The 144,179-nt window shown below is 38.5% G+C and overlaps 6 protein-coding genes and 1 long non-coding RNA gene across 10 annotated transcripts in view; 5 read left to right on the top strand and 2 right to left on the bottom strand.

The window, feature by feature from the left end:
- The first annotated feature begins 6,014 nt into the window (after nt 1–6,014).
- Nucleotides 6,015–7,923, top strand: LOC131684302 (transport and Golgi organization protein 11). Of its 2 annotated transcripts, none has more exons than XM_058967038.1 (3): nt 6,015–6,502; nt 6,698–7,034; nt 7,096–7,923. In XM_058967038.1, exons 1-3 carry the CDS (start codon nt 6,250–6,252, stop codon nt 7,310–7,312), a joined length of 807 nt encoding a protein of 268 aa, XP_058823021.1. In that variant the 5' UTR covers nt 6,015–6,249; the 3' UTR covers nt 7,313–7,923. The 2 variants fall into 2 exon arrangements, with proteins under 2 accessions (XP_058823021.1, XP_058823020.1); XM_058967037.1 differs by having other exon boundaries at nt 6,686–7,034.
- Nucleotides 7,648–9,932, bottom strand: LOC131684300 (cytochrome c oxidase assembly protein COX15 homolog). Its single transcript, XM_058967034.1, has 4 exons — nt 9,618–9,932; nt 9,417–9,561; nt 9,145–9,277; nt 7,648–9,088 (listed from the first exon to the last, which is right to left on the bottom strand). The coding sequence occupies exons 1-4, from the start codon at nt 9,765–9,767 to the stop codon at nt 8,233–8,235; spliced, it is 1,284 nt and encodes a 427-aa protein (XP_058823017.1). The 5' UTR covers nt 9,768–9,932; the 3' UTR covers nt 7,648–8,232.
- A 1,336-nt stretch (nt 9,933–11,268) lies between these two features.
- LOC131684305 (uncharacterized) lies at nt 11,269–14,291 on the top strand. Its single transcript, XR_009304637.1, has 4 exons — nt 11,269–11,366; nt 11,423–11,790; nt 11,929–12,090; nt 12,146–14,291. It is a non-coding gene; the product is annotated as an uncharacterized LOC131684305 (long non-coding RNA).
- Nucleotides 14,292–28,634: 14,343 nt separating this feature from the next.
- Nucleotides 28,635–33,992, top strand: LOC131680694 (uncharacterized). Its single transcript, XM_058961404.1, has one exon. The coding sequence runs from the start codon at nt 28,635–28,637 to the stop codon at nt 33,990–33,992; it is 5,358 nt and encodes a 1,785-aa protein (XP_058817387.1).
- Nucleotides 33,993–38,878: 4,886 nt separating this feature from the next.
- LOC131684297 (uncharacterized) lies at nt 38,879–43,973 on the top strand. 3 transcript variants are annotated; one of them, XM_058967030.1, is made up of 4 exons: nt 38,879–39,039; nt 39,115–39,147; nt 39,231–39,293; nt 42,590–43,973. In XM_058967030.1, the coding sequence occupies exons 3-4, from the start codon at nt 39,270–39,272 to the stop codon at nt 43,907–43,909; spliced, it is 1,344 nt and encodes a 447-aa protein (XP_058823013.1). In that variant the 5' UTR covers nt 38,879–39,039; nt 39,115–39,147; nt 39,231–39,269; the 3' UTR covers nt 43,910–43,973. The 3 variants fall into 3 exon arrangements, with proteins under 3 accessions (XP_058823013.1, XP_058823014.1, XP_058823015.1); XM_058967031.1 differs by having other exon boundaries at nt 38,879–39,043; XM_058967032.1 differs by lacking the exon at nt 39,115–39,147.
- Nucleotides 43,974–50,071: 6,098 nt separating this feature from the next.
- On the bottom strand, nt 50,072–98,186 carry LOC131684301 (fatty acid hydroxylase domain-containing protein 2-like). The gene is made up of 3 exons (XM_058967035.1): nt 97,735–98,186; nt 65,937–66,573; nt 50,072–50,577 (listed from the first exon to the last, which is right to left on the bottom strand). Exons 1-3 carry the CDS (start codon nt 97,832–97,834, stop codon nt 50,436–50,438), a joined length of 879 nt encoding a protein of 292 aa, XP_058823018.1. The 5' UTR covers nt 97,835–98,186; the 3' UTR covers nt 50,072–50,435.
- Nucleotides 98,187–124,820: 26,634 nt separating this feature from the next.
- The window catches only part of LOC131684299 (tubulin alpha-8 chain-like), a 20,009-nt gene continuing 650 nt past the window's right edge, over nt 124,821–144,179 (top strand). Inside the window, exons 1-3 of the mRNA XM_058967033.1 lie at nt 124,821–125,089; nt 138,587–139,805; nt 139,863–140,412. Of these exons, the coding sequence (XP_058823016.1) occupies nt 125,078–125,089; nt 138,587–139,805; nt 139,863–139,942 (1,311 nt within the window). The 5' untranslated portion in view covers nt 124,821–125,077 and the 3' untranslated portion in view covers nt 139,943–140,412. The remainder of the gene's footprint in view (nt 125,090–138,586; nt 139,806–139,862; nt 140,413–144,179) is intronic.

The raw sequence follows: 144,179 nt of genomic DNA, 5'->3' as shown, positions 1-144,179 counted from the left end.
ACAGCTATGAACTGCGCTAAGCCAACAATAGTTTCTCCGGACATCAGCAAGCAACAACTAGCCGCTAGCCGGCGCTACTATCGGCCAACAGACTTCTAGTAATCGGTATACGGACTTTTCGTACACCCAGTAAAGTTCAATCGGAAATGAGCCGGAATTCTGGCTGGTTTTAGTCCATATTCCGGCTCCATTGATAAAACCGATTATAACTAAAATGTATCACTAAAGCCGGAATGCAAATTAGAACCAGCCAACATTCCGGCTGAGCTTAACTTGTAGTATTCCGGCGCCAATAACACAACCATTTCCAATTAGAATCGGTTGTATCACTGGAAATGAAATACTAACTACAACTACATCTACTTCAAGAAATAAACATTAAGTGCGTACCCTGGGGCAAATTGATATACACGAATTTGTGGCAAATTGATACAGTGTATCAATTTAATCCAACATTTTGTCATCAATACGGTAATTCCAAAGATGGAATCAAATTATCACTTACTGTTTAAAATTATAAATTTGGTTCCAATTTATCAGTATGGCAAATTACAACACGGAATCTTGCTTTCAAACAATGGTCCTGCGGGGTAGTGCAAAATTCCTAACCAGAGTTTAATATGGTAAACACTTTTAACGCAAACAATTTGAAATTCTACTAGAGCTTCGCCTGTTAAATGCATCGCTTTTTGCGATGCGATGAGCTGAAGCGACAGTAGGTAGCATAAGGTAATGTAATGTTCAGATGTGCTCCTTTGAATATGGTCGATGTACTTCTCAAATCAGTCTGTTAGGTCTGTTTGTCTGTGCATAGACCGAGCCAAAGGATCCTCCGGCGTTTATCATGGCCTGACACAGGTCATATTCATAGGAAGATTAAACAGTCGAACGTTCGAACATTTTTGAGGGTGACGTTTGCTGCTTACCAAATTGGTCGTCAAATCCACATCCATGTATCAACAGTTTGGATAAAATTCTCGGAGTAAGTCAAAAACTATTGAAACGAATTAACAAAAGTAATTATCCTTGAATCATAGAATATTTCTACATTGTTCGACGTGGAATTCTTCTAGTAAATTTGTAATAAAATTTCTTGCAACAATCAACTTTATTGTCCAACAATAAATTAGTTAATTAACATTTCGTGTTACTGTTTCTATGAGCAATATAAGAAATGTTTGAATGTATTAAAATATCAATTTTTATAATGTACTACCGTCCAACCCCGCCATCTCCTTTTTCACAAAATTAGTGAATTTTGAAATTTTATGGAGAAAGGTTAAAATTTATTGATTTTGTATTGTAATGTCATATTAGACTGTAGTATAAATTATTGTTAAACTACTGTTTTGGTACAATGAAAAAAATGGCTTTTAGTCAACACATTATTATGGTAGTGCATTCACGTTCATACATTTCACTATACACCACAACATCATATTATCCCCCGAAAATATGATGAACCACCGCCTGAAACTAGATGGTGATGATGTAACAGGTGTGATCTGTGTCCGTCCAAGTTCTTTTTAGGTATTCTTTTCTGAACCAAGCGCTGCAGAGTGTGTGGCAAACCATTATGGTCGTTATCTTCCACTTACTATTGGACCTGAATTAAAGACTTTTGCACAAGAAAAATTCACGCATTGCCTTTCTTTTTGAATCTTACTTTCCACAGTTCCATTTGTTCGCAGTGTTTCCTCATACATTTTATGCAGATTTATAGTTTTTTGATTTGACCCATCAATCTGATCCTGGGACACATCATGACAGCTTGACATAATGCTATATCTACCAGTTCAATCCAAGTTGCTTCGATGCACTTATTTTTACTTTCACGCAGTAAATATACAGCATGATCATAAATATGTGTTATTGAATTCAAACAAATACTGTTCATTGCATCAAACGACAAAATAATTGGTGTGAATCAAGGTTTGAAAATACATTTTCATTAAAACAACAATAAACTTTTAATTTCAATAATTCTGTTGTAATTTCAGTAAACTTTAAATAAGTGTTATTTAATTCAATCATCGCGAGACCCTATTTTTTACATTTTCCTTTGCTTTGCTTCCTTTCTACGAATAGCAACGTTGCCGTCAGTTGGAAGAAGTTATCAAATATACGCACTTGCTATAAACCGAAACGATAAGTTTCCATTTCCCAACCTGTTTACGAACCGCCGGTGCGGTGTCGTGTTATGATGGCGGACAAAGTTTCCATAGTGAAAGATTAAAAGCTTTGTGGTGAAGAGTTGTGATTATTAAATTCGAAAGAAATTCTAGAGTCAATTTAATTAAATAATGCGTTTTTTTATTTCATCAAACAAAAGCCTTGTACAACGAGCAGCACGGCGAAGCTAACTAACTCCTAACTGTTAAGTTCTCACGACAGAAAAATTCAAGCATTCAGAGACATGTGGACATATTGAACCACATTCTGCATTTCAACATAAGCATTCGAATAAAATTGAAATTCGTTTAGTTGGGATGTCGCTATTGAAAATGTATGCAATCTACATTCGTTCATTGAAAGCAATCCGTCTTCATGTAAAAAGGGCTGATTGTATTTTAAGCCTCAATGATATTCTTAAGTTTTGCTCTAAGTTGTAGTCTATTGTTAAATAGACGAAATATAGAACGATGCTTAATCTATAGTCATCAATTATCTGATATAGGGAAATGTTAAGAGATAAGTAACAGTTATTGATGGTTAATTGGTTGTATGGTTAACTCATTTTAATTCATGAACAAAATTGTTGGTGTTGTACCAGTCTATTTCGAACAGTCCGGATGCAGTGGAAAATGCTTCACCGGCCATAACCCCAACAAACAACGAAAGCTGAACAAGCCTTTAATCCAAGAGAATAAGCTGAACAAGACTTGTTTAAGCGATTATTCAGCTAAATTGTTTGTTGGGACGTCAGACCTAGAAAAGCGAAAGTTTCATTTAGCGGAATTTGTCCTTATAAATTTGACCATTGTCCATTTGTCCCAGATATGACGAAGTGCAGAGTCATTTAGTCATATCCGCAGCTTGCTTGCGAGTGAAAGATTTTATGGCCAGTTTGAAAGCTTTTTCTTTTACTTCCTGCACAACTTCATTGCTTGAATTTTGGCCACCGATTACAAGTTTAAGTATGAATAATGCTCTTCTTAGTGTGGAGCCCTTGGCTGGACTGCCTATGCGTAAAGACGGTACTGCATCCTCCATGTGAAATTATTCACCAGAAAAAAAATGTCGGCTAAAATAAAGTACAAAAATAATATTTTTCTGTATTTGGAACAACGACAGTAAAATAATTGTGTAGAAGAATTTCACTTGCCTGACTTCTTTATTATTGTTTAATGTTACTATAGTCAAGCGAAGTAGATTGCATATATCAAAGGCATACTATGATAAAGTAAGGAAATGAGTGCCGAGTATCGATCTTTCTTTGACATTTCGGGGGACCGTTCTAGTACTACCTGAACCATGGGAAATCATTGATTCATCCGTGTAACGACGAGGACAAAGAAGGATGGTTCACTTGATTTCTTACCAGATGAGTTAACCACTTTTCCTGCCGTTGTATCTTCCTGTTTTTCACTTTAAGGATTTTTCTCTTATTGCTGAAGATTCACTGTTTTAAACTTTGGAACTTAATTTATTCAGAAAATATTTACAAACGTTATCTTAAAGCTACATGTTGCACGCGCGATTCATATATCGCTACGGGAAAATTTATCCCTTCTAGTTCTTAAGTTTTTCCCTATTCTCCTGTGATACGGCGCAGATTTCCTATGGCCTTAGAAGGGCGCAATTCCTATTTGTTTACTTATATATTTGGCCCTGCCTCTTCAAGACTGACATATTTAACCACAATACGGACTCTTGTCATTCAATCCTAGTCCAATCCCGTAAGGGTTCACAAAATATGCGGTTACATCTACCGCTTTCTAAGATTTTATTGCTATCTTAACCGCAGAGAAAGTGAAAAGGAAAAACCAAAGCTAGCTAGTCTGACTGCATATTGCATGCTTATGTAAATTAGGTGCGGGAGGTTGGTAAATAGACAGTGTGATCCCTTTTCATTTCATTTTCGAGATTTTAAGATTAACATCAACCTTTCCTACGCGAATGAATAACAATCTCAATTGGGGGGAGCAATAATTCGTCTCAATTAGTCTCTGATGTGACTGTGACAGTACAGTAATTTTACAATAATTTATAGTAAATTCTAGTATTATGCTACATTACAAAAACAATAAACTTTAACCACAGATTAACAGACATAACACTATGAGGGAATTCCCTCAAAAAACATCGATCCGACAATTTTCCCAGAACACTAGCTCCACCTTTTATTCACAGTCCCAAACACTCATTTACTGGTGGGTTACCCCTCAGTTTTGGGAACAATTTTTCACTAGTGGTCTATCCCCCATATGCTTGTTCATATGTCAGTGGCGCCATAATTTCAAATGTGGCCAGAGTCCCAACTATAAATATATTTAAAATGGCCGTTAAAGCGGGTGAAGCTTTGTTTTTGAGTGTTATGTCTGTTAGTCTGTGCTTTAACTTTTCAAGAGTAAATTTCAATGTAGGGTAAGGTGGGGCAAATCCGACCTAGTAAATGGTTTTGGCTGTAAAATGTTCATTTTACAACGGATCAAGTCGTTTTATATACCAAATTAAAGGTTAGACTCCTAGGCAACTTAATGTATATAACATTTTATTTCGATCTTCGGAATATCTTGAGATACAAGCGTTTTACAAAAATGTTCATTTTTGCTGTTTTCAAAAATGGTGGGGTAAACCCGAACCCCTATGTTTTTGGTTGATGTAGTGCAGATATTACTCAAATTTTATGGGTTTTCAATGATAAATCAATAAATGTTGTGTTATTGAATTGTAACATGAAGAAAATGAAGTTCAATATCAATCTTGGAATGCTAAAATCACGAGCAGTAGCACGTAATGATATTCCCATTTGCATCGGAGCAATTGCTCGACGAATACTATAATCATCAAGTTTTTGTGTCTTTCGTTTGTAATTATGAACCATTTTGCATAAAAATAATAAATAATAACAATGAAAATATATTTCAATTTGATAAATCAAAATTTTCTTAGCAAAAAAGCAATCGGATTTACCCCAATATTTAGAGGTTGGATATATGAATATATGAAAAAGGTTGAACTGAATTCATCTATGCACTTTGTAGGACTTAAATCAAAGAATTTAAATCCACTTACATTTATTATGCAATCACTTTAACAATCAGAAATATCCTGTAGTCAGTGATGCACAAAAGTCAAATCAAAAGTTGTAAAAACACACTTTTTGTCGTACGAGCATCTCATTGTAGACTAATAAAATGCTGTCATACCACCATTATGATTATTTTCGATGCTCTACACGACAACATTGATATTAGTTCGCGTAGTGCTTCTGATTTTCGGTAACAGAGAGGGGTCGGGTTTACACAACGGTCGGATTTGCCCCACCTTACCCTAAAATTGACTTTTACAGTAAAAAGAGGGGGGGGGGGAGGGGTAAAAAACATTAAAAAGTCGATTTTAAAATTTAATGAGAATTTACTGTATCAGTTTTTGCTGAACAGTAAAATTGATTGTCACATGAAATTTTATTGTAAATCTGCTGTAAAGAACTCTGCGTCGAACAATGTTGAAACAATAATAACTATAACAAATACAAATAATTTGTATTAGGCTATAATATCTGTTGTTGTATTATTGTTTGTAGGGGAAATGCTATTGTGAAATTCTATCCGGGATGGAATAATCATTAGTGAAGCAGCCATTAGGTTTTTAACTGACTCGTTGGGTAGAGAAAATAATATATTCAAAAATCACAGTAGTAAAATTACCCTAAAGAGTATAAATGATATGATTTACTCAATATTAGTTAGGTTTACGGTATAGCGTTGTGTTCTTTTTCGGTAGCGTGTATGAATTATGGTTGACAGAAAAACGATACTTTATTCGAACATCCATCATCTGTCATACTGAATATTTTGCTGTCAATTTCATTGTAACAATTCGTTGTAACTTTGTAAAGGAAAAAGGAATGTTAAAAATTATTTAATCCTCCGAAAACGGCGAGGAAAAAAAGTAATTCCAAATACGATCCTGTGGTTGGGCTGTTCAGGTGAAATATATTCAAAAATAGTTCCTCGCTATTCTGGGATAGTGAAACACGCTTGGATTGAAGCGCAGCAAATAAAACCAGAAACAAAAATAAAAATGGCTCGCTCCATCAGTCCTGGAGGCTACTCAAATTACGAAGACGATTCGCTGTTTCAAAGTGCAGCCTACACACACGACTTGAACGAACAAATGAGAGTTCCAAAGCGTATTCGGGCTACCGGAGATTACTTCGATGATCATGAGCTGCTGTCCAACGGGAATGGAGCCATCAATTCCTGGAACTATCACGATAAAATCGAGATGAATGTTCCGGATCGGATTGTGGTACTTGGTCAAGATCAGCATCTAGGTATGTTTCATGTGTCCGTGCAGATCTAGGAAGCATTGCTTCTCTCGTTTGTCAAAACCATTTCGCTTACTAACCTTGTTCCCTTTGTCTATTGGTGGGTGTCCTAATAAAATTTTCCCCTCGCATGTCACCGTATTTCAAATTTGTGTCATACTGCATTTAAACGACGTTTAATCGAGCCAGTTCTTACGTCAGGCACCAAGTCGGCTCCCCGTGAGATTATGCTGGAAAACTCCATCCTTCCCAAGGACCCAAGCTTCGTTCGTGTCTCGACTCCTCCACGGGTTATCTCACTGGCGCAACATCATTTCCCATCCGCATCGGACGAACCGGAGGAGGAAAATGAACCAAACGAACACGACGATTATGAGCCCCGTTCGTTGGATTCGACCGAGGACATGACTAACGGTAACCGCGTAGGCGATCGTTCACGTTCGGGACAGAGAAACAGAATGCTTGCCAACGGGGGAGGGGAACTGCAGAAAAGGGCTACTTTTGCCAAGCATAATTCTGAACTGGTCGTCAGTAGAAGGTAAGCCATCGAGGTGAATTATAGGATGTTGCTGGAAATGTTATGTGTCGTTTATTTTCAGCTTCCGCGAGGAGACGCCCACATTTGGTGGAAGTGTGGAAAATCTGACGCCGTCTGAAGAGATGACTAATTTGCGTCGGCAGGTGGCTAAAATGAATCGGCGGCTTTTGGCCATCGAGCTGGACAATGTGCAGCGGCAACATCGGGAAAAGATAATTTACTGCGTAGGATTAGCTTATTTGCTGCTGAAGACATTCATGTGGCTTAGTCGGAAATAATTCAAATGTTTCAGAAAAAAAGAAAATGCCTGCGTTGCATTGTCAGCTAAAATATAGTAGAAATTCTGTAAGACAAACCCTTCATACAAAAGTAACTGTAGTGGTAGCACAGCTCACATGTTAATGAACTTTCGTTGCAGCACTAAGATAAGAAATGCAAGCAGGACGCGAATTGGTGCATTGGTAAATAATCAGAAGTTTTGCTTATTTTTGCTTTTTTAAACTAATCATTTCGATTAAGTTTGTGCTTCATCCAATCAATTGTCATTTTTCTATTCGGTTTTTAGTTTTCTGTTTCAAGTTTAGCGATAGAATTTTTTTTTATTGTAGTAGGAGCACGCCAGCAAAATTATTTTCACAACTCAAAAGCGACTTTTATTAGAACTGGGTAGGATTCATGAGTAGAAAGATAAGTTCTACTTTAAAAGCAGAATAATGAAAATATGGTATATTATTAATATAGTATTGAAACATCGGTAATTGGTCTTCTCGAAATAGTATTTGAAATTGAACCAAACCGCAAATAATTTCCCGCCATGTTTAAACTGTGTAATGCAACAATACAAAGAATAAAGTTTACCTTTAAAACTGAAGACATTGCTTGGGTCAAACGTTTGTTTCATTTGTGTCAATCTCTACTTTCAAATGTTTACATTTACTTTTGAAATAATGCTGATCTGTTTAAAAAATACGGACAATGTGAATGAATTCTTTCCTTAATTATTTTCACAGATGCTTCGTATTGTTCAATGGTCTGTTTAACAATAGCTTAAAAGTTTTAATTAAGAACAATCGAATATGTATTACTTAATAATGCTCTGAAGCGAGTTTTGCGGGAAAATGTGATAGAATTTTAATTCCAAAAAATATTCAATTTTTCTCTTATATTCATTCAACATCCTCAGTCATAATGCATCATGCTACTTAGGCAATCGTTTTACTAGCTTCATCTCGTGTGAAAGCCATATGGCAAACGACAACAGCAGCAACGATCCGGACTGGTGGCTAGCGGCCAGTGGAATCGGAACGTAAGTCAACAGTGTAGTGATACCCAACAGTACCTGTACCCAACCCATCACGGCAACAGCGGTGACCGCAGTGTATGCTCTTGCTGGCAAAACACGACGCTTGGATAGCATAAACATCCCCGTAATGAGCGTTAGTGTTGCCGTACCAAGCACTCGGTGATCGAACTGAACCGTGGTTGGGTTTTCGGTGAAATTGCGCAGTGTCGGGGACAGGGCCAAGATATCGCTAGGAATCCATCGGTCGGCCATCTTAGGAAATGAATTGTAGATCAATCCGGCGTCCAGGCCGGCTACAAAAGCTCCGGAAAGAGCGGTGATGAATACTGCTGCTTTGTTTGCGTGGACGAGTTTCTTGAATTGGAATGTAGCTGCAGGAATCTGACCAATTAGTTTCTGCGCTGGAAGTAGCTTATCTAGTGCCGACCACAGAAGCAGCGTATAGAGCACAAATGCAAGTCCTAGATGAGATGCCAGACGATACTGGGAAACGCGCGGTACGTCGCTTTCATGATGGAATCGATCCTCCAGTCCGGATTTGACCATGTACCAACCCAACAAACCTTGCGCAGCTATTAAAGCGCCAAATGCAATGGTACGGATTTTCATTCCTCGGTCCAGATAGCCTTTGGACCAAAAATACGCAGCAGGTAAAGCGTAAACAATTCCGATCAGACGACCCCACATACGGTGACCGAATTCCATATGCCAAATCATTTTAAATTCGCTCAGTGTCATGTCTTTGTTTTTGCTGAAAATAATTCGTTCGCATTATTTTAAATAATCATATTTCAATCGAAGCCATACATTTTAAATTCAGGAAATTGCTGGTAACGTTCGAACTCTTCCTCCCATTCTTGCTGTGTGCGAGGCATTTTCTCGCCTAGCAGCTTCCAGGTAACCATAGATAAACCGGATTCTGTTAGACGCGTCACTCCACCTTCAATCGGAATTAAGAAAATAAATTAGGTGATGAACAAATCAAACAACTTACAACTTTTATTTGGCTGTTCTATATACGATCTCCTCAATCACAATGCAAACACAATAAACTAGAACTCCGTAACAAATGGTCCCACCTAGTACGACTGCCACAAAAACCATTCCACTGCATCCCAGCAGCCAGTAACCGACGGCTTTACGGCCCTTCGTCGTCACTTCGGGTTTAGTGCAGTACCGGGTCACCGATGTCTGCAGGATTCGGCCAGTTGATGAAATATTTGCCTGGAAGAATCGTCTTCGATTATTACATGTTTAGATTCTATTCCTAGTTATGTTACCTTTCGAATGCTTTGCAAAAGTGACGATTCGCGGATCGCTGGATTGGCACTTACAAACGAACGACATGGTGCTAAGTTTTTCAAAACAATACTCGAGTAACATTTGGTAACCCGAAACAAAGGCACCGCCAATCGAGAGCAGTTGAACATTTTAACTTAACTGACTAAACAGATGACTACTTTGGTTAGGGAATAATAATCGGAATTAACCGGGTCTGAGCGTATACGTGCCTGATTGAGCGATTGCGAAATCTTTTTGTTTTTATTGATATTGGATACACGGAGAGATAAAAATATGGTGAGTTTGCATATTTTTCTCGAGTATTTTTTTCAATACAACACTCAGAAAAAAATCAGAATAAAAACTTTTTGGTTTTATTCAACAATTTTCTCGTTTGATATAGTGACAAACAAGATTCTGGGTTGATTTAATCAATACTGTTGCTTGAAATTACCAACAAATTCATTTGTTGGCTTTTCAATAGTCTCAATACGGGACGTGCAAAGAGAAAAAAGCAACTGTCACTGCGAATCGGCAATGGCTTGTCATTGCGAACCGGACATTCCTTGACGATTTTAATTTTCTTGAAATGGACAGTGTCTGGGTAGTATCGTCATGCTATATACAAGGCGTGCGACGACCCTTGGCTGCTACTCCGTTATCGCTCTGGACTAGCTGAAGTTGCACAGAGAATAAGTAGATAATTATGCTTGGGAATAGCGAAACATCTTTCAATGTGCAACTCCTGGTAATTCTATTTATACCGGCGCCTGCCAGGCCCGAACGTAGATCGCGGAAGGAAAGGTTAGTCCGATATTTGCTTTTGCTAGAGGCCGTATATACTGCGCACTCCACAAGTATCACAGGAGGAGGATATTTTTGTTAGTAAGAGTATAGAAGTTGGATCACTTCTTCTTTACCGACGCCAGAAAGGTGACTTCACTATCTGGACTAGATATCGATCCACCAAACTCATAGACCGGGGACCAACGGGTTTACTTTCCTTCCGAAGGAAGACGTGACCACAGATCACCTCAGAAAAATCTCGACGACCTCGGCTGGAATTGAACACAGGCAAATTGGAATGAGTGGCGGTCACGCTTACTACACAGAGAACAGACATCCATGATCGAACAAAAATATTAAAAAAACGTGTGTAAACATTTGAATTAATATACTAAAAACACTAGCGCCGCCACACCAACCTATCCCAACTATCCGTCAAATCGATTCCGGAACCGGTTCGAAATCCTGGAAGGATTCTGCATGGAATCTAGCACAAAGAAAACAACCGATTCCGACTCTATCGGTTGACGCATTTGAGCTGGAATTCATGCTGGAAGTCCGAATCGGTTCCGGACTAGTTTGACTGGGTAGAGGAATAACCGCTGTCAATTCTGTCGCACTCAGCCACAAAAAAACATGACGACAGCAGCGCACCTGGTTTAGATATCCAAACTACCTTCGAAACCGTTAGGCTGCGTTTACGTAGCGATGTGAATGCATGCATTTGCGATGCAAGCATGTAACGCACATCCAAAAATAAAAGCTGAATTTTCTCCAGTGTTAGCATTTGTTGACAAATAATTTCGCGCAGCTTTCGTGTTGTTTTTTTGGTTATATGATCTGTCAAACATTTCGTTGTTTGGGATTGAACTGATGGTTACTAGTCCTCGACGGTTACTTGCTCTGCCAAATAAACTATTATTTTTGAAGCACAAAATCGTATTGCAGTTATCTTTAAAAAGGTAAGCGTCTTTATTTTCTCTATATCAAGATTATCATATAATCTTCCTGCCATCAGCTCCCTGGAATGTGTTTGGTGAAATGTGGTACCTACATCTTTTCGGCTATAAATCGTTCTGCAAATAAAGGAATACGTTTCGACGTTTGTCCTGGATTACATTAAAACTGAAAACAATGTATGATCTTGTCATTCCTGCCGTTTGAATCTAGGATGGAATGAAAAAAAAATCGGGCATTCAGGAAAAAATGTTCAAGTGGAACCAATATAATATAGAGTTTCATAACCAGTCGGAAATTGTTAAAAAATCATACCTACTTGCGCAAATCCAGTGACTGCTGACTATGCGTCTTCCTGATGGTCAGTAGGTGACACTTTGGAGAAACAGCGCTTTCTCTTCAGAGCCCATATCAGTTGGAACTAACATGGTAAGTTGGATCAAATATCGTACTAAATCAGATCAAGAAAGAAAGTTGTTGGTATCACGAAGACGTTTTATCGCTCTTCTGTGAGCTGATTTAAAACTAATAGAAGATTGGCTAATCTCTTTCTTGTTTCTCCGATAGGTTAACCCCCTCAAAAAGGCACCGTACACTGCTTTTTTGTACCATCATTGTTGGGTGCGATAGTAGTGGCGATAATATGCTATGTGATCACGTAACTGACTATTCTTTTACAATGTCGGAAAACTGCATCTTTTGACAATCCTAAGAAAAAAAGTACAAAGAGTGAGTTTCTATTTGTGCATTTCATGAAAAATTTGATAAAAATTTCCATTCTCAGCTTTAGCTGGTGCAACAAGCATGTTACCACGATTGACAAACAGACCACCGCGATTCTCAACCACATGGCCTTTTCAATTCTGTACATTACTTCCTGAGAGAAACATCTCCTTTGGTCAATGTTGAGATACCAATCTGAAAAATTCGTCGCGAAGCCAATATGCTGGTGTCAATTACGCCAAAATTCACCTGTGTCATTAATCGATGTAGCTAGAGGCACTAGAGATGTGCAAATGAGGACAACGGCCAGCGTAATTCTACCGCCGTGGAAAATTCTACTTTTTGTTTTTTAGCAAAATGTTTTTTGGTTTTATCAAATTTGTTTGCTAATACTTTTACTGCCGCTAGGAGCATTATTGTCCCATGTGTATAGGGATTCCCATAGCACATGGGACAGTTATGCTTCTAGCGGCAGTTTGCTACAAGTACATTTTGATAAATTTACGATTTTTTAAGAATTTTCATTTGCAATTAGTCCGCATAAGAATATTCAAGCTAGTTTAATATAACGCAACGAATAATTATAGTTAAGGTAGACGAGCCGTTATCCATCTCATTAGTCAGGGTAGCTCGTTATTTCGATGATAACTTGGCTTACAGTGTTTGGAGTGCGCTTAAATAAGTATCAACATCTTTGCTTCGTTCCTAAGAAGCAGATCCATAAAAAATCTAGCTTGAAAAATGTAAATTATTCGCGCTTAAGCGAAGCAAAAAGTCGAGTACAAGGCACACTTCATCTTACTATTTGAACTAATGCATTGAATAGAGATAGCTCTGCTCTAACTAATTTGTTCAAATGGGTGGGATGATCAGAGATGCTAAGATGAATTAGGGCACAGTAACCCTACTTAGAGACTGCGTAGTGAAAATCAAATGTATGATTCCTAACCAATATCTGAACATTATTTGGGACGTTGGACGAATATCAATGCTGTTTTTATCCTGCATGTTACTCATAGTATGAGATGTTCCTTTATTACTGAAATTGTGCTGCCAATGTTCGCATAACTGTCCCATGTGCTATGGGATTCCCTATACACATGGGACAATTATGCGTAGAGCGGCAATGTAAGTTCCGTACAATCCAGCGAAAACGACACATCAAACTTCACTTGACACATCAATGACAAAAATTACAAAAAACGTGTCTTTGATAATTTCTTTTGACGATACAATGCGTGTTGGCCTATTCAGTCATTTTCCGTAGGCCGTTTTGAAACAACAAAACGTTTAGCTGAAACTAGACGAATGAATGTTTTAAACTAAAATGAGCGTTTCTCGATAGTATGTAATTGGTTTAGTTCAAGTGTTCTTATTTTAAATAGAAACATTGTTGAAACAAAATAAAAGGTTTCGATAACGCGGCAGCATAGCTCTTCCAATCAATGTTTCGGTCATACAAAACAATGGTTGGATCCGATGGCCTTGAATCAGAGTTGCTTGCTATCACCATCGGTAGGTGGTCACTACAGATATTATCCTCCACTTGCTTCACTTGTTTGCACCGGTAGTTTAGGAATCCGTATCATTTCCCCTGTGTTCAGAATTGTCATATTAAAATTGCCACAAAAATCTTGAACCGTCAAAGATAGATTATCGTCGAACAGACAGACCCGTCCTGTACCGTTGTACAGTGATCCCAAACTAACAAAAAAGACGGTCAAAAGTCTTTCCTGAGTTTCACAGGTGTTTTCATGCTTTGATGTCTTCAGGAAAGTTTCCTAGGATTGCATCCTGAATCTTTTAGGATGGGTACCTTAATTTTGCTTAAGGTGAAAATGCCATTAAAAAATGTTTTAGCTCAACAAAAAAAACATTTTTTGCTTGGAATCTTGTAGAGTCAATTTATTTTGAGCAACTTTGGTGAACGGCAGTCGTGGTGAGGGAAGGAGTTCAATCACGCTAGAAGAGTTGAGGTTAATATTAGAAGTGAACAGGCATAGGGGAAATCATCACAATTATTCGAGATTATTATAATCTAGTAAACATTATAATCTAGTAAATATTTTAATGTAATATGTAATGTAAGTTTAATATTTTGGGAATAATACTTCTGCAATTCCACTGGAAAACAATGATCGGATCCGTGATTTGGTTTAATAAGTTAGCCACCGAAGGATACATACGCTGCATGCAGGGGCCATTGTTCAGTCAACTGGTTGAAAAATCTTCTTACTGTTGGTAGAATAGCAACCAGCAAGCTTTTCAGAGGCACGGTAACGCTGAAAACTGTGAATATCCCGTCCACAATGTTAGAAAATTTAAGTAATCCCGTTTTGGGCGGAGTATCTTACAGTAAAATAGAAGCACTTGGAATATTTGGTTCCCCGAGGTGTGCTGGGAACTCCTGGTTGTAGCTCAAATTTGTAGCAGCCCTTCTAATTGATGAATGATTTTTAATATGTACTCCTGTTTAAGACAGCCTAAGGCCCTTACGACGAAGCTCGGGTGAGGTCATATTAGGTCTTTTTCTAGAGTTTACAAGCGGAGCCGAAGAATGGGTCGTTAAAGGACCGTTAGACAACGTGCCACAAGCGCAGAGACCACTCTCTGCAAGCGCAGTACTGCGCATACACCGTATAGTGAGTGGATATGAACCGAGACCGAATGAAATTCCACTTAACAGTGGTGTAGTAGCTGAGAAGGGGAGGGGGGGGGGTCTTGGGGACAAAATTCCCTCTCCCCACCCCGAAATATTTTATTGATGTTTGAAAAATTGTATATGTTCGACAAAAATGTGCCTAATATTTTAAATGGAATACTTTCTTTTGTAAAAGTTACCTTCTGAGAATATTTTCTTGTAGTGAAAATTGGTGACAGACCTTCGCACCTACCGGTTGGCTTGTTATGAAGGCTTGGTCTACCGCTGAGAACTACATCGAGAAGATCGCGATGAAACGGAGAATTAAATGGCTCGCCTGCATCGTGACAAAATGAGCGCTAATTAGTTCACGAAACGGTACCGGTACCGAGAAATATTCCGCCACCGGGGAACTCTCAGTCGGAGTAGGGTAGTTTCTCCGCCTGGCAGCTGAATGGTTAAGGAAACGGGTATCACTTTCGGAAGAAATCCCGCTGCCGGGGAACTCTTAGTCGGATTAAGGTGAGTTTACCGCTGGGGACTATCCGGGTAGGTCACGACAAATCTGGAAACTAAATGGCTCACGGAAACCCGAGTTAAATGACTCATGGTATCAGGAGCAAAATGGAACACTGAAACGAAAACTAAATAGTTCACGAAAACGGAAGCTAAATGGCCGAAAGCCGGTAGTGACTTCAATGCCTGGGTGACGTGGGCAGTAGAGTCAGAATCACAAGAGGGTATATCCTGCAGGACGTTCTAGTCAAGTTGGACCTACAATGGTGCAATGAAGGTTCCGTTAACACGTTAAGTGTGAGAGAAGTATACTCAAAGCAACCACGACGCGATTCGCTACTACATCGGCAAAGAAACCCAGCTGTAGCGCGGAGGACGACTGGCGAGTGAAAGTGGAAGACCTTCGTTGAGGCTTCAGCCGGACAGCGAGACCGAGAACAAGCATGATTGTGACAGCTTGTGACGCTACAATACCGCGAAAACTGGACCCATGCAATAGACGGCGTCCAGCTCCCGGTCCGGATGGAATACCGACCGTGGCGCTGAAAGCAGTGATCCTGGTATATCCGAACATGCTCAGGATAGTGCTGTAGAAGTGTTTAGATGAAGGAAACTTCTCCGAAATGTGAAAGGTACAGAAGCTGGTGATGCCAGAGAAGTTGCCGGGCGATCCCGCCTCGTACAGGCTTATATGTCTGCTGGATACACTCAGAAAACTCATCGACAACCGGTTCTGCTTCAACAACCATGTCGACTAAGCCTGCTGAAAGTCGGCGAAGGCAACGAACGCAATAGCGAGGATCATGTCAAACATCGACGGTCCGAGACGCAGCACAAGACGTTTGCTAGCTAGTATTTCGTACTCGAAAAACTGTGCAGGACGTTCTGGATGATGGCCGTACGAGTCACGAGCGCGCACAGAACAATATCGGCGGAGGCAGTATGCGATATCGCCGGGATGATCCCCATCTGAATCACCCTGACGAAGGATATCGAGTATTACAATAGGAGAAGCACTAGAAACGCGAGGAAGATAGTGAGAATTGATTCAATGGCAGGTGGCTGCAGGAATGGGACAATACGGAAAAAAGGTGGACCTACCAGCTCATCCTAAACCTGTTGACGTGAGTCAATAGAAAGCATATAGAGGATGGCTCCTGTCGGGCCATGGCTTTATCATAAAGTATCTTCATCGGATTGTGCACGCAACGTTACCGTTGTTAGTGGAGTGTGAGAACATCTAGGAGACACCGGAGCACGTGGTCTTCGAATGTCCTAGGTTTAAAACAATACGCAGAGAGATGCTTGAAACGGGAGAGTCGGATAATATTGTCCACACAATGATAAGTGACGAAATACCGTGGAACGCGGTCAACAAAATGGTGACGCAGATCATGACAGCGGAAATGGCGTGATGAATGATGAACAACGATTTCGGGAGACCAATCACCGCCGAGAAACTCTTCCGGGGTAGGCTAGATATATATTTTTTTTACAATGGAGAAGAAGTTTACGTCCTAACCCAGTACACGTGCTATTGGTAGGTGTCCAAGCTACCACACGGGGTGTACTGGGGGCGTGTCGGGCTCGAATGGTGACGCTGCCATTAATACCGACTAAACTCCATTGGGCTTCGCCATCGTTCCCCCCAGGAACTACCTCTCGGTATTACTTCTGGGGGATGGTTGTACTTAATGTACTCATTCACTCTCACTCACGCGTTCATACGTCCTGTATGAGGCTTACTTGGGTGCTCTCTCTATCGCACCTTGATTCACTCTCAAACACTCCCACATGAGGCTGACTTTTGTGCTCACCTTTTTCGTTCCTTGCGAGGCTGACTTGTGTGCTCACCTTACTCATTCATTGCTAGGCTTACTTTTGTGCTCGCCTCTCCCATACCATGTGAGGCTGACTTGTATGCTCACTCTATCACCTGGTTCACTCTCGATCGTGCCACTCTATTATACCCCTGTCACTCCCCCTGGCATCCCATGTGGGACATTTTTCTTAGGCCCCACTTCTGACATACCATGCGAGGCTGACTTGTGTGCTTACCTTTTTCATTCCTTGTTAGGCTTACTTTTATGCTAGCCTCTACCATACCATGTGAGGCTGACTTTTGTGCTCACCCTTAGCATACCGTGTGAGACTGACTTGGATGCTCACCCTTTCACTCCTCTGCCACGCCACGAGGCATCGATAGCTAAGTCCCAACATACTACGTTACGACCCTCCCATCTTGGCATGAGGCAGTCCACTTATACGCCTATACACTCGCTCTTCTGCCTTGCTTCGGGGTGGCTGGGTTTACCCCTTACGCGGTTGCCAGTCGCTGCGCCAAACCTGCCTCAGCATGAACAGACCATTCACTCCCTTTTTGCGCTCGGCTTTTTTCGCTCCAACTAACCAATCATTAGTTAACCGTGCCCGTCGTCTGTTGCTCGGATCGCCAAATTACCTGTAGCCTACAGGCAATCTGGGTGGTAGCAGCCGAGACTGCGTTCCACTTCTCCACCGTTTGACACATCCGCTGAATAAGGCTATCAGGGGTTGTGTCCCAGCCACAGACGTCAAGCATTGCTCTTCTTTCGACGTCGAACCGAGAATATACGAACAGTATTTGTTCGGCAGTTTCGTCTACACCTGGGCAGTCCGGGCAGGCTGGGACCTCCGCGTGCCCGGGTAGGCAAGATATACCAATAAGGATTAGTCTAGTAGACCGCAACAGAGCACCTAGCATGGGTCACGGGGCGCCAGCGAACCGGACGCCATGCTCCACCCACAATCGCCGGATTGACCACGGCACCCGGGGACTAGACTATGTAGATCGCGACGAAACACCACCAGTTATGGGTCGTCGGGCACCAGCGAACCGAACGCCTTGTTCCACCGGAATCACCGGACCGACCTCGGAACCTGGTCGGTTGGATTGGTTTCGGGAGAATTTCTTTCGCCGGGGAATTCTCTGTCGGAGTACGATAGGTCCATGATCGAGGACTAGACTGAGTAGTTCGCGAACAAGTCGAGAGCTCAACGAAGAAGTGGTACTAAATGGTACAAGAAGGGAGCTAAAGGGCCTAAACGAGTTGCGGTGCTTGTGCGATGGTTGAAAACTAGTAGTGTATCGTGGAGGGGTGCTGTAAACCTATTGAAGGAACAAACTACTAAGTGGTTGGATTAGAGTGTGTAATATGCACATAGAAAAATACCCGTCCCCAAAGTAATGCCGTAAGGTAGTCCCGCAAAGGAATCGGGTTCCTTGCAAGAGTAGTTGTTTTAACATATCGCGTGGCTGCCCAAGCCAGTTCCCTGAGTTTTTGGTTTTTGTACATTTTGTTCCTGGTCAGGGTGTTTTAGAATATTTTTTCTGCTCTTTAAAATAACATATATACATACATATATTGTATTCATATAAAAAAACTCACGTTCCTACCCTCCCCCCAAATATTTTCTTACTACGCCACTGCGAATTACGTTCATCTTTCTTAAACAAAGCTTTGAAATAAGAGAATAAAGCCATCGTCCAGCTCCCCTTTGCTGCACGAGGTTTGCCAACTGTCGAGCGTCCTCTTATGAGAAATATTGAAAAATTCGTTGAAGCAAATTGGTCTTTTGTAGATGTCTCCTTAGCTAAAGAATCCGCCTCTTCATTATCCGGGGAGGAGCAATGAAAAAGACCGAAACTAAGGTATACTGGTAAGATTTTTCAGATAAATCAAGCAGGAATTTCCGTATTTTCCTCAGAAAATATGCGAAGTGCATTTCTCGCTTCATAGAACGGAGAGGCTTATTGAAGCTGAGGCTGTCCGAAATGATGAAGAATTGATCTTTCGGTAAAGTGCAGGATATGATGAATATCAGCTAATTCTGCGATGTAAACTGAAGAAGGATCATTAAGCTTGAAGGAAATGTTGAAATTTTCATTGAAGATACCGAAACCAGTGGACCCATCGAGATATGATCCGTCAGTGTAAAACATTTTGTGAGAGTCGGCTTGTCGGAATTTATTTTAAAATATATTTGGGATCACAATTCGGATATCCATGGTTCCATCATGGATTTTTCGATGAATACAATTGAATTGGAAGTATCTAACAAACGTACGCGATTGGGATTAAACACAAGGAGATTGATGTTCTGTGCCATGTATTTTTTTTTTTTTTTTTTCATAAAACGTTTATTTGACACGGCATTTGCAAAAGCTTTTTTACGCCGGGGTTTTTTTTACATAACATGTTACAAAGGTTCTTAAGACTATCACGTTATAAAAAAATCACTTTCTAATGCTAACACTGAGGATAATCATCATTTTGAATGTTTTTAATTATAATCTATTTTCTTGAATTTCATTGTAAACCTATTGATAGTTTTTCTGTAATCTTTGTTTTTTTTTCTTTATTTATATCGTTTTATCTAACTTAACTAACTGCGAAGAAATCTAAATTGTTTGTGGGTAGCAAGGGAAAAAACTAGAAACATTGTGGGGATAATTATATTTGAATATTTATTGATTTCAGGAAATGATAAATATGGCTCATGTATGTAAGATCTCGTAAAGCGAGGATATCACGAACAGGTACATAGGGTGGTTTTCTTCTGGCTCGTAAGGAGTCTATTAATTGGGATCTGGCTTCACGATATTCAATGCAAGACCAAACAACATGTTCAATGTCTTCGTAACCCTCTCCGCAAGCACATTGATTATCTTCTGCGATCCCAATACGGCGGAGATGCGCATTCAACGTATAATGGTTGGACATGAGTCTAGACATCACACGAATGAAGTTTCGACTTACATCCAACCCTTTGAACCATGCCTTCGTTGATACTTTAGGGATAATTGAGTGCAACCACCGTCCCAGATCTCCATTGTCCCATGATGTTTGCCAACTAGTAAGCGTCCTCTGACGAGAAGCGCTATATAATTCATTGAAGGCAATAGGTCTTTCATAGATGTCACCGTCCAGCGCCCCTATTTTGGCTAAATTATCCGCTCTCTCATTACCCGGTATGGAGCAATGAGCGGGAATCCACACTAAGGTAATTTGATAAGATTTATTTGTTAATTTGGTTAAGTATTCTCGTATCTTCTTCAAAAAGAACGGAGCGTGATTATCAAGCTTTAATGAGTGTAGTGCCTTAATTGTGCTGAGGCTATCTGTGAGGATGAAATAATGGCTCGGAAGTAAAGTATCAATGATTTCCAGACTATGGTGAACTGCTGCTAGTTCGGCTGTGTAAACAGAGGCAGGTTCTGCAAGCTTGAAAGAGATCGCGGTGTTATGGTTGAAAATACCGAAGCCAGTGCCCTCATTGATTCGTGACCCATCAGTGTAGAACATTTTATGGCAGTCAATGTGTTGGTATTTACTTATGAATATTTTAGGGATCTCCAGAGAGCGCTGGTGATCCGGGATTCCACGAATTTCCTCTTGCATGGACGTGTCGAAAAATAAAGTGGAATCGGGAGTATCTAATATATTAACACATGTCAGAACATAACTAGAAGGCGTTATTTCTTGTGACATGTGATTGAAGTACACTGTCATGAATCTGGTTTGGGATTGAAGCTCGACAAGTCTTTCGAAATTTTCAATTACAAGTGGATTCATAACCTCACATCGTATAAGTAAACGAGAGGAGAGATCCCAGAATCGATCTTTTAAGGGAAGAACTCCCGCTAGAACTTCAAGACTCATCGTATGTGTCGATTGCATGGAACCTAAGGCGATTCGTAAACAACGATACTGTATGCGTTCCAATTTAATAATGTGAGTGTTTGCAGCTGAACGGAAACAGAAGCACCCATATTCCATTACTGAAAGTATCGTTGTTTGATACAATCTTATCACGTCACTTGGATGAGCACCCCACCAAGATCCGGTTATTGTTCGGAGAAAATTTATCCTTTGTTGGCACTTCTTTATCAGATACCTAATGTGGCCTCCCCATGTACCTTTAGAATCGAACCAAATTCCGAGATATTTAAAGGTCATGACTTGGGCTATCGTTCTACCAACCAACTGAAGCTGAAGCTGAGCTGGATCACGCTTCCTTGAAAAAACAACCAACTCTGTTTTCTCCGTAGAGAAATCGATGCCTAACTTCAAAGCCCAACTTGATAGATTATCCAAACTATCTTGCAGTGGTTGTTGTAAATTTATGGCTTTTGGTCCTGTGACAGAAACCACGCCATCATCTGCAAGTTGCCTTAGAGTGCATGGGCTGACAATACAATTATCAATGTCATTCACGTAAAAATTGTAGAGAAGGGGGCTTAAACAAGAACCTTGTGGGAGACCCATGTAACTTATTCTGAATGTTGCCAAATCGCCATATGAAAAATGCATGTGCTTTTCTGACAATAAGTTGTATAAATAATTATTTAATATTGGTGAAAGACCACCTTGATGTAGTTTCTCTGAGAGAACATCAATGGAAACAGAGTCGAATGCTCCTTTTATGTCTAAGAACACAGACGCCATTTGTTCTTTTTTTGCGTAAGCTAGTTGGATTTCTGACGAAAGTAGCGCCAGACAATCATTCGTTCCCTTTCCCCTCCGAAAACCAAACTGGGTATCTGATAGCAAGCCGTTCGCCTCAACCCAATTGTCGAGACGTCGTAGGATAATTTTTTCCAACAATTTCCTGATGCAGGATAGCATTGCAATCGGTCGATACGAGTTATGGTCAGAGGCTGGTTTTCCCGGTTTTGGAATGGCGATAACTCTCACTTGTCTCCAGTCGTGCGGGACTATGTTCTGCTCAAGAAGCTTATTGAATAAATTCAACAAGCGTCTTTTTGCTAGGTCAGGCAGATTTTTCACCAAGTTGAATTTAATTCTGTCTGGACCCGGAGCATTATTGTTGCATGAGAGGAGTGCAATTGAAAATTCCATCATTGTCAAAGGTGAATCTATGGAATCGTTACTTGTGGGAGCATCGCGAATGATTTTCTGCGCAGGAGCAGAATCTGGACAAACTTTCTTGGCAAAATTAAATATCCAGCGATTCGAAAAATCTTCGCTTTCATTAGTTACGTTTCGATTCCTCATTCTTCTGGCTGTGTTCCAAAGAGTACTCATTGATGTTTCTCTTGACAAGCCATCAACGAAACGTCTCCAATAACTAGACTTTTTGGCACGACGGAGACTGTCAAATTTGTTTTGTAAAATCGAATAATTTTCAAAGTTTGCACGTGTACACCCTTTCCGTTTCATAATTTCTTTGTAAGCAACTTGTTTAGCTTCATATGCATCCGAGCACTCTTTGTCCCACCAGGGATTAGGAGGCCGGCAGTTCATTATCATGCCAGGATTGCATTTCGTTTGGGTTTGTTCTGCTGCTTCAATAATCAAACCCGCTAGAAATTCATATTCTTCGGTAGGTGGTAGCTCTTCCGTCGAAACAAGAGAAGTGGAAATTAAAGATTGGTATTTTTTCCAATCAATATTTCGTGTCAAGTCATAAGGTACATTGATTGAATTCGTGAGGCCTAATTCACTGTTAATTGAAATAACGACTGGCAAATGATCGCTACCGTGAGGATCAGGTACAACCTTCCACGTGCAATCTAACCGAAGTGATGTCGAGCATAGAGATAGATCTAATGCACTTGGTCGTGCGGGTGGTCTGGGAATGCGTGTTGCTTCGCCTGTATTTAAAACTGTCATATTGAGCTCGTCACAAACATTGTATATCAAAGAGGATCGATTATCATTGAAGAGGGAACCCCACAATACTCCGTGCGAGTTGAAGTCTCCCAGTATCAGCCGCGGAGCAGCCATGGATTCCACTACCTCAAAAATCTGACGTTGTCCAATTTGAGCTTTGGGAGGTATATATATAGAAGCGATAGACATGTCTTTGCCTTTAAGATTCGTTTGGACAGCTACAGCCTCAATGCCCGCAAACAAGGGGATGTTAGTTCTATAGAAAGGATAGCACTTTTTAATTCCTAGAAGCACTCCTCCATATGGGGTGTCTCGGTCTAGGCGAATAATGTTGAAATCATTCAAGTTGAAATTAATGTTTGAGGTAAGCCATGTTTCACATAAAGCAAAAGCATCGCATTTCAAATTATGCAGCAAAATTTTTAAGGAGTCAATTTTAGGTATGATACTTCTGCAATTCCACTGTAAAACAGTGATGGAATCTTTCATTGGAGGAGGTGAATTACCCATTGAAAGATACAATCGCTGCAAGGATGGGCCATTGAGCAATCAGCTGCTCTAAAAATGTTCTAATTGTTGGGAGGAACGCTGAAAGTATACTTTTTAGTGGTTCAGAAATATTGAATGCTTTGAAAATCCAATCAACAATTTCAGAAAATTTCAATAAACCTATCCCCGGTTGAGGCTCGGAGGAAGTTGAAGTTTTATTATTTCCAGTAATGGTGTTCTGTTTGGATTGTACATTACCAAAACCGGGAGGGACTGGCTTCGGTATTGCATCGGAATTCTTTAGCTTTGGCCGCAATTTATTTGTTGGAGGAGAAATTTTAAGGCCCTTGCTTGGCAGTTTGGGAAAAGAGGATTGTTTTCTTTTCCTGGATCCTCTAGGTAAAACAAATGATGTACCTTCGGACGCTTCGTCAGAGTCAGACTCTTTCGGCAATAGAATAGCGTATCTGTTTTCTGGGACCGTGGGTTCAGGAGTAGCATTTTTCAGTATTTCTGCATAAGAGCGCTTAGATCTCTCCTTCAAGGATCGTTTAATTTTCTCCTCCCGCATTTTATATATGGGACATGCAAGGAGCTCGTGTGAAGTTTCTCCGCAATGTAAACATTTTTCTAAGTTTTTATTGCATGTATCCTCTTGATGAGGCCCCCCACATTTGCCACACCGTACCTTATTGGAACAGTAAGTGGCTGTGTGGCCAAGCTGTTTACAATTGAGGCAATTCATCACACGAGGGATGAAAAGGCGAACGGGGAGACGAATTTTATTAATGAGAACATGGCTAGGCAAAGCAGACCCAGCGAAAGTTACACGAAATGAATAGGATGGTCGGTAAACTTTTTTCTCTTCTTCAATTGATACTGAGTACAATTGCTTAACATCGAGTATTTTTACTTTATTAAGCAGGGTGTTCTTGAAACAACCAACACCATGCTTAAGTATATCCTCGGCAGTGAGGCTGGGTTCGGAGATGACTCCATCGCATTCTATATCGCGCGAAAGTATATAAACTTTATATTCACGCGTGAAGAGTTCGCATGCTACTATCTCGTTAGCTTGTCTAATGTTATCAATGCTAACTCGAAGTTTATCTTTATTTACTTTCACGATCTCTGTTACAGCAGAAAATCGTGAAGTCAGATCCCGTGCAATTTGCACAAGGTTTAATGGCTTTCCTTTCCGCCTGAAGAAAACCTGCCAAGGTCCAGAAGACCCTTGGGGGTATAATTTTATTCTAAGGGGAGTTGAGGGAGGGGGATCAGAAGAGTTTTGCTCTTGTGAAATGGAGGATTCCATCTCACTATCCTCCATCTCGCCTACCATACACAGTAAGTAAATTAAATACTAACACTAGCAAAATTATATTAAAATCTACCTGTCCTTCGAAGAGTTGCAGATTCTCGCTGTCTCCCTCTGTCACGCTCGGGTTGAACACAGCGCAACCACCACTACCAAGATGGAGCCGCTGTTTACCTGTGGGTCCAGGGGTATTTCCTTACTATGCAGCGTGGCTAGGTACACAAATACACAAAAGCCCGTTTCTGCACTAGCACAGATGAATAAGTGATGATGAAACGAGACGCTTCACCAACAAGAAGCTCTGTCTCACTTAGCGCCGACTGTATGCAGCGTAACCACTACCACCACCAAGGTGGGGCCGCCGCTTACCTGTGGGTCCAGAGGTATTCCCCTACTACGCAGCGTGGCTAGGTACACAAATACTCAAAATCCCGTATCTGCACTAATACGGATGAATGAATGATGATGAAGCGAGCCGCTTCACCAACCAGATGCAGCTCTGTCTCACTCCGTCGCAAGCGCCGGTTGTATGCAGCGCAACCACTACTACCACCAAGGTGGGGCGCCGCTTACCTGAGACTTCGTTGCCTTCGCACCAACACTCGCTTATCGCGTGGTACCACCACCAAACGACCGCTCTCGCAACAAACAATCCTGCCTGTCTCCGCACCAACACGGCATCAAATACTGACACGGTACACAAACTTCTAGCCTATTCACGGCTTGCACAGCCTTGGTTGCTACAACCAATCAGCAAACACAACCTTTCAAGGCGAAGGCTAAAACTGTTATGATCTGTGCCATGTAGTCAAAGTACAAAGACATAATTCGGGTTTGAGAATCAGACTTGTCGAGCCTTTTGAAATTTTTAATCATCAACGGGTTGAACATATCGCAACGGATGAGCAATCAATATGAAATTTCTAAATACATTTTTCAGCACGTAAACGTCCGTCAGCACTTCGAGGTTCATCGTATGGGTCGAGTGCGCATGCATCCCAAAGCAAAACGTACACAACAATACTGGATTCTTTCCAGTTTGATGAAATGCATATTTGTAGCGGAACGAAAACAGAAAGGCTCATACTCTATCCATGATCGACAATATCGCCGTTTGGTACAATCTGATCAGGTTTCTTGGGTGGGCATTCCACAATAATCCCGTTAATGTCCGGACAAAATTGATCCTTTGTTGGTATTTCTATTTCAGATACATAATGTGACATCCCTAGGTACCTTCACAGTTCAGTCAGACTCCGAGATATTTAAATGTGAAGATTTGATTGATCGTTACAACCATTAATAGAAGCTATATAGTAGCGCGGACCCACACTACCGAGTAAAACGACCGGTTGTTTTCTCCATGGAGACTTCGATACCCAACTGAAGAACCCAAACAGACAAATTGTCCAAGGTATCTTGAAATGGTCCTTAAAAATCAACAGTTTTGTGACCTGTAACAGAGACCACCCGTCGTCTGCAAGTTGCATTAGGGTGCTTGAGTGGACGTGTCTGTCATTCATGTAAAATTTTAGAGGAGGGGACATAGAATAGATAGAAACTGATTCGAAAACCCCCTTAATATCCAAGTACACTGATGCATTCTACCCTTTGCTAGCATAGGTCATTTGAATTTCTGTAGAGTAACACAAGGCGATTCCTTTGCGGAAGCCAAATTGTGTATCTGACAGTAAGCCATTTGCTTCGATCCAATTGTCGAGGCGGAATAGGATTACTTTTTAGAAACAGCTTCCGGGTACATGAAATCATGGCAACTTTCCGATACGAGTTGTGATCGGAGAATGGTTTCCTTGGTTTCGAAATGGCTATGATCTTCACTTGCCTTCAATCATGAGGAACAATGTACCCTTAAGTTGTTAAATAAATTAAACTAGTGAATTTTCGCAGAAGCTGAATTTGTTTCTGTCTAACTCCGCGCGTTATTGTAGCAAGTAAAGACTCCACCATGGAAAATGGTGTTTCGTTCGTGGTATAGTGAAGGGACGCGGTGCGGTAGGTATTCCGAACCGGAATAGAGTTCGGACAGATCTTAGAGGCCGTTTCGCAGTCAAATGCTTCAAAAATGTTTTTACTATAGGGAGAAATGTTATAAGAATGCTTTTAAGAGGATCAGTCACATTTGAAAGCTGTGAAAATTAAGTACACGATGTCAGAGAATTCCATTCCACTTCCATTGGGTTCATTAGTTGCGCACTTTCAGAAGGGGCTCCTTGAGACACTTACGAGACAGTCTAGGGGAGATAAATTTTTTCTCCCATTCGTGGACGCCTCCGGATTAAGAACACAAGATGATACCTATTGTGGATCATCAGATCCATACTCAAAACGAGACAAAAGAACATAGGTATTTTCGGAAAGGAGACTAGCGAGTCATTCCTGCAGAAGAGCGCTTTAGCGTTCTTTAAGGGAGCGCTGCTTGTACGCAGGGTTCGATCGAAAATCATGCCCCCCTGCGCCACAAATCGCTTATTTCTTCCTTCGTTAAGCATAACGAGGTTCTGGAATAAACCCTAATAACTTTTACTCTAGATCCTATTCAGATGTACAACAGTGTATTCACAGATACGGTGTTAGCGGTAGCACTAAGCTCATCCCAATACAAGTCAACAACGGGGTCGGCAGATAATGGTTACTCTCCAATTAGCACCCGAAAGCGAACATTTACCAAGAAATCTTCGTTAGTAGTTTCTATTATTTGATCGAACTGATTTGATTTGATTGCACCATTATACCAATAAGGCCATTGTTTAGATTAACCGTACAAATTTAGCGATGTTACTAAAGGGAGCTGATAACGGTGTAGGTTTTACTTTGTAACCCCACTCGTATACGTTAGCCGTGTAGCATTGGCATTTTGCTTCCTATGCATTTCGTCACCTATACATAGATAGTAACAGCTGTAATAGGGAAAAATAAATTCAGTTGATTCCGACCGTCGAACTGTGAACACTACCTGCAAAATAAAAGAAAAGTGGTTAATAAAATTAGTACTTACCGTGTAGTTTTTCGTGGTTCCTGCCCTTCTTCAAAGTGCTGCTTGCTGTTCCATCTGCTGCGGTGTTCAGCTGCTGCTTGCTGCGTTGCTGTCCAAATCGGTGAGCTAAAAAAACCACAACGTAGGACACTTAGCGCGATCATAATTGGTGCCGTGACCAGGATCGCCATTAGCAAACGATCGATTCCGCCATCGCCGATTCGTTTGAACAGCAACTTTGTCTCGCCGGACATTCTTGAAGTCGCCATTGTAGACGCCGTCTATTTTCCCGCTTGGATATCTGAGAGTCGCCATCGCTATCTTCAAGCACCTGTTGGAATATATTTATACAAGGCCTGATACCTTCAGGCAGAAGGTTAGTCTCTGTCCAATGGAAATTTTGTGCTTTCTGGTGCGCTCTAGATATTTGTTTCTTCTGTTTCATTGAGGCTTCATCAAATTCTTGGAATTCTTTCGACGGTCGACGACGAGGACAGTTTTTCGGATCCGGTAGTTTGCGAGGCAGTGCACATACTGGCTCTACGATCCACTCGAGGGATACTTACGTGACCGCCCATCTCTATGGCCCCTGCGCCGTGTATTGAATAGACTCGAGGATCACCTACGGTACTCGGCCATCTAGCGCCATTTTCTTCGATACGACTTGCAGCCATTGTAGCGTGTATCTGCGAACAATATAGCTTCCTGATTCGGATCAAGATTTTGGAATTCTTGATCGAGTTCCAGCCTGTTCCTGTTTGGATATAAAATTCAAGGCATTGATTGCTTTGGAGAAGGTGAGTACCTTTCCAATCTGCAATAGTTTATCCTCCGGGTCTACCGTGGTCCTTTTTTCTGCAGATCGACGCATTTTCGAACCACAACCGTTCTTTCGATCGCTTATTGCTGGTCAAGATGGCTGACAACCAGCGAATCAATCAGCTGACTGCAAGGAGAGCTACGATGATTGGCGCTCTGGGTCGGGCTGAGGCATTTCTGGTGGACTACAACGCTCAGCGGGACGAACCTCAGGTACTATTGAGGCTTGAGCATTTAAACAGCATTTGGGCTGCTCTGGAGGAAATTCAAACCGAGCTGGAAACTGAAGCGACAGATCAAGAAGGTAGGGCACAACATGATGCAGTCCGTGCTGATTTCGAACCCCGGCTTTTTACAATAAAGGCTTCATTAATTACTAAACTGCCTGCACTTCCTGGTAACGCTAGTAACCCCCGACCCCCGCATGCTACTTCCGCTCTCTCTGGCATTAAACTGCCTACTATTTCGCTTCCTGAGTTCGATGGCGACTATATGCAATGGCTGACCTTTCATGATACGTTCTTGGCTTTAATCCACAACAACGCTGATGTTCCACCTATTCAGAAGTTCCATTACTTGAGAGCAGCCGTCAAGGGGGAGGCTGCTCAATTGATCGAATCCATCGCAATTTGCTCCGCTAATTATATTCTTGCTTGGGAAGCTCTCGTGGGACGGTATTCCAACGAATATCTACTGAAGAAGCGACACCTTCAGGCACTCTTCGACATTCCACGCATGAAGAAGGAGACTGCAGCAACGCTTCACGGATTGGTAGATGAGTTCGAGAGACACACGAAGATTCTTCACCAGTTGGGAGAACCGACGGATGCCTGGAGCACCATCCTTGAGCATTTATTGTGCACGCGACTACACGATGACTCTCTGAAGGCCTGGGAGGACCACGCATCCACAACGCAGCACCCGAATTTTGCTTGCTTGATCGATTTTCTCCAGCGTAGAACCCGCGTGTTGGAATCGATCTCCGTTAATCACCATCAATCTACAAGTGCGACTAATGACGGTGCGTCCACCAGTCAGTTCCGGAGGCATTCCCAGTTTCGTTTGTCGTCCTGCGCATCCACCGCTAGCCCGTCGTTCAAGTGCCCCACGTGCAGCCAATCGCATTCTCTGGCAAGGTGTGGCAAGTTTAATAGTATGTCTGTGAATGATCGGCAGCAATTTGTAAATCTGAAGCGATTGTGCCACAATTGCCTGAGAGGAGATCACATGGTACGTCAATGCCCCTGTGATATGAATTGCAGAAAATGTAACCAGCGCCACCATACTCTTCTGCATACGGGCCAAACCGCCGGCCCAAAGAAGTTCAGCAACGACGCGACTTCTCGTTCAATTAATTCCATCGAGCCTGCTGTCAAGGCTACTTCGTCGTCTACTAACGTAATCTCCGAGCAAACCATTGTTGCTGCTGCTGAAGATGTTTCGATTGTTAGTGCTTCCCTTCAGCAACCTCGTGAAAACGTTTTCTTATTGACCGTCATCGTCAACGTCGTCGATGCTTATGGGCAGCATCACCCTGCACGCGCTTTACTGGACAGCGCATCGCAGCCAAATCTGATCACCAACCGCATGGCTCGTATTCTCCGCTTAAAGAAGCATCCCGTCAACGTTACTGTCCAAGGGGCCGGACAAGTATCGAAAGTCATTAGCGAATCTGTCTACGCCCAAGTCAGCTCAAGGAAGGAACCTTTCTCTTGTGGTGTTAGCTTCCTCGTAATGGATAAAGTGACGGCCAATCTTCCATCGCATAATGTCTCCATAGCCGAATGGAGAATCCCAAAGGATCTCTTTCTCGCGGATCCAACATTCCACAAGAGCCAGCCGATCGATATGGTGCTCGGAGCTAAGCATTTTTACTCCTTCTTCCCGAATGCCGCACGCATACAATTGCATGGCAATCTCCCACTCCTAGTTGACAGCGTTTTTGGGTGGATCGTTGCGGGTTCGGCTGATTCAATTCTTCCAACACAGAGAGTATCTTCCAGTCCCAGCAGTATCGTAACTGTATCGATGGTTTCCTTGGAAGAAAGTCTGGAGCGTTTTTGGAAAATGGAAGAACTGACAACCAAGGACAACTACTCCATCGAAGAGAGGCGTTGTGAAACCCTCTACCAAGCGACGGTCGCCAGAAACCCCGATGGACGATACATGGTTCGCCTTCCTCGAAAACCTGACTTTGACGATATGCTGGGCGAGTCTAAGGCAAGCGCATTGCGACGATTCGAATATTTGGAGCGACGCTTGGAACGAAACTCCGACCTAAAACTAGAGTACCACCGTTTCATGCAAGAATACCTCGACCTTGGCCATATGCAGCTGACCAAAACAACTGGCGCCGAAAGCTCCAAATCTTTTTACTTACCGCACCATCCTGTCATCAAAGAAGCGAGTTCCACGACGAAAGTTCGTGTTGTGTTCGATGGTTCGGCAAAAACATCTACCGGTTTCTCCCTCAACGATGCCCTCTGTGTTGGTCCAGTAGTTCAAGACGAGCTACTTACCACAATGCTACGGTTTCGCACGTACCCAATTGCTTTAGTCGGTGACATAGCGAAAATGTATCGACAAGTCCTCATGCACCCAGATGATGTTCCACTGCAGCGAATTTTCTGGCGATTTTCCCCCGACCAACCAGTGCAAGCCTTCGACTTACTTACCGTTACTTACGGGTTAGCTCCGTCATCATTTTTGGCAACTCGTACACTGCTACAGCTAGCTGACGATGAAGGTCAGTCCTATCCCCTCGGCAGCAGGGCTCTCCGGAAAGGCTTTTACGTCGACGATTTCATCAGTGGGGAGCAATCGATCGAAAAAGCCATCCGCCTACGCAAAGAAATCAGCGAATTACTTGGGAAGGGAGGATTTGTTCTTCGCAAGTGGACTTCCAATCGACTCGAAGTCCTACACGGATTAAACGCCGACCAAATCGGCACTCAATCCCCTCTGGAGTTCACCCCCCACGAAACGGTGAAAGCTCTGGGAATAATTTGGGAACCAGAAGGAGATTTTCTTCGATTCGATTCGCAAGTGCAACATGACGGCAAACCGCCCACCAAACGATCAATTTTATCGTCTATTGCCAAGCTATTTGACCCCATCGGCCTGATTGCGCCCGTTGTTGTGCGGGCCAAAATCATTATGCAGCAGTTGTGGCTACTACCAATTGAGTGGGATGATCCAGTTCCCAAAAATATTCGTGTCAACTGGGAAAAGTATCACAACGAATTGCCGAAAATTACCGCGCACAGAGTAAGTCGCTACGCATTTCTACCCTGTTCCACCATGCAATTGCATACCTTCGCCGACGCGTCCGAACTAGCCTACGGCGCGTGCACCTACGCCCGTTGCCAAGACGAACAAGGAAACATAAAAATCGAACTTCTTGCCGCCAAGTCCCGTGTTGCTCCGCTAAAACGACTGACTATCGCACGTCTGGAACTCTGCGCTGCAGTTTTGGCCGCTCATCTCCACGATCGAGTCAAACGAGCTCTCGATATTGACGTTTCTGCTTCCATTTTCTGGTCGGATTCTGCTATCGTTCTCCAATGGCTCCAATCATCTCCAAACACATGGCAAACCTTTGTGGGAAATAGAGTTTCGGAAGTGCAGCACTTCACTCGTGGCTGTCAGTGGAAGCACGTTGCTGGTATCGAGAATCCCGCCGATTTGGTGTCCCGGGGTATGTCGGTCGACGAGTTCCTGGCTAGCACGTTATGGAAGGAAGGACCGCATTGGCTTCTTCTGCCGGATCGAGAATGGACCAGCTCTAACCCGCCAAGTGTGGCCGAGGAAATGCTAGAAGTTCGACACATCGTAGCTACCGTACAGTCAGTTCCATCAGTCAATGCATTGTTTCTCCGTTGGTCGTCATACACCCGCCTACTACACGTTACAGGCTACTGCCTTCGCTTTCTGTTGAACGCCCACGCCAAGGCCAGAACTCAGCCTCCCCCCAACGCAGAACCTGTTGCGAAATCACTGTCTGTGGAAATACTTACCAAAGCCAAACTTACCCTGATTCGCCTTGCTCAACAAGATGCATTTAGTCCTGAAATAAAAGAGTTGGAAAGGGGGAAACCTATATCAAAACGCTCACATGTACGCCAAATGAGTCCGTTTCTAGACCAGGAGAAAGTGATGAGGGTCGGAGGCCGTCTTAAACTAGCACAGTTACCCTACCAAATGAAACATCCCGCCCTACTACCCAGCTTTCATCCCCTATCACGTTTAATTGCCATGAACTATCATGAAAAAATGCTTCACGCCGGTGGGCGACTGCTATTATCAGCCATGCGCGAAGAGTTTTGGCCACTGCACGGTCGTCGCCTAGCACGTAGCACTGTGCGTAAATGTTTCCGCTGCGCTCGCCTTAATCCAGTGCCTGCTCATCAACACATCGGGCAGCTACCCGTTCACCGAATTATTCCCAGCCGTCCATTCAGTATCGTTGGAGTCGATTACGCTGGCCCGCTGTACCTTAAGCCGATCCACAAACGCGCAGCATCTGCAAAGGCGTACATCTGTTTGTTCGTCTGTTTCGCCACCAAAGCGGTCCACATTGAGCTCGTCAGCGATCTGTCCACTCAGGCTTTCCTATGTGCGCTTCGTCGTTTTATCGCCAGACGTGGTCGCCCAGCACACATCCACTCAGACAATGGCAAAAACTTTGAAGGAGCTAAAAATGAATTACCGGAATTATTTGCCATGCTTCAAAACTCGGAAGTAAACGAACAGATCGCATCTACCTGTGCTGACGAAGGAATCACTTGGCACTTAGTTCCGCCAAAAGCGCCCCATTTCGGCGGGCTATGGGAAGCTGCCGTTAAAGTAGCTAAAAAGCATCTCCACCGCCAGCTCGGTCCGTCTCGACTGTCATTTGAGGATGTCAGCACTGTGCTCACTCAGATCGAAGCACTGATGAACTCCCGGCCGCTGCTTCCTATGTCGGACGATCCCGATGAATTAGCTGCACTAACACCTGCGCATTTTCTGATCGGAACCAGTATGCTAGCCTTGCCCGACCCAGACCATCGGAACATCCCTGTCAACCGACTGGATCACTACCAGAAGCTGCAACTGCACGTCCAAAAATTTTGGTGTCATTGGCGCACCGAATACCTCCAGGAGCTTCAGAAAGACACCGTGATGTACCAACGAAACGATAGTTTGCTTCCCGGTCGAATGGTTATTGTCGTCGATGAAATGCAGCAGCCAATACGTTGGCCGCTCGCCCGAATCCTGACCACTTCACCCGGCCCGGATGGAATGACACGTGTTGTAACGCTGCGTACTGCTCGGGGAATTATCACCCGCCCAATCACCAAAATTTGCCTGCTGTCTGATCCTGCTACTACTGCCAACGACGAAGAAGATGATCCGCTGGCCACCAACCAACATCCGGCCCAACGATCCGAGGTTCCTGAAAATGAAAATTGAAAAAAAAGAAATTGAATTTTGTATACTCACCTAGTTGATAAGTTGAAATTTTTTCTTGTGAATTTTGTTTATTTTGAAATGACATTTCAAGGGGGTGGCAATGTTTAGATTAACCGTACAAATTTAGCGATGTTACTAAAGGGAGCTGATAACGGTGTAGGTTTTACTTTGTAACCCCACTCGTATACGTTAGCCGTGTAGCATTGGCATTTTGCTTCCTATGCATTTCGTCACCTATACATAGATAGTAACAGCTGTAATAGGGAAAAATAAATTCAGTTGATTCCGACCGTCGAACTGTGAACACTACCTGCAAAATAAAAGAAAAGTGGTTAATAAAATTAGTACTTACCGTGTAGTTTTTCGTGGTTCCTGCCCTTCTTCAAAGTGCTGCTTGCTGTTCCATCTGCTGCGGTGTTCAGCTGCTGCTTGCTGCGTTGCTGTCCAAATCGGTGAGCTAAAAAAACCACAACGTAGGACACTTAGCGCGATCAGCCATCTTTTTTCGACAACTTGCTTTCGAGCACGGCCTCTTAGGTCGCGTGTCCTCCCATCCAAATGAAAAGAGTTGAGCTGAAGAGCTGCAGTTTGATATCGTTCTAGACATCAGAATGGACCTAAATCAGATACCTCACTACCGCGCGTCGTCAAAGTCGGAACGATTTCCAATCTTGTTCAGGCTGACCAGTTGAAAGTATTTCAATCATAACATATACTCCTAGTTACAGAGATGCGACCTGTGAGTGGGAAGGGAACTAGACTCGCTCTATCGGTCCGTTCAGTTTTTTCGTCAGAAGCAGCAGCTATCGCTACAGCCATTGAGTAAGGAGCGTATACCGGTTGTAATCTTCCTATTCTGTATCCGTTATAACGGCTCTGTAATAAAAAAACGATTTTTTTATACAAACCATCGAAGGAACAATGAAACTGTGGAATTATGCAGGACTATGCTCGTTCACCAATTCGCAACACACTGGAGGTGTTTAGTGGTTTAATATCTATCTAGATGAACTATTGCAATAAATTATCAAATGCATTAATCCATCCAAAACATGCGGAAATAAATACACATCCCCTGGGCCATCAGCGTCGCCGCCTATTGGAACACGGGATACTCTACGCTGCCCAACAGCTAAGACCACCGGACCGGCTTTGGTTGAAAAAAAAACGGCGGAATCAACGTAATCCCACAGCTAAAAACTGCTGAGTTGAACCAAGAACCCAGCCGTTTTCCGTAGGGAATAACACAAACACACTGGCTTATATGGATCGTAGAAATAATTTATACCCCGAATAACCACCACCAACCTTAACCTAACGAACTTTGCGGATCAGGACTCTTCCAAACTGCATAAACAAAATTAAAATGAATGCAAAAGAGAAAGCCAAAGGAACCTAAACCTAACCTCTAAGATGAAAATAAAAACATTCTACTGAAATTGACATCCTCTTTGTTGCCAATTTTCCAGTAAACTGCACGAAACATCAACAGGGCTGCCAAGATTTAAGGATACGTTATGCGTTACATGCTTGCATTTAACCAATTATTGCTGAAAATTTAAAATTAACTTTTTCAATAGTTTGTGCCATAAATATCTAGAAATGTTATATAAATCTTATTTAAATATATCCTGCTAACGATTCCATTAAAAACCCGGTTCAAAAATGGTCAATTTCCACGAAAACTCAATACGTGCATTTTATGCATGCTTTACGTAAACGCGCCCTTAGAGATTTTACACAAGTTGAATGCTGAAGATGGACGTCTGTTCTCTGTGCTTACCACTCAACCACCGGCGCCGTCATATCTGCAATGAGTGACTCTCTTTGTTTAACTTTCTCTTTCGATTTTTACGGCGTCACTTTTCACTTATTTTACATATTTTACATGTCGACATAGTACAAATGACAGGAATCAAGCTCAAGTCAAACATGATATATTGTCTACCAAAATTCACTGGTACCGTCTTTTTAATTTAAGGTTGCACAGACAATGCCCAAATTTGCAAACGAAAAAAGCAGTTTTTTTCCGCACCGTATGTCAGATCTTCATAAAAATCAATCAGCGTATGTAGAATGTTGTTACAGTACTGCTGATTGATTTGTATGAAGATCTGACATACGGTGTGGAAAAAAACTGCTTTTTTCGTTTGCAAATTTTGCGCATTCTCTGTGCAACCTTAATCCTCTAATATAGTAGTGCGTACCATGGTCTTCGTTTCAGTGTATACGCCAGCTTGACAGCAACGCCCAGTTGAAGATGTTGGGCGTTCATTGTATAAACATCCAACGCATTGGGCTAACGTAGGATGACTTAATCTCACTGGGCGGTTGACGTAAACGATTATTGTCAAAAAAGGGCCATTAGACGTATTACGAACTGAACAATTCGACGAGAACATTTCAAATGGGCCGCTAAACAAAACGTAAACAATTGGGTCATTAAGCTTTATATAGTTTTCCGTTCCATTCGATAAATTTTTGGTCCAATATACATAACATTATTTCAAAAAAAAAAAATCGTGGTAATACGTAAAAACGATTTTTGTTTTTTAAAATAAATCTTATGTAAACATAGACTACCATGCATAGGAAAACTTCGGTTGTTTACATCCGGCCTATCAAGATAACAGCCAAAATGAAAAAAAAACTATATACATTGAATGGAGTTTCTGTCAAATTAAAATAATCCTGCGAGAAAACTGGGAAAACATGTATTCATTTTTTCTAACAGGGCATTATTTGTCGTGAAATTCGATATGTCAAATGCTTCTGATAGTGTCAAATCAAGACTGTAAACATCTTTCTTTATTTTAAATTTAAATTTTATTTTCACGTTTCCTGAGTTGGAAAAAAATATTGTTGCGATCACGAAAATCAACTTTATCGATGTATGCAATAAAAAAAAGATTTTTTTTTTCTCATTTAATGACCCAATTCCGGTTAATACGAACACAGCTTTATATACATACCTTAAATAAGCCGATTCTGAAGCCTGGCTGTTGGCGAAATAATGGATTGTCGAAAACGCACATAAGCAAAATAACTTGTTTTGCTTATGTTCCCTTCCCCCTTCCCCCTCAAAAATTAACGGTTCATATACACCAAACAACAAAACGGAAAAAATTGTTTATGAGCCCTTTTCTTAATGAAAAAGACTATACATGAAAAAGGAACAAAAACATCGCAACACCAAGAAAGGGATCAAAATAAACGTCACATAATCATTTGCTGTAAACAAAAGGGCTCACCCGCACGCACTATAAGCTAACGTCTCGCCGAAAAGGGATTATGGGAGAGGGCACAAAACCAATGCGATGTTTCAAAAGAGACCAAAACATTTATCTGCATAAATCGTTCAAAATACATTTTTTTTAATAAATCTGGTATATTATTCGGAAAAAATGGTTAATTCAACACGGAATTGAGTTGTTTGGTCCTTAAATCAAGCTCCTGTTCATAAATGGGAATATAAAGTACGAGAAAATACAAATATGTTGTAATAAATAATTTGTATTTGGTACGAGGTAATCTTTCAGACGCCATTTTCTCAACATGAGCATATTGTAGGGTAAAGGTCCTATTTTCACCATACTAAGAAGGGTGCCTTACTGATTCATTAACTATTCGGCCTACAAACAATGGAATGCATACAAATTGGCATCAACAGCTTTGCTTCGTTGTTAAGAACCAAGAAAAAATGCGCTGAAAACAGTAAAATTCTCGTGTTTGAGCGCAACGAAAACTCGAAACGAGTGCCCCTATTGTTGCGCTGCTGTTTGACTCAATGCGTAGAACAAAGATAGCAGACGCTGCTCTAACCAACGGCTTCAAATGGGTAGGGCGATAATAGAAACATAGCGATAACAGGCTCATCACCCTATATAATGCCTTATGAAATGTTGACGTCGAATTTAGGCCGCCATTATGGCACGTAAAAAGCTGGATAGTATCCAGGGATGCCAAGTGTTTTTCCAAGAAGTCTGTAATAATTTTCGAAAAAGTCTGGAATTGTCTTAATGGCCTATTTTTTTGAAAAAGCTTGAGGATTGAATTTGAGGCTGTGAGCTTTCAGCATCTTGGATTGTTGAAATTTGATGCAAACTTAACAAAATTTATTCGCTTTTAGCGAACAAAAACTTTGCCATTTGTGTTTCCAGCTATCCTAAAAAGTTTTGTTTTCAAAATCGTAGCTCGAAAAGGTGGTTTACAAATCAACGATGCATTCTTGTATCTCATTTTGTTATTTTTCAAATCGTCTGGATAAATCTGGACAAATTTTCTGAAATCTGGATCAGAAAAACATAAATCTGTATGTCTGGACGACGTTTAAAAATCTGGAAGAATCCAGATAAATCTGGAAGGTTGGCACCCCTGATAGTATCTGTAATTGAGTTATACAAGATGACGACACGAATGAACTCCTGATGAATGAAGTTCATGTTTGACAATTCTCGGTGGTTTGTTTACTTTGTCAGATGCGTGAGTGCGAGTGCAACGGGTGCTCACCTGTTACATTCGAACTCACGTAACTACCATGTAAACAAACCACCGAGAACTGTCAAACGAAGTTCATCCGGCTCATTTTGTGGGGTTATGTCAGTTGGTGTAAAACCTAATGTTAACTAGAAAAACTGTAGAAAGAGAACTGCGGAGACTCCATTTTGGATCGATTGGATTCGCGTTTAGCTGCCAAAAAACGAATCCAATCGAACATTGCCTATCCTTATAACATTGGACGTGCTTCCATACAATGCCGGGGCATACGTTGCAAAAATGCTGTTTTTCTCTCCGCAGTTCTCTTACTAGAGTTTTTCTAATGTTAACGTGTTCAGTTTTTTCAGTGTAGAAAAGTCCATTGCCTCAGCTTAAAATTCATCACATTGACGTAGGAATGGCATGTACAAAAAATCCGAAAAAACGCGCATTTTTGCTTATCCCTTACTTTCGTCTTGGCCTTCGTTCTCTGCCTTCGTAATTTCGTATATACGCATTAGCTACTAGCAAGTTGTTCTCCTTACAAGCCGGCAACCGATTTTGAATTACAGTAGGTAGAAAAGATCACTTGTAATTGTAATTTATTTTGCATTAACTGTACCCTGGTTGTTTTACTATTTGTCAGGTCAAGAAAACTAGTAGTAAAGTTTATTGTTCCGTAAGTCGATAATTTGAACGATTTAACTATGGTTAATGTACATTTAGCATATTTGACTAATAATGCGATTTTATTCCGAACAGGTTTGCCAATTTCAAGAATAGGTATTGATTTATTACAAAATGAGCTCAAACATAGAAAACATGGTAAGTACTGGTAAAATGAATGATTTCGTAGTGTTTTGTTACTGCATGCTGATAACACTTATCTCCATTCAATTATGTTTTTTTGGGTGCTAGCATTAGAATTTAGACCGCTTATTCAAAATGTCATATCTAACAAATGTAAGCAAACTGAGTTTATTACGACAAATACAAGTTAAGCATTGAATCTTTAACATCTATAAATAATAAAGATAATAGCTCTTTAATTGTTAATTTAATGGTTTAATTGAGCACGATAACCTGTTAGTACAGACTTTGAATCAGGTCAAGGAAGTTACTTGGATAGCGGTAAATACATAAGATACAAATAAAGTTACAAAAAAAAGGAAAAAAAACTAGTTAAAAAAAAAGAAAAAAAAATAAACTAAAAGCAAAACAAAAAGGAGTGTAACTAATTGTAAATTGAAATGAAATGGTTAAGCCAGAAGTTTTAGAGCATTTTTGAACGATGCAACACTGGGTTTTTCTTTTATGTTTAGTGGCAGGGCGTTCCAACAGGATACTCCATACACTAATAAGCTTTTGCCGCTGGATGTACTATGTCGTGGAATAATGAAGCATCGTGTCCGCTCTTGTTGGCCTCGTTGTAGGTGTTGTAAGAGGTAGTTTGGTAACATTTCGTTATGGCCTTGCTTCAGGAAACAGCAAATTCTTTCGTGGTAGTTCGCTGGTAAATCGTGTCCAAGGATCGTGTTTCTGACTGCGGCGGTTGTATCACGACGACGAAGGTTATAGACGAAGCGAACTAAACTAAATAAATGGTAATTGTTTACTTTAGCTACTTTTCCCCCTGTAAGTGGAAAACATGTTTTTCTTTCGTGAATATGCTAGTTTAGTGTTGCAGATTCATAAAAAAGAGGCGGAAAGCGAAAATTTTTAATAATTCATTAATGAGACTAAAAGTAAGTTCTACCTACTAACCTTGCACATAGGGTTATTGTGCTCCCGAAAGTAAGGTTTTTGGCGAAGCTAGTTTAATGCGGCTACGCCGCATAGCCGAGTCCAAGGATCCGAAGCGGCGCAAAGCCGCTGAGGATCCGCTGGACGAGCCTTCCTTGTACTTGTCATCAGAAACGCAAGCGAACCTGTGATCCACTCGTTTGCCCGGTATACTCAAACATAGGGGCTATCCCTAGTTTAAGTCCGACTGAGCGGCAGCGAAGTCGGACAGCACCCAATTGAAACGATGTGGCGTAGCCACATTAGGCAGTGACAATAATTTAATTTTTGCCGATGAATACAATCCTATTGTTACTAAATAAAACATTGTTAATGCCTAATGTGGCTACGCCACATCGATTTTTTTCTCATGCTGTCCGACTTCGCTACCGCTCAGTCGGACTTAAACTAGGGATAGCCCCTTTGTTTGAGTATACCGGGCAAACGAGTGGATCACAGGTTCGCTTACGTTTCCGATGACGAGTACGAGGACTACGGCTATGCGGCATAGCCGCATTAAACTAGCTTCGCCAAAAACCTTACTTCCGGGAGCACAATAACCCTATGAACAAAGTTATTAGGTACAACTTACTTTAAAGTTAATTAATGAATTATTAAAAATTTTCGCTTTCCGCCTCATTTTTATGAATCTACAACACTAAACTAGCATATTCACGAAAGAAAAACATGTTTTCCACTTACAGGGGGAAAAGTAGCTAAAGTAAACAATTACCCTTTTTCAAATGCCAAACCTCATAACGACACTCGATTGCAATAAGCGGGCCTTACACGATCAATATTTTTATCATACGAAATATATCATATCTACAGCACAGAAAATATATCTACAAGCCTACCTGTTAAAACGTCATAGTAAAATGTGCCATCTACAAAAGGTGTTGCCAAGATCACATATGTCAAAGAGCATAATAGCAAAAGCGATCGGCAAAATTTAATCTTTCATCATCTACTATAAATTATCTATATTACTGTCGAGAAAAACATGTAATATGATTATACGATCCTGCAATCAATCAATGCATAGGTAATTGTTGAATTCCCTAGTAACAATTGAGGTTTCATGGCACTCTTGGAGCCCCTCTTAAAACTTAGAATGCACTTGTAGTGTGCTATAAAACCAGAATTGTTACTTGGGTAATTGCCTTCTATGTACTTTAATTATTAAATAAATTTGAAAGTTACAAGGAAATGTTTACATGGTTTACATGCGATTTTATCCGTTCGACGTTTATGTTAGATATGATGTATTGAAAAACAGCTCTGGGAATATGCTAAAGATCAATTCAAACTGACGCTGGTCTCATGCCGCGCCATATGTGTTAGGAATGTTTATAGTGATCTGTAGGATCGTTTAATTAGCTCTGCAACTGTCCTGTACACTAATGGCGTTTTTGCTTGACTCCGAAACTGAGCCAGGTTCTAACCCCAACCGTTGACAGTTCATACATTTTGACAGCAGTTGGGGTTAGAACTGATTCAGTTTCGGGGTTAAGCAAAAACGACATAAGAATTGACTGCCAATTGGCGAGGTGTAGAACATGTCTACTTCAGAGAAACTATCTCATAAAAATCTGAAATAAATATTTTCACATTAACCAGTGCCATCTAACAGCAGGATAGCGATTTATAGGCCTAGGCCAACGAGTTATCAAACCATCCTCGTATATGACAGCATGTCATTTTCTCAAACAACTTGCGGAACCAGGACTGCATTTCAATTGGCCGATATGAGTTGTGATCGAAGACTAATTCGTCTCGTTCGGGAATGGCGATAACTTTAATTTTCCTGTAATCTTGTTGAACAATATTATCCTCAACGAAACCGTTGAATGCATTCAACAAGCCTCTTTTCGCAAAATGTTAGGAAACGAGACAATGTTGTTGCCTGACAATAGTGCAGTTGAATAACTATCAGAAGTGGTGTTTAGTTCATGATATTGATTGTAAGCAAACGCGACACGGGTGCTTTTAGCAAAACATCGAGCGGTTTGAATTTGTTTCGCTTTCTTTAGCTAGGTTTGGTTGCGTATAGTATATTTCGAGGTCATCTAGAATTTCTAAGATGTATCTGTCTTTATCAACAGCAGACAAGATAACGATCTGTTTTTCAGCGATAAGCCGAAGAGTTCTTTTAAAAAATCCTGGGTTCGACGGATCACTTTAGTTTATACCAACGTTTGATCACGTTTGTATTTTTTTAATATGGAGGTTTGCTTCTTTGTCGGGTTAGGAAAATCTCTCTAGAAAAATCTAACGTTATGTGCGCCCACATCACGATCGCATTATCTAATACAAAACTAATACTTTAATCCTTACAGACCACCCAAAGCGCTATCTATCGCGTGAACACTGAGAGCACACTGTTCGAATTCGTGTCGGAGCAAAAGAATGCCTTGGCTGCCTCGATCGCCAGCCTTCCAGTGGAGGAAGCATCCAAGCAGATTGAGCTAGCGTTAACCTTCATGAAGTATTATATGGAACAGGAGGACGATGGACTGCTTGACGAACCGACAGCGATACACCGTGTTGTAATCGATACTCGCAAGTCGGTGTTCGAGATTTTGCTGGATCTGCACTCGTCGATGAGGGCGACTTGCGTCGGTTTCAGTCTATATTTTACTGGCGAAGATGCATCGAAGGATGCGTTTGTGCGGAAATTACTGGAGTTCCCGAATTTTGATACTGGGGCGAAAGATTTGAACATTCCCAAACTAAGCTTCGATGTTTCCTACTGTACCATGGTGGTGTTCGACTCCAGTGATTTGGAGTCAGCAACGGATGTACTTGCCAAAGCTTGGGTTAACTGCTCGGTTCCATGGGTGATTAGAAGCATACTGGTACAGGAAACTGCACAGGAGAAATTCATTGCGCTAATGGAGAACAAGCTGAAACCGTTCGCTGATAATGTGCCATTCGAGAGGGAGCTGCGTGACGCTGTAAACAAGGCTTCCAAGACTGGATTGAGATTAATTCAAAATCCAACGGATTCAAAAGATCTGAAACCTACGGTAGTGTACGGTTCCAGTGTAGATTTCTTTTTAGAGAAAGGCTCACCCCAGCCAAGCCCGGTGGTGGTGTTGAATGTTTTCAGGACTGCTAAGGAGGCAATTAGTCTAGCTAACAAAGACAACGGAGGATCTGTATCTCTGTGGACTGAGGAACTTTCGCTGGCCTTCGAAACCGCCTATGCGGTCACTGCGCAAAGCGTCTGGGTAAACAGTTATGCCACGTTTAATCCAGCATTCCCCTACACATTCCGCCGGAACGACTTTTGCTATGGGTCAAAGTATGCCATCTGTGAGAAAAAGGTTAAAACGGTCTTTGTACCTTCACCGGAAAACCCCGTAAATTCTGTTGAGAAAAACAAAGCTGCCATCGGCTCATTAGGCGTTATTCCCAGCGAAGTCACCGAACAGCGTTATTCATTTGTCAGGAATGAGAAGAATATTCACTACGAGATGGTGAGCTTACCGTATAAAATTGAAAATTTTAACGCTGAAAATCATATGCAAATTGTGGATAAGTTTTGGGATATGTTTATAACTATCGATATGGCGGATAGGAACCTAGTGCTGGACACGGTTTACAACCAGCGAAAAACTGTTGTCATTCCATATGGCGTGAGCTTCGCAAATTGATTTTTAAATGTTACGTGTTAAAGTACAATTCAATAAAATGCATGCGATTATAAAGATGTATAACTTCTGTGATAGGCGTAATGGTCCTACTATATTGGAATGGCATAGTAGAATGAACTGCTGCTAGGAACGACAGTTAAGAGTGGTAAATTTAGTCTTGCGTAAACTATCGCTTTATTTTGGGAAAGGTAGTCCAAAATTGGAACGTTCGTCTATTTTCCCAGCTCCATATTAATAGGTATACTTAATGGTTTATTTATCTTTGAATTTGGTAAGTATCATTGCGGTGTCTGTTAAAATCGGGATTTTCTATGTGACTGTTTTCACCAACCTGTAACTCCAGACTCCAGGTTCTTTCGAAAAAAAATAATTTCTGGGTATATAAACATAAACTGGGCATCGTGACTGTGCTTAGGCAAGTTAACATAATTTTCGTCATACTTGTATTCTAAGTAAACTGAGCTTGATGAGCCAATACCAGGCCTTCAATGCTTTCACGTTTAGTTTTTTCCCTTGTTGTATAACGACTATTGAGTCAATTTTTAACTGATGTAACGGCATTTATTTAGCAAGGGACCTGAAGATATGAAGTATATTTTTCAATATTAAGAGCCATAGTACTCAACGAAGAGCAAGGAGTTGAAGAAAGAAAGTTTAGAAAAGCGTGGAATACGGTTATATGAGCAAGCTTAGAGTTTCCCGGCGACTTACCCGTTTGTCTTCTACCGCAGGAGTCAAGATTGGAATTTGAAATGCAAATGACCTGAGTCTGCGGCGTACCACATGTGGAAACCAGAAGAACGGCTGGTTCGACGCTGACTGCCAAAGAGTGACGAACGAAAAAAAAAACCTGGACAGAGGCCGAATTCTTGCAGTGTCCACACGGTAGTACAGGGAACAGTATGGTGATCTTAGGGCAGCCGAGAAAAAACTATCGGTGTGGGAAACGTGAGTACGACGAAATGTTACTCGCTGAGGCCTCGCGAGGAACGATGCGAATACTTCAAAACTACCACCTACATAAGGAGGAAAAGCACCCCGACAATGGTCAAGATTAACTACCGCAACGGAAATTTGTTGACAGCTTGTACAGGAGTAGCTGCCAGATGGTAGCAGCACTTTGAGCCGCTATTGAATGGACAAACGAGTAGAGACGGCACAAACAGAATGAGTCTATCTGAGTGAGCAGCTGTGCGAAGCAATTCACTGCGTGATCGGGATGATCTGGATGAAAGAAGAAGTGCCTTCGTTGGCTGAATCGTTTGTCGGCGATTACCAAAGCAGATTTCGAGAAGGACGATCAACGACAGACCAAATCTTTACTTTCAGTCCGGTTTCTCATCTTGTTCATTTCAGAAGCTAAAAATCGCTCCGAAGCTATAGCAGGGCATGCAATCAAATTTACTCGCCGCTTTGTTTTTGTACCTATTGTGTGAAACGTGAACAAACAGTGAGTGATAATACAAAGCTAGTTTATTCCCCGATGCGGCCAAACTGTTACTTTTGACTTCTTGAAATTTCCTGTAAGACCATCGATTTGCGAAGTGGAGCAATTGTTGAAGCTGAACATGATGCTAAGCGTAGCAGAAGTTGATGTGCAATCCCACCATCTACGTCATAACGTACTGATTGTTTTTAAAAACATTAGTCAAGCAGAGTCATTTGCTTCGCAGAACAACTTGAAACACGTCGTCGAATGTAATAATACTCTTGGCAGCATCCCAACATATATAGATAATCAGCCTCATTCTGCATTACGACGGATCGCTTTTTCGAATGAATTTGATTTGCATAATCAATAACGACAGGAAAATCAAACGGGAGCCTGCTTCGATCGAACCACATTCGTTCGAAAATGCAATCTGTCGTAATGCAGAATAAGGCTGAATGACAGTAATGAAGTAAAGCTATATGATCTATAAAACAACTCATGCCAAAATACGGGCAAGTGGATATCATTGACGAAGATACTTGCAGGAACTTCTTTCTTGGTCTTTGCACCGTGATTCGTGTGCTGAGAATGCGCCAGGAAGAACATATCCCGTTATACTTGACCATTCATTGAAAATCAGTCCAAGGTATTACATATGTTCAGCGAACATTGCTCATGCACCTAGGGCAGATTCCTACGTGTCAATTCTGTGATCAGCTGCTACACGGAATATCTTGGCTGCTAAAAAAAATTGAGCTGTTACGATCATGACCGGCACACAGTCGTATGTTAAATCATAACCGGTTGAAAAACAACGACTGCGGACAGGGTAGTAACAAACCCTAACTCAGCAATGATCGGGCCCAGCACCACTAAACCAACTGCCATTACTAAAAGCGAAGTAACAACGATTACACCAGACGTCTCTCCAAATCAATAACCAACACCACCAATAAAAATCAAATGCCAATGACGACGGATTTACAACAGTGATCTGTAAGCACAAGTAATAGATAAGTTAATGACTTCTGTGAACCATGAGCAACATCAATGCAGTGCCTTAATGTTTCACCGCCAAGGAAGAGGTAAGTTGCGTCAACAAGACCCACAGGACAGGTATATTGAAAATTAATTTTTATTTTTACTTATTGTAAAATTCATAAAAGAACCACGGCTCAGTTAAACTAACGTACTGCATCCTGCCTCAACAAGACCCAATGGACAGGCACTCTGCAAGCTAATTTTTTACATATTGTAAAAATCATAAAAAACTCACGGCTCATTTATACTAATGCATTGTAATTGTAACTGTTTATTTGGGTTTTAACCTGACGGTCATTCACCCTACTAATGCATTGAGTCGTGTCAAATAAAAGGAAAAAAATGGATACTGGATAAATTTTGGGATTACAACTGACGGACTCTCCATTTGCGTATGTTTCAGTTAAACTAAACGAACTGTGACAGATAAAGCTTGAACTTAATTTTCGGACAAAACTTCACGCTAGATGGAATGAAGCAGTGCGATGCACTCTAATGTGTTGTTCATTATTGCATTCGAAGGTGCGATACGAAGATCTGATGTGCAAAGAACGGAACCATCACAACATGCTTCTTTGCTTCGCGGACGACGTCAACATTTGCGCTGATCGCGGAACAGCGGAAGAGGCATTTTTGCCTCTAAAGGGACTGACTATAAACTCTGTCAAGACAATGTACATGGTGACTGGTAGAGATTGATGCAGTCCGAACGGTGATGGTTCCGAGGTGAAAATCTATGGAGTTGTCGTCGAACACTAGTTATATTTGTATTTAAAAATTTGTGTTCAACTGACACTAAGTCTTAATGAACTAAGCTAAAAATAATTAACCTAATGTAACAGCAAACGGTGACGAAATTGTGATGAATTACTCTTGAGGTCGAAGTTCTCGTTGAAGCCACGAACCATGAGGCTTGGGCGTTGAAAGAAGCAGATTCTCGATGTGTTTGAGAGAAGAATTCTTTTTTCAATACTCAGCGGCCTGCTGACATTAGAAGGTTGATAAAACACGGGCTACTGCAGTGGGCTGGACATGTAGTGCGAATGCAGGAAAGAGAGAAAATGTCGCTCTTCAAGCCACGAATACAGATAGCTTGCCAATTCAGACATTTCTCAGCGAACTTCGGTATTTTCATAGGCTTGAAAATATCTGCTCACTTTCCATTTCCGCATGCCGTATAAAATTCGGTAAAACTGGTGTAGACGGGTGCTCCGGCACCGACACGCTCGGCTTAGTGACCCTTTCTCAGCAAACGATGGATTGGACCGACAGGAAACAGAAGACTGGCATGAGATTGTGGCTTTTCCTTCACATTTCCTTTTTTACCGCGTCCAGACAGCGAGCGTATGTGTGGTGTAGCCAACACGAGTTTAATACACTGATGCCGCGCTCGCATGTGACCCCCTGCTCTGTGCTCGGTTCAGTTTACGTTTAAGGCAAAAGGGGCTGTCCATCGAAAGAAAACAATTTACTTCCATCATCACAGAGGTGAAGCTCCGAACGAAAACAAGCCTGGTTCGCTTGGTCTGTTGGTCGATTTGTACGGACCAATCATGGCACAGATAATAACTGCTTTCACAAAATCCATTATTTCCGTCATTTTTAGTAATTGTACATTCTCCAGAATTAGTTATAGCATTGTTTTTCAATCAGATAGTGTAAATGTCTATTTTTTCGTTTAGTACAGCGGCAAACATTGGCATTCAAATAAGAGGGTAAAATTCCCGCTGGAAATATTGAAATGGCCCCTATATTGAAACTTTAGAAATATTCCACTTCAAAAAAATCAGACGCGACTGCCAGGTGCCACAGCCAATATTTTGTATTTCAAATTAAAAAAGTAAGCTGGACTATATTAAGCGGCCCTTACACGTTCAATATTTTTGTCACTACACAGTATTGACGATATTGTTACAATATTTCAATCCCATTTGAAATCCACATCGTCAATACAACTTTTGTCAATACTATTGCCCAAAATATTGAAAGTATAAGGGTCTGCTGATTTCTGGTCGGTATCAATGCTTTTCCATGTTGTTCCTGTTCTGCTGCTACTGCTGTTAACGACGACGGGTAAACGAATGATAAGGAATTCAGGCATGCCATGTCTTACAATCACTGCATGGTTTGACATCGTAAAATAGGCGGAGGTAACAATGCAATGAACTGCTAGCGTGCACGGTTCTGATAGTACTGGTCAATCATGGCACAGGTAATAACTGATTTCTGAAAATTAATTTTCCTTTTTTTATATAAGTACTCAGAAATCTAATAGAATATTCATGACCTTTTTTCTGACCGATTAGTGCAAACTCTGTTTAATTCCGTTCAGTACAATGAAAGTTACTAACATTCAAAACTCTAGCTTCTGTTTCCTTCAAAATTTTGAAAAGGGTGCCCTATATTGAAACGTTAGTCGTAGTCACGAGTCACGACAAAAATAACAATGCAGCTAAAGGAATGCCAACCTTCTTCAATATCAATATGAACTTATTAGGCTGCGTTGGTATTAAGGTTGCACAGAGAATGCGCAAAATTCGCAAACGAAAAAAGCAGTTTTTTTCCACACCGTATGTCAGATCTTCATAAAAATCAATCAGCGTATGTAGAATGTTGTTACAGTACTGCTGATTGATTTTTATGAAGATCTGACATACGGTGTGGAAAAAACTGCTTTTTTCGTTTGCGAATTTTGCGCATTCTCTGTGCAATCTTATGTCGTTTTCGCTTGAGGCAGAAACTAACTCAGGTTCGGACCTAACTGCTGTCAAACCGTTTGTTTGAAGCCAGTTTCGAACCTAGGTTATGCGCCACTGAACTGAAAACCGAGTTGGGTTCCAACCTGAAATATATTTCGGGTTCGCTCACACCACCGCTGTTTTGCGAGAACCCAACTCAGTTCCATTAAAAACGTTTGTTTGAAGCAACTAACCTGGGTTAGTTTCTAGGTTTTCAATCGAAAACGACATTAAACCGGGTTGGAAGATTGTATTTGCAGGCAAAATAAAATTGTTTCTTAGTGGGGAGAGTGGCAGTCTAACAATGCGAGATCTCAGTGTGCGTATTTTAAACGTCAAATATTTCAGAACTTATCAAGAAGCCTGCTCTGATTCCAACATGGCGGAGCAATTGTTGCAGTTTGACCAGGTAACTGGCATCCCTATCTCTACATACAGAGTTTGACAATAGGCATCATCGTTTTTCCACCGATCGATGGGGGTCAGTTTGACAACGTCAAAATCGCTTAAAATGTCATCAACAAACAATAGTAGCAGTAAACAATAGAAAACAATGAGCACTTTAACTGATTTGATGTAAACTAAAGTGCTTCTCGTTCGTATTTAGAATTAATTTCGTTCATTTTGTTACAAGCAAAGTTCTTATGTTGGCTACGAAAATATGACGTCACGTCACCCTCTTGAGTTTGACAGAAGCGATTGTGTCATTTTCGTGAATGTATATATAAATCCAACCCTTAAGGTGAAGATATGTAGAAGCCACGTTGCTAGGCGATTAACGATTAACAATTGAACTTAACTTGTTAGGATTACTGCATCAGAACAGACGCAACTGTGAACTTACAACGTATTACATTTTGCATTTCGCAGGTGCTAAACCGAATCGATACAGTTTCTGGAACGTGGTAAAAATGGTGTTCTCATTCAAATTAATTATCGTCACATCCGACAAACTGTTGTACACGGTTCCGTGTAATTAACCTATTCATTTATTGTATTACCCAAGCACATGCCAGATCTGCGGATTGGTAATGAGATTTCATTGCCATATACATTATTTTCCAGATTCAACTGAAATCGATCACATCTTCGCAATGAAATTTATCCTGTAGAGCTTAGACTAGTAACTAATGTATAAATTAGATTCCACACTGTTTACTCGTTACACATTTATCGCCACTTGCGCTGTCATCCTCCGTACTGTTGTATAGTTTGAGCAACAAAAAGTCCACCAAAACGTGACTACCGTTCATTGTACGTCCACAAAAGTTTCCTTCGAGTGTCTTTAGAGACAACAAAACACCCACTTGATTTCTTACTCGTCCGGAATCAGCTCGCGGGCGGATTTCAGGGAGAAGATTCTCTTGTTGCGCTTGAATTGTTTTTTCTTGCGGAACTCTTCGTTTGTGCCGTGAAGGGTGTCCCACCAGCCGAAGAGTCCGTAGCATTGGTTGAATCTGGAAGGAAACAAATTAATGATTGTTTAATGTATGATTCACAAGGAAATTGAGGTAGGGGAATTATGGTTAAAACCGACACCTTAAGCTTTACACTTTTTCTAAGTTGCCACAAAATCAATAAAATTATAATTTTTATGCAGAATTCTTCTTCAGAAAATTCCTAACAAGACTTAATTTTTTCAGCGCATCAAAAAATTAATTTCGTTAAAAATTATTGGTTGTAAAACTTGGAAAACAAAGTGACTTTCTGTAGGCACTGCGGGTAAAACCGACACCCCATAGGGGTAAGATCGACACCCCCTTTAATTTATTTTCTCTCCACTTTATTAAAATCTTTATCTTTATTAAAAATGAGATATATGCGTGATTAATAAAGTGTGAGTATGTATGATGCAATTATGTGCTTTTTATTGCTTCATCATGTAGTGAGGGGAAGAAAGTTCGAAAACGTAGTACTATAAATAGGAGTATTTTATGCTATAGGATTATTTATTGATATGAGTATTTCCAAATAATCCTTGCGCACATCATTGCAACCTCCAGTGTCATTTTATTTCGTAAGAGGAGATTTGCAAGCGTTCTACGTTCTGCTAATTGGATTCATTCACTTATAAGTAACACATACACTTCTTAGTAAAGCTATCTTTTTTAGATTTGATTTTTCGGACTCTGATCATCAACGATCTATTGGGGTATATAAAAGATCATTGTCTCATTGTGATAAAGTTCGTCTATGACAAACCAAGAGAACACTAGAAATTCGGTTTGATGAGCTTTTTGCAGAAATATCAAAAGCTTCGATAGAATCAGATAAGCAAAAATTCCAATTTTCGATTTTTAATGAGACTTACAAGAAATAAACACAATAAAAGTATTTCTGTGTATTTCTGCTAATACTATAGTGTTCTAATAAGCTAATTGAAGTGTCACAAAAATCCCCAATATTTTGAAATGAATCGCAAGTATACACAACCATCTTAACAGCGTGTCGGTTTTACCCTAACCATAGGGTGTCGGTTTTACCCCAACAGCGCACATTTTTTTTATAAAAGCAATTAAAAATATTGAATTTCTCAAACTCGTCTTCAATGCACCTAGTTGATCATAGGACAGGCCGATAATAATAGGAACTGAAAAATGTGGTGATTTGAAAAGCTTGTGTTCGGTTAAAACCTTAAAATCTACCAACGAAATTTAACATCCAGACGAGTATGAACGCTGCTGTCGTATGTTCTGTTTATTTTTATGACATTCGGCGCACTAACGTAAATCCAATTTTTCTTAAAATGCTCTAAATAAACGTACTAATAATAATGTATCATGAAATGAATAAAAATTTGATTTCTAGGAAAAGTAGTGGGGTGTCGGTTTTTCCCACAATTCCCCTACATTGAATGAGTGCTATCGAATTACATGTTAATTGTTAATTCTGCAAGTTTGTGTTGTTCAATCACAACAAGATTTATTTAAAGAAATATAAAGTTTAACGGTAAATATTTAATAAAAAATAGGCGGGCGCTTCGTCCATTTTGACCAAAAGAAAGGTGTAAACCACAAACCAACCCAAATTTCGAATGTGCAGGTTAATTATAATAATTATAAAGGGGGAAGGACACAGCGTAGTTGGCAAATCGATTGCCTTGTACGCAGTTCATGTGGGTTCAATTCCCAACCCCGCACATAGGGTTAGAGATTTTTTCAAAAAAATTTCTCTGACCCGATAAGCGGGGAATGACTCTGAGGTTTAAACCTCTACAGTAAAATAAAAAATGAATATTTACAAAATGATTACGAAAGGTTATGGACTGATTTTGTTGTAAGACTAAGTACTATCTTTGTACTTGAAAACTGACATACTCGATTTTCGATCCTGGCTTGTTCCTTGTCATAAACCGATTTTTATATTCCAACTGAGAAAGTCTGGCAAAGCGGCAATTTTTGAAAAAGAATAAAGGGCTCTTCATGAAAATCAATCAGTTGTACACTACCAATACTGCCCATAAAAGCATAAGAGTCCCATATTGAAAAACAGCAAGCCATTTTCATTGAGCCTTATGGATGGGACTGGGACAATTATGTTTTAATATTTTTTCGATATTTTCTAAACAAACCTTGTAATCTTAACTGTACATCGTGATTCTGTGGTGAAACAGAATACACACCAACAGATAACTCATTTTAGACAAAAATCCATATGGCACTCTTATGCTTTTATGGGCAGAATACATTTTCCTGAAGATTGTGTGAAGGGTATCGAAAAAACTGCTTTCTTTGTTTTCAATAATGGCCGCATTTCAGGGCCTTCTCAGTTGAACCTTAACGTTATAAGTTATCGATGTAACATTCTTCGCACAGTGATTATTTTGCACTACTACCAACGTGATGTATCACTAGAAGTAAGAAATAAAGGCAATTGTCGTCTTCGGATGTTTCAGTTTTCAGCTGTAACGATAATATTGAATAAGCATCGATAAAAGCATGAAGCTCCTAATGACGAGATGATGACGAATCAATTTGTCATGGTTTCGGCTTTGGGATTGAGAAACTGGTGAGATGTTTTTTTTTTACTTAAACGAAGGAAGAAACCATAGTTTATTAATGGTAATTGCCATTTCGTAATTGATGATAATGGTTTTCGTTAAGGGGGCGTCTGGGGTAGTGGATAAAAAATTGATTTTTTTATTCGTTTAATTGTTAGTTATGAACCTCTAGAATCATCTCGCGCAATCTTGGTGGTCATACCGACCTCCTTTTGTTTTAAACAGTCATGTGTACCACACCCGCAGACTAGTCCGCAGACCAATCGTTCTCCGAAACCGCATTTTTCGAATTGGCGGACACGATAACTCAAAAACTGGTCAGCGGATTGACTTGATTTTTATGGGTATGCATAATATGTCTAGCCAATCGATGTTTTCAAACTTTTTTCAAAATTTTTTTTGGTTCTTCGTACAACTCCTAGTCTAAGCTTTACAAATCTTAATGATTTTTCTATTTCTGCCAATTTCATCAAGAGTTATCATGTCCGCCGTGGTACTCCTCGACGTGGAAATGGTTGGACGTCTTCTCTTGAAACGCTCGTATGTGTGGCTCTGCGTAACTGATTTTTCGTACATTATGAATGTATAAATAAACCTTAACATTACATAAGAGGTTCATTGCCTTCAAAATCGTTAAAACAAAATTACTTTCGGTTAGAGCATTTTACACCAGACGTCCCTTAAGGTATAGATTCTAAATAAGAATTAAAGATTTGGTGCAGGATATAATCGTTGAAGATGGAGGTGAATTTAGTAGGCATGCCAGAGTAAAAATTTGGCACTTGGTAGATAAATACCTACTTTCTCCGCTTCGTAGGGTGTATTGTTTATGTAATATACACGGAAAAATAAAACAACCCACAGAATAAGTTCTTTAACTTAAATTTATGTAGCTTGAGTTTTACGTCACTTTCGCACTTATTAGTGTTGTCAAAAACAAAGAGAGAGATTTGACTCAGTCGAGTTCTTCCATGGAATAAGGTACTTTTGAGGTGTACTCAAAATTAGGTACATTCAACTTAAATTTAAGCATATTTAACTCAAGGTTGAGTATAAAAACCTGTCAATGAGTTGTGATTTTTGCCGTGGTTAAAGGGAAACCACCTTCAACACGGTTTACCTAATTTTACCTTATTCCATGACACCCCGAGATTGAGTCAAAAGAGCTCAACTTTTGGTAATTTTTCGTATCTGTGTAATGCTCATCGTTGTTGCTTATGATCGTTGACATTCCCCTGTAGATTTTGTTTGTTTTTCTCTTGTGAACGATTCTGTAGGTCTAGATAACTGTTGTAAATTTTACTTCATATTGTTATATAAATGTTAGGGTTTAGTTGGGTTCTAATTCACCCCTAGCTGCGAAAAACAGCTACTGATTTCCCTATTCAGTGATGGAAGGGGGAATGGTATATTTTACACCAGAAGTCCTCGATACACCATTTCGGGGCAGTCCATCACAGGGATGCCAGATTTACAGACATATCTGAATTTTACAGACTTTTGATGGTCTCCTACAGACGTAATCAGACATCTACAGACTTTTAAAAAAGTAATAGTGTTTAACAAAATTATACTAGAATAATTTGATTCGAATACGAGTGATTCCTTCACAATAGTTTACTAATTTCAAGTCACTTTTAAAGTAATAACGTAGTGTACATAGGATTTACCCAACCCTCTACAGACTTTTACAGACATTTGAATTATTCTTCTACAGACATTTCACAAAAACATGTGGCATCGCTGGACTCCATCACCACAATAGCGCGTGTGTGACGGAAACCTACTCGTCTGAATGTGCCGACCCATGGTTTGGGTCAAGGAGTTTTCGCTTCTCTGACTGAAGGCAGGGATACAGAGGTACCAATCCGTCCTTGCTGGAAAGGATGAACTAGAAAAACTCGAGAAAGAGAACTGCGGAGACTACATTTTGGATCAATTGGATTCGCGCTTAGCTGTCAAAAAACGAATCCAAACGAACATCCTTATCAAGATGAAGAGAAAGGTGGGAACATTTGACACTTTTGAGTGTATTAGTATTATACTTGCAAAATTAAGCATGGCGGCCGGGGCCCTTAAAGTAAACATAAACATCCGAGAGAGCAACCTGATTCTTTGGCGCACGATGAAAAGTGAGAAAAGGCCGAGCTTCACCTCGGATCTACCGATTAGAACACTTATGGACACTTTTTACCTCGAAAAAAACCGATTAATTTAACTATGACCGAACCGAAACAAAACATTTGGCAACAGAAAGGCCTACTACGTCATTTGTTTGTGCTTTTCTTCTTCATATCCTCTTGTTTTTTCGGCTTCATCAAAGAAGAATGACAACCGCACTCACACGCAGAAAAAAAAATGTGCACACTTGTATCCGTCTTGTATCCTTATAACATTGGACGTGTTGCCATACAATGCCGAGGCATACGCCCCAAAAATACTGTTTTTCTTCCGCACTTTTCTTTCTAGAGTTTTTCTAGGATGAACCATACGAGTCTCTTTTTCCCTAGCTGACATCCAAGTTGGGCAAAGCAGGGTGGACAATGGCGCCACCTGCGGTGTCTCCCGTATTGTTTTTTTGCGGAGACCAAAGAATCCTGCGATTCGTCACCACTGTCGCTAGGAAGGTTCCATCAAAGCACAGTCTATAGAGAACAGTTGCGCAAAGAGTGAAGTCAAAAAAAGCCTATCTATCTAGCACAATTGGAATCCATCTCTGATACCTCTGCAGCAAAGTTGGATTCTAATTTTGCTCGATAGGTAGACTTTTTTCGGTTTCACTTTCTGCACGCTCTTTGCGTACCTTTATACTAGGGCCTTTACATCAAAGGAGCAAAGCTCATCTTTCTAGTTAAAATCCAAGTACGAGTACGAGTACGCGGTTGTTGGTGTGCCGGGCGGTCGGAGAAGAAGAAATCACCTGCTTCCCGCCCAGCAGCAACAGATCAATTGTAGCGGAAGTGCAGATTGGCAAAAGTAAAACAGTAACATTAATTTATGTGTTGCCTTCTCATTTGTTTGTCTATGTTCGAAGATCTGAAATTCTGCTAAAGATGAGGGTCGTAAAATGGCAAAAAACCTTTACTGAATTTCTACATTTTGTTTGACGTCAAGTTTGTAGATTGCATCAGTAGTTGTTGAGTTCAATTGAAGCCCTACACAGGAGCATTTTCCTTATCCAATAGCACAAAATTGATAAAGAGAAGTTCGGGACCAACGAAACGATTACCCGCTTGGAGTAAGAGATTTTAGAACTTAGAACTAACTACTTTGATTGCAGTCTGGCTGTAGCCGTAGAAGTTTATACCCCTGTTGGAAAGCCGATTCTACCAGCACATTAAAGCAAACATTGCTGTTTGGAATGCAGTGCAGTATATACCTAAGGAATGATATTGTTTCATTCCCATTTTGCGCCAGTAAACACCAGTACGGGCAAATTCATCTATCAGAAGGCCGTTAGTGTAACAGGGTGCATGCTCGTGCTATCACCTCTTAGTACTGTCATGTAACCACACCTCTCGAGATAGAATCTGCACGTGGAAATCCTTGAAACTACTTGTCAATGGAGCAAAACTATCTTTATCCTAGGCAGCAATGAATTGTACCGAATCGTCACCATCTCCTACCATCAATCAAGGCACCTATATGACAGTATTGGACGTGCAAATACCCTATGAATCCAAATTCCTTTACTGGTGGTTACGACTCCCAGTTTTCTTAAAAGTTCATCTGCGCTGCACGAAGACCATTCGTACGCTTTATTGATTCTACGTACTTGACTTAATCCACACACAATAACTGAGCGTCAAAGTCAGGGCATAAAATTCTCATATCCTTTCAATGAACGATGAAACCCACTAGATTCACCTTCGTCTTTTGCTGTCTCCTTCATTATTAAATACATACAAAGCAAAATAAAAAGACAAAGTCGGCTTCTTCTTTCGATTCTATGAAAACGAGTAGCAGAAGTAGCGACTTACGTTTTCCTATGACAATACGAAAATTCAATCCCGTTTCAATTTTAAATCAGAAATTTTGATACTCATTTTAATTTTCATTAAATGAAATTATAGCAATGTTCAATTTCATCACTAGCTCCTAATTTCACGAAAACGAACAACGACAAGTAAATATCGTTAATAGTTTGTTTTCATTCACCTAGCACTAGTCTCAATATCGAAGGGACTAATGTCGCTCTCAATCTCAAAACGAAAACGAGTGTGCGGAGGAAATATTGAAATTTAATTTACGTGTATGCTTTGTCCTAGGTCGTTGTCTCATTTTCGTTTTCGCAAAGTTCTGGTGCTTTAGAAAGTAGCGTCGCTGTCTCGTCATTAAAAAAAAACATTTTTCGACTCTGGTCAAAGTACTACAAAGGACCAGACCTGGTTGTTATTCGTTTCTTAAGAGGGGGAGGGGTAAGGGTTCCAGCGCAAGAAAAACAGTTTTTTGTCAAATTTTTTTTAGATGGCTGAAGCGAATTGATCGAAACTGTTGTACGTTCTACTACATCATTTTAATAACATTCTGTAATTTTTTCATGCAAAAATATCAACTAGCGACTCGGCGACGAAGCTTTTTGTGGAACATCTCTGGAAAAATACGATTTGCTGAGTCATCTGCCATTCAAAAACTACTTGACCAATTTATTTCAAATTTTGCATACACATTCTACGTAAAAAATACCTAACCCCTACGTTGAGTTTTGGGATAATATTTCAATAAAGGGGGCTTTTTACTCATAAAATGGCGAAATTTTTTCACCCTCGCTTAACTTTACAACCAGGTTTACCGGTCGTCACACCTGGTTTATTAGTAAAACGTGGGTGAAGCTATCGGCACTTATTGACTATAACGATTGTTTCGTTTGGATTATGTATTAGTTATTTCAGCTTGTCGATGGGTACTATTACTCGGCAGCTCTAAATACCTGATGCAGTGAAAATTGCACCGTCCGCGCATAGAAAAAGGAAAAGGAGCATCACAATAAAGGGTGTCCCATATGAAATTGCATCACGGAAATAAGGGACCATTCTTAAATTAAGTAACGCGTTTGGGGGAGAGGGGGCCTACAAATTGTGACATGTTGTTATATATGGGGGAGGGGAGTAAGCTAGAACGTGACGTAACATGTTTTTACTGAAGAAAAAGAATTTTTTTCGATGATTTTTTTTACGAAATAGGGGAGGGGGGATAGATAAATGTGTCGATTTGAAATATGGGGGGAAGGGGAGTCAATTTTAGGCAATTTTTGCGTTACCTAATTTATGAATGGACCCTAACACTAGACAACTACCCAGGGGACCGATTCTTTTTAGACTTTCATGCAATAAAATATAACCTATTAGTAAACTTTTGGCATATTTATTTCATTCAACTTCAATAGCATAACCGCACGCTTGCACCTTATGCTTAACTTCACTCATTACGTTCTAGATAACATTTGACTGCAGCTTCTTCTGCACGGAAACCCCCCTTTTCTTCATGTCTTCCTCAGATTTGACCACCTTGGTATGCTTCCGTAGTGTCTGCTTCATAATTGACCAGTATTTTTTGATGGGCCTTAGTTACGGTGTGTTAGGGGCAGGGGGGGGGGGGGGAGAGCGTTCATGTCCTTGGGTACGAAAGTGACCCCGTCGATTTTGTACCACTCCAGGACAATATTTGAATAGATCCAACCAAAAGATCGTAGGGCTTTCGTGTTGTTTCAACAGAGGAAGCAGACGCGTCTGTAGATACTTCTTAAGGCTCAAGTTACCTCAAGGCTTGGTAGTATGCGTAAGAAAATTTGTGTTCAGCTTTGCCACCAGATTATCCATTTAAACCTTTTCAAAACTCTAAAAGAAGAATATCAGTCGATTTATTAGATCATCACGATTCAATTCATGCAAAATACCTGCTGGAAAAACCATCGGCTTAGCTGGATGGTGCTTTTGAAAAAGTGGCTGTGATTTTTTGTCACACTACCACACCGAGCTGGGGTACGCAACACAACTGCGCAATGAAAAAACCACAGCCACTTTTTCAAAAGCACCATCCAGCTAAGCCAATGGGTTTTCCAGCAGGTATTTTGCATGATTTGAATCATGGTGATCTAAAAAATCGACTGATATTCTTCTTTTAGAGTTTTAAAAAGGTTTAAATGGATAATCCGGTGGCAAAGCTGAACACAAATTTTCCTACGCACACTATCAAGCGTTCAATTCTAACACATGCTTAAAAAAGGTAACTTGAACCTTAAGGTAGATCATCCCGTTTACAGTGCCGGTGGTCACGAACGGCCCACTTCGTTTTCCACACGAGCAGATCGCTTGCCAAATCATGTATTTATTGGCAAACTGAAAATGTGTGCTTCCTTACTTCCTCCGGAACATCAAACTTGTGCTGTGCGGTGAAGAACAGTAGCCCGGATGCTGCCAGACCTTCCCACCGTATTTTGCCGTTCGTCAGGATTCTGCACTTTGTACGTATGCAGTCCCTCCCGTCCTTGGATCTCTAAACGAAAGGCTTGGGCAGATTTAACTTTTTGGTCACTTCACTGGCTGAAGCATTGGGTTTCCGCTAATACGCTTACACCAAACGCTTGTGATCCTAATCACTAATAGAACATCCTTTCTGACTGCATTTCTCTTTCCGTTAGATTTTCAGAGTTTAGTAGTATCGTTTAATCACACGACTCGCCATTGACCGCACAATTCCAGCACGAGTTGTTTTCCGATGTCCCGATGAGAGAGTTGAGGATTTTCCAGGTGCTGGCGCAAAATCTATTCGCGACTTGCATTTCGGTTGACGGCATTTTTCCTTATTTTCGAAAAACTGAGGTCGATAAAAATACAGTGTAAACAATACACTCTAAACTATTTTTACACAAATTTTTAAGAAAAAATACCCAATGGGTTATTTCTACAGCGTTTTTCCCGTGATGCATTTTGATGTGGGACACCCTTTAATAAAGAGTTTCGTGAAGGTGGGCGTAGCGTATTGGTAAATCGATTGCCTTGTACGCAGCGTACCTGGGTTCGAATCCCGACCCCGCACATAGGGTTAGAAATCTTTCAAAAGAGTTTTTTCTAACCCGAAGAGGCGAATGACCTTAAGGTTAAAACCTCTATAATCGAAATAAAAAAAAGAGTTTCGTTACGAAGCCGACACAGGAGTCATGTTCGGGGCCTGACACGGAAGGTACGATGACTTTTTCGAAAAGTATGCAACACATTTAGATGACCAAGCATCTAAACTGTGCATTGAATTTGACTTCGGGATGCTGACAATTCAATTGCCTCGTGTATGTTTACCGCTTGAAATCATAACAGCGGCATCATCCTTCTTTCAGCATTTTCATGTAGCCAAACAGAGACAGTTGGTTCTGCGGTGCTGTTTTCTTGGTTCTCATTTGGTCCTGTACTGTTCATTTAACAGCCACAAATGTTTCGACTGCAGTCAAGTAGGGCATTCCCAGTCAACGAAAAGGCGACGAATTCAATTAGATGCTGGCTACCCGCCATAACTTGCCGTTTGCTATAAAAATCGTGTGGGTTGTGAAGGCTACTGTGAAAGCACCAAACAGTCTCGAAATTAACGAAGGGAAGGCAGCCAACAGCTAAGAGCAACGTCGTGGTGATAAATTATTGCACCGTTCATAAGCGACAAAAGTATGTATCCGTCGGTTTCGGTGGGATGGCCATGTGTTGGTAACTCAACACCGCCAGTGCGTCATCGGGAAGCGGATTCAAAGACAAGTAGGTATCCAGGGCAAAGCACCAGTAACGAAAATAGTCAAACCGAAGATCAAGGAGTTCCACGCAAGGTGAGAGTTACTCGCACAGTGGTTGGTAGTCTTCTGTTTGCGAACAGGCTCGTTCGTTATTCCGCCGCGGCACCAGAAACGGTGTTTTAATCAACTCTACAAGAGCCATACCGGTATTGAGCGGATGAAGGTCATAGCATGAAGCTACGTGCACTAGCCATCCTTTGATTACGTGAGCTACATCAAGGCTTACAGGCAATGTGTCTCAGTAGTAAAGTGATCCCCACACTCTACTTCCGCGCCGTTGCCAAAATTGGGTGGTCCATGGTAGCGAGTACACGTCGATTTTGCAGGTCCAATCGAAAGCCTTCACTTGCTTATCATGGTGGATTGTTTATCAATGTGGCCCGAGGTTCTTGCAATGCCCATCATTTCCGCCGTCAAAATGATCGCTACTCTGCGTGGCCTATTTCTTCGACCTGGAATACTAACTCTCCTGATGAGTGAGAACGGTATACAGTTCACGAGTGGGGATTTTGCAGAACTAACGAGATTCACCCCCTGACGACCATCCATCCATCCCCAACCCAACGACCAAGCGAAATGATTTGCTGGACCCTTTATGCGAATCATCAAGAAGGTCCCAGCAGCGAGTGACACAATGAATGCAGCTTTGGACACTTTCTTTCTCAGCTCCGAGCTTGCCTTGATCTACTGTGCTCGTCCGATAAGCGAACTCCAACACTCGAATTAACCGAAAACAATACGCGCAGATTTTTTATTTGGGTTGATTCCGCCTATCTTCAAGCGCATCTCGAAAACAGGTGAAGATGGGCGTCATCGTCGTTGAGCGCGTCATAACGGTGATGTACAACTTAAGGGTGGAAGAACGTTGTATACTGCGATCACACATCAACCAGACACGCAAACGATCTAGACCTTCGACAAAGTATCTGACAAGCGCGGACAGGTTTGTTTCGCCACAGAAGATCGAGCTACATATTTATTATAAACTCTGTGTAAATGAGAATCAGCGGAACTTCCAAAACAATTGAATCAAAGTTACATAACTTAACGACCGAGGGCTGGTTGGTTCGATGTGGAGTGCCAGATGTTGACAGACGAGAAGAACGTTGTCAGAAGCAGAATGTTGGTGTCAGGTTCCCGGCCTAACAGAGAACGGTACAAAGTAGCAAAAGCAGCCGAGAAATGAACCCACCACAGAAAGGAAAAACAGTACGAAGAGCAAATTATTACTGAGGTGCAAGGAAGCATGAAACAGAACGATATGCGAAAGTTTTTTAATTAAACTGTCAATGGCATGCGGAGAAAAACAGTGCCATCCGCCGCCATGTGCAATGAGCAAGAAGGTAATTTGCTGACAGATAAAATAACAGGTGGAAAAATTATTTTGAGACTTTTTTGAACGGTGGAAGCGAAGAGGTATCAGAGTACAGAATAAACATTAATGATGACGGACAAGGTGTGGAGCCGCCAACACTAGATGAGGTTAGAAAAGCTATCAAGGAGCTGAAAAACAACAAAGCTGCGGGGAAGGACCAGTTTCCGGCTGAACTTCTTAAACACGGCTGTGAGCAACTATATGAAGTCCTACACCATATTATGTCAAAAATATAGGAGGAAGAAGAAGTGCCTGCTAGCTGGCTAGACGGTCTCATCTGCCTCCTCTTTAAGAAAGGGCACAGAGGAGTAACCCTTCTTAATTCGGCGTACAAAATCTTGTCCCGTATTCTATTCAGCAGATTGAGGCCGCTTGAGGAGTCATTCGTCTGCGAATACTAAGCCGGTTTTCGTGAGGGTTAACGGAATTTATCGAGAATTTGTCTCAGAGGATCAAATGTTAACCCTGAGACAAATCCTCGATAAATTCCGGAAGTATGGTTACTGTGCCCTAATTCATCTTAGTACCTTTATTTTTTATCTGTTTCTTAAAAACGAAGCAAAGATGTTGATACCTATTAAAGCGCAATCCAATGAATGTAAGCTGAGTTATCAGCGAACTAGTGTGACATCGTGACTAATTCATGGACAACTTCTGCGCTGGTTTCGTTCCTACCTCGATAGAAGGCAACTCCAAATCAGCATTAAGGACTGTCTATCTGCACCATTCTTCGCTACATCCGGCATACCACAAGGAAGCCATCTCGGTCTAGTAATATTGCTCCTCTACTTTAATGGCGTCAATATCACATTACAAGGACCCCGCCTTTCTTTCGTCGACGACATGAAAATTTTTCAACAAATGCGGGATAAAACCGATGCCGAGCTTCTTCAGAGGGAACTGGACAGCTTTAGTACGTGGTGTGATCTAAACAGAATGGTTTTAAACCCGAGCAAATGCTCAATCGTTACGTTCACGCGGAAACGCCGTCCGACTCAGTTTAACTACCATTTCTTCGGCTCGAGTATTCCAAGACACTCTCACATCAAAGATCTCGGAGTCATCATGGATTCGACACTAACATTCAAACCACATACTTCATACATCGTGGATAAGGCATCACGACAGCTTGGGTTCATCTTCCGAATAGCGAAAAACTTCAGGGACGTATATTGTCTTAAATCGCTTTACTGTGCGTTGGTCCGCCCAACGTTAGAATATTGTTCGGCTGTTTGGAATCCGTACTACCAGAACGGGATTGACAGAATCGAGGCTGTTCAACGCAGGTTCATACGCTTCGCCCTTCGGCATCTCCCATGGCGAAACAGATTTCAGCTGCCGAGCTATGAAAACCGTTGCCAGCTAATACACCTCGATACACTCAGCATTCGGAGGGACTGCTCTCGAGCCTTGTTCGTCTCGGACTTACTCTCTGCCAGAGTGGATTGCCCTACAATCCTCGGACGTCTGGATCTTCAAGCCCGCGTTCGAGCTCTGCGTAATAACTCTCTTCTGCGAGTTCCGTTCAGGAGAACCAACTATGGTTGCCAGAGCGCTGTTACCGGACTCCAGCGAATTTTTTAAGTGTGGCGACGGCCTTTGACTTCAACCGGACGCGGAATGCGATAAAAGCGAAAATGTTGGCAATTTTAAAATGTAATTAGTTTAAGAAACCACCAATGGGGCCAAGGGGCCTGTTGGTGAAGGTAATAAAAATAAACATAAACAATGAGATGAATAAGGGTTCGTCTACCCTACAACTTTCAGACGCATCATCAATTCATAGATTTCAAGGCGGCGTACGATTCAGTGAAACGAAATTTATTATGGCAAATTATGCTAGAAGAATGTATCCCGACGAAACTAACACGATTCGTGTAACGCTGGATGGATAGAAATCAAGTGTAAGGGTTGCGCATGAAATTTCGACATCCTTCGTAACCTTGGCTGGATTGAAGCAGGGTGATGCACTGTCTAATCTATTGGGTGATGCACGATCACACATGCTCCTAGGCTTTGCGGTGATATCGATATTATCGGGATCGGTCGATGTGGTGTGGAAAAGGCATTTGCGCCATTTAAGAGGGAGACAGCGAGAATTAGACTCATTAATAATATCGGCAAAACAAAGTACATGGTCGTAGGTAAACAACGTATGTCGAGTAGTGGTAGTGGTGCTAGATGGTGAAATATTTGAAATTGTCGATGAATTTGTGTACTTTGTAACTCTAGTGACGTGCAATAACGTTGTTACCCACGAGGTGAACAGGCGTATTGCAGCTGCAAACAGGGCTTATTGCGGACTTCGTAACCAGCTTAAGTCCCACAGTCTGCGAACGAAGACGAAAGTCATTCTATATACGACCCTGATTTTCCCGGTGGCTTTATACGGTCATGAAGCATGGACGTTAAAGGAAGCCAACGTAGAGCGTATTCGAACGTAAGGTACTACCAACAATACTTGGCGGTAAGCAGAAGAATGGAATAGAATGGCGGCGTCGCATGAACCATGAGTTATAGGAAGTATATAAAGAGACGGATATTGTGAAGCCGATACAACACGGCAGACGGCGGTGGGCTGGACACGTGGTCCGAATGCCGAATGAGCATCAAGCGAAGACAACATTCAACAAGGAACCCGGAAGAGGTTGTCGGCTTCGTGGCAGGCCGCAAACACGATAGCTTTAAGCGGTTGAGGAGGACCCGAGGGCGCTCAACGTTCAGGGCGACTGGAAGCGATTGGCCCAGGATCGAGTTCAGTGGAGGAGGAAACTCCATTCGGCGTACGCGCATCAAGAAGCTGCTGTAGGCCATCAAGTATCAAATAAGTTACTTTTCTCTTTTACACATATTGGCAAAGCTGTTTTATTGTGATGTTATGTAGCTATTCGCCTTTGATACAGAACTGCTATTTCCTACCTTTCCGGGGTGACAGCTGGGGTACGAGCAACCTTAGCGAAGAACGGGTAATCTGTGGTGATAGGGAAAGGGAAAATCGACGATCTTTTGTGCTTCATGCTAGGGACAGCTAGAAACAGCTTCTGTTCTGAAACGGACAGCTGAAGAAGAAATGCAGTGCCTCGTCAGCTATATCCAAGACAGTAGTTCCATAACGAGGCTACATATCGCAGCCCTGACAAGGCGGCGTGTTGAATCTTAACCCAACTACCCGGAAACATGTAAATGAAGATACAGGATTAAACAATCTCGTAACACGGAACTGCACAACCCTGTTGGAACCAATGAAAACCGCTTTGCTTGATCGAAATCAACAATAAGTGAAGGTGTTGAGGATAGAGAGCAAGTTCTTCAACTGTAACTTCATCAACGCATTCGAGCTGACAAATAAACATTGGAGAATGGAGAATAACTTGAACATGTTGAATCCGGCAGAGTGACCAACCTGGAAATCTGAAATATATTTGATTATGATTCGGAATACCCGGATTGTTCGGTTGTTTCACAACCGGGGTCAAGAAGACAATAAATATGGCAAGCCAGTTTCCAACAAACAACACTTGAATAACCTATTCATATGACTTATATCACAATAAGAAATGTAAAGACTTGACATATGTTTGTATAAAAAAGCATGAACAGAGAAAATTCATTTATATTCCCACAGAAACATCAAACCCCAAAATCTTTGAACTTGTAAACTACTTACTTCAAATGATGATAATCATGCTGTTCAGAGCTTCCCAGCACCGGAAGATGATAGCCGGAGTGATCCACCAGCGTGTCCATCATGACAAACACGAACCAAATGGCCACCGTTACGGGATGGCTCACCATGAGAGCGGGACCGGCGTAAACCGGCAGCAGGTCACTGAAGATAAACTCGAACGGATGGGCATACTTGGCAGCCCAGGCGATCGGCGCCGACCACTCGTGGTGTTTTTTGTGGATGTGCTTGTACAAAGGGCCGGCATGAAGCAACCGATGGCTGTAGTAGAAGGTGATTTCCCACGTCACGATGCACACTACCATATCGCGTAGAATGATTTCGATCGAAGGCAATACTCGAACATCCGGCATGGTCTGAACCAGCGCCCTCATTGTGTAATAAGAAAAGTAGGACGTTGGAATTCCAAAAACCACCTGGTTGATTATGACGGTTTTCAACAGCGACTTGAGTTTGTTCCACTCTAGTGGTTCATGTGTGCCGGGTTGGTTTTTGTATTTTCGCATGCAAGCAGGTTTGTTGGTGACATCCATGAAGACAAACATGCCCCCAATGATCCAGAAGAGACCATATGTCCATGCCGTCAGGAACCAAATGTAAACAGTTGCTGGGTCGTCACCTGAAAGGAACCACAAAACGAAACCATCAGTTCTGCCCATAGAATACCACTTTTGAGAAGGCGGTTTATATCCGACATGAAATAATATGATGTAATAATGCTCAGTACATTTATTAAATATTCATTTGCGGAAATGATTAGAATTTACGTGCGAAGTAAGCTAAACTCGTGGATAACATCACCACATCATTAATTCTTGCTGATGAGTAGAATCATCACAATTGTAGACTTTAAGCAAGCGTGAAGGTCACGAGGCAGTGATTAGCAATCCGTTGTCACTTCTGGTCGTTCGATTTCGTTGAGACTTTGGCCTCAGGTATGCTTTCTTGAACAAGCACAGTGCGCTGATGCATTTCTAGCTGTATTACGATAAGTTTGCACTTGTCTTATAAAAAAAATGAGAATATAAAAAAAGAAGATTATGATCGATGTAGCATTTTAATATTGAGCTAAAACCAACGTATTGGAATGCATCGTAAATGTCGTCGTCAAAAATCCGGTAGCTTGGCGTGTGTGTGGCCAGCCAAATTGTTTTATACCGTACGCCAATCGTGATTAACGAGATAGGCCTCATACAAAGACCGGCTAACACATTCAATCCTATGAATAATTTATCCCCAGGACGATGCTTTGTTAGGTTGAGCCAATCTGTATAATCTATAGTATTCACCGTGAAGCGTGGCTGCGCGCGTCGGAACAATTTAAATTTGATCGGTTTAGCACACTGTCCGAATAATGTGCATATCTAATGCATTTGAAATAGAACAAAAGCAGAACCAAATGTAGAGACTCTTTTGACCAGATGGTGGCTGGATTAATATTAAGGCTGTGTTTAACCCTTCCCCGTTTATGGTTTTTGTAGAGCACTATTACTTCAACCAGCTATAACTTTAGATTTCCTAAAGATTTGTTTACAAAAATATGTAAGCTTGATAACTAGAATTATCACCATTCATTTGAGCACTCACAATTGTTAGTATTATCAGTAGAAATGAAGTTATCGAAATTAAATTGATTGGATTCCGTTGAAGCAGTGCTGCTAATTATAATTTCAGATTTAATATAACTTCGTTGTGTTGTAATATTATTGGAACCTGATAAAGCCTATCAATTTAGACTGTCTTTGCCTTGCAATTGGAGTATTGTAAATATTCTAGGAGAATTGCATTGAACATTGGAATGACCACCTTGTAGTACTGCGGAAAGAGCACATATGATCAAAACTGATTTTTTTGTTACAAGACCCCAACAGTTCCAATGAAAAATAGTTTTGGCACCCTAGAACGGTAGAAACAAGTTGATCAAGAAATGGTTAAAAGTGCATAACGTCAGAATGCTAAAATTTGCTGTGGAATTAGCGTTTCGACTTCATCTCATCAGAATCCGACACTAATTTAGTGACAGGACTAAGCTAGAGCCGGATTGACGCTAGCCCAAAATAAAAAAAAACGGAGACACATTTTGTGTTTCTGAGCAAAACCCTAGTCAAGCGTGATGATAGTGGTACTGCTAAATTATGAAAGTCAATCCGAATAAACTCTCAGACCGGAAACAGGCAAACGTGGTCGTAAATAGCCCACGTTTTAACATTGAGTATCGTGTGTACATTCCAGCTATTGTTGTTGAAATAGATGGCGTTGCACAGTGGTCCAGAATGCAAATTTAGCAGGAATTTTAACTTTTTGCTAAAATTAAATGATTTAGCCTTACAACATGTTTGGCAAAGTTGCTGTACTTTGCAAGGCCCTTCTTTTTGTTTAAACCGATGCTAGGGAGGTTCTAAATTTAGCAATATTTACAATAGAACTTTTTAACGGTTTGAGATAGAGCTTTACTGTCTTCGATCAAATTGTAGAGCAACACATTTTAGACCAATTTGCTGAAGACATGCAACCTCTAGCTTTTATATGTTCCATTGTACGAGAAATTCAAATGTAAGCTTTAGGGTGTTCCTTTAAAAAAGGTTTTATTTCTATAAGTTTTGAAGTTTTTATTTTACGCTAAAGTACCCTTTAGACAACTTAAAAATTATTTTAGGGCGCATAATTTGCTTTAAAACACCAGCTACTTAATTTTTTTCGTTTTAAAGTTATAAGAAGTTTTATATAAAAAATATAACTTTTTCAAATTGAATTATCTTCGATTCGGGCACTCAACATTGAATACTGTTGCTTTCATATAAAATAGCATGCATTGTAGTATAGATCACCAAAAAATGGCAAATACGATTTTTTTTTATATCTTGCAATATTTACTCAAAAAATTGTTTATTTTTAGTAAAAAGTATATATAACTTTCTAACGAGCGAAGCTACAGGTTCAATATATTAGGACAAATTGTTTTCCTTCAAAATATCTGAAAGTATTTCTAAAGCGATCTTAATAAAAAATCAAAATTGCAAAAGTTATACAAAGAAAACCATTTTTTAAGAAACACCCTAAATTTTTTTGGTAAATTTCTTGTAAAATGAAAAGTACACGACATAGAGTTTCAGTGTCTTCGACAAAGTTTTTCAAAATTTCATTATCTTCAATTTTGTGGAAGACAGCGAAACTCTATCTAGAACCATTAAAAATTATTTTTCTGATTTAAAAAAATTTAGAGCCACCCTACCCACTATTTAAAATAATAGAAAAGTATTGTAAAGTGCAATATTTTATCATGAAAACGAAACTACATTTTTTATATTGTTCACCGTGAAAGTAATTTAAACATATTACAAAGAGCCAATTCATGCAAAACCAAATTTTTATTATAACTTTTTCAGTTTTCATTTTTTTACAACCTATCCTTCAGATGTTTTTCAGAGTTTTTAAGGTAGAACATTTTCTTCTAATACATCAAAACTCTAGCTTTTATTGTTCAGAAGATATAAGCACTTAATATTTCAAAAATAGATTTTTTTAAATCAATTTTATGAAATTTTGAAAAATATCGTCTACGCCATTTTTTGCTCAATTATCACTCTAATCATGACCTGATTTGTAATTCAAAAAGAATTATCTTTTATTTGCCCCAAATGAGTGATATTGTTATTCAAAACAACCCCATTTTTGGCGAAAAAGTGCTCATAACTTTTCAACGCAAATAACTAGATATATAGTGCCATGAAACAAATTATTCGCCTTGAAACAATCTTAAAGTTGTCTGAAGACTACTTCAGTTTTTAATAAATACAGCAAAGGTTATTGGAATAGAACTGTATTTCGAAGAAACACCCAAAGCTCCGACTTTAAATTTATTGTAAAATAAAAAGTATGACAGATAGAGCTTACATGTCTTCAGCAAACTTTTCCAAAATTTGTCGTTCTACAACTTCGCTGAAGGTCGTTTGGCTCTAGCTAGAATGATTAAAAAGTTAATTTTTTGATCTTGGTAAATTAGAACCACCCTAACTGTTGTTTTAACAAAAAGAGGGGGCTCATAAACTACGAAAACTTCTCCAAAGACTTAATAAGGCTAAGTTGTTTAGTTTTAGTAAAATCTAAAAATTCCTGCTAAATTTGCATTCTGGACCACTGTGCGTTGTGACGGAAGAGTTGTTGACTGTCGCCGATCTAAAGAACGGTGTGGGTATTTTCAAAACCCAAAACCTTCCACAGGATAAGATACTAGAAGTCACAGTTGAATGCAATACAGGGTCTAAAATTTCAATTTTAAAATGAACATTGTACAATTTGTAATACGTAATCACCTTAGTCAATGAGAATCAGTTTAGTTGATCAAATTTTGTTTGGAATGATTGAGTTTTGAGTTTGAAACTAATATAAAATTAAAATTAATTTAAAATTTCTCAACAAGTAAAAACATTTCGGAAGAGGTTCGGACCCCCAAGACCCTCCCCCTGAATCCGCTACTGATTCAGTATCAGGCACACATGATTAAAAAATCAAACAAACTATTAGCCCCTGGTTTCCACATTCAAGGTAAGGACTTTCCGAGCCGTCCAACTCGAAAGAAAGATCACAGAACTCGACCACAGCAGGGGAACAAGACTGTAACAGTTGTGATCTGTATTAAAACTAAAAGTCTTACGATTATAATCAGGCCCCTCCCATTTCTGACCTGTGTGATGAGTTCAGCATGACAATGCTGAATACTAAAAAAACCCCAAGAGTCCAGCCCCTCCAGCTCGAGAAAGCAGGTTGGATATCTCTCTCTGTGCTCGAACTCACTGTTGTTCGATTGTAACGGATGTCTAATAAAAAATGCGAATGATTTCAATACCTTTCTGTAATTAAAGTAAAAAGCGTAAATATTTTTCTCTCCAAGAGAATTACTCTCTGAACTTCCTAGAAATGGGTGGCATGATTCTTTTCGCTCGGTTGCTGTTAGTTCAATCAAAGATGGGTTCGAAACAGCAAGCACTTCGCGAGTGTAGTGTATGGTTTTACGAAACGCATGATTATCGTGGAAAAAAGTTTACGATAGACTATGTTCCAGACGAAAACGTACCCGTGAGTACAGTTTACCGAATCCTGGCATCCCTGAGCGTGTAGCGGAAGGCCGGTAGCGGATGTCCGGCGTAGATAATGACGAATAAGAAGGAAGCGTTGAAAAAGCTGTTCGACAACAAGGACGAAACGAGTTTGCGTGACGCCTGCCGAAAATATCACTGCTCCCATACCTTGATTCACCGAACCCTCAAGATGGAGGACATCATCTGTCGGAAGAAGACTCCATCCCTCGAATATATGGACGAGCAGATAGCGATCGTGAATTCGCAGTGCAGGTGGATGACGAAGAACTACCGCGGGACGTCGTTCATGCTGGACGACAAAAGTTACTTTCCGCTCTCGAAGACCAGCGCTCCAGGAAATAACAGCTACTATTCCAGCGACAAGTCGGCCACATCCCCCGAAATAAAATATAGTAAAGTAAAGTTTAAGCATTGAAAAAAAAGTTATGCTGTACATCGCCATATCGGACAGATGGATTTCAAAGTCGTGGTTCAAACCGAGCGGTCTGGCCATCACTCAACAAGTGTACCAGGAGGAGTGTCTTGAGAAAATTCTTCTGTCGTTCTTAAAGAAGCACCATGCGGATGGGAAGTACGTCTTTTGGCCGGACAAGGCGTCTTCTCATTACGCCAAAAAGACGCTGGAGTATCTTGAGCAGAAAAAGATACCACACGTGCCGAAAGAAAGGAACCCGATCAACTTATACCTGTGCCTTCCCATTGAAGATTTTTTCGGCTCCCTCAATGCCCTAGTGTACGTGTAATTCGCGGGCCAAGGATACGAAGCAGTTGACCACCAGTGTCCCCTGTGCCATTGTGGCAAAGGTTACCAATATATTGACTACATCGTTTGATTGTGCTCAAAGCCTGACTCTAATCATCGGAGAAGCAGAGCAAAACTTAATAGAGTTTTACAAGCATATGGAAGACCACCCGATATGCCGATCTGGAACACACTGGCAACTAGGGGGTGGGCGTAGCGAGGTTGGTAAATTGATTGCCTTCTACGCAGCACACCTGGGTTCGAGTCCCGACCCCGCACATAGGGTTAGAAATTTTTCATAAGAGATTTTTCTATCCCGAAGAGGCGAATGCCCTTAAGGTTAAAACCTCTATAATCGAAAAAAAACACTGGCAACTCATGACCTTCAAATCCTGAACGTCATGTACCTCTTTCTCGAGTCGATTAGAGTAGATCTATAATGTTTTTCTTCTACTAATTTCTACTTAGCAAAGTAATACACCTCACATCTACATCAGTACCCCCAATTCTCGTTACAAAAAATTTTACTGTTACGAGAATTGGGTCTTCCTCGTTGCAGACATACCATCTGTAACGAGATTCGACGTCGGCGCGCATGAAGGAATTGTGCTAATCACCCAACGAGCGATCTACTACAAGGACCACCAACAAGCGCCATGTACCACCGAACCGACGATCCGACATGCGGACGCGTCATCAAGATCCACGATACGCCCCATAAATCACCATAAATTATTTCTACTACTTAAAATAGGGATAATATATTGCGCATTTCCCACCAACCTGGACTCCACACTTTCGAAGTGCGCGTGATTAAACTGCTACCGCCAACTGCGAGCTGTCAAAACGCATGTATTTTGATTGATAGGGATGGTACTTTCATAGAAAACTGGTCTGTCTAACTAAGCAGTCTATGAGAAGAAATTAAAAGCAGAATAGTAAGTGCGCAGTGCGGTTAGAATCCAGTTTTTGTGCCACAAGCAATACTGATACTCCGCAAGGCTCCTAAGCCAACTAAATAAAGTCGAAGGAATAAAAAACCTGTTTTAATCAACCTAGTGGTACAATTTTTTCTTTCTCATTTATCCTAAATTTGAAATTAATAGCTGGTTACGTTCAATATAACATTGCGGGAATGTCTATTACAGCGGTTCTCAACCTTTTTTCGTACCACAGACCCCTTAGAAATCTTCTTGGGTTGGTACGGACCCCCACGGATAAACATTGAGTTTGTATGCTATCAATATGTTATTTTCAGTTTGTAAGGAAACAAGACTTGAAATTTTAATCTGCACTCGGAAAATATATTTTTCTTCGCGGATCCCCAGCAACGACTTCGCGGCCCCCTAGGGGTCCGCGGACCCCAGGTTGAGAATCACTGGTCTATTATATTCTTATTACACTTGGTAAGTATATACAAGTGCACGACTGGCACGAACCTGATGAGCAACATGTGGACGTTGACACACTTGAAACAAACAAAAATACTATATTTAATTAGCTTAGTCAGCGTGAGTTCAATGTTGTCTTCATGTAACCTTATTTTGGAATGCGAGATGATGGGGGAGAGGGGAGGATGCGAATCACCTAACTTATTTTGGTATACTGAGTGGGTGAAGGGAATACGGGTGTGAGGTTGGTCTGAGAGACGAAGAAGTGAGAGATGAGGGATGAGAGAGTGTTGGGGGGGGGAGGTGGTGAGAAGAAGGAGGGAAGAGGAGTGGATGGGGTGGTGCAACACCCAATTGCATAATATATCTTCCATTTGAAACTAACCTATGAAAATTGGTTCATTCATCACCGAAGTGGCTTTAGTTCTGGAATATGCCTGTAGCCCAGGACTTTCAGACTTATCAATAGTGGACCAATGTAGTCAAAGCTACTTTGCTTATTTATTGGTGTTCTACACCAGCAAATCCAAGTAATATTGAACTCATTTGAATATGTATTACATCATTCGGGTACACAAAAAAATATTTTGCGATTTTAAATTTATTTTCATGTACATATTTGGAGAATTAATATAAATGTAAAATTAAGTTCTACCACAAATACACACAAATTGTCGTGCTTTCTTCAACGAATTTTGTTATAATATTACACGTTGATTGAAAATTACAGCTTCACAAACGGGATACCAATGCACTTTAATTTATTTTTAATCCAATATTGCTGTAAAATAAATAACATGTAATATTACGCGAACGAAAGTGTAAAATCAAATGCTTTTTGATGCTCGCATTGAGTGCATCGAATTGTATGTTTACATTCGTATTGATGTCGTTTAAATTTCATTATTTTGTGTGATCGCACTCTTCAACCCGTAACTCCGGAACCGAAATTCAATAGCAGCTTATGGGAAAGTTATACCGTTCATTTGAAACTAAGTTTGTGAAAATCGGTTCAGCCCTCTCTAAGAAAATTGAGTGACATTATTTGACACACACACATGCATACACAATTACACACAGACATTTTCCAATCTCGGCGAACTGAATCGAACTGGTATATGACACTTGACCGTCCGGGCCTCGGTTGCTAGGTCGATTTGTGGAGGGATTGCTTAGCTTTTCTTTATACGAGAAAGGCAAAAAGTTGCAGTGACACCAACGATTTCTATGGGTATCAAGCAAAAATATCCGTACCCGCCCATTTTCACCCAGTGTCATATGACACGACCGTTATCTAGATTCTCTGAATTGGATATGCTAAGCAGTTCTCTGGAGAATTAACAACATATTATTTTATGTAGCTTGAAAATTTCTACGTCCATTTGATCCGGCCAAATGTACCAGATGAAAATACCGTTTGTGATCGAAAGTTTTTCACCGTTGGATCAATTAGTATATAAGTGGTAAAAATTTTGCGAATCCTACTGGATACGGCATCCATCGCTGCCGAAACGATAGGTTATTCCTGCAAGCTTAACATATGCGTCTGAAAGGAGTTAATTGGAATTTTAATTAGTCCCGGAAGTAGCATATGATTGTTATACTCCCGAATGTAAAAAAAAACTTCTATTTTGCCTTTCTTCGATTGTAGATGGCACAAGATTTCCTGGTATAATTCAAGGAAGAACAGCTATAACTTCAACATCGCTGTTAAATGGCTCTTAGGGCCGATTTCTTCACTCTCGCTTAACGTTTAAACCAGGTTTACCAGTACGTTTAAACCAGGGTTAAGCGCTAAACGAGCGTGAAGAAATCGGCCCTTAGCGTTTCGTCATCGTTGAATCCTTCTCTGCTCCAAAATGTCCGCCTTATTTAAAGGTTTCCCAGCGGGGGAAACATTTTTCATCGATATTATTTTTCACTATTCCGATTGCAAAAATTGATATAAACATAACATATTGTTGCTTAACAGCCGAAAATCAAAACAAGAACAAAGAAGTGCTGCTGGAAAAATGATTATACGGTCTGTATCGAGGGGTAACTCAATGTGCGGGTAACTTGCGATAAATTATTCGGACACTTTTTTTTCGGCATATTGATCTAAGTTTCTGGTCGTGTCGTTGGTGACACCCAATCGAGATGACAAGCAAAACATCACAGCTAAAACAAGAGCGCGTAAATTGTACACAAGCTAATTAGCGTTCAGCATCACATAAGGTGGACACAAAAGCGGTAGAAAATCTTTTGGAAGCTGGCAATGGGGAACTCTAATAACATGATTTTTTTTAAATTCTATAGTTAGTGAGTTGCAAAAAGAAATATAGTTTGTCCATTTATATAACAACAGAGTGCACTTAATCTTGTTTGATCAATTTTTGACCGGTCCGCTCTTTGGTAGCCCCTGTGCAATATTATACCTGTTATTAATTTTCTTCGATTTAATATCGTAAATAACAGCGACAAACACAATTGTTATTATTAAATCATTAAGCATTTTTTGCAAGCACAATGTTGGACCAAAACTTGAACCGTCTTGTTCTCGCTGTCGTCAAACGAATATTTATTTTTTGAACTAATGCCTCAAATCCTGTGCAAACCGGTTTCAGCATTTCGTATAATAATTTGGGGTACAGGTCTCATTTTCACCATGTATTTGTTACCACCCCACAACGTGAGCGCCTGTTATGCTTGGTTTTCGTTTTGTTCAATCGTTACATTTCGTTTTGTTATTCTACTGACTGTCAGGAACGAAACGAAAATATTTATACTAATTAATGCACAATTGATTGTAGTTTAAGAAATTATCGAATCAGTGCATCAGCTTTTAGAATGTCTGTTCAAAATAAGCCAATCACCCTAAGTGCTTCTTCAGCCAGCTAGCAGTTAACGGATTTCGGCACTGGTCGGCCAATATGAGTTGCACTTGAACATTGGTTCATGATGTTAACAACGAACTTTGCACGTCTTGTTACAGCAAATTAAGGCAATCTTAAGCAGTCAACAGAGTTGTGCAAGTTCAAGATCACGTGTGATTCAATTGGTTAAAGGAGGAAATATGTACCTACGTATGTGGTGTAAAAATTGAAATACATCGCCCGGTCGAGGTGTTAGCGGCTTTGGTCTTCATCTCAGAGGCGGTTGATCTCCTTGTAGACTCAGCTTAGATACTTTTTGAATTTAATGCTCATGTACTATTTTGTGACTGAAATGGCATCTTGGTAGTATCCTTGATTGCAAGCACGAATTTGATCCAATTGAAAAAGGGTACCTCTGTCAATGCATATCACGAGTTACTTTTACATATATGGGATATTTTATACATATCAAGGCCCGGTTTGGTTTGGATATCTTGCGAATAAGCTTAGGTTAAGGTTCCCTGATATGAACCGCCTAATTCTGCCATTTTGCTTTCATTTAGTTTTACACTATTGAAAAAAATTTAGAGTGTGCTTGAAAACCCATAATTTTTCACTAAGGAGAAGGAAAATGGCATTTATTTTTTGTGTTTTACTGTTTTGAAGAGCATCGGATAACTAATTGTAAAAATAACCTTCCAGTGGGATCAAAAAATTATTAAGTCAGCAGGCCTGTGCGCATAAAATTCCCAAGAGTTTTGATTTTTTTACGTTTCTTATAGAAACCCCCAAACTTTAAAGATGTTTGCCGAGGTGTATTTGGGTACTAGTCGAGTCAGCTCTACAAATTGTTTAAATGTCTGTTATCGAGAAGAAACCTGCAACAGACACCGCTGCCTGCTATCTTGTAGTGTCGGATTGGTTTGGAGCAGTTAAGCCTACAAACTAAACCTAAACCTCGTGTATCTCGCAAATCCTCATCCATCCGGGGTAGATGTTAGGCTCAACCTAAGTAGGGATTTTGCTTTTGCTCTTTTTATTTCGTGCTAATCGTTCATGTTTTTTTCATTGCTGCTTTTTCTTGTTTGCTGTCCAACCTTCGCGGTATATCTGACCTGCTCAGGTCTGCTGTAAATATCGCCATCTGTCGAGACAGAAACCGATTCGGAGGTGTGGACCATAATGGTTTACATATAACTATTTTCGCAGGGTTTCTTATCTTTCCTGGCGATACATGTTCCTATGGATTTGCTAGCTGGTGAGAGTTCTCGATATTTTTCTCGATGCTGATGCCTATTTTCGCGAGCCATTCAGCTGTCAGCCACTGCGAAGGAGAGATCATCGGTTGTGAAATTTATCCAGACTACGATATCCCGATTGTCTCCGTCTTCGTGTTCTTCAAAATCCTCATGAGAGTGGTTTGAACCCCCAAAACTCTAGGTACCGTCGTGCGGGGCTACTTTGGATGTGTGGGGGCTACTTTGCACACTATAGTTTTTCAATATTTACTAACAGACGCGCGTTTATTAGTTTAATTATACTTTTGAAACTTGTAGAGCCATGTATTTTAACCATGTTGCATATGTCTTTTGTCATTTTTCTTAACACTGTTTATACCAACAAACAAAACACTTCAAGGGTCGATAAAAGTGATTGGAGGCTTGTAAAATGAGACTGCTCGACAAAATAAAAAATTTTAAGTGTACTGAGACCACATACTGATTTTCGGAAAGAAGAAAAAAAAATGATTTAAAACGGGGTCTTCCGTTTATTTCTAGTACGTCAGGATCGGTTTCTAGGAGCATTTGAAGGTTTTTGTGCGATGAAAGATTGCGTTTTCAGGTTGTTTCTAGTATATCAGGATCGGTTTTTATGAGCATCTGAAAATTTTTGTGTCTTTAAAAAAGTTGTTTTTAATATCATTATCAACAACTTTACGATGATACCAAATTTCTAAATTATGGTTTGAGTGTATTCTTCGTAATTATTTCCAAGAGATCCAAAATTGTTGTTTTTCTCTGTATTATATTGTATAATTTCTTTGAAGACATTGAACCGTTTGCGAAATAATGTGATCTTGTCCGTGAAAAAACTGGTTTCGAACCTTTATTTCAGAATTTTTGACATAAAAAGTGCATAATTTGAGAACGTGGCCTTGTGTACTAGTTATCAATTTAGCATTTAAATGTACGTCAAAATAGCCCCTTATTTCACTTTCTTTATATTGTGAAATTTTCAATCCCACCGTGTGGTTATTTTTATAATTGATAATACTAAAAATCTTGAATACCTATTCTGACACACTAGAGATAAACGGATATCGCCATTTTTCATCATTTTCCTTTTTAATCTCTACGAAAAACAATATGCAGTCTCAACCCACTCAATTTTTTTTGACAAGTAGCGTTGTAAATGTTAAATTAAAATACATCACCCATTCATCGTATTTTCTAAAATGAGGGATTTTAGAAAATACGATGAATGGGTGATGTATTATTGTTGAAAAAGCCTCTGATATCAGTATGAATTAATGATATTTCAATAAAAGTAAATAAAACTGGATAATTTTTATTTTATATCGAATTCAAGAAGTGTGCAAAGTAGCCCTCAGCTAGTACACATAAAATATTTTTAAACGCTATATGAACAACGTTTCTATGTCTGGACCAATTCTGCTCATATTTGGCATACATAATACATACACGATGACGATAAATCTATGCTGATACAAATCCATCAATTATTAATTCGTCAAAATTGAAAAATTGACGGTATTCTGAAAGTCAGAAATACTGAAATAAATGCCCAAAAACAGTTTTTTACGGTTAAGATCACATAATTTCGAAACCATCAACTTTGGAGGTTTAGTATCTTCGATGAAGTTTTATAATATAATATGTACACCGCATCTTTTGAAGCATTCAATTTTTATGAAACGAACCTCCCCCCCCCCCCGGAAGTGATTATGGTAAATCAATTCTTCAAAAACAGCATTTAGAGACTCGGTGTTTTCAGTAGCGTTGTTGAAAATGATATTAGAAGCAATTTCAAGCCAACTTAGTATAATTTCTTTATATTGTACGTACAAAACTACATGCATTTTGCAATTCTGGCAGGCAAATTGAGAGGCGTGTTGAATTATTCCTCACATGAACCGAGTAACCGAATGCTAAACTGAATGTAAACTAGTTTCAAAGTCAATCTAGATTAACGATATGTATTAGGTTGTTTCAATATCACCAGTGGTTCACCACTCTTTTACGGTCACGACCTAAGAGAACTGCGTTCTGTGTTTTGTTCTGGACATGATGAAATAACAAAAAAAACAGCGGCGGCTGACCATTTAGAGTCCTGCTAATAAGTATGTACTACGAAACAACAATTAGCAGGATTTAGCGGGACAATGTTTTTGTTTTGGCTCAAACAGCTTAGTTTTCAAGTTGAAAGTAACAGTCACAGTTCGATCATCCGTTGATGTAAAAATATTTAAAAAATTACCTTTTGATTCGTTTGATCTGTTTGTCTGTCTCTTAGGAAAATAGATTAGTTACCTAGTTAGGTACATAAACAGTCTTGATTATCTTGCAAAAATTAACAGAATTGCGCATTATTGTACAATTATTCTGTGTTTGTTCAGGGACGAATCAGGAAAAATTTCGGGCAGTGAGAAGGTTCTAAAATTTTGTTTTTGAAATGAACATTGTACAATTGTAAAACGTAATAACCTCACGAACACAATAATATACTGTATAATATGCAATACGGATTTCGATCTGGTTAAATCACCGCCAATGCTCTTAGTGATTTGGTCGACGCGGGATTGTTAATGATATACTATTGAGATACCTAACATAACGATCACAATATGTTACTGCGAATAGTGCTGTGAGTTCCTCACGAGCTATGACAGTAGGTGTTCCACAGGAAAGCAACCTTGGGCCATTGCTGTTTGTAGTATAAATAATTGACCTTCCTAAAACAGTACCAGTAAGACCATCAGCTCTGCCATTGTCATGCTAGCTAAAAAACGATGCCACAGTTTATATTAATTGAAGGTCAATTGACTCCTGCGTGTAGAAGACAAAAGGTTAAGTCGCCGGGAAACTTTGAGCTTGCTCATATGACCCTATTTCACGCTTTTCTAAACTGTCTTCCTTGAACTCCTTGCTTTTTCTTGAGTGCTATGTCTCTTAACATTTTAAAATGTTTCACATCTACTCTTAAAATGGCGAAATTATTCTTGAAAAACAGCGATTTCGCAATTTTATTAGTAAAATTTGAAATTATTTGAAAAATTATCTCAAAAACTCAACGTAGGAGTTAGGCATTTTTCACATAGAATGTGTATGCAAAATTTGAAATAAATCGGTCAAGTATTTTTTGAAAGGCAGTGAACACCGCACATCGTGTTTGTTCCACAAAAAGCTTCATCACAAAGTCGCTTGTAGATATTTTTGCATGAAAAAATTACAGAATGTTATTGAAATGAAGTACAAGTACAAAAGTTTCGAACAATTCGCTTCACCCACCTTTCTAAAAAAAATTAAAGCGCAGTCCACTGGACCTAAACACAGATAACGAGAGAGATTTGGCCCGATTGATGAGAGGAAGAGGTGACGATCTGCTTATAGGAGACATTGGGGGTCGATGGGTCAATTGGGAGGTATTGGAGACTGCGGCGGTGATCACAAAAACTGTTGGGAACATGTGATGGCATCATCACAGTTCCTCGATGGCGAAGTGCTTAACGCACCCAACTAGAGACTGGGAGATCGCAGGTTCGATTCCTGATTGATGACATATTGTTTCTCAGTGTTTCCAATAAAGGTGAATTTTCACCGTTTCTTCATTCTCACCGTTCCGGTCATTCTTTCTCTGTGTGTTTTCCAGTGGACACGTTCATAAAAATCCTTAAGAAAGGGAAAAAACAAAGACTCACGTCCAAACAAGGAATGTACGATTCTTTCATTCATGGCATTTCTGCTAAGAATTCTTCTCTGTTCTCAACCAATGAAATCGTTGCATCATCAAGCCAAGTTCAGATGGAAATGTGGATGCTAAGCGGAACGAACAAGTGTATTTTTTTGGGCTTGATTCACACACATACATGGCAAATTCTCCCCATCCTCACCGTCACCTCACTTGAGTCACAGTCACCTCACTTACTAGTCACCTCACTCCCGTAGAGGTATTTCGAGACTCACTTTAGGCGAGGTGACAGCTGGGTGCCCGTCGTCACCAAGGTGATTCTCGGAATCGCAAGTGCACTAGTCACCTCACGAAAATTGTAAAGTGAATGCTAGATTCATCTATCACTCACCCGGATATTTCTAAAGTGCATCGCGTTGTCTATCAACAGGTGTAATTTAGTATAAAATAATAAATTATTGATTAAAGCCATTTTGTAATCCAAGATGGCGGCTTCCGATTACCACAAAACACTGAAGACGACCATCAATATGGGTGTCATTTAAAAGGTATTGACCCTAGTAGCAATTGAGGTTTTATAGTAGTTGCATGGCCATTCATAAAACATAGATAGCGTACTATAAAACTTCAGTTGTTACTGAAGGGGATAATTGATGGTTGGCGCCATTTTTAAATCGAAGCTGGCGGCTTCCGGTTACCACAAAACACTGACAACCACCATCAATACGGGTGTCATTTGAAAGGTGGTCATTAGTAGCAGGCGAAAATTGATGATTAGCACCATTTTTAAATCCAAAATGGCGACTTCTGGTTACAAAACATTGAAAATCACCATCAATATGGGTGTCATTTGAAAGTTAGTGATTAGTAGAATGCGAAAATTTATGATTGGCGCCATTTTGAAATCCAAGATGGCGGCTTCCGGTTACCACAAAAAACTTAATACCACCATCAATATGACTGTCATTTGAAAGTTACTGATTAATAGAAGGCGGAAAGTGATGATTGGAGTCATTTTGAAATCGAAGATGGCAGCTTCCGGTTACCACAAAATACTAGAAATCCACATGTAAATATATTCCATTTGATAGGGGGTTTGTTTTGATTATAGTGATTTTTAATTGTAATTTTTTTTTAAATTATGAGCAGGAAATGTTTGTTCTGTTTGATGTGTTTGTTGTTAACCAACCTCCTATGAGATCACGGTTGATAAAACCCCGGAAGCACACTACCCCCAGAATCCAGCCAGTATATGTTTTTGTTTTTCGATTATAGACGTTTTAACTTTAAGATTATTCGCCTCCTCGGATTAAAAAAATCTCCGAAGAAAAATCTATAACCCTATATGCGGGGTTAGGAAATGGGCCCAGGTGCGCTGCGTACAAGGCAATTGACGTATCAACTACGTTATACCCGCCTACACCCAGCATAACTTTTAAAACCCACCACTAGATGACATCGACTGACAGAGGGAAGACATTGGTGCGGTGGCAATCAGTTTGATTGAGTAGTTTGCATTGCATCATATATGAAGACTTTTTTCATTAGGTCCAATCTGCAAATGATAGCTCTCTTTTTTCGCTTTTTCTTTCGATTATTACTGCGAAACTATACAACTTTTTAAACATTTATCAGTATGTTTCGATAGACCAAGGTTTTTACTAGATTATAATGCATACAGTTGAAGGGAAATCAGAAAGGTGACCGAATAATTCGCGGAAGAGAAATTAAACAAAGAGAGAGATTGGAAAAGTCTTCATATCGCAGACGACATTTACAGGGTGTATACCTTCAAATTGTCTATTTTGTCCGAATATTCCAATTACACTACGGAGAGTTTGAGTTGCAGCTGAGTTACTGAGAAACATGGTCGGTACGGAACCACGTTACCCTATTCGTGCTAATGAATCTGTCGTACTACAGTCCACACGAAAGCAATAGCTTGCAGCCTTGCCCTTACTCACTCTATAATCTCTTTATATTCAGGAGAAGGAACTCATGCATTAATAACGGTTTCCTTGCATACAGATGGCTATAACTAATTATAGCATTACTTCGTATTTGTGAGTTTTTCGAGACTAGCATTTATTAGGTTTCTTGCTTTTAGCTAAATGCATAGTTTTTAAAGAACAGTTCTGTGACGAGTGAAAAAAATCTACCTATCGAATACTCAAAAGGGCTACCTATTGGACACAAAGAATAACATTTTTCGGATGCGAAATAAGTATCGTTAACTTTTCTCATCTCCTCTTCATTTGCAACTTATACCATGATTGCCTAAAATGCACCACTTGAGCGAATTGATTTGGTTCATCTCCTCTGGCACAAAATCCACGGTACTGACCAACAAGTGTTGGTTGTAGTATATTTCGCCGGTTCTTATTCTAGAAGTTATTCAGGGAACGCTAGTTTCACCATATCAACAAATCGCCTGCCAGATCAGAAATTTCTTGGAAAATTTCAACTTTATCTTCTTTCGGTCATGGTCCGGAACGTAAACTATAACTTCGTACCGACATATTTAGATCCAGGGAGTAGACGTAATTGAACTGAATGATTCAAAACACGTAGACACCAGATTTGGTGTTTTGTACTTTGTAACCATGTAGTCTAAAACGATTTATGGCTTTCTGAGTAAGTTTCGAGTGTTTTAGCGATATCCTGGGTTGACATGTTCGGTTGGTTCATTAGTTCTTGAATATCCCTACACTTGTTGATAATAATAAATATCAAAAATCAGCTTGCAAACAATCATTTAACGATATGTTATAGATCTAGTTAGGGGAGACTGAGGAGACTTGATCCCCGGGGAGACTTGATCCCATCATTGTAACTCAAAGGCGGATCAGAATACATTAATGGAATATACTAGAAAGTTGCGCAGTTTTATCTAAACATATGTTTCTTTAACAGAAAAAAAATAAATTGGACATGTGTTACTGAATTTTTACCGATTCAAAGAAAAAAATCTCGGAAGAACTGAAGAAGATTTATTTTCTAAATTTTCAAACTTTTATACAATTGATAAAGTAACCCACTACATACTATATTTTTGTATACAGAATTACTGGAGTATGTCAATTATATGAATACGTTATGATTGAGCTGATTTTTTTGTTCAGCTACACTTGTACCTAAATTTGCTGAAATAGATGCTATGGGTTCACTTGATCCCTTCAAATTTGTAGAGATTTGATCCCCTTCGCCATGCTTCATACACACCACTGAAAATAACCAAATTCACACCAGAACAATTGAAGTCATTGTTGCCATAAAATAACAAAAAATACTGTCAAAAATGAACGCTTCATCGTACAGAAACATAACTGTAATTGTTTACTACAGTATACGTAGCAACCATGCATCCCACATTTGACGTTCCTCAACCATAATAACGACATTGCACAGAGATTTGGGGAATTCGTTAAAAAATCTTGTGAGAGATGCGTAATATGTAGTAACAAAAATAGTAATATGTAATCACAACAATTTAATCAATACCACAATACATTTATAACATTGAATGGGGTTAGGTACCTATTTTTGTCCTATTAGGGAGAATACCACATTATTTCATTATTAATTTTATTATTTCAGCTTCTTTGCTTTGTTATTAGGAGCCATTTTTTATTTCGATTATAGAGGTTTTAGCCTTAAGGTCATTCGCCTCTTATTAAGAGCCAATATAATAACAAAATTGTCTTGAGAATGGTGAATATCTTCTGTTTGAGCGCAGCAAAAACTCTAATCGAGTACCCCAATTATCGCAACACCATTTGAGCCAATGCGTTGAGCAAAGATGGCAGAAGCTGCTCTAACCAAAGGCTTCAGATGGGTAGGATGATAATAGAAAAAGGGTAAAAATAGGCTTACTACCCTACATGCTCTTTTAAACACGTTTTCAAAAAATAATCAAGTGTCCCCAAATTAGGGATAGAGTCTCCACTAATCAAAGAATTTTCCAGTTTTTTGTTGTTTTCCAAAAATGCTCATAGCTCATGTCCAGTATAATATTTCCATGAAATTTTTTTATGATTATCAGTCAACCCTAGAAACAATATAAAACTACAAAAAATACATAGTTTTTGTATCATTCCACGGAGTAGTATTGAAAAATAAAAAAGGGGATCAAGTCTCCTCAGTCTCCCCTATATCAAATTAATAAATTATTTGAGCCTCTTCTGAAGTACAATCATAGCAACGTGCCTCCAAAAAAACACCAGAAAACACTTTCCATCATCCAAATATTTTTTTTTTTAATTCGTTTATTTGACACGGCTCATAGCGGTAGCTTAACGGAGCCGTGGATCTTTTATGTTTACAAATGTAAAAATAAAAATGTAAACAAATATTATTATAATATTGGATCTCGTGCGCATAACTTTTTATTGCGAGCGGAGACCTTCTTTCGCGGGGTTTGCTGGCAATCTGCATTTGGGGGGTAATTTAATTCTTTTTTATTTTTCACGTCCAGGTCGAAGCCGGCTTGATGTCCGCGATCAGATGTTTTTCCCTGTCTTGCACTTATTGTTGACCAGCGTAAATCCGTCACTGTTATATCCTTGCCAATGTTGCTTACAGTTGATTTTGCGGTAGTGGATGCTTCTTTTGTGGTTGTCATTATGGTCTGTGCAACTGCTGCCACAAATTCGGACACCGTTTGTGGTTCAGGCATCGGTATTGAAAACTCTGTTTTGGGTTGGTTTGCCGTAGATTAGTTGGCAATCGGTGTCTTCCTCTGCATCTTCCGCGCAAGGTTGTCCATGATGAGTTATCTGATTACAATACTTGCACGTAGGAGTTTGCCCCTCATGGGTGCATAGCGTAGTTTGCATAATTGTAGTTCCGTGAGTTTTGAGTTTTATTGTCAAGTAGGAGGGTATAGGCCTTTCAACCCGCATCCTCACTACAAAAACGCCTTTAGGAGTACCCGGGAAGAAGTTTCTCCAAGTATCAGGTGTAACGGATTCTACTTCTCCGTATTGCGGCATGCATTTTGCAATTGGCTTGGGAGGGGTACGAGATGATAGGTCATATAACCTTACATCTATATAATCATTCTCAATATATACGCGAATCTTAATTCCAACGTTGTCACTTTCAACCACGTGTTTTAAGTTCTTCTTCAAAACGAAACGCTCGGCTTGTGCTAACGTGTTGAATGATATTAACACTGCACTGCGAAGATGATGATACTGAAGAACCAACACTTCCGTAAGTCTAAGTTGCATTTTTACCTTCAGAAGGTATTCCACTTCACTAAAACTCGGTCGTTTTAAACTAAATTTAAAGTAAACGACCGCAGCGTTGGGTCGGAGTAGAGCTTTTTCGTCAACTTTACTCATGATGACAAGAATAATCCGATGTTTCCTTTGTTCTCGAGATAATGCACACTAGATCGAGAGGCCTGTTGTTCACTTGGCTCGATTGTACGTCTGACTGCGGCAGAAGTAGAAAGTAAACCCTTCTAAATATTTTGATTATTCGCACCGTGCAAACTCTACGCGAATTTTTACTACTCTAGGGGTTTGTGAAGTATCGTGACAAACCTACATTTACAAATGTTTTAAGTGGATAGGAATTTTAGCATGCCGTTGCTAATTCAGTTTTGAGAGATTCTTTCCGGATATTCTTGTCCTCATCCTCATATGTGGGTTCAATGAACATGGCGCACAGACAAACAGGCGTAACAGATCAATTAGTTCTCGTGGATAAGAAATTTTCGTCGTCAAAATATCGATCTGCGATTAACATATAAATAAATTTCAGGTTTGGTTCTTCAGATACCTTCACGAAGTTGGCAAAAGTGGTTTTTCCGATTAATTAGAACGGTGTGTTATTGAATTATCACCTAGTTACGTTCGAAGAAACACTCCGTCCGGGATGCGAAAATACATATTCTAGATAATTAAAAAATAGCATTAGCGTAGCATACAGTAGTGAAATTGGTAAGTAGACATGAAATTTTGCTTAGTAATTACTTCATACGGGAGATATAAATTGAATATCAAGAGATTGCCTCGATCCAAACATTGTCAGGCAAAAAAAAAACTCCAGGTCATGCGAGATTGATTGACAACAGACAATCTTCTCAAAGCGATTGCCACGCGCATGGTTAGTAACAGAAGAAAAGCTAAATACCATGACTATCCATTTCACTGTTTTCGTGATAGTGGAGCTGGACACGTGTGGTTTGTGCGTAAAGAAAGGTTCAACATAATATGAGATGATAATGCAAAAATAGAATGGTAGTTTTTTTAAGTGATCTAATACTATCTTCTACACTCATATTTGTAGGGTTTAATAATAATTCCCAACTTTTAACGATCGATGTTGAATTCAGCCTGTGATTCTGGTTGGATGGGCATTTGTTTGGAGGATTCGGCACATAACCAGTTCACTATGGGGAAGTTCATAGACCCAAAATTTTATGATCTCCAATTGGGCCATTAACTGAAGAATCTTCTTTTATTACATTCATCGAAAGAGTTCAATTTTCTAAATATAGCAAAATATATTTTAAATCCATAAAACTTCAGAACGGGTTTGCGTTGATTTTCTACAAAAATGCACATTATCGGTTTTATGGCTTCGGCCACAGGGGTTAGCATCTTTGAAAGTTAATCCAGCCAAACGATTGAAGTTCAGTTTGATCCAATGTACCCTGTTCATTTTGTTTCATAAAATGCTTTCGCTGTATCATTTACAATTTTAAGCTCGACTACTTATCTCTAATGATTTTGTGATGAGTTTGAATCTGAAAAGAACGAAACAAGTTGTGTATTTTCAGCTTTCTGTTTTTTATTAACAAAACCAAAACACAAACTATCAAATATATTGTTTAAAAGCCAAGAGAACCAATTTTTTATATATGTGGGAACTTTATATTCATTGTTGTATAAAACAATAATGATTGCAATATACTCGTATTAACTGTTGATGAAAAGTTTCAGGTTTAAAATTTCTGCATATTTACTTTAAGTTAAGAGCAGCTCAATTAAGAATCTTCCTTCTAAGACAAATGCTTTGTTAAAAAAAATTCTAAAGTCAATCTGCCATCATAAAAAGTGAGAGACAGCAAAAGTGACGTTTGATCACTACTTTTTGCCATAACTGGTTTCGCCAATAATTTTGGTTTGCGTCAACGAAAAAATATATGCGGCCTGGTCGGCTCAAGTGCGGTGTTGGCATCTGGATCACTGAAAGAGCGATATCAATAAGATTTGATTTCTCAATTGGATAATTATGTTAATCTATAACATTCAAAATTAGCATATTTGGCACAGCATTTTAATAACAACAAAGTCAGAGTTTGCCCTGTTCCCAAGCACGTATAGCAAGTTGATTCACCTAAGCTACAAGAACATGAAATGAAAGAGGGACATGTAGGGTACTCGGCTCATTTTTGCCCAAACTCAGTTTGCCAATTTTTCCGGCTGAAGACAATGTGCTAGCGGGGGGTGGGCGTAGTTTAGTTAGTAAATCGATTGCCTTGTACGCAGCGCACCTGGGTTCGAGTCCCGACCCCGCACCTAGGGTTAGAAATTTTTCATAAGAGTTTTTTCTAACCCGAAGAGGCGAATGACTTAAAAAAAAAGGTTAAAACCTCTATAATCGAAATTTAAAAAAAAAAAAAACAATGTGCTAGCTACAACAATAATCGTTCGATATGTAGTGGAAAATTATAGAACAGCTTAATGATAGCACCGCAATGTTCGAGAGAGATAGTAATTTGTTACACAGCTTCTTCAGCTTAGGAACGAATCAAATACCATCGATTGAAGGCTGACTAATAATTGAAATACTGCGGTATCCTACAAATTAGGTTTAAAAAGGCAAATCACCCTTCATGAAATGTTTTTTTTTTCTCGCACGTTTAAAGGTCTGAACGTGTCTTATGGCTCGTTGTCCGTTGAGAATTGTATCTAATTCTTCCATTCTATCGAATCAAAAGAGAAACTTATAACCGTTCAATGTTTACGTCATAAACACGAAAAGTGGAAAACACTCTGTACAGGGAAGGTGATCTGTTGCTAGAAGAAATGCGTCGGATTGTTCGAATTACTTCATATGATCCAGCTGGAAGAAAGACCAAATACTCGATTGTAATAACTATCGAGGGATATCGCTCCTGCATAGCGTGTATCTGTATATGGTGCTCTCCCGTGTACTGTTTAGCAGACTGTGTTGATAGAATCATTTATGTGTTACTATGTTTTAATTGCCGCAAGGTTCTACTGTATCAATTTTGTTGGCTATTTTCGGCAAATTTGAGACTAAGAGAAACGAAAGCAATGAAATTGAAAGACGAATAGGTATTCTAGAGCGAATCAGTTATAAACTTAGAACGGAAAACTAGAACTAGGCAGGCTCATATGGGCATGATCGAAAGGAAATGTGAACAATTCTTTGCCTTCTGCAGAGTAGGAGTTGGGCGTTGCACCCAAGTCTACCGCATGGTCTATGGTAGAACATAACTCATCATCATGTTTTACCGCCTTAAAATAAAGCTCAACAATTTGCAATGGAGCTTCGGAAGTCTAATCACATGATTTTGATTTGTATTTTATAATTAGTTCTTTGCACTTAATGATGTTGGGTGGGTACAAACATATTCAAAATATGGGATATGCGGCATATCACTTGAAATTACCCTAAGCATGATTTTTTAGCGACGCTCATGCACATGCAATTTTTCGATACGGAACTCGTGTTACTCTGGTTGAATATAGTTGCCCTTATCATATCACAGAGTTGCTACAGTCAAAGGACGCTATTCATTTTGAAGACGACTCCAGACATCTGTTTAAACACTAAGAGCACACTTGTTTTACGTTCATAGCACCCAAAATGAATTAGATGCAGACCTCTTTTGATGACGATGTAACATATGAAAGGGGAAAAATTGTTTTACCATAAGGAGTTCTAAATGATAGAGTTGCGAAATAAGGAATATCTCGTTTACATCATCCGATTTCCGCGAACATTTGTCCGAAAATCTTCTGTAATCTTTGATTTCGATGAAACTGTACACTTTACAACGCTATGTAAGACTAAACATTTTCCACAACCAATTATAGTTACTATATTCATAGTTCGGCGGACATAAAAGTCGGAAAACTGGCAGCTCATATTTCTGGATGAAAACAGTTTCACCCCATGCAAATGTTCAAGCACTAGCTTGGTTTTATTGTTATCGGCGTGAGTAAGAACTTTACATGTACGTATAGCGAAATGAATTTGAAGATATGACGTGGTTTCATACTTGTGCCAATACCTCTCGTTTCTTTTCGTTTATCTAGTCTCGATAACACAAGAAAAGAGTATAATAATTATCTCCATAATCAGAATACTTTTTCCATATACATCCAAATAGAACGTGTTATATGACGTCATGATCGATTGGTTCCCGCATTTGACATCTTCAATCGGCTCCGCTCAGTGTCTCCGCCTAACTATGAATATTGTAACTACACAGTTGAGATAATTTTGACTCAAGTGCAATTTTTTCAAAGAGCATAGGAGCTCGGAATGCATCGTTTAAAAAAAATATGTTTCGTTATATGTTGCAATTTCCGAATTTTTTATAGTAAAATTATCCGGCCATTTTGTCGTGGGCGGCCATTTTGTCCTAGCCAACATCTGCCTTTGTTAAAATAAAAACAACCAGTAGATATAGAACACTAGATTAGTATTGTCGCTGGTATCAGTGGTAGGAACATCATTGTTTTGATCCAGGTATATAACTGTCAAATGGGCCAAATAGAAAAAAGCAAAAAACATCCTCTATCGTCGTTTCATAGCGACTAATCATTCTGGTGTCTCAATGCCAGCAAAACAATGGCCATTCGTGGCTGGTGTATTTTCATTACATAGAATGCACAAATTTTCTAAACCTGAATTGAATTTTGATAAGTTTTCATTTCTTTGTGCGGCATTTACAAAATCTTTCATTTCATAACAATAACAGTCGAAAATTTACACCGAGAAAAATCGCTATATTGAATCTACTGATTTCACACATGACTGTTTGCAATTTGTAGCAGCACATCAAAATTATCTGTCACACATAAATATCATGTGAAAAGTATTGAAATTGCTGTGCCTTAAATCAAAATTATAATAGTATGCCACATACAAATTTTATGCATAGCAAATTTCACATTATTTTTCGGTCTGCTTCTCGTTTTTTCTGCTGTAAATTTTATGCATGCCTTGAATGCATAAATATCACAGCAGTATAAAAGAGACGGAAATGAAAAATATGCAAACTCTGTATTTCACCAATTTGAACATCAACTAAACTAAACGGCTGCAAACAAGCTAAATTTTTCTGTGTGTATCAAGAATGTGGACTGAAGACTTTTACCAGATAAACGTGCGGCATCTTGACAGATATATACAGAAAACAAAACAAACATGTTTTGAAGCGAAAACAATGGGAACACCAGCGACAATCCTAATCTAGTGTTCTGTATCTACTAAACAAACCAATGCTATTGCATGGGCGACATGGGCCTAGAAGCGGCTAGGCCCATCATATGTTGTATACTGTCGAAGTCTGTATATCTCAGGCCCCTGCTAGGCAGCCATTTTGTCCTAGTCAACATCTGCCTTTGTTGAAATCAAAACAACCCAATGCTATTGCACGGGCGACATGGGCCTAGAGCCGGCTAGGCCCACATATGTTGACTACTGTCAAAGTCTGTATATCTCAATAGCGGATGACAGGAGTGACACCCTCCTGGTATATCTCCATAGCGGATGACAGGCGTGACGCCCCCTGCATTTTCCACAAAATGAAATGTTCATCTTAAAAAAATAAATAACAAAAAAAGATAAATTAAACATTTTATATGTAATTGTATTACGGGTAGTTTTGCTGTACAAAATATGGCAACTGAACATTTTTTGCAAAGTAATTCATGCAGAAACTTTTACGTCTTTTTGAAAAATTGCGCTTGTGTCAAAATATTGTAACTATCAGAGTAATACAGACCACAACGGCAATTTTCTCATGGAATCCTTAGATTAATTCTATATGATGTAATTCGAATCTACCGTAGTAAATTTAGGTTAGGTTTCACAGTGCTATAAAATGAAATAAAATGAATATACTATTCAAGTGATCTGTTAAAAGTTTTAGGTCTGGTCAAATACAACACGAAACCTCGTTGAATCAATTTGACATACCCTAAAAATCTTGATTTATAGAAAAAACTTTCGGCGAAATTTTCCATGCAGTCATTTTTCAACCAATTTTCAATTTTTTAAGTGTTCTGAAAAAAGAAGAACTGACCTTTTGCAACGATATGCTATGTTATGTTCGTTTGTGAAAAATACTATGCAGTTTTGCTCAACATTTTTGTTCAGAAACGACTTTGTTTTGATAGAAATTTTGAGAAAACATTTAATTCCGAATAAAAAATCTATTTGTCTTCAAAATCGGTTGAAAAGTTATTTTATACAAATTGGAAACTTGATCGCATGAACTTTTAAGGCAACGGTCTCATATTAAATTTTCGAAAGATAGTATGTGTGTAAAGTTAGAAGTTAAAATTGTGAAAAATAAGGGAAGGTATAATTCTAGAATCCTATAGTGCACGACAATGCCTCACTAACCCCTTTAGAGTCCAAATTTTATGCATAGCAAATTTCACATTATTTTTCGGTCTGCTTCTCGTTTTTTCTGCTGTAAATTTTATGCATGCCTTGAATGCATAAATATCACAGCAGTATAAAAGAGACGGAAATGAAAAATATGCAAACTCTGTATTTCACCAATTTGAACATCAACTAAACTAAACGGCTGCAAACAAGCTAAATTTTTCTTCGTGTACCAAGAATGTGGACTGAAGACTTTTACCAGATAAACATGCGGCATCTTGACAGATATATACAGAAAACAAAACAAACATGTTTTGAAGCGAAAACAATGGGAACACCAGCGACAATCCTAATCTAGGCATGAATCAAATTGGAAAAAAACTTAAACTTAAAAAAGTCGGTTCCGATAGCATAAGGTACTACGTCACTTTACGCTTGTCCGGACATGCCGCAGACTCTGATTATTCGCATTTAAAAATATCAAAACTTAGTGACTCCTGCGGTAGAAGATAAAGGGTTAAGTCTTCGGGAAACTCTAAGCTTGCTCATATGACCCTATTCCAAGCTTTTCTACATTTTCTTCCTTCAGCTCCTTGCTGCCAAAAGCAGTATGTACATTTTCAAAATATACGACTTATGTTCACATATTATGGGTAGATTAAAACCAACCCCCCCACAAAACAAAAATTAATCGGCTCGAATAAATTTATTGATGCTGACTAATCAAATTATATATTGTACAAACTTCTTTTGGAAGAATATTGTCTGATCGCTACATGGAGAACCTATTGTTTTAAGCATCAGGAGGATTTTTGGAAAATTGTAGGAATTGTAACTGATCTCTTAAATATGATCCCATAGTTGTCAAATTACATCAAATAAAATAACAGCCTGAATTATTATGAGATCATTTTTGAAGAGCCGTTCCAAAATATGGATCAGCGACATTTTTTTCGAATGGAAAGCTAAGTTTGAACAGGTTGCTTGTCCATAAAACAATTTATTTTTGATACCTTGATTCATTTTTTGACCAGCGAAGGACGAAATTCCAACATTGCAATAATAACTGCAGCCCTAACGCCTACCGAAAAATTGCATACAATTCAATATTTGCGGTAAATGTATTTTTTATGATAAGGCGTAGTTTTGATTAATAACTAGAATAATATTTCTAAAAGTAGATGAGAAATGATGAGAAATAACATTTTCCATTTGTCTATAGCTAGTCAGAATCGCTTTAGGTGCTTTTGATTGTTGTTGTATTATCAATTTTCTGGATAGCCTCTTAGCAGAAATGGGATTACCAAATCTTCAAAAAAAAAATCAATTTGGTGGTTATTTTTTTGTATGCTGATTTTTTTAATGGTGTAGTATAATTTCGTAAACAAGAACTCGTTCTCAAGCTGTGAGCTTTGATAGTAAAGAGAAGTAAAAGAAAAGACCGAAAACTTTTTTTTACGGTCCCAATCACATTCACTAGAAACTGTTAACTTTGGATGTGTAGTATAATTGAAGAATTTTACAACGTGAAACACACATGTTCTGATAAAATAATTTTGACTGTAAACTCGCCTAGAAGTAATTAAAGAGAATTTACTCTTCAAGCAAATTTAGTTCGAGACTTAATGTCTTCAGCAAAGTTTTCAAAAATATTATTTCTAACAACTTTGCTGAAGACATGAAAACTATGTATATTCAGAGCATAGAAATGTATGAGACTATATGTCTGCTGTTAATAAACAATAGAATGCACATTTTATTCAAAGTATAAATCTCTGAAGCGTAGACTAAAAAGTTATATTAACAATTAAAACAAATTTCCGAAATACCGTTTTATATCTCGATATGCTGCATTCATGCAGCTTTCATATTATCAACAAAGTTTTTTTAATGATGTTATCGTCACTTTTACTGAAGACACCATTCTCTTACTATTTTTGAATAGTTAATTCTCCACAATTACTTCTTTGAAGTTGTGGAAATCTGCACATGCTCATGTTTCAGAACTTTCAACAACATATCAAACTTACATTAAATTTAAGCATTTTCGAAAAATCAACGATTTTTATATATTAGAATGTAGAAATCTGATATAAACTTTAAAAATCTGAGTGCGGTCCCTCAGCATTAAGTAGCTTAAAAAGTTTTTCCTCAAAAAAATCGGTAAAGGTGAACCACCGGCCAAAATCCTGTTAAAAATTGAAAATCCGTATGTAGAGTGATCCGTATATCCTTATATTCAAGATTAAAATGCGTCTAGAATATCTCGTAAGAACCGGCTATATTTTGTTTATATATTTTATACCCCACGGTGTTTTTGAGCCGCAGATTACGATTTTGATATCAGATTTTCAAAATTCGAAATGCCGGATGCAGATTGGCCGACATTTTAATCTAAATATGAGTAAATTTTCGCGAATGAAGATTTAATGGTTCCAGTGGATGCCAATTACGTTTATAATGTATCGAATTTCAAATGGTGTGTAGTTAATTGAATATGACAAAAATACGAACACAAGCGAAATACTAAGTTAAAGCTAAGATTCATAGGATTTGTCTAAAATCCATTATTACAATGAAACGTCCATTAAAATATATGCTCTATACTTGGTTAGAACAAGCACATACAATTTTCTGGTACAGGTTGGAGCAACCAAGTTTTGTTGTCATGCTTGTTGATATAGTACGACTGGCAACCGTCTCAAATACAAATTCGCCAAGCAGGACTGTATACCAAAGTGAGCTTTATGGCCAAGTCACGGCCGGAGTATTCAGTCATATGATTCATCTCTAGATGTATTTTGCTTTTGCACGATCAAACGTCAGTATTTCCTGGTAACGTCTAAGGTTTAACTGAGAAAGCTTGAAATATCGGCCATCTTGTAAAACACACCGTTTGAAAAATCTTCATGAAAATTGATCAGCAATACTCCACCAATGCCCCGAATACATTGATTCATTTTCATGAAGATTTTTCCAACCGTTGTTGGTAAAAATTGCTTTTTTCATTTTCAATGATGGCCGCCTATTGAGACGTTCTCGGTGGAATCTTAAGCATAGTATTACAATCGATTTTCTATACATATAAATAAAATCCATACCGTCAGTATAACTTTCCATTGTTCAAGATTCTAAGCTGGCTTTTATCAATACCCAACTACACTTGAATATTACTGATGTTTCGAGAGCTCGATAAAAGATATGAGTAAAACGCGGCGGTTTAAACCGTTTATGTGTACCAGCCAGTGGCGGATCCAGGGGGAGGGTCTTGGGGGTCCGGACCCCCCACCGAAAATTTTTAACTTCTTGAGAAATTTTAAAATATTTATTTTATTTTAATTTCAAAATTATTCCAAACCAGATTCGATTACCAAAACTGATATTAATTAAATGATGATATTACATATTACGTATTGTACAATGAACATTTCAAAGTCGAAATTTTGGACCCCTCCGAAATTTTTTTCTGGATCCGCTCCTGGTACCAGCTAGAGGTGTACGCCGCGCCGCCGATTACAGGTAAAAATCGACGGCGCTATTTTTACCTGGAATCGTCGGCGCGGCGGGCACCTCTAGTTCCAGCACCTCAAATATGAGAAATTTTGATCATTTTCCTTAAAATAGTATGCGGCAACATCATCTGAAGGACAATATACGTACTAGAACACAAAGGACTACCATGAAATTTTCAACTTTTGACCAGGATTTTAAGGAAAACCGGCACTGTGCGACTCTTCCAACGAAGAGCTCTAATTCGATTATGAAGCTTGAAGCTTATATTTCACTATATGAACCCGTACGGTTTTGGGAAGCATGTTCTATTCTTCCGACTTTAATTTTCGATCGCTCATTTGAACGTCTATAATATAAAGTTAAGAATTTGCCTCTCGGCATAGTTGCAATAGTATAGACGCTGGTCCTGGAAAGGAAATACTACTTGCGTTTACACTTTAATAATTCGAGAAATTTGCAATTCAACTTTCTTACATCAGTATCTGATTCAGCGTCAGATAAAATTAGGCAATGTGGCCTTCATGTACATAATGGGTCTAATCCTATTTACTTCTTAGGAAGAACGCATCGAAAGCTAGCGCCAAAACGAGAAAAAAATGTCTGAACCAAGCTTGGGCTAAGTTTTTCGTTTGAATTTTATTGATAAGAGTATGTGGAAAACCTCCATCAATAATTGTATTTATATAAATGTCGTGTCATACACACATCAGAACTAAGTTAAATGTTTCTAATTTAAAGAATTCTTTGAAAACACTCGCATTATGTTACTAATGAGTTGCATCCGATTCATCGAACTAATCGATTAGCACAGAAAAAATGCTTGATTTTTGATTAATCTATAAAACAGACATTCCTAAATGACGCCAAGCATGAATTGTGCCTGACGATCGACACCTGTCGTCTCGATCAACGGTTGTCGGTGTCCTTTCAGAATCCATTGAAATTCTGTGAGTATGAAGCCTTTGTTTAATTAAGCAGCTTAGCGTACTATTGTTTTCCACAATTAATTTAGAATGTCATTTGAAAGGTGATGAAGTGCCTTTTAGTAATATGTTTGCATTCAAAAACTCAAAATAAAAAATGCAATTAAAAGAATCTGAAGAAAAAGGTTTAGGTAAGAGATTTTCCCTAGAATGTCTTAATGTATGGAAGACTTACGGGCAACTAAACTGTCTATCTCGTAAGGAAGATTCTTTCTATAATATCTAAAGCAATATTTTTTTAGTAAATTTAGTTTAGTTTTCAAAATGTTTTTCTACATCGTGTATCGATGCATTTTTTATGATTTCCGTTGTTTTAAATGAACACTTCGGCAATTTTCTAAAGGCTGTTTAGAGGTCAAATTTGTCTCATTAATTTACAATTATATTTGATAGAAAACGGTATAGGTATAGATTCAGCTGCTTTAAACTTAGAAAATTAAGTATAGAATAGACTTCCACACCGACAAAGCTTCATTACATTCTGTGAGGGAGCTGCTAATTTCCTAGACGAGTCGGCGCAAAATCCGTCAAGTATGTATGCTTCAGAAACTAACATTAGCTTATCTATCCATCAAAAACATTTCTACCGGCTTTTTCAAAATCTTGAATTCGCACTGTTCTACTCGTACTATGCTATCGGCTTATAACAATGATTAATTACCAATCACATCGAGAAAGGCATTCCACTTGTCGCTGAAGAAGGAGCTGGTATTGGCGTCTCGCAGCGCCCCTATCGATACGTTTGCAAATGGATCCAACATTTTCGCCCAATTCACTTTCTTCGCGTCTCTTTCACCGCTAGAAAACACAGATCACTTCACTATTCAATGGTTGCACAGTTAAATTATTGTACAACACTTTGCTTTGCACTGATCAATTCTGCCAAAAAATCTCTTCACTTCACTTCGCGCACCAATCACCGCGAGATCGATTTGGAAAAGCGTTGCGAGCCGCCGGTTGTCCGCGTGCTACTGAAGCCAACGTGCGAAATCTTGGGTTCTAACTCAAGTCGGTTTGGGAGTTTTTTTTTCGGCAACACAGGTGGTACGTTGCTAGCGACGCGTAGCACATCTTGCATTTGTGTGGTTATAAAAGTGGCGGCTTCGTTGAATCAGCGAGCGAACGCGTCCTGGGGGCTCTCGGTGAGATGTGTGCAAAGTTCGATTTCGTCTGGCCATCGCTGTGTGCTCTGTCCAACGAGTTCGATCGCTACCCATGTTGTGCTGATGGTGGTAGTGTTGATGGTGTAGGAATACTTCTTCGGCGGATAATGTTCGAGGGGGTTCGGGAGACGCGATCATAAATATTCTAAGTAATGTTTGTATCCTATCGTTATACAACGTGGATTGATCAAATTGTTGCTTGGTTTGGTGAATTTGTCGAGATGGGTACCCACAGTTCCGCATGCATCCATTTATCGAGAGTTAGCTGATCTTGACCTTCGAACGTTCCTTTCTAGGTTTTTTGTTTTGCGTCTCACGGTAAAGTGCGTTCGGGCTAGTCCGTCTGTAATTGCCGTAATTACTCAGTTCGAGGCCTACAATTGAACGTGTAAGCAGATTTAACGAACGAATTCATAGTTCAGGTAATACTAGTTACAACCATTTCATAGGGTATCCGTTCATTATTAACCAAATTTTACACACGGTTATCATTCTTCAAGTGATAAATTCATTATTATGCTGGCCGAATTTGCTGGTACCGTAGTTATGTACGACTGAAACTGAACAGTTTCTAAAGGTTGCCATGGAGTAAAATGAAAAAGATTCACTGCCAGGGTTTGTGTTCCAAACCATTCGACAGCTGCAATAGTCATGCAGAGGAATGTTTGTAAACAGTGTAACGTCGTTTGTTTAGACAATAGAACTTCTTTGTGTAAGAAAGAGGTGACAAACTCTGTTCATATGCACTTACTCGTTTCTGTCCGTTTGCAGACATCTAGCAGCAAGGTCGTATCGCTCCATGAACCAAAATAATGGCCACGTGCGTTACAGTTAGGTTGCAATGATTAACATGCAGGTGCACTGATGACCTTTGGCTTGTCGGTTATGATATCTTTTTTTTTATTTTCGCCAATTTGCAATGTTTTATCATGTTATTAATTTTTGCAATAGGACAATTTCAATTCGATTGTGAAACTTAGAAAATTGCTTTTGCAGCCAAATATTCCTTTTGCAAGAAGGCAAACAAATTTCAATATACCAAAAATTATAATTCTAAAGAATTTCTTAAATAAGGCATTGAGTATTAAATTTATCAATGTTCAGAATTTCTATTACCTTATTATGCTTTAATTGCAGCGAAGTTCTATATTATCGATTTTGTTGGTAAATTATTTTGTTTCAGTTATCTCTATAATGTTTGGGTGATTCATCTCTTTTCAGTTTAGAAAATTTTCTAACCTTATGTGCGCGGTTGGGAATCGAAGTCAAGTACCCAATCGTACAGGAAAATCGACTTACCAACTGCGCTATGCTCATTTTCGACAACTTTATGAGTAAGAGATACAAAAAATATGACAAATGAAAGTATAGGTATTGAAGAATGGATCAGTTGTAAGCTTAAAATGGAAAACTGGAGCTAGGCAGGCTTATATGAGCATATTAGAAAGGAAAGAAAACTTCTTAAAATTCGATTTTTTGTTGGCATTAATGTTTGCTTCGACGAAAGTTTGATTTTTAGTCACAGTTTTGTAGCTTTTGCATTATTTTGAGTATTGGCAAAATTCACAATACAATTTCATGGAAATCATTTACTCAATCCTAGTTTCAAACGAGCGGTATAGGCTGTTATTGATTTTTTTGTCGATCGCTGTTCCGGCTCCAGAGTTACGGGTTGCGGAGTGCGGTTGCACAGTATATTACCATATAAACTGGTACCACCATGATACTAAATTGGTGCCAAACTTATTGGAAAGGGTTTAGAATTATTGGAATTTGCTGGTCTAGATCACTAATGACTAGCCAAAGTCGCTTTGACCACATTAACCTACCGGTTATTGATCCCATATATGAATCGAAGCTTATGTTCCAACCTTGGGGAAAATTCCCGAAAATGATGACAGTATAGGTCCGAGGGGTGGTTCAATCGACATCCAAATTATATATTGACCCCAGATAAATGATTTTCCCTAAAATTGGTTCAAATTCCTGACGGTCGGTTTTAGTATATTGTTCGGCCACTTCGCGTCAAGTAGCCTATATTGAAGTTTGCAGAGTATGGTACAGAGAGAGAGAGAGAGAGTTTGAGTCTCTTATACCATTCGACTCAGTTCGTCAAGTTCGGCAAATGTCTGTGTGTGCGTGTGTATATATGTGTGTGACCAAAAATCACACTTCGGTTACTCGAAGATGGTCGAACCGATTTCAGCAAACTTAGTCGCAAATGAAAGGTACAACGTTTGCATAGGCTGCTATTGATTTTAATTTAATTCCGACTTCCGGTTCCGGAGTTGCGGGTAGAAGAGCGTGGTGACGGATGGAATTTCCAAATAAATCGGAATCAGAAGATTATCTAAGAGATTCAACACTTTAGAAAATATGTGCTAAATTGTTTAAATTTATAGTTTCAGCTCATTGATCCCCAATCAAACCTATATTGACTGTGGACATCTTCGGCGGAAGCGGAAGCTTTGGGAGAGCGGTAAAGTTCCTAGATTTAATTCGCATTTGCTTCTCAGAAATATCTGGCTCGATTTTCTGAAATTTAGTCTCAATTGAAAGCTAGAGCATCCCTATTAACTGCTGTCAAATTCCATTGGAATCGGAGTTCTGTCTTATGCGAAATTCCTATATAACTAATTGCAACTCAAAGTCTCTGTGACCACTTTGAGATCGATTGAGGATTCCGAAAGATCCGAAGATATGGCCAAGTTCCGAAATTAGAGTAACAGCTGTTTCTCATAATTTTTTGAGTCGATTCTCACAATATTAGTCTTAAATGAAGGGTACAGTATTTACATTCGAACGAAGTATTGGTTTCGGAGTTGAGTAAAAAATCCGATCACACGGGAATTTTTTATATTTTGTCTTACTCCTCTAGAAAGGTTATGCAATCAGTCCGAAAATTGATTCCTTGCAAAGGCCCGGAGGGCAGAAACTCTTACACCACTCGACTCACTTCGTCCAGCTCAGTAAATGTGTGTGTGCGTATGTGTGTATGTGACCAACAATCGCACATCGGTTACTCGGGGATGACCGAACTGATTTTCTCAAATTTAGTCTCAAATGAAAGGCACAGGTTTCCATTGAATTTAATTCTGATCCGACATCCGGTCCAGGAGTTACTAGTGGAGAAGTGCGGTCATACAGTAAAACCCCATACAAATTGGTACCACCATGAATCTAGATGATGCAAATTTTACTAGAATCAGTGTTAAATCACTTAAATTTGCAGGTCCGTAGTCGCTTTGATCACCTTGGCCACTTAGGACGGCCTAGATGCCCCGAAGAACCTGACAATGTTCAGAATTAACACCTTTTAAATTTAAACTGTTTGATGCAATGCGTCAATTAGCTGCTATTAAATTTCATCCAGATCTGACTTTCAGTTCCGAAGATACAGGTTGGTTAGTGGGATCCTATAGGAGTTTCCCATTTGTACCATCATAATGTTTACTTTATACCTCTCATATACAAAAGTTTTGCCATTACTCTGAAAATCGTCAATCTAATCCAGGCCAAATTTTTACATAAATAAAAATTCTAGATTTTTCCTTTTTCATAAATAAATATTCTGGATTTTTCCGTTACGATCTTAGTTTGTCAGAACAAAAGAATAAACTTTACAACAAGAATATTTCACTATAGACGACGTCGTGTTTCATAGTTCCTACCCATGGGGCACACTGGTACATTTTACCATCGACTGTTTATTATCCAAAAAAGTCATTTCCCGTGAATTTTACCAGCTGGAAAAATATATGTATTGGTTAACAACAGAGTGGAACTATGCGTCACTTTTGGTTACACAAATGACATGTATTATCATCAAAATTAAATCGTAGAAAAAATGTGTTTCACCACCCCTCCCCTAGACAATTCCACCATTAGATTGAATATATCCAGCTATGGAGTCATAGTTTGGAGAAAAGAGAAAGGCACAATTACACCACTTGGTTGATTAAACAAGGTTTTTCTGTTTCCGTTCAAGCCAACGTGAAGCGAACGACAAAGAACACATACTGAATTTTGTGCACATAATCTGAAGGACAAAAGAAACCTTTGCTTTTATTCTTTATCTGGTGACCTATCGAGATGAGTAAGTTTCAGAAGCAAAAAGTAGAGCCCTGGCCAAATACAGTGGCTCTTGATTTTCGGCCTTTTCTTGTAGGACTGAATATACGCGATTTGGTATATTTACTGACGGGAAAAATGGGGCTGATGTTTACGAACGTTGGCTTTATCCAGTTCCATCATCCTACAGTTCTGATAACGTTAAAAATGGCAAGACAATAAAAAATTCATTTTGCATAAAAATTTAAAATGCGTGGTTGTGTGTGACAACGATAGAATAATCATCTCCTTGTGAAAGACCACACAATCCGTCAGCAAGTACTTATGGTCATAAATTATGTTGCATTTGGGTGAAGTGGAATCCGTTACGGGAATACATGAAGAAACTAGTAGCCCCATTGATGATCTTGTGGGAATACGGTGGGATCAACCTATATCTTTTTACCTAACATTACAATATAAAACACTAAGGGCCAATTTCTTCATCCTCGCTTATCTTTTAAATCAGTTTCACCAGTATGTTTAATTTGGCTTAAGCGCTAAGCGAGGGTGAAGAAATCGACCCTAAGTGCTATTATTGCACGTACAACGCTTTGCATACACATACAATCGCTAAAGAAAACTTATCAACGGTAATCAAATCCAGCACAGCGTCTACAATACTACATACCAGTGATGCCACAAGTGCAGATTTATCTAGAAAGGTACAGATTTTTGAAGCATTTTTGGTACAGATTCTGTACGGTACAGATTACAGATTTTTGCAAAAAAGTACAGATTGGTACAGATTTTTTTTACATGACAGGAAGGTAAAATAATTTAACCCTGCGATGCATCCCAGTAAACAGCAAGTATACTTTGAATTAGGCAGTAGTGATGGCATGAATCTAAAGTGGAGCTGTTACTGATTGAACCCGAACAAAAACTGACATTAGAATGCGATATGCGAGAAACCTTATTCCAGCAAATCATCAATGATATGTAAGTGAAAACCGAGCGAATTTACTCGGAGTGCCTACGTTTACTCTGTCCTGCTTCATTTGAATTCTTGCAAGTAGGTTCCTTGCATCCTATTTATAATACCCGCCCTATCTCAGTTTCTCGCCGCCACTGAAAACAAAGTGGCAGAGAGAATTTGAGCTGGAGCTGATATTGACATTACCCAGTCAAACTCATCCGGAATTCTAACTGGTTTCTTGCGGAGTTCCAGCTCAAATAAAATAATCGAGTCAGAATGTCTGGTTGAGTTTCCCGAATGATAAATATGAATAATAAAAATATTTTTTTAAAACAACCTTATTGTTTGGGTACAGAATTCGGTACAGATTTTTCTATGGAACAGTACAGATAGAAAAGATTTTTCAACTCCCGGTACAGATTTAATTGTGGCAACACTGCTACATACGCTACAAACCACAAACGCTTGCCAAATTGGTGGCTAGCGTGCAAAAAATCTAGTATCATAGTGTCTTTGCATCCAGTATCTCAAAATCAACAGACAGCACTGATAAGTAGCGAATAAAAACAAACTACGAGTACACAATAGTGACCCAAAAATGCTAAATATATGGTAGAACATTTAATCATAATCACTAAGAGAGTATGGACGATGACGACATGAATGTGTACAATGAGGAAGCAAATGAAGATGTAGATGTAGTTGAAGAAGTGGAATTGATGGTTTTTGAACCGTACGAAAAGGTCTCCATGTGCAATAGAGAGTTGCGTGCACGTGACTTAACGGACAGCCATAAGGGTTTATTATTTTTATTTATGTTTATACTTAAAAAAGGTTAATATTTTGCTTATCGCTTACTTTGATTTTCGTTATTTTAGAAAATCGATTCAAATTCTATGAATAGTTATCCCAGTTGTTATGAGCGTAACAGAGTATAGCAGAAGGTGGATATTTGATTAATAGCCCATATCACTTAAACTAAGCACATTTGTGCCTATACGAAGTTGAAAAAAAGCACAGTTTTATAATTCGTTTAAAAATGTGGGTTTTATTATTTTTATTCTGTTTGTCCATAGTGAGCAAATCGGACTAAACCAAATTTATGCATAAAAGGGGACAATACTTAACTTTAACAAATCGAAATATATTTTTCGAATTTGTTAGTAGTCAACAACCCGACTTGACCAAGTTTTAAGTCATTTCAGGATTTAGTGTCTAGCTCTGGTTAAGTCGGTGTGAATGCTACTGATGAGAAGATTTCGAATGAAAAAGTCCCAATTTTGTATAGCAAAATCGAAGAACAAAATGAGGTATGCCATAAAAAAAGTTTTTTTTGTCTCGATTTTTCACAGCGCAATTTTAAAAGATTTTACTAGGGATAGTACTAAAGCCGTTTTTGATAAGAATAGATAGACATGCATGACAGGTACGATTATGTTAAGTAAATTAAATATTTTTTAAGTAGGGGTTTACTCACTACTTGGGTTATTGTATTTACTTGCCCGGCAGGATCTTATTGATAGGGCGGTCTATGTACTTCTGCAAAACTTCGGATTGCTTTACATAAACAAAAAAAAACTAACAAACAAATGGACCAAAACGCGAAAAACGAAACCTCGTACAGTGTTGCCTAGCAGGACAAAACCTCAAAATTTTATTTTGGATTTTTCATCATTTAACTTTTTTAACAGGTTGAATAGTGTCTTCTCAAAACATTAAATCTTGAAGACAAAAGATCGATTTTTTTAGAGCTTCAAAGGTGAAATAGATGATCAATAATCCTGAAAAAAACTGTATTCAAACCTATGTTATTCAAATGAATATATCTTTTTCGGTAAGATTCCGATTAGCATCGAACTAGTTTCATTTAAAAAGTTATTCGCTGGACTTATACTTGCCATTCGATTTAGTCGATACAAGCCTTTCTTCTCGCACAGATATGAAAAAAAAATACATCGTGCATTGAATTAAAATTAAAATGTTTAGGGCGGCTGTACTTTTTTTGAAACAGTTTGGAAAGATTACTTGTAGTTAATGACACTTGAAAATTAGTGTACTTTCCGAGAATGAATGTCTTGCTTTTTGAATGTCTTGCTTTTTGAAAATGAATTTTCAGATATAGTGCACTTTATATTCGTAAATGTTGAATTTTCAAACCTCTCTAATTGCCAAAATTTTGAGGCAAAACAAAATAATAAATTAGGGATTCCATGAGAAACCAGCCAACCGCAAATTATAACCATCGTCGATTCGAACGAAACTTTGCAGTTGTGTTCGGTTTATGTATCTCCATGATTTTCTGTGCAAATTGCAATATTTTGATACAAGAGCAATTTTTCAAAAGGGCGTACCCATTTTCCCCCCATCCCGACCTGACACGTACCCGAACTAAAGATTTTTTGAAGTACCCGATTCGACCCATACTCGGTGATAACAAAACCCAACCCTGACCCGATTCCTACGGGCACGGGTTCAGGTCGGGTGTTTGCGGTTAACCGAGGAAGCCAACGTTTCTTTACAATAATTAACCAATTAATAGCAATATGAAAATTACTCGCGCTTGATAGATGTTATAATATACATGGTTATCGTCTGTAGCAACGTGCAATACGTTGAAATAAATCTATCGAGATGGTCTCACGTGCAGTGCGAATTCTTTTCGCATGATGATCTTGCTTTGTTGAGCAATGCAGCTTTCCAGAAAGAATTGATATTGCTATCTATGGTAATCTATTTATTAGGTTTTATTTGTGTTATTTTCTATTCTTCTGTAACATTTATAAAAGAAATTATTGTAACTTTCGGTCTTTCTTGATTGGATTCTTTGATCAATGTAATGCGTTCCCTCAGTCTTTTCCATTGTCCCGTTGTAAGGCTACGCTTACGTTGTCAAACCAATGTTCCATTTACAACTTGAACGTTAGTTAGGTGTGGCTATTAATAAGGCAGAATATGATCGAACGTTGTAAACATTTCAGATTTCAGAGCAAACAATGAATCAAAACTGCCGCGTGCCCTTTTACCGCGGCACATCTTTTCAGTACCGTCTTTACGCATGGGCACACTGGGCCAGGGCCAGGGGCCCCGGACTTTTGGGGGCCCCCAACTTAGGATGAATATAGAATCATAGTTCCAAAAAATAGTAGCACTTAATTGTGTATATCTCTTTAGCTTGCGGGGAAACAATGGATCAGTTGCTCGAATTCACACATTGCACCTTATCCAATGTGATTTTAGAGAGCATCAGACAATCAATGGTAGCGATGGGGAACGAGGCACCACATTATCAGGATGGTCGTCAATCCAACATTTTGATTGAAGTTTCAAATCATGTTGAGCAAAAACATTTTTGAATTATCTTCTACAATGCTGGTTTAGTCTATTATGCACATACACAGCCAATACATGTGGGAATCTTGGAAAATTGCAGACTTTCACGTACAATTTTTCTTGTCAGTATTAATGTTTGTGGCACATATGGTATGTGACACAATCATTAAAACTGCCAGGCCAACTGTGCAGCGTACAGAATGAAGATGATTCAAAATTATACGGCAATCAAATTATTCATTTAATGAAGAATTCAATCAACGAATCATTTTGAACCTTGACTAAGGAAGAAATGTGGACAACCGTACCGCTTGTTTCAATTTGATGGGGATTTGGTAAATCGTTGGGAGTGATTTGGCTAAAAAGGTTAATGTCACTCCTTTGGTCCTAAGCTCCTGGGATAGATTATAGCGCCTTTACTCGCTCCAATGAAATGTTTTCTACAATACGTACCGTAAACCGGGGTGATATTGATCATTTTTCGAAGTGATCATTACATATTTTTCAACACCACACATTTTTTTGAAGTTTAACATTTCAAGTTTAACATTTTTAAACCATGTACTGATATATGGTGAAGAAGATTTGATGGTTTTATCTCAAATTGTTCGCTGATAATTATTTGTCCAAAAATAATTTCAATTTCAAGTCCGCTTTCGTATTCCGGGGTGACTTTGATAACCTTCATGTTCACCCACATTAAATTCTTGATGTCAATATTTCATTCAAATGTTTGTTTAGACTAATTCTGAAAAGATATTCAATTATTAAATATTAAAAATAGATGTTAATTGGCATTGTACAAAGTATTCCACTCTACTGTAAAATTCGAGTGACCAAAATTCGTAAAATTTGAGCCCAACTAGAATAAAAGAATTTTGAAACATTTTCAACTGCTCCACTTGTTTTATTTTAGTAGTTTATCAATATACAAAAAGTCCCTTCTATTTTAACGCTATGGAGTATTTAATATACAAAAATATTGCGAATTTTAGTTGGAGATAATCTGAAATTATTTCCAATTAGTTTTACAAAAAATTGTTTTCAAAATAATCGAATTATTAGAAATAAATTTGGCGCACCCCACTCTAAAGAAAAATTAAAACTCACCTAGAATTTATTACTCTTGTTAAAATTTAAGCTTTATTTGTTTTATAAAAAATAGACACTATACGAAGCTTCGTAAAATAAGGTAAAGTGAAATTTCGGTTTTTTGTGGTTTTTGTACCCAAAAACCGAACAATATACTCAAAAAATATAACAAATAAGTATTTTATAAGTTTTAGAGCAAAACTCATTTCAAATTTCAAGGATTCTGGCCAGATAAGCAATCTACGAGAAAAGTTTCGAGTGATCAAAGTCACCACGATGATCAAAGTCACCCCGGTTTACGGTATATAAAGTTCGAAAGGCACCAGGAGTGGCAACAAGGTGGCAAAATTTGCACAAGGAAGCCGTACAGAAAGTGGAAGAAGAAGATGTCGAAATTCGGTACACAGTCCTTGTTTGGCAAGCGATCCGCGCATGTGGAAAATTTTAATTTCTTCATCACAGGGATTGTGAATGGACAAATCTTCATGAGAACTTCTAAAAATGACTCCTGGACTTTTTATTTTTTTTCAGTTGGTTTATTTGATAGGCACAAATGCGTTAACTTGGCGGTGCCAAACTCGTTTGTTTTTACATTTTGAATATTTTAAAACTAGGAGGTTACAATGTTGAAATATTTTTTTATAAAAGAGGAAAATTTTTACAGCTATCTTAAAACTAGACATTCAATGCTATATACAACAGTGGGTTACAGTAATCTGTTTAAATTTTTTTTGCGACTATCTTAAAACTAGGAATTCAGTTTAATTCTCCTCCTGGACTTCTTGAGATTTCACGATACTTTCGCGGCCAGATTAGGCATTTTCACTGTGCTGTCCTAGTCTGGTACAGAATCAATTATGTTATTTTTGTACGACACCCCGCCTTATCAAAAATATTTTGGGCCGTCAGAATCAGGAATCAGTAGTCGAAAATTTGTGCCTCACGGTCACGTGCACGCGTTGTGACCTATTTCGAGTGTTTTACATTACTGGTATTGAAATGAATTTTTTTGTAACTTAAATTTTTATTCAATTATGTTTGGGTTTACATTTTGTATAATTTTGCAGTCAAAGTGATATAGCATTTGCTTTTCGTATTTGATGAGCTTCGTTGGTAGATGGTTGCATTTCTGTTTGTGGGCGATTATTAATGAACTGCTAATAGTTGTGTCAGTGAATTGTTGAAATGAATTGTGTTGTTCATATTAATAGGTTCGAGTAATTTAGAAAGTTGAAAAGGCTAATTATTGTTATTTTTTTCTTTCTGTCTCCTTCTGCACTGAGTGCTTATCACCGACATCAGAGAGGCGACTCTACCATCAAAACCCTAGACTTGCCACTTAACTACCGGCGCCGTGTTTGAGATACTAATTTGTTGAATATGAAAATACGTAGTTGTTTGCTATCTTCGTTTCTCCGAACCGTTCACTATAAAAGAAAGTACAAAACTTCTGTTAAAATATATAACAAAAATCTACTTCACCGGCAATTTGTGTAGGAAGAGACACTATTTCAAAGAATCCTGAAGCGAAAAATATGAATATCTAAAAAGAATGAACATCGACATAATATCGATTGATTTCAATGACTGCAATATTCATTATTATCATCTGTAAATGTAGTTGAATTATGATTGAAAAAAGTGTGGCTTTTTTTAAATTGGGAATTGACTTTTTCCAATTGAGAACAACTTTGTACGAATCAATGTAACTTTTGTAAATCACGTAGTCGTCATCTTTCAACAAGTTGAATTTTATTGGCTCATGACAATGATTGAATGAATCGTCGACATTGTAAAATGGACGTTTAATGACGGAGGCACTCTTCAGCCCCCAACAACGGCTTACAACAATGAAGATCAGATTATATCATATGGGGTGGGAATAGCGCAGCTGGTAAGTCCATTACACTGTACGCAGCTCACTTGAGTTCGAACTCCCATAACCGCATATAGTATGTAATGCTCTTTGTCACTTTCGGTAAGATTGGTCAGAAATGCTATATCTTTTTAAGATCTATCAAAATCATTTTCTGTGTTTCGACGGTACCTGGACATTTACAAGGCCATCTATAGTGATGGAAATCTAAATGTTTTCTCGATATATTTTGATACCTACAGTATTTTTAATACTTTCACATGGTTGAATGATTTGGCTTAAATTTGAAAAATATAAAATATATTTCAAGGTGGCATAGATGGCAGTATATGCCTGTTCAATTATAGGGGCCCCTCAACGCAGTTGTGCCCAGGGGCCCCGAGTGGTCTTAAGACGGCTCTGCATCTTTTGCTTGAACACATGCGTATCAAGAATCGAATTTGTTGACATAGTTACCTAGGCACAAGAAGTGAGCTTCTCATTATGTTAATACCACGTGGTGCTTCTTTTGATGATTGCGATTGTTTACACGTTTGAAAACTGATGTTTTAGAACGTAGGAAGGTAGCTCAAGTCGGTCGTCTCAAGTGATGGGTCAAACAAAAATCGAAATTCAAAAAGCATTCATCAACCAGGGAGGGGAATGATTGGGCATTGTTTTGTGTATAGGGTAATTTTGCGAGAGAAACTGGGATGGATGAGATGCCGCATCTTCATGATTTCGAGTATGGAGTCATTAAATAAACAAATAAACAAATAAAAAATAAACAAATAAACAAATAAACAAATAAACAAATAAACAAATAAACAAATAAACAAATAAACAAATAAACAAATAAACAAATAAACAAATAAACAAATAAACAAATAAACAAATAAACAAACAAACAAACAAACAAACAAACAAATAAACAAATAAACAAATAAACAAATAAACAAATAAACAAATAAACAAATAAACAAATAAACAAATAAACAAATAAACAAATAAACAAATAAACAAATAAACAAATAAACAAATAAACAAATAAACAAATAAACAAATAAACAAATAAACAAATAAACAAATAAACAAATAAACAAATAAACAAATAAACAAATAAACAAATAAACAAATAAACAAATAAACAAATAAACAAATAAACAAATAAACAAATAAACAAATAAACAAATAGACAAATAAACAAATAAACAAATAAACAAATAGACAAATAAACAAATAAACAAATAAACAAATTAACAAATACACAAATAAACAAATAAACAAATAAACAAATAAACAAATAAACAAATAAACAAATAAACAAATAAACAAATAAACAAATAAACAAATAAACAAATAAACAAATAAACAAATAAACAAATAAACAAATAAACAAATAAACAAATAAACAAATAAACAAATAAACAAATAAACAAATAAACAAATAAACAAATAAACAAATAAACAAATAAACAAATAAACAAATAGACAAATAAACAAATAAATAAATAAACAACTAAACAATAACCAAGTGAAGTGTTTCTTTTCGAGCCGTAATGGACTTTTTTCGTGCCGTTTTCAAAGTTACCTCGGTCAAACTCTATGCAAGTCTTTAGTGAATATTCGCGCTCGCTGGCAACAAAAATTCAGTACAACAATCGCATTGTGTAAAAGGGGTTGAAAAGGGTGTACCCTAGCAAAAGGTAGCACAATTATTTGTAGCAGATTGCACGTTAAATCAAGATTGAAGACAACCGTTGGCAGTACGCGGAAACTTTTTCGACACAGTGTACAATATAAGACAAACATAACATTTTCAATATTGAAAATAGCCAATCTAATGCAACTCAATTTGCTCAAACCAGGAAGCGAACCCAAACAAATTTACTCGAAGACATGAATTATTGAATTTTTGTTCTAAGTGCTAAGCACGATTCTGAGTGAGCTATCCATACAAGTTTGCCAAATTTGTTCAGTTACAGTGTTGATTTTACTTATTGGCAATGGAAACGTTTCTCATTAAATATAGACATTATAACCAACAGTGAACCAATCCTATTTCATTTGCACATTTCGAATATTTCGATTTCATCGGACTAATTCTCCCAAAGCGGCGACATTGATAATCGCTAAGACTTTATGACTATGCACTATGCACATGACTAGGCGATTATGAATGGGTGGTATCTCTGCTAATATTTTATCACTCATCCTTACCCTTAACCTTGTTCGGTTACCTAAGTGCGATACTTGGCTAGCTATGTTGACGTTGCTAATAACGCTATTTGCATGGCGATACGTGTATGACATATAGACATGATATGGGAACGGCCAATCATTGATAGCTTTTTTTCTCGTAGCTCCTAAAGCATCGCGGAAACCTGTGTACGAATGTGGCCGGAATAATTGAACGGGCGGTGAATAGTATTTCACGTAAATGTCGCTTCATTGGTAGTGGCTAACATTTGGAAGACGTTGGAAGATTTTCACATGTCGGTTTTTGTTATTCATATAGAATGCTTCACGCTTACGGCATTCTAAGAGATACGATAATTAGTGATAATTTATCCATCATACTGGCTCAGACTTGATTCCGTCGGTGTCGATTACGGGTCACTTGAATGTTTATTCAAAAAATGTCTATACTGAGAATTGTTTTTATTCAAATCATCTTCGATGTTCATAGCCAAATCAACCAGTATTCAAAAATAGAATAAGACGAAGTAGTTCTTAATCGTGTGAGATGTGATGTGTTTCCTCGACCGAACTCCTAGAAACCTTGAACCACTGCACTGTTACATAACAGAATCTTGGTGGTAATCAAGCATCGGGGCTCTCGCTGTCAGATCATTGAACTCCGACCGAATTTCGAGTACATATCAACCTAGATCGTGAAACCCCAAAGCCCCGCATACCGGTCTAAGTTTTGTTGTTTGATGAGAATCCTTGTAGCGAGTTGTTTGACTCAGCAACTTAGCGTGACTCCAATGGAGTCTCGCACTTGAACAAGTTAACGGAAGTATGTACCAAACTGTATACATAAAGAAGTGTACCGCAATAAAGACTAATTACAGTAGCATATTTGAGCATTTGTCTGGCGGCTTACAAAGGCTGTAATTGATGAATGTTGACTGTGGTACAATTGCGAGCGGTGTCTCTCCGCAGTGTGAATCTTCAAGGGTATCTGACGGGAAAATGAGCGATGGCGCGTACATTTCTCGACAAACATATGATTACGGCCTAAAAGCCAACTGTCAAAATCCACTTTGAATGGAAATTCCAGACAAACCGGTACTAGTCGAACACAGTTCACAACAGATTATGAAAGAGAAAACTTTTCTCTTTCGTTTACTACCAACATCTGTGATTGGCGTGTAACGGGTTGTTCGGAATTTCCATTCAAAGTGGATTTTGACAGTTGGCTTTTAGGCCGTAATCACATGTTTGTCGAGATTTGTTTTTTCTTGGATCAGTCATTGACTTTATTGGTAGCGCTGTTGGTTCCTGGTTTCCATTGCCCACCGGATTCGGTTAAGTATTCGGCAATGTATTTGGAAAACAAGTATTCGTGGTACCTGTTTCGAGGTGATAATTTGAAGATTTATTCGTTTCTACTGTAATTTGCGGAAACACTGAAGAAAGCACCATCATTTAGAGCCTGCTGAAAAACAGTCGTTGAAGTCGAAATTATAAACATTTGTAATCATGTGGAAATGGATTATTTTATTTGGTTGAAAGTTTATGAGATTATAAAGATTTGAGATATTCACTTTAACGGTTAATCGATGTTGAAAATCTGTCAAGTCGATTAGTCTTTTAACCAACTGACTATAGACCTAAGGTCAATAAATTCCATGGCTAACTGCTAGGCATGATTGATCAAGGCATTATTTCAACGTACCTCGCATCAACATCGACACAGCAATAGCCAAATTAAAATATTTGCCGAGAGATGTTCGAAAAATTCTGATCATGATCTTGCAATATTCAAAAGTGCTTGTGAAACCACGATGACGAGGGCTAATTTATTTTTCCTTTTTTGTTTGTGTTGTGTTATTTTCCGAGAAGGTGCCTTCTTCAGAATCTATTCGATAACGTACTTGAGTACGCAAGTTTCGAGTTATCGTTGTTTTTTCGGTTGCAATACGTTGGCTAGATGATTCACTTGAAATCGATTGGAATGAAGTAGGGGCAGTTTTATACACACGTGTTCCAATTAGGGAACTAATTCGGAATATAGGAACTAATTGGACGTAATCTGGACTTTCCAACTCATAATTTCAATTTAGGATCGACACAAACTATCTTAGCGCGTATAACTGCAATGGGTACTCCGAATATTTTCCAACTTTGAGGTGTTCCGTACACGCAGAAAAAAGATTTGTAGATTCAATAACAATATGGACAATAGTGGGTAATAATTAAGTTCAAACTGGTGGTGGGCGTAGCGTAGTTGGTGAATTGATTGCCTTGTACGCAGCGCACCTGGGTTCGAGTCCCGACCCCACACATAGGGTTAAAAAAATTTCATAAGAGATTTTTCTAACCCGAAGAGGCGAATGACCTTAATATTAAAACCTCTATAATCGAAATAAAAAAAAATAAGTTCTAACTCTTTGCGTTTTATGAAATTATGTTTAATATACTTTTGAGTTCTACTAACGTAACCACGTAAATATATACCTTTTGGTAATTTATAGATGAAGTGCATACTCATGGAAGCTCACAATAGGTAGGTTCTCCAAATACTTTCTGAAATATAGCGTGTTTGGCTCATGGTTAAGAGCCTCTCGAGGGATGATTGACTGTCATATTTAGAGAAAAAAAAATCGTTCTACATTCTCCATCAAATCTCAACCGTTACAGAGTAATTGAACTTTTTGTGTTAAAAGCTTAGCTATCTTAAAATACCTCTAACTCATAAAGTATACTTTGTATTTCAAATCTTTAGGTCTATTGGAAAGGTGAAAAAAAATTCCCATTGAATGATGTCCTCACATGTTTCAGCTAATGAGATTAAATAACCTTTTCACAGCATTTTTTACATTTCTTATAAAAGAAATGTATAGAATTCGCTCAAACTTTCAAGATTTTTTCCGAGGCCCAGAGGGCCGAGTCTTATTTACCAGTCGACTCAGCTCGACGATTTGGGACAATGTCTGTGTGTGTGTATGTAACGGACAAACGCTCATTCGTGTTTCTCAGCAATGGCTGAACCGATCTTATCCAAACCAATTTTAAACGAAAGAACTAAAAAACAGTATGAACGCTTTTAATTTGTGTTTGATTCCGATGTTTAGTTTCCAAGATATGAATGTTTAAATGTGTAAAAATGGCGCTTTTTGCAGTTTTTTTTGAATTATCTGCCGAAATTGACATTATAGATTACCAATTTATATATTTTTAGGCAGCTTATACGAATATCTTTCGAACAAGCTATAGCTTGTTGAAATCGAACTAATATCAAAAGAGATATTTAACATTAAATGCGGACGAAAGATTTTTATCCTTTCCCATCGCCAGATATATGATCAAAAACATGTAATCTATTATTAACGCCAAAACGGCTTATTTTAGGTCAATAGTATCTTCGGAGAATATAATGGAGGCAATACGCCCTTTCTTTTGGTATTGTGCTTTTGCTGATTAATCCCCCTATGAGTGAGATATTTTTACAAATTTGTAGCTCTTACTTTTGCGAATAACTTTACTGAAGACTTCAAATATCTATTTTGAATACTTTAAAAGTTATGGCTTGTTGTTTGTTGATTACTCTTTGTCGCCTATTTATTGTTCAATATAGTAATAATCCATTGAAATAAGCTAAACATTATTACGATAAAACGAATTTTGCATTTCATTTTTCTATCTACAACCGCTAGAAATAATCACCGAACACTTCCAAGTTGTCTGGAAGGAACTTGATAACTTATCAGTGCAAAAATGTTCATTTGTACGAACCTTCTGACTGCATTTTTTCTAACTTATAACCATCGGATCGATCTGAAACATATCGGAAAATGAAAAGCGAAATAAATAACTCCAAGCAACGGCGTAGCTAAGAGAAGGTTTTGGGGATTAACACAATACAAGCCCCCCCCCCACACCCATAAAAATATTGGATTGAAGTTGAAAATTTATTGATGCTGACTGATTTAATTTAATATTACAATAACAATTATCTGATCCGTACATTGATAACCTGTTGTTGTAAACATCATGAGGACTTTTGATAAATTGTCGGAATGGGGTCCTGATATGTAACTGATCTATTGGTCTTGATTTCACAGTTGTCTAATTGCATCAATATCAAATTCCTGCCTGAAAACATTCCAATAGAAAATTCCAGAGTTCTCTAATTAATCATAATCCTCAGTTTCCTTTTCAAATTGAGCTCGCTTTTGTAGAGATGTACTGTAATAAGGGTCTTTATTTAATAGAAAGCGAAGTTAAAATTGATTTAATGTCTATGAAACATAGAACTGCTCACCAAAAAAATGCATAAATTTCAACATTTGCTAAAAATGTTTTTGCCTTTATCATTCACTCTAAAATTCGTCAATCTAATCCCGACCGGGGGGGCTAAGTGTCATGTGCCAATCGACTCAGTTCGTCGAGATCGGAAAATTTGTGTGTGCGTATGTATGTGTGTGTATGTGTGTATGTGGAAAAAAATGTGACCTCTGTTAATTAGCGATGGCTGGATCGATTTGGACAAAGTTAGTCTCAAATGAAAGGTACATCCTTCCCATCGGCTGCAATTGAATTTTTTATTGATTGGACTTCCGGTTCCGGAGTTACGAGTTGAAGACTGCAATCACACAGCAAATTCCCATATAAACTGAAATAAAAAATTGTCAAAATCAAATTTGTATTGTTGATGCCAAATGACTTTATAATGCATGAAACATTGAGATTTGATGTAAACTCGAAAAAAAAATGTTTGACAAGAATTGATTTTTTGGACTTTGGTATATTTTTGCCTTTCTCATATAGAAAGGTTATGCAATCACTCTAAAAAACGTCAATCATACCGGCTCGGAGGGAGTATGCAGTGAGGGGTTGCTACTTTAAAATTAAAACTAGTTTAAAATTTCTTAACAAGTTGAAAATTTTCGGCAGGACCCGGACCTCCCGGATCTTTCTCTATGATCCGCCGCTGGTTTCAAGCGATGTTTCAGTATCAATTAGTATCTCAAGATCGTGGCTGTCGATCTATTGTATGTATGTGCAAATCGTACTGAACATGTAATATTCATTTCCACCATTGTATTGAACATAACCAGCCATGGAATCGTACTCTGGACAAATGAGAAAAGCACAATTGCACCACTAGGTGGATTAAAACAGGTTTTTATTTTGGGAATGCGTCGAGTTGAGACGAAAACGTAATATGATTAATAACGAGGATAACACTTTCCGAATGTAGAGAGAAATTTATGAAAAATGACGATTTCCATTCGACTCTAGCAGGTTCTGATCGATTTTCATGAGCATTTGATTTTTGTTGTATGACCAATTATATGTATAGGTCAAATGCTCAAAAACAGTAATTAAAGGTCAAGATAACATCATTTTGAAACCGCCTATTTCGGAGGTTTAGTATTTTCGATGAGTTTTACAAACGTTAAACAGCGCATCGTTAGATAAAATAATTTTGACGGTATATCGTCCAAGAAGTATTTATGATGAATTTTCTCAGGTTAATGTTTATGACTACAATAAAGTCTCAACAAATTCGCTAAAGACACGAACTCTGCTACTATTTTCTGAAAAATTAATTCAGCATAATTTTAAAACTTCAAAAATTATGGTTTCGGAATTATGCCGTTTGGACAGTAAGATCGATTTTCACCAAACCCTCACCAATTGTAAAATTGGTGTTGTAAAAAACGTAAGGGCGATACTTCAATGCTGATAGGTGGGAACGAAAAAGTAAACAATCGCCAAAGGGACTATATACTATATATACAATCATTTTGTCAATTTCAATAGCAAACGCAAATTTTAATTTAATAATTTCAAATACTTCATGAAGTTTTGGGTTTCGATCACTGAATCATGCAATCTAGGATGTAAAAAATACAATAGCTCTTAAATAGGAAATAAAACCAAGTCTGGAAATATTCACTGTTGATTTTCTTTGAATGGTGTCACTGCTAGTATCGCTTTTTTTCAAGAAAAAGCGTTGATTTCTTAGTTCTCAATCGCGTTGGAAATTTGAGTAAAGTATAAACTTCAAATCGATTAAAAAAATCGATTTTTTTGGCTCAGTACAATATACATAACCCCTTTAGGAAAATTCAGTTTTCCCACCACAATGCATTGATTAAGGAATTTAGATATTTTATTAACAGAGTATTAGCAATAATGCGTTTGTATGTCTAATAGTCTATTTTATGGGCCATTTTTTCGCTTTTCCATTGATTTGGTTTGAGATTTCTAATATCCGAAGAGAGTGATAAGAGTTATAAGAAATGTCTTATCACACTGTTAGGTGCATTAAAAGCGTTTTTTATTTAACAATTTTGATCGATTTTTCGTTCATTTCGCGAAAATCTTAGTAGTTAACATCACCATTTTAATAATTCAGATTGTTTGTCTTGAAGAGCTGCATAATTTTTTCTTTGACATGATACACTTATCTTTTCTTGTTTTTATGTTTTTGGGTTATTGAACTTGGATGTTTTTATCTCATTTTCACTAATTCAAAAAGTATGGCACTTATTGTACCTTTCCTTATTTTTTTCGAAAGCCAGAAAAAAATTGCAGACTAAAATGTATTAAAGCCTTGCAGTTAAAATACGAAGTATACTTTTCGAGTTAGAGGTATTTTAAGATAAATAAGTTTTTTTACACAATAAGTTCAATAACTCTGTAACGGTTGAGATTTGATGATATATGCAGAACGATTTTTTCCAAATATGACAGTCTATCACCCCGTGAAAGGTTCTTAATCATAAGTCAAACACACTGTATAAACGTCAGTTCAACAAGTGTAAGAAATAAAATGTTGGTGAAATTTTATTCCCTGCATACGCCTTGATTCTTAACTTAGACCACAGATTATTTCACCTCAGAAAAACCTCAATGACCTCGGCTGGGGTTGAAACCTAGACCAACTGGAATGAGTGGCGGTCACGCTTTCCACTCAACCACCGGCGCAGTCTATTATTCAACCATACACACCTAGAAAAATAGTGTAAATTTACGTCTCCTGACCCTGACATATACGAGCATCAAAAATGACTTAGTTTTACGGTTGACTTTAATTTTACATGACGTTTAATTTCATAAATCATGTAATTTTACTCCACATACAGCGTTTGTTCTGAATGGTAGGAAGTGCAATTTTATGTCATTGCGCATGTAAAGTATATGTTCCATGTAAAATTAAACGGAACACGGTAATGTTATGTCATTTCGTAAATTACGGTTTGTTGAATTGTGTCATGTTTGCAATTACGTCAACGATAAAATTCAGATTTTTTTGGTGTGTAGGGTCTGATGATTAAACTTTATAGTTGAATCATATTTTGGTTGTTTTCATGTAGCTTTCAAATGTTTTACAATATCGCGTTGATGTCAAAGAAAACCCTATTATTGCTATTATTGTTGATAGAGAAATGCGAATAATTTCTGAAAAGGTCGTAATAAAGAGGAATAATTGTGTTAGGGGTTACAGCACTGTATAGAACACGAAACAATAGATATATTTGAAGAACTTTTCTAGACGCAATGAAAAAGTGAATCAAGATCTTTTCAAATAGGATTTATAATATTAGTTATGAAGCAAGTTTAAATATTTTTTATATTTCGGAAACCTATCTCCCATCATTTTCAACTTAGAGATTAAAACTAAAGTTGTTTCAATTCCTTCCTTATGAAAATGTCATAAAAATTGACACAAAAACGCTGATTAAATAAAATTAACCAATAAAGAAATAAAATCCTATGTACGTCGCTGGAGAAATCAATTTTGAATTTGCTGTAAACACTTCAAAACGATCAAAAATCGTTGATTCGAGTTACCCTTCCGGCCAGCTCGAAAAATTTGGTATCGAGAAAAACGCGGTAAAAGTTTTCAATGCGCTCAGTCTATATGTAGAGTAAGGCGGGGTAAAAGTGCGCGTGGGGCAAAAATGCGCATAGGCAGAAGCACACAAGCGCTAGAACCAGGTAACTCTATGGATTTAGTATATCATTAAGTCAACTAATCGCATATATAAGCATGAAAGGTTCGAATATAGTGGCTTGAAATTAAGGGGGAAGGACCATTTTTCGCTGTTTTGATGTAATTTTTTGAATTTCGGGAATCATAAATTGGCTGTTTGAATAAATCAGGATCTATAAAACTACAGTACCCTAAAAATCTTCAACATATGGTTCGTTGTGAAATATATTTGATTTGATGAAAAAAATCAATAATTTTCGCGACAGTTAATAAGTTAAAAAACTGACGGTGGGGTAAAAGTGCACATAGCATATCCGCCCCAATAGAAAGACGTAAATGAAGCTTTTTATATAAAAATTGAACTAATTCTTCCATCATTTAATGAAGGGACCAGCATCTTCAATAACTGCTAGCTCACCGGTCAAATTACGACTGATATGAGCGGTTTAGGAACAAAAGCATCAGCATAACTGATTCCAAAAGAAAATATAGAGTGCCGAAAGCTCAGAGTAATTAAAAAAGAAACAAAAAACTATTAATATGTAAATAAAGATGCATTTCTAATATAAATAGCATATTCGCAAGAATTCTTGTAGTGATCCACCCAACTATGACAAATAATGATGTTACGAGGGGTGACAGTTTGATCATGAACGACATTGTTTAAAAGATGAAACATCCAAGTTTTTTCAACATAATGGAAAACTGAACAACATCAACCGAGACAGAGGGAGGGGTACTTTTTAGTTATGAAGGAAGAGTAAGAGGGGATGGATATCCTAAAATTGATTAGTTAAATTTATGGGCGGTAATAAATCGGCTATTTAATCAGTGCGCATTTTTACCCCGTGCTATGCGCACTCTTGCCCCGATCATGGGGCAAAAGTGCGCATTTGAGTATTCATAAGAAAATAATTATTTCTCGGATTACAAGCAAAACCAAGAGATATCTAGTATTACGTTTTGAAGATGTGTGATGAGAGTAATAATTTGTAATCATGCCGATTTTCTAGTGTTTTTATAACGATAGTTATTTTACGAAAACTGTTAGTTGCGCACTTTTGCCCCACCTTACTCTAACCCCTTAAAACAAAATTCAAAATATCTCGAAAACGACTACATTTTTTAAATTATTTGTTATGGGCATTTTGATTTGAAATGGCGTTTAGAATATTCAATTAAAAATTGCATTTTTGACTGCAAATAGAGTGAATTATAAAAATATGAACAGGTATAAATCTTCATTGAAATTTTTTGAAAATTAGGCGAATGACGGTGAATCTTCAGGAGCAACTTCGAAAACAAATGCGATGTACACATAACACAAAATCTCCTGAAAGCTTCGAAATTTCGCACAGATCTCTTTCTTATGATTTCCCAGGTAACGACGGTTTACAAAATTATAATTAAATTTATTTTCATAATAACATTTTAACCCATTTTTTGCGGAAATCGAACTTTTGGAAGTGCTACATTCTCGACGAGACGCATCCGGAGATTCACTGTCACTCGCTCAGTTTTCAGTATTTTGTCATGAAAATATGAGGAAATATAGTTCAAGAGTGGCATTATTTTATGTAAATTGACTAAATATACTAATGCTTTCTGCATAGCCACAACCCTTTTTTGTTTGATTTTCCTTTTTACTAAATTAATCTTATTAACCCTAAAACAGTGCACTGGGGTACAAATGTACCTCATACCATCTTTGGAGCCGTGTGAAAACGATAATGCGGCATTTACCGACCTGGGATCCTTACTATAATTCAATTTAGAGTTAATAGTAAGAGTAGGAAAAGGTGGTAAAGCCAGTTTGCTTTTGGCCTTCGTGGAAGCAGGAGTAGTTGGCAGGGCCGGCGGAAAGCGTGGGTAGTATGGGTAGTACTACCCACTCGAAAATAACCGAGTGGGTAATTACCCACTCGAAATTTTGAACCATTTCAAAAAATTTAGATGCGCAACGCAAGTATCTCGCACTACACACACTTGAAAACATCGTTGTACTACAATTCCATTTGCATAAACGAACGTGATTTAATGAGAATGTAATGTAAGCGTGTGCATTGCGAAAAGGGAAAAAAATCCTTACTAATGGACCCCTCACCCTATGCTTTCTACCCACTCGGGCGTAAAGTGTTTCGCCGCCCCTGGTAGTTGGTACCCCAGTGTACGGTTGCCGTTGGTGTTTCGTTCTGCCAGTGGAAATATGACTCGTGGCAATACCAGTTTAAATACTGATTGTTTTACTACGCTGGTAATAATTAGTATTCTGGAAACTTTTTGAATCATTTATTCAAATAATTTAATTCAATTTTGAAGTAGAAAATAAAATTCGTTCTCATTTACGTTGATTTTTACTTTTTCATTTTGTATTTTTTATAGTCCATCGAAATAATAGCTTACAAGTATTATTTGTGCACAGTAACTGCGGTAACAGGGGCCGCGAACAAAAATATATTTTTAGAGTGCATATTGAAATTTAAAATCTTGTTTCCTTGCAAGCTGAAAATAACATATTGATAGCGTACAAATTCGATGTTTATCCGTGGGGGTCCACAGCCACCCAAGGTGATTTTTACGGGGTCCATGGTACGAAAAAGGCTGAGAACCGCTGTTCTAGACTATTCTTTCAACTTTTAGAATCATTAGATTTTTTTTTCAAACCGGTTGAAAGTTTGAAAAGTTATACAGTGAATTTATCGATTTATCATTTTATCAGCCCCCGATTTTGTCTATCCTCGATTTTATCAGCTTTTGACCCCATTTTGTCAGCCTCATATGAAAATTGATAGTTGGTAGTTTGATGGGCTCTAGCAGACGAACCATTGAATTTGAGTAAATCCTTTTATGAGCATATTTTTGCTTATATCAGAAATCGGAAACACACAAAAAAATCAAGGGAAATTTAAACTAAATAATAAGAAAAGGTCATGAGGCTTCATCTAGGGACTATTATTCTTTAGTCCCTTAAGTCCCTTAAGTCCCTTAAGAGGTTGGGTTTATTTAAAAAAAAAAACAGGAAAATATGTGTCCCGATTTTCTCAATGTTCCCGTTTTATCAGCCTAAAACTCACCAAGGGGGTGATAAAAACGGGTTTACACTGTAGTAGTTTTTGTGAATAAGTCAAAACCGCGAGTTTTCTATTTTTGTTTTTGTTCAAGCCTATTTAGGGTCATTCATAAATTAAGTAACGCGAAAATTGCCCAAAATTGACTCCCCCTCCACCATGTAACAAATTGTCACAAATTTCTCTTTCGCCCCCCCCCCCCTCCACTGCTACGTAACAAATTCTTCAAAATATTGTTTTTTGTTCATTAAAAACATGTTACGTAACGATCTAGCTTACTCCCCCTCCCCCATATGTCACAACATGTCACAAGTTGTAGCAACCCCCCCCCCCCCGGGGGGTTACGCAATTTATGAATGGTCCCTTATGCCCAATTGAGTCAATAAATTACGTACTGTCACCTACACTGCTATTTTCGCAATTAAAAATCGAAAAAAATGATATATTATACATTTATTTTGCGGGGGACGGGAATAGCGTAGTTGATAAATCGATTGCCTTGTACGCAGCTCACCTGAGTTCGGATCCCAACCCCGTTAAAAAAATCTAACCCGAAGAGGCGAATGATCTTAAGGTTAAAACCTCTATAATCGAAATTAATTTGTTTGCATTTTTACCTGTGAAAATTGTGATCAAACGCGTGGGGTACGTTAATCGGAACTCGGTTGCGAGGTCCGTAGAAACAGAAGGTTATGTGACATATTAAAATGCAATACCAACTATATGATTTAAAAAAAAAGAAATAATTTAAACCAAACTTTTGATTGGATGTCCAAACCCGGTAGAGAAAACGCTCGATATAAATCGATAGTATGCCATATATGTTTGACCTCTCAGATAGTAAAAGCTGACGTATGAACAAACAAAATCACCGTGCTGTTAACAGCGCGCAATTTGCAGTTTTCAAGGTTACCTATTGTTACCCTGTTTTTGCACTTCCTGCAATGTCTGTATGGTACATTGATGGTACCTAGGTAAGTAACTCTTTCTGTTTGTTAGGTTTTATTTTTTTATGACCTCACTCAATTCAACCGAAGAAATATTTATCACTTCCATACTTTCGAATTGTGGATTATTACTAGCAGAACACTTCATTCCATTGACAGTAAACAAACACACCTGGCCCGGTAGTTTATTTACATAGCATATGGTACCACTTGACCTTGTCGTTGCGAGTTCAATACTTTCTTTCTATTTTACTACAACTTTGTTTTGAACACCAACCAAACAGGAGACGGTCAAGGTCTTCTTTGAGATGTAGTTCCACCAAAGAGAGAAGCTGCCGAGCTTGCAAACTCAAGTGTCTTGGAATAAGCAAAACTGGAAGTGCAAATCATCCTTTCTGCTGGGTTGGCATCAGGAGTTATGGAACCATCGGATATGATGATTCCCGAAAGATCGGCAAGTGGTACTTCCACTCGGGCTCTGAATTGACCGTGCCGTACGTAGATAATGTGCAATTCATTTAGCTTCAAATGTAAGTACACACACTTGCGCCTAGTGACGTCAATAAACTATTCCGGTGAAGATCATTATTTATTGTTTGCCCTTTTTTCTCGCTTACGCTGTTGGTTAGATTCGTTGGCGACTTTCGTTACTGTGTCCGATGATTTCGTGCGAAAGAAACGAACCTGTGCTACGGGGTGGAGAACGACACAGGGACACAGCAAAAAACGAAGCTTTATTGGCTCGTCTAATTGATTTGCAATACTCTTTTCATCCGGACTATTTGCCTGTTCTAATCAATTACTGTTGGATGTTTGGTGTATGCCCATTTAGTTACACAATCTTGTTTAGAAGAGCTGGGAGAATCAAATACGAGCATCTAATATTTGATTTTTTATTAGTATACTTGTGTGCGCAGATTAGAATTGCGCATAAATTATTTTCGATTCAATCGCATTTACTCGAATATGCGTAATTTTTAGCAAGATCCATCATTGGGATGGTTATCAAGTATAGTTACCCAAACGCTTGGGTGGTACAATTCGGTTCACGATGTTGTGTTACATTCTACGCCTCATATCGTGTGCTCTCGCAAACAATCGTAGTGTGCTACGATCACGGCTTGCAAAAGTATTGCATACATCAAAACTCCGATACCGACCGTTTGTGTACCTACCCATGGGAAAATAAATATTAGCGTTTGTTTGCAGTGGTGTTCTCTGTTTCGGCAACTTGCGTCAAAATTTTTCAGTGAAACAAATCAACATAAAGAAGTACAAAATTGAAAATTACATTCAAATTGATAAAGCCCAGTGGGAACTACTAAACACGGAAACGAAAAGGAATGGCGAAGAGTGTGAGTACAGATGGATATATAGCGGTTTACTTTTCTTTAATTCCGATAAGTATTGTATTTGCTGTTTATGCTCCCTAAAGATTTTGTTGATTGGTGTTAAACATGAGCCCGATAATTTTGGTTTTTTTGTGACTAGGTATTGAATTTGGGTATTTATCAGATGATTTTGTTCTTGTGCAAATGTGAATGCACGGGTAGTTTGAAAGGCAACGTGTTAAGAAGGGATTAATATTATAATCCCCACAGCTACTTTTTAGACAGTTCGCTGGTACCTACACTCGAAGTCCAGCGCGTAGAAGTCCATATAAACCGTACTAGCCGGGTGTTAAGGTTGAACATTCGAGTTCATCTGGAGCGTCACTGTTTAGTATTTACCCAATATGTGAGTTGCACCATTTTGAATAACAGGATAATGAAAACTATAAAATGTGCTTTTATGAACGGTTTCTTAACAACACAAATAAACACACCGTTTCGTGCTAAAAAAATACAATTTTAGAATGACGTTAGATTTCCATGGGTGAATGATAATATTTGAAATAGCTAATTGCAAACAAGTTACTGGTTAGATTGTAGCAGAGTAAGTTTTGGAATTTCTGATAAAAACTACATAAGAGGGTCTTCACAACTAATACCCAATTGAAAAAAAGCACTCAGACTTAAAATGTTGCCGTCCACGATTTTGTGCTTCTTGCTGAATGTAATTAAGAAATTATTCTGCAAAAACCACAGCGGATAGGTGATTTGTCATGTACAGGGTACGAACAGTTTTATTCTGCGATGCATCGTATGTACAGTAATAAGGATACGAATCATTCGCTTCGGAGCAGATCTACTTTTTTACGATCGATGGTGTTGGGTGTATTTTTAGTCGTTGGCGGCAACATTAAAAGTGGATGAAAAGGATTTTTGATTCTATCTTAAAGTCAAATTAGATATTGTTGCTGAAAAATTGATCTTCTCTAGTTTATAGTAGTTAGGCGAAATGACTATTTGAAACGCTTCAATTTTTACCTTACCTTTCAAGCCATTTAATCGAATACCCCTTAAATTTCTGGCGCCGCTATTCCGGTATATGCCTACTAAAGGTATAACTATGTCGGCATCGAGGTGGATGCCAGAGCTCTGTGATTAAACGCAATGACCATGATCATCTTTTTTATTTTTTCCCGGCCGAAAAAAAATCTAATCAATTATGTGATGAGTTTTTTGACTCATTCCTGAATCTACTGAGGAGAACAAAGTAGCAACAATCCTATAATATTATCTCGAATCCCTTCAACCAAAATCAAATAGAATTCTGTTTACCCTAAAATGATTCTAATAATTGGTTGGACCTTGGCTACTTTGGATACCAGTAGAATATATGGTCTCATAACCCACTCGCTACATATTCGAGCCCCAGCCAGGAAGGATTCTTAGTAGCAATAGCCCTGCAATTGCCCTGTACACTAAGAATCGGCTGCGAAGTCTGTCGAAACGGTCAAGTTCCGCAATGGAAGGCATGTAATGTAGTATCAAGGAACTTCCTAAAAAAGAACATGGTCCGTTTTTTTACCATGCACAATAAAACGACGCTGTTGTGCTATCTTATGATAATCACCATTTAGCACATTTCGAGAAAAACGATTTTTAAAGTTTGATATTAAATATCTCAAAACTTTTAAATGGTTGAAGCAATTCAGAAAAGTCAATTGATGCTTCTATCTATTCTGTCTTAGTTTCTCAAATATCACTACGATCGGTCGACTATATTAAGAGTTTTTACTAAACATCTAAACAAAAGTCGCACTAACACGTCGTAGGTTTGTGTGGATGGAAAAATTTATACGACGTGTCATAATTGTGCATGGAAAACTTTCGACAGGAATAAAGCATCAGCTATTAATTTTTATTGATATCTTCTTCTTTAGTTTCGTTTAGAAACAATCGGTGAGATGCATTTTAAAGGAAATTGGCCAAGGAAAGTATAAAAAAGAGTATTTTATGGTTAAAGTGTTGCCAAATATGCAATATTTCCAACTTAAAACTAAAACTGTATTTTTCTCGCATTACATATACTGTTATTTTTAAAATTATTATGCCATTGTGTTCCCTAGAGATAAATCTTCTATATAACTTGAGCCAATCCCAAGATACAGTGATTTGAAACAAAAAACTGACTAACTCTCATCACATTTCTCACTATTCCTCAGTATCCGAGCAGAATTTCAAAATTCTGCGCACTCCATTTTGTAGAGAATTTTCAGTAATGTGGCATATCTAACTCAGTTTACCCCAAAATGGCGTTTGTCATAAGATGGCACAACAGCGATGATAAGGGATCCCATCATAGTAAATTCAAATTTGTCTTTGTAGACAAATTCGTTCGAAAGTTGTTGATTTGGTAAGGTGTTTGAAGTTGTGGATTAGGGCATTGCAAAAAAATTTTTTTTTTATTTCCAAAACCCCCCCTCCTATCTTGTGCCAAATGCAAAAGTAAGCTTAAATGCCAAATTTCAGCTCATTTGGACAATATTAGACCCCCGCCCACTTCGATTGAATATTTTGCCTTAACCACCATGAGAAAATATGAACGAAATAAGCAAAAAATGTAAACTCTTATGATGAAGCGATACACGCCATCGAAAATTTATAATCAATACAATTTTTAAAGCAGAAAAACCACACGATTCAAATGGTGGTAGTTTTGTTGTTGAAAAAATAAGGGAAGTTGGGATTTTGAGGGCTTTTAATCACCAAAATCACCTGTTTTACGAAAAAATAGCATATATTTTGAGCTTGGCAGTTCATTGAAATGAATGACTATGTACGGGGAGCGTGCCATTTGAGCCAATATATTCTGATTCCTGATACACAATAAATCTACGGAAAGTCATTAAAATAGACAGAATATGGGAAGTTGGGGTATTGGGACATGCTATTATCAGTTTCATGTTATATATGCTATTTAATAAGGGGAACTCCATGAACGTATTGTAGAAAAATACTCTTTCAAGTAATTCAAGCCATATTGAATGAAATATGCTGCAACTTTTCTCCAATTATGTAGGCAAATAAACAAGCTCTAATTATACCAAGAATGTATTTATTGAGACATATATAGATAAAAATATAGATATTATCGAGTTTAACTACGTATATCACATCATGTCACCAAAGCTCGCATTTCATAAATTGATTAGTGTAGATTTATTATAGTTAGGGATTGATTTTCTCTGGTGTTCTACCACTTGCAGCAGATATTGTTTTTGTAGTTCATCATTAGTGATGGTGTTCGAAAAATCTTGAATAAGTTTTACAGCACGCTCCGAAACATCATTGACCACCTTCACGTGCCGAACAAATCTTTCTGCTTCTTGATAATTGGGATCCAGCTGCCAATTACGAAAACGTTTCTGAAGCCAGGATGCACTGATATTTAAGGCATCAAACAAGAACCATGACTTAGGACCAATCAGATCAACAAGTTTTGTACTTTTATTTAAAATGGGAAATGTTGGATGGCCTCTTTCAAACTCGGCCGGTCGTGGTGTTCGACACAATTTCTTAGCAATTTGTTGCCGTTCAGCGTCCGACAAATGGTTTGAAAATATAGAAAAGACTGCACATTCCTCAGTCAAATACCAGTAGTGTCTATCCAATGCTTGGAGTGCAGCATTGGCAACTTCATGATCAAATTTCCTGTATTCACACAAGTCATGCCAGAGTTTTAGATCATTCCGTGGTGCATCGACTGCAATCGATGCCGTGAGCCATTTCTCAACATAGAAAAGAGCGTTAAATTGGCACAATCTCTCTAGTTTTGTAACCATATCCTTGTTATAACCAGCTTGATCACTAAAAGCGTACATTTTAGCTGGGTACAAAATTGAAGGCATCCATCGAGCATGATGACAAGCACCGGGTCGTAACCAATGCTCTTCTCGTTCAGGTTTCGCTCCCAGAAGCATGAGCATGAGTTCTGCACATTCCCTGTAGTCATCTCGTGGAAGTGCTTGCTTTGAGTTGGGATCAGGGGAAAGAATTGTATTCAGCGATTGGATAACATTTTCCGATCGCCTTTTCAAGTTCCTTTCCACAATTGGAAGGGTTTTGAAATCTGCTTTCGTGTTCAGAGTTTTCCAAATCGAATCTCGGAAATGAACAAATAATGGATTCTCCGGACCTGACGTCTTACCAAACAGTTCTTTGTGTACGGCACATAATATTCTCTCGAATATGTGATGACGACAGGCAAGCATAAACAACTTCTTATCTAAAGATGTTTCGAGTTTTACACATGCTCCAAGTTTTCGGCCGGAGTTGGATGCAGTCGTATCGAAGACGAGGGCTCGTATGTTATCAGATAGTCCCCATTTTTTAACCAGAGTCCAAGAAGCGTTTGCCTGCTCTGCTCCCGTACTGTTACTTATTACAGGTACACCAAGAAGTTTCCCTTCTTCGTACTCTGGCATACCAGAAACTAGAATTCCCAGACGATCTTTGTTTTCTTTTTTAATGTCTGGCACAAGTTTGCCATCCCACTGAAGAGCGGCATGTTTGGGTGGAACGAATTTTTCCTTGATACCTTCTGCAACAGTTTTTCGAACCTCCTTACCTGCTTCCCAAGTGCTTTTTACTGATAAGGTAACATCACCAGGACTGACTCCACCTTCAGATAAAATCGCACCCATAAAAGCTGTTCGTTGACCTGCTGAAAGATTTAGCCGGTCTCCCATAGCTGATATATTTGTGCTTTTGAATGGGTTGCGAGGCAGATTGAGGGAGACAACAGGAGAATTTTTGCGCTTATTGCTACTTACCGAAGCGAGATCAAAGTCAGGGTCAAAAGATTATTTCTCCTTTATTTCATCTTCCTCCTCTAGCATGATGCCATCTGATCCTTTATCTTCCTCACTTATGTATTGCCGCTGTTGATTTTTTTGTGCTCGTTGGTCTAGCTGTTGAAGACGAGAAAATCTCTTTTCAACTTTTCTGAAATGCAACTTGTCGAGGCCTCCCAATTCCATTTTGCGAACTGTGCGCTGGTCTGTTAGGAACCGTATGTCCTCCGCTATCATGTGTTTTGTTCTGCATCTGTCGTGCTCAATAATACTGACAGCATCCTCATGTGAAATATCAAACAACCGATTAAGAGATTTCAGAAATTCAAATTTCCGATCGGAAATGTGCTTCCTTCCCTTGTGTTTCCGAATATTTTCATATTTCAAAATAAGTTTGTTCAGTCTATTCTTGGAATGCCCACTGTTGATATTCGTGGTGGGAATTCCCGCGATTTGCCAAAAAACCTCAACTTTTCCAATGACAGTTTTGATGACAGAGTCCTTCTTCTCCTTCTGTAGAAGTCCACGATTCAGGCATAAAAACAAACGCAAAACATCACCATTCGTTGGTAATTGAGCTCCTTTCTTTGGTATCAAATCAATTAGAAGCTCTCCTAAAAGCCAGTCCTGAGGGATTTTATCCTTTCTAGACTTATGTCTTGTCAGTGTTGGTTGCGGAGCATCACCGGAAGCCATTGTTTCTCACTACAGTTTTGCTTTGTATCCTAGATAACGAAACAGTAATGAATTTTAGATTTTCCCAATAAAAGCAGCGTAAATTTTCTCACCTGTCTGTAACGCTGGCATAAACGTCATTAAACTTCGTACGAAAGTCTGGCACGAGTCCACAGGACACGATTTTTAAACGTTCGGTTTTGTTCGGTTTGACGAATGTCGTTTACCGGAAGGTTTGGCGATGTTCATTAAAACGATGTGGAATTGATAGCAGAATGTTCTAAACCTCCAACTTCTCAGATTGTTGCCACAACGAAATTGCCTGCATATGATTCAGGAGATTCATTATGTAAAAAATGGTATAATAGAAGTATGATTTTCAACGAACTGCCAAGCCCAAAATATATGCTATTTTTTCATAAAACGGGTGATTTTGGTGTCAAAAAGTTCCCAAAATCCCAACTTCCCTTATTTTTCCAGCAACAAAACTACCACCATTTGAATCCTGGGGATTTTCTGCTTTAAAAATAGTATAGATTATAAATTTTCGATGACGAGTATCGCTTCATCATAAGAGTTTGCGTTTTTTGCTTATTTCGTTCATATTTTCTCATGGTGGCTAAGGCAAAATATTCAATCGAAGTGGACGGGGGTCTAATATTGTCCAAATGAGCTGAAATTTGGTATTTAAGCTTACTTTTGCATTTGGCACAAGATAGGAGGGGGGGGGGGGTTTGAAAATTAAAAAAAAAATTTTTTTTGCAATGCCCTATTGTGGATGGCTTACCGAGAGCGGATGGAGAGAACGGATACCATTTTCGAAATTTTTTCATGACGAAATAAAAACTAAAGTCAGAAAAATGAGGACACCATGCTTTATTTCTCCTTAGTGGAGAACAATTTTGGTAAAAATTGAAATGATAATTCCTTCCACAGGAATCATCCACGTGATTCTCACCGCATTTCTCACAACGAGCCTTATAGCTACAAGGGAAGGTTGTGTGTCCCAGTCGTTTGCAATTGGTAGAGCTCATCAACTGCAGCACAATTAGTCGAACAGTTAGACGAACCTTGTCAAAGAGGGAGTAGTTATGTAATGCAGGTCCGGCGAAGGTTTCCCAGTGAAGATCTGAGATCCACATAGGTCCTCTTTCCGTCAGCTGTGACTGATGCTGAATGTAAAAGTTTCAGTATCTTCACTGGCTGAAACATGGGGTCTTTAAAGCAGCCAACCCCATGTGTCAGCAGATCTGCGCAATTCAAACTCGAATCGAAAACGACACCACATACTTCAACCCGATTAGCTGGTACATACACTCTATACTTCTTCGTAAAGAGCTCGCAGCCAGCAATAGCATTTGCATGCTTCATACTATTTACAACCATCTGAAGCTTTTCAGGGCGAACTTTTGATATTTCTGTCACGGACGAATATCGTTCCGTCAGAACTCGAGAAATCTGCTATAAAATCTAAAACATTTTGTCTTTGGCCCAGAAGAGATCCGGTGGACGAGCATGGGTATACCTTGAGCCGGGAATTCGATTTTCTTTCGACATCTGTCTTACCTTGAGGCGAACCATTGTCAGGGGAGTCATTTTTGCACGGCCTATTGCCCAGTGCACGCTAGTAGGAGTACCAAGGATTGGTTCAATTGGCACATTCCCATACTGGTCGGAGATTTGTGGCTTGCCGTGATTTGTCTTTTTATCATTACGTGATAGGAAGGATTGGAGAAGTGGTAAGGTTAGGAATAAGTAAAATAACGACACAGAGAATATATACAATACTGAAGTATTTTTCACTCTCACGGTAATAGAAGACACTTATCGTTGAGCGGATATATCAACACCCCCGAGGGGATAATGAGTTGACAGAACAATACCCCCGAAGAGATATCAATCAAATACGGCTTAAACTTGAGTTTCGGCTCTCTGTACATAGGTTCATCTATGATATGAAGTTCCGTAATCGGATTCATGAATATCACACGAATAATACTAGCCGATAGTAGCCGTGTGATAATTGATTTTGCAATGTCTAGCCAGTGCCTTGCCAAGAATACTGCAATTGTGCTTGGAAAAATACGGCAAATTCTTTGGCATTTTCCGACTCACATCATACAGAATCTGCCAAACGAACTACTTTCATGGAAGCCTAATTGTTAGAGCAAAAATAGATTCTTTTACCGCAAATTCTCTGTAGAAGTGCCGATTGTACGCCACACAGAATCGCTAAGTGTTTTGCTTGGAATAGGTTCAGTGTCTACCAAGCGATTGAGATTGGTTTAAACTCATTTCACGACAGTAGACACCAACACCGGCTCAACCCTCCAGCAAAAAACCGCCAGTATAACAAACTACGTATTCTTCAAGTTGTCGCTCTATCCAGCCAGACAGTTATTCCTCGCGAGGAGGAGTTCTCAAATTGAAAGCTTTTAAATGAAAACAACATGTGAGTGTAAGGTCACTGGAAGCAAATGTATACCCATTCGACAGGCAACAATTTTTCGGAACGCTGTTAAATCAGAAGGTGATTGGCTTCACATACCATTTGTCAAATATGAGCTTTTTCTGAAAACTCTAGCTCATCCACAAGAGTTTCTCCATGTTCGTATTCGAAAATATATGAAAAATAGGTGAAAGAAACAATAAATTCAGTAAAAAATGCATCCCACAATCTGCAGATATATAGCTTAAGGTGTAAGGATCAACATTGCCGAAGACTGTAAATTGATTTAGCATTAAAAAGATATTCTGATATAAAGTAATGTGTTGCCTCTCTTTCTCGCACATGCTTAGAATAGGCAATTTCAAAAATATCGGTTGGTCTTCAAAGTTAAATAACTTTGTTGGGGAACTTCCAACCAATATACAACCTTTAACGAAGCTGTTCGTAATAAAATAAGCTATGTGACCAAAATTTTTGAGGTATGCAGAGTTACTGTGGAATTTTTTATTTTTATTTTCGAGTTTCCATGTATATTACTATAGAAACTTGAAACCTCTTGCGGGTGAACTAGAGCTATCGGTAAAAGTTCATATTTTGCATATGATTTTTGCATCCAATTACCATTTGAATTACACTCTTAGAAAAAATGAAAATTACATTTTACGTAAACAACGTAACGATATATTTTTCCATCCGATATTAGGATTTTACATGCTATGATATGTAAAATTAAATATTGTGACTCTTTTGATGTAAAACTTAGGCTGAATGACCTAGGGAAAGCCGAACAACTCACATTTTTACATGTAATTACATGTAAATTTATGTGAATTGAGACGCTTCTTTTATGTGCATCTGGCAAGACGTAAAGTTACATGACTTTTTTTTGCTGTGTAGCAGTGTTCCGAAAAAAAATGTTGCCGGTCTAATACCCATCCCAAATAATCATCAGTCTTGTGTGGCTAGTTGCATGATCTATTGGATAGAGCCTTTAAAACTTTTAGACGGAATGCACAAGAAAATGGTTCTTGCTTCAGAAGCACATATAGGTTTTATGTTCAAGAGTGCCTCTACAGCAGCAGTAGGTGTTGTCGAGAGCATACCAGTCGTCGCCATCAAGTCCATCCTCTGAAGAAAGTTCAACTTTGATTAGAATGCCGTAACTTTTCCCTTCTGCCACCAAACAAAGCACTCGTATACCAGTATAGGTCTAACAATTGTTGTATAGATCCACAGAATGTACTTAGATTTGTGTTTCTAAAATTTGTAGAAAATTTGTCTACATTGGCCGAAGGCCATGTAAGCTGAATTCTGAATTCTGATTCTGAATTTGATATGAGCTGTCGAGTTAAGTTTTGAGTCACGAGTTACCCCAAAGTACATAACTTGATCTGCGACAATAATTTCAGTCAAAGAACTGCAATGGACGAGCTCCGGTTGCAATCCTTCGTTGCGTGAAAAGCACCATTGATGGTTTATTTGGATTTACTGATAGTCCAACATGAAGACACCGCTGGTCGGTTGTCGGCACCCCTATATAACTTTTGACAGAAAGCAGATATGGTCATACTGTTATATTTTATTTGTGTGTTATATTGTTATTGTGTTATTTTTGTGCCGATAGCTGAAGTTAACAGTTGTTCTGTTGTACAACCAAAATATTTTTTGAACAAGTGAAAATCTACTCAAAAGTTTTTTTTAACATTTGCTTAGTGTTATGGAAAGAAGTAAATCGATCGAAAAAATATGCGCATTGAATATTTACGAAGTGAATTTATTCTATATTGTGATTCAACATTGAATGGCGACGAAACGTTCGCCGCATTTTTTTTGGTTCAGTTTTGAAAAAGGTTACTAAAATCGGTTGTCGGCATCCAAACATGGTCGGTAGTCGGCACACCATTTTTTGTGGCAAATTCTGAATTCTCTATAACCCAATCAATATGAGTATTTTCGGAACGGGCTGAACGACTAGATGCCATAAATTGATTATTGACACCATTTTGAAAAAAAAGATGGCGACATCCGGTTTATTGGAATTCTCTATATTCCAATCAATGTGGATATTTTAGACACGATTTTTATGAGTCGATGACAAAAATCGATGTCTGATGCCATTTTGAAATCCAAGATGGTGACATCTCTATTCTAATTCTAATTCAGATTGAAGCTTTTCACATTTGTCTATAAAAAAAAATCCGGCATATCTATTATGTCGTATTTTTTTACTATAGCTTTGACATGTTGAATTTTTGTATGGTGACGAATATCAATTTTGGATATGGAGACATCCTACTATTACAACATTTGAAAAAGAGAAATATCCACATTGTACGGTTTCATATGATAACGCGCGAAGAGAACGTGGCCATTTTGAATTTTGAAATCTCCGCCATCTTTGTTTTACATACATCATTTCTAAATCCAATATTACCCAAGTAACCACTACTAGTACTAGTACATCCAGTAAAGTAGCATTTTATTTGGTTTGCGGATGCTTCTTGCAGCATATTAGCGTTTTCATGCACAACTATTTTAAATTTGCTTTCAATAAACTATTTAAAAACATCTTGTCATTAATCAGCATTTTGAAGGAAGAAAAGCCCTAAACAATATTTTCATGGCACAGCAATAATGGAGCGGTCTATTGTGCCAAAAGCCGTTTTTAAAAAATACTTTCCATGCCTGCTGGTTACTTGGGTAACATACTGACTTTTAATAAATAATATAATTCAACTCTGTGTGATATAAGTTGGTCACCCTGTAAATATAAACGCGATCCGCCAGTGCATTAGTGATGCGCATTAGCTATTCACATATACACACATTGTGCTTCTGATGAGGAATGATGTTAAAAGTGAATTGTTATGTCAAACAATATTCTGAAGTTTCTTGTGGGAATAATAAAACATCTCACGCTGTGTTTGGTGGAACAATTTTATTCGAAAAAAACGGCATCTCCAAAACTTCAGTATGTGATAGAATTGACTTTGCCTTTGACTTTGACATTTCCAGTTAAACATTCTGTCGGGGGCTCCAGAACAACTTTTTATTTTAATGTTTTATTGTTTGAAAGGTTAATTTTTATAATGAAACGGGTTCACATTTTTGCCCCTATGTGGTACTATAGACATTCAAATATTACCAAAAGTGAGAATCTGATGGATAATATTATTGTTTACAACTTTGTAGAAAATTACAAATCGATCTAAAGTCGCCCGAGCAAGCTATCGAAATTTTAACAACATTTCTTGATTCCCACGGGGCTTACTGGTTAAGAGCCGATATCCAAAAACATTTTCATTTGTTAACAATATTTAGCCTATTTTATCAGTTTGTTCAGAAGATTTCGAGTACTATCCCACCTTTAAGTGGAAAAAACATAATTCCAGATTTCACCGTTTTATGTGCTCCAGTCATATTTTATGAACAAAGAGATATAGAAAAGTGTAGATAAAATTTATTCTAAATTGGAACTTTTTTCAAAAATACTGGGTAAAATAAATAGGAACAGTTTTTTTCTATCACAAATATGTTCGTTTCTTCACCTTCAATTCTTCACTCATTCTGAAGTATGATTAATGCGATCTTGAATCAACCTTGTTTTCATACAGCATTTTGTAAGATAAATTTGGCTTAAATTTAAACCTTTATATTTGATCAAACTTGATTAGATATTTAATCATATGACTTGATTTCGATTGAGATTCCTTAGTGATCATTTCAAAATTAATATACAGATGATGAATAGGAAAATAGTTTGATGAGATTTAGGTTCAAGTTTGTTAACTTTTGGGATTAATTCGAACAGAAGTCAAACGATTTAGCTGCAAGGTTTTTCTTGTACTCAAATAATACTTTGTTTTCAAAAAGGATCACATTCTGGACTGAACTGGCAACTCTGACTTCTTGTGGTCCAGGGTTGCCACATTGAAATCTGTGTTTCGGTAAAAAAAAATAGTTCTACGTTGTGATGACTAAAACAGAAATTAAAATTGCGTTAAATTGTCCAAAAATCTATGAAAAATAACAATATTAACAATAGTCTCTGGAAATCTGCGAAATTTTCATCAAAATGCCAAAAATTTGTCATCTGTGAAAAAGAATATGTGATCAAAAATTGTGAAAAAAATCTGTAACATTACAGAAAAATCTGTGAATATGGTGACCCTGATGTTGTATTTGCTCTTATCCCATATTATGAGAGAAATATTCAATGGACAGATTTAAATTACTCGTTTACTGTTGTGATCCGTGTTCAGTGAGTAACGACTTCTTTTTTAAAGGAAAATAATGAAAAAAAATTTGATCCTTTTTCTTAAGACTGTATGACATGTGTTCCTTATGTAAATGAAATGTGTTTTAAGTGATAACAATACTCTGCATCTATACAATCTGACGAATTGTATCTACCCCAAAAGAAAACAAAGATGGACCTAAAACTCACCTTTCTTGTAATGTTGATAAGTACAAACAGGATTCGCAATCAAAAGATTCGCAATCAAATCCGAACGTTACAACGAACGAACTTTAGTCCTTTCAAACAAAAATTTTGAATTTATTCCAAAGATATTTTACCAGGTAAGATCGGATCATCGGTAATTCTAGATTACATTAGCCATCTCTTAGAGTGAGAAAAGAAATTTAAAGGAAGACCCAAATATATGATAGAAACAATAGTTTTGTTGAGTTTATCAACATTTTTAAAAGGTAATTAAATCCATCTGAATACACTTTTCATCTAAACCAATCGTTTTTTGTATGTCCTTGAATCAACTTCTTAACCTGTAGGTCTCGTGTACATCTAAAAACCAATAAAAATTGTAATAACTTTATCGGATAGTTTTAAATCGATTTATGGTTTTCGACAAATTTGTAGAGTATAAAAGTGTTTATAAGATTCTGAATTTTAGTGTTTATAAGATTCTGAATTTAGTATTTAGTATGAACGTCTACAGTACCAACCAGTGCAAAAACTGTAAATTAGTTTCATTGTAAAACCAAAGTTTTCAAACAAAAAAGTTTAAAATAAAAAGACGTTCTAGAACCCTTTCAACCGATTATTTTGATTTCGGTTTCAAATGAAAAGGAAAAGTCCATTCTTTTATATCCTGGAGTTTTAGAGATGCCGATTTTTTTTGAATAAAGTTGTTCTACAAAGACACCGTGATCCTTCAAAAATTAAACTTTAAATTAGATTAGTTAAATTTTTGGAAATTATGGATCTTCAAAGCTGAACTGTTTAAAATTACCTAATATCCGAATTCGAAAATTTTGTTATTCTCTAAAACGCGCTACCACAACTGATAAGCTCAGTGACAAAAGATCACTCCAGTCGGTCTGAATAATCCACTGTACTAATGTTAGCCGGCTTCGTTGAACGATATTACACTCAGTCCCACTGGCCTACTACCGAAAAGCCCTGTTTTTATCAACCGAAGGTTGTCATCAACTTTTACTAGTTTTTTTTTCAGGTACATCGAATTGTGTGCCAAAACATCTTGTCTTGCGTGATCGTCGAATTAATATATCTGTTTATGTCTACAGCGTGAAATTATCCAACTGCACGTCGGCCAAGCGGGCGTACAAATTGCAAGCGCGTGTTGGGAGCTGTACTGTCTGGAGCATGGAATTTACCCGGACGGACGGTTCTGCGATTGCTCAATGTATGATGACTGTAGCGCATTTTTCAGCTGCGACAAAAAAGGCCGCTGCGTACCGCGGGTGGTAATGGTGGACCTGGAGCCATCGGTGATAGACGAAATACGGCTTGGCGCCTATCGGCACTTGTTCCACCCCAGTACACTCATCACGGGCAAAGAGGATGCGTCGAGTAATTTTGCGCGTGGCCATTTCACCTTGGGCCGAATGATGATCGATCCGGTGATGGATCGTGTAAGGAAGGTCGCGGAAGGGTGCTCAACTGTGCAGGGTTTTATGATCTTCCATAGTCAGGGTGGAGGAACGGGATCCGGATTCGGGACACTTGCACTAGAGAAACTGCTCGATGATTATGGAAAAACGTCAAAGATTGAATTTAACATTTTTCCTTCGCCAAGAATATCGCCCGTCATCGTCGAGCCGTACAATGCAGTTCTTTCCACACACGTCGGCATGGATTATAGTGATTGTTGTTTTTTGCTGGATAATGAAGCTATTTACGATGTGTGTGACAGAAGCTTGAATGTATCCGAACCGACATACACGAATTTGAATCGGTTGATCGCACAGATTGTATCATGCATTACAGCATCACTGCGTTTCTCCGGTGCAATAAATGTTGATCTGCTTGAGTTCCAAACGAACCTAGTCCCGTACCCCAGAATTCACTACCCGTTAGTCACCTATGCTCCGTTGATCCCTTATCGGAACGCAAAACATGAACAGTTGACCACTACGCAAATCACGTCGGAATGTTTCGAACCAGGAAGTCAACTGGTAAAATGTGATCCACGGACAGGGAAGTACATATCCTGCTGTATGTTGTACCGAGGTGACGTATCACCGGTGGATATTAATCGTTCCATCATAGAGCTGAAAACGAAGAAGGCCATCAATTTTGTTGATTGGTGCCCCACGGGGTTCAAAATTGGTATTAACTATCAACCGCCTATCGCAGTACCGGGTGGAGATTTGGCCAAAGTGGATCGAGCAGTTTGTATGCTCTCCAACAGCACCTCAGTCAGGTCTGCCTGGCAACGGATCATCGGAAAGTTTGAGCAAATGTTTGAGCGGAAGGCATTTTTTCATCATTACATGGACGAAGGTATGTACTCTTGAATATAGTTAGAACGATGATACAGTTGATGCGCTTAATTTTAAGGTTTGGAAGAAACCGATCTCACCGATGCAAGAGAGAATGTTTCCGCTTTAATATGCGACTACGAAGAGGTCGAACGGTAGTCGGGGCGATCGCTCAATAGGAAATTTTCAATCATCATTACATTATTTAAATACTATGATTATATACACGCAGGTGCATTTACGAATGCTTATAAATCTGCCCAGTAGATAAGAATCCTATTTATTTACTCGCCAGTCATTTTGGAACGATGTTGGTGTTGTGCTCGCTCACAGTGATTTTGTCGTTACCCTTTGTTATTCGTGGGTACTGCACCACAACTATTTCCGGCGATGCGTTGGAAGCATGTGCCTTCCATTCACTCATGGCCATTTCGGAACGATCCGGTTGGGTACTGTCACGGGAGAACTGTGGCGAAACGATTGACGCAGAGGAAGCTTTCGAAATTCCTCCCGTAATTTACTATGATTTTGCCGAACCACTGAAGCTTTACACGTTGATTTTTTTGGATATGGATGGAGCTCATGAAGAGGGTCGAGTATTCTTGAACTGGTTGGTGGTGAACATTCCGGTAAGTACAGAAGATCACTTTCTTTTAGTTCATTTTCGTATATATCCAACGTAACTTTACCATGTAATGCTTTATTTTGTTTCGATATTGCCGTTACGACAAATGAGGTTTTCTGTTCAATAACATACTATAAAAAGAAAAAAAACCTGTTTTAATCCACCTAGCGGTGCAATTGTGCCTTTCTCATTTCTTCTAACTATGGCACGGAGGCTTTTAATGTTCAACATAATCGTGGAAATGTCCATTACATTCTTAGTACACTTTGCACTAATACACAATGGCTTGCCAGCCACGAACTTGATGAGCTACGTGTCGACGAATGAAGAATGAAGACTAAGTCCGAATAGATGTTTATTAATTTAAATATGAACAGATTTGTAGTCATTCATATTACCACCGTGCACTTGAACACCTGTATAACATCAAGTATAGCGCTTAATTCGCTATCTTTTTCTGTCATCTACTGAGCATCTCCTTTCAAATGACATCCATATTGATAAAGGCTTTCACAGTTTTGTGGTAATCGTAAGCCGCCATTCTGGTTTTCAATATGGCGTCAAAAGTATTTGCAAATATTTCACTAACTGTATTTCCTCTCAAGTGACACCCGTATTGATGTTAGTGTTCACTGTTTCGTGGTAACCGGAAGCCGCCATCTTGGTTTTCAAAATGGTGTCAATTATTAATTTTGGTCAATAATCTATTTCTGTCTTCCAGTGCACACCTCCTTTCAAATGACACCCATGTTGATGGTGGTTTTCTTTGTGTTGTGGTAACCGGAAGCTGCCATCTTGGTATTCAGAATGGCGTCACAAATAAATTTCTGTCTGCTACTAATCGCTCCTTTGCAAGTGACACCTATATTGATGATGGTCTTTACTGATTTTTTTGGAACCGGAAACCGCCACGTTGGATTTTAAAACGGCTTCTAAAATCAATTCCGGTCTTCTACTGACCGCCCTATTTCAATCCGATGCAGGTTTGGTCATATCAAGGTTGAGGAAGCTGTAGGACCATATGATTGAAATAACTTCGCATTTCGTATAAATTTATGATCTTAAGAAGCTAGAGTGATAGATAGGTATATACATTTTCTTTGATTGTTCCGAAACAGTTTTTCGTCGTCCGAGATTGGTGCATGTTATATCTATTGTGAAGGATGGATGGAAAAAAAATCATGTAATTTAGATTTGTGAGATGTTTCTTCGAAACTCCTCCATCACCCTATTGACTGGGATGTTGGATACACCCCACCGTAATTCCGAATAATTCCAGACGCTAAAAGGTATACGGAAACTGAACGCTAAAAGATATACAGAAACTGGACTGAATTCCAGATCTTTTAAATCCGGTTTCATCTAAATTAGTCAAAATTGAAGAAATGAGAGCAAAATTATAATAAAACTTTCAGAAAAATTATAACCTGGTACTGTGATGGTTAAGCGTGTTCAACCGTTTAAAAAGAGAAATACAACTTCTCCGCCTATACAGGGATCTTCTCTCTTACTCATACCATCCTACAATGGTGTGTGATCTTATGCTTCAGTGGAACGTAACGCGGCAAAAAGAACGATTACTACCGCCAATTCCATCTCCATACATCGTTTCGTTTGCTCCAACCGGTATAGCATATCATAATCAAGATTGATTTTTGTTGCAGAAATCAATGTTTTAATTGATGACTGTAATGCTGAATTCTACCTCCATGTTTGAAGCTTTCCAAATTGGGTGTGAATTTGCAAATAAATTGGTAATGAATTCGAAGTTTAATAATGATTTTAAATAATTCTTTAGATTTATTAAATTGGAATGATCGTTCACTAAAACGTGCAAAGACGAATTTTTCAACTTCTTGTGGGTATATAAAGTCGCAAGTATAGCACATGCTTCGTAAAACCCACATAAAATATATTAGAATATAAAAACCGAATATAAAGTTTAAGCATAAATATCGGACTTGGACTTTCCTTTGTAAGAGTCGGATAAAAAACCTTCAGTATTAAAAACCGGAAAAAATATATCCGACTCTTAAAAACATAAAAAAACCCGACTTGAACATGCTCCTGCGAACGATTTATTTATTTTTAACTGATTTTTATACTGGAGGATCCTTGCCGAGTTTTATGGGTGAACAATTTTAAGCGATTCTTATGCTGAAGAATCTCTGTCCGATTTTTACGCTTGAAGCTTATTTCCGATTTTCATATTCTAATATATTTGAAACGGGTTATATGAAGCATGCTCCTTACGACTTTTATTTTCGATCGCTCATATGTACTTAAACTAGTCAGCATGAATAATGGTTTTCTTCCATTCAATTTATTTAGATTTGTGAGGGGTTTAATCACCAAAACCCCACTTTGGCTACACCACTGTCTCTGCCTGAAGAACAAACTACAAGTTTTCAGAACAAAATTTTGAAAATGATTTTGAAGTGTCCTTACTGTTTTAGCACAAACGAAATGCACACACTGGATCGAAACTTCGAAACATTTGTTATTATGAAGAACAGTATTACAGTGAAGGTACGTTTTTAACAGCCCCTAGGTGAATTTCGGGTTGATAAAACAGGGACATTGACAAAATCGGGACATATATTTTTCTTTCTGTTTATGAAACCGAAGCTCTTAAAATTTTTTCTTTAGTCCCTAGATATAGCCTCATAACCCTTTCTGATTATTTAGCTTAAATTTCCCTTAAGTGGCTCTAACAGCAAACAATACAAAAAATTAAACTTCTTATTTTTTTTTAATTTTTTATTTCGACTATGTTAGTCACATTTTCTTTTTTACATTTTAACGACATTCGATTAGCTAGAGATTACTAGGTAGGGAAAGATTAAGCCTGTACGATATTAAGCCTGTTCTAATGACCCTGCCACTTTTAGTTTTCTGATCTGTTTACTTCACATCCTTGCTCTCACTTGAGTGTTAAAATGCAAAAAAATTAAATTTTTTATTTTTGCATGTTTCGGATCTCTAAGATAAGGAAATTACAGAAATTACTCGAATTCGACTTGGTTTGTGTGCTAGAGCCCATCAAAATAACAACTATCAATTTTCAAATGAGGCTGACAAAATCGGTTCAAAAACTGATAAAATCGGGTGCTAATAAAATCTGGTCTTCACTGTATAAGCAAATCGCAACTAAAATCTTTTCATTTATTAATTGTAACAATTGGCTCTCATTATATTCTATAACGTTTAACCTCTTTACCCACATGACAAGTTTTAAGCCTACTTTCCGCTGCAAAAACCACTTAACTGCGAAAGAATATTGTATCTTAATAGTAATTAACCGAATCGTGTAAGCAATAGGAATGAAATATCACCACTTATGGCTGAACATCCAATATATTGAATAAGAAATGTAATGTAAACGAAAAAATTTAATCAAGTGCTAAAAATTTTTTTGTGTTATTATTTTATTATATTTGATTTTGAAGTTCGGAAGCTTTTTACCGGAAGTGTGTCTCGGTGGTTCACTTTAGCAACGGAGCTTGCACCTGAAGCATCCCAAAAGGGAGCTTTTGAACGATTGCTTTAAGACGGTTTGAAACAAAGCTTAGCTGCAAAGCTTTCACCAATGAGCTTTCAAACGATAACTTTACGAAGCTTTTGATTACCTTTCGTTCTACTGCGATCACCATGAACTACAGTATGGTTTAGTTATATTCGTTTTCACTAGCATGTTCACCTACTGAACGAGTAGTACTGCTGGCAACATCTACCGTTGAGTAGTAACAGTGAAATATAACGAAACTTAAC

The sequence above is a fragment of the Topomyia yanbarensis genome, chromosome 2 (genome assembly GCF_030247195.1).
Source record: "Topomyia yanbarensis strain Yona2022 chromosome 2, ASM3024719v1, whole genome shotgun sequence".
In the NCBI taxonomy this organism is placed as follows: Eukaryota; Metazoa; Arthropoda; class Insecta; order Diptera; family Culicidae; genus Topomyia; species Topomyia yanbarensis.
The sequence above is the reverse complement of the archived record's forward strand: the minus strand, read 5'-3'. Positions and strand labels throughout refer to the sequence as shown.

What these genes read in the sequence shown, in the direction of transcription:
- LOC131680694 (XM_058961404.1), top strand. Translation starts at nt 28,635, where the DNA reads ATGGCTGACAACCAGCGAATCAATCAGCTGACTGCAAGGAGAGCTACG.
- LOC131684300 (XM_058967034.1), bottom strand. Translation starts at nt 9,767, where the DNA reads ATGTTCAACTGCTCTCGATTGGCGGTGCCTTTGTTTCGGGTTACCAAA. An exon ending in TTTTGCAAAGCATTCGAAAG is followed by an intron (nt 9,562 to 9,617) that starts GTAACATAACTA and finishes CGATTCTTCCAG; the next exon opens with GCAAATATTTCATCAACTGG. An exon ending in CAATTTCCTGAATTTAAAAT is followed by an intron (nt 9,089 to 9,144) that starts GTATGGCTTCGA and finishes AATTATTTTCAG; the next exon opens with CAAAAACAAAGACATGACAC.
- LOC131684302 (XM_058967037.1), top strand. Translation starts at nt 6,250, where the DNA reads ATGGCTCGCTCCATCAGTCCTGGAGGCTACTCAAATTACGAAGACGAT. An exon ending in TGGTCAAGATCAGCATCTAG is followed by an intron (nt 6,503 to 6,685) that starts GTATGTTTCATG and finishes TAATCGAGCCAG; the next exon opens with TTCTTACGTCAGGCACCAAG. An exon ending in GAACTGGTCGTCAGTAGAAG is followed by an intron (nt 7,035 to 7,095) that starts GTAAGCCATCGA and finishes GTTTATTTTCAG; the next exon opens with CTTCCGCGAGGAGACGCCCA.
- LOC131684297 (XM_058967032.1), top strand. Translation starts at nt 39,270, where the DNA reads ATGAGCTCAAACATAGAAAACATG. An exon ending in GCTCAAACATAGAAAACATG is followed by an intron (nt 39,294 to 42,589) that starts GTAAGTACTGGT and finishes TAATCCTTACAG; the next exon opens with ACCACCCAAAGCGCTATCTA.
- LOC131684301 (XM_058967035.1), bottom strand. Translation starts at nt 97,834, where the DNA reads ATGTTGGATCCATTTGCAAACGTATCGATAGGGGCGCTGCGAGACGCC. An exon ending in TGCCTTTCTCGATGTGATTG is followed by an intron (nt 66,574 to 97,734) that starts GTAATTAATCAT and finishes GGTTCCTTTCAG; the next exon opens with GTGACGACCCAGCAACTGTT. An exon ending in CATGATTATCATCATTTGAA is followed by an intron (nt 50,578 to 65,936) that starts GTAAGTAGTTTA and finishes GTTTCCTTCCAG; the next exon opens with ATTCAACCAATGCTACGGAC.